The sequence below is a fragment of the Periophthalmus magnuspinnatus genome, chromosome 2, assembly GCF_009829125.3.
Source record: "Periophthalmus magnuspinnatus isolate fPerMag1 chromosome 2, fPerMag1.2.pri, whole genome shotgun sequence".
Lineage (NCBI taxonomy): Eukaryota > Metazoa > Chordata > Actinopteri > Gobiiformes > Gobiidae > Periophthalmus > Periophthalmus magnuspinnatus.
Genome location: NC_047127.1, coordinates 18613529 through 18757707, shown reverse-complemented (window position 1 = coordinate 18757707; position 144179 = coordinate 18613529). Strand labels below are relative to the sequence as shown.

Sequence of the window (144179 nt, the reverse complement as noted above, 5' to 3'; positions counted from 1 at the left end):
TGTTAGAATGACTTTCTCTGGTTGTGTTTGCATTGCCTCTGTGCTAAAACCATTAAAACTGTGAACCATTTACCTTCCACATCTGTATAAACAAAAACATGTTTTAAAAAAAAAAAAGGCGTGAAAGTGAAGAGAAACAACAAAGAAATCCAACCCCCAACCTCGTGACCTCTGACCTCTACACAACAGCTGTGATCGTCATTAGAAATACGAGATCTGCCATTTGGGGACAAGAAAGTTAGAAAGTTTAAAAACATTCAAAAAAAATGTGTTATTGTTGGATTGGGATTGTGTACGTGGCCATAATGGCTCACTACATTATTTAGCAATTAATTCAAAAACCTTTTTAATTGACCCAGACGGAACTATGACAAAACTGGACCTAAACCAGGACTACAAAAAACAGCTATAAAACAGGTCTAAATCAAGAGTAAACCAGGACTAATGCAAGACTAAACTATATCATCCATCACTACAAACCAGGTCGGATGTATTAAACCAGACCCCTTAAGACTACACCATGTTACTTGCTTTACAATTTTCCACAGTATTGCATTAAACTTGCATTCATTCTAACTGTGAGGGGACTCACCTCTCCAAAGATCTGACCTATAACTTGAGCTGGTAGCATCAGCTGCTTATCTCCATGGAGATATACATGTTTAATACCATACCCGATATGTGTAAACCTTTTTGTCCCTGTTGTCCCTATGCTTTCATAGATATGTCAGATTTGGGTGTGCTTCATTTCCTTATCTTTGCAGCTGTTCCGAGTGGGCTTTCAACAAACGCCCCCACGCTCCTTATAGATCCCCACAACCCAAAGTGCCAATTTGTCCAAACGTTTCAGCTCCAGTGCTCCAAGAAAATCAAATGCTACAAATGCTATTTTAAACATCCTTTATTATCCTGTATACAGGCTCTTAAAGGGGACGACAGAGCAATTACAACTGAACCTTAAAGACACAGCATGGAACTTTCTGGACGTGGCAGGTCACCTGCAAGATTCCATGGAAAAAGTTAAAGTTCAGAACATTCTCCATGGAGATAGATTTTATGCCATACTGTAGAATATTCTAGAACATTTCCATGGAAACAAGCAAGACGAGGTCTCCTCCAGGCCAAATAAGAGTCAGGTGTGTGGAAATGCAAGCCCGCTCACAGTAAGAACACGGGTTTTTCCATGTTTTTTACTGCAATAAACACAAACAAATTGAAAACCGTGCTTTTATTTTAGTTTTTAAGCAAAGTTATTATACAAAACCATTTAAAAATGCAGAAAACTAGTCTCAGTACGGTTCAGCCCCACGGTTCAGCCCCACGGTTCAGCCCCACGGTTCAGCCCCACGGTTCAGCCCCACGGTTCAGCCCCACGGTTCAGCCCCACGGTTCAGCCCCACGGTTCAGCCCCACGGTTCAGCCCCACGGTTCAGCCCCACGGTTCAGCCCCACGGTTCAGCCCCACGGTTCAGCCCCACGGTTCAGCCCCACGGTTCAGCCCCACGGTTCAGTCTTGATTTTGTCCTTTTAATCTTAAACATACTTTATATTTGCTAATGATTAAATCAAATATTTTCAAAACTATTTTCAAAAATGCCATGCTTTTTGAGCATTATCCAGTCTTCAGTATCCAAAACGTTTTAAACGTACATATTTCCTGTTCAATTACAATCCTCTGGAGGTCTACATGCCTCTTCATCAAAACAAACTGTCTGCTAGCTTGGCCCACATTAATCCTTGTTTATGCTAATGAGACAAAACAGCTCTTTGAATATTAGCCGTGAATTAGCATAGTGCTGGAATTTGGAGCGGAGACTGCCCCAGGACTCCACACATGCAGGAACTGGATGATTTTTGCTACACCAAGCAGAAAAAGACACTAGTTTAGTTGAAAAATATAGTGGCTAAAAACACACATGGTGGGATCATAGCAGGATACAAGGAAGCATACTGTCCATTTGTACTGCTGGGCTGAGAGTGCAAGCTTCAAATGGTAAAAGAATGAGGTAAAAGTCGTCATAGTAACGGTTTTACCGAACCAGGACAGAACCAGGACTAAGGATATATTGACACTTTGCCTGGTTTGGTTCTGCTTTGATCCATCTTTAGTCCCAATATAAATGTGATCTTGTCCTGAGTCTGTCTTGGGCCTTGTCCTGGGCCTTGTCCTGGGCCTTGTCCTGGGCCTTGTCCTGGGTCTTGTCCTGGGTCTTGTCCTGGGTCTTGTCCTGGGTCTTGTCCTGGGTCTTGTCCTGGGTCTTGTCCTGGGTCTTGTCCTGGGTCTTGTCCTGGGTCTTGTCCTGGGTCTTGTCCTGGGTCTTGTCCTGGGTCTTGTCCTGGGTCTTGTCCTGGGTCTTGTCCTGGGTCTTGTCCCAATTTGATGTGGTATGTGAATGCATCTCTGGCAGATTACAGACCATTACAGGCCAGGACTTAATCAGATGCACACTAAACCAGATCTAAACCAGGACTAAACTGGGTCTAAACCAGAATTAAATCAGGTCTAACCCCAGGTCTAACCCAGGTCTAAACCAGATGTAAACCACGCCTAAACAAAGACTAAAAGAGAACTGACTAACCCAAGACTAACCCAGGACTACCCCAGGTCTAAACCAGGACTAAATCAGGATTAAGTCAGGACTAAATCAGGTCTAAACCAAAAGAAAAAACCTTATATTTTATAAGCCATATGTTTTCGGAGATGTCACACTGAGCATATGGACGGTGACAGGTTTGATAATGTGAGGTTTAATTGATCCCGGCAGGATTGGTGTCTTGCCCAAAGGCATTTCTGTTCAGTGGAATTGTGCCAACTTCCTACTCTGTTTCTTATTAGAGATGTCAAAAGGAAAAATACCTTAGGACAATTTTTAAAGGACGGATCACATGTTTGGATACTAACACTTACGATAGGATTAGGCTGTATTGTCTTGTGGTAAAGAGAATCTAAAATCAGATACTAACTGATACTAAAACTAGTATTACTACTAATACTAATTTTTCGTAGGTAATGATCCTTAAAAAGTCCCATTGACAGAAATGAACTTTTCCTGAACATGTTTAGAATGATGTTGTTGAACTATATGTTTCACAAGTATAAGACACACAGACAAATTTTATATATATATATATATATATATATATATATATATACATACATATACACACACACCCCCACACATGCACACACACACACACGGACCACTATGAACAGGACACTGAGGGATTACACACATACAACACACATATAAGACACATGGGAATAGAACACAAAGTACATTTAATGTGGAAAATCACAGTCTAGTGACTTTATTATCATGGCGGTATTGGAATCGGTATTGAGTCTATACCTTAGTATCAAAACAGAGTTTGAAATTTTTGTATCGTGACAACTAGCCATAGATGTTAGTCATTCGACCAACTACAGCTCAATTTGGATTAATATTAAAATAAATCAATAAAAGATCCACACTAGAGCAAAGAAAAGGTAAAACCCTATAGTGAAAGAATGAGTCCTTTCTCTCTACACTGAACACTGAACCGTAAGTGGATATCGTAGTATTTGGAGTCTCTGATGGTTCTGTTTCCTCAGACAAAAGAGAAACGTGACAGAAGGCCCAGTGTAATGAAGGAAGCATTCATAAAGATAATAACTCAGACAGGACGAAGAGGAGACAACAGAAGAGCAGGTCCATTATACATGCTCAAACAATATGGAACTTGGCCTGGTAGTGATGCCCGTTTGCTTCAGTGGACTGGGTAAAGTTAATGCCATACTGTGGAACATTTTAGGACTAAAGCGGGACTAAATTTGGACTAAACCAGGATCTAAGCCACAACTAAACCTCAACTAAAAAGTGCACTTTTGTGCCAGTCTCTATGGAGATGTAATGCTATGACTAGAATGCTTCACAGAATGGCATTAAACTTGCCTGTGGCTATTATTGGGGTTAGATGACATCAAAACATTCAATTGGCCAGTATTAATTTATACAGATGGGAACAACTAAAATGAATCTTGTTCAAATCCAGATTTTTGTTGTAACACATCCCAGGGTTTAGTCACTCATCAAAATGGAACAGATAATGAACCTGATCATTTTTATCAGTGACTAAACCCTGGAATAAGGGTGTGCAAAAATATCAAATATTGATATATCATATCCATCCATACATCCATTTTCTTCCACTTATCCAGGGCCGGGTCGCGGGGGCAGCAGTCTAAGCAGGGACTCCCAGACTTCCCTCACCCCGGGCATGTCCTCCAGCTCCTCTGGTGGGACCCCAAGGCGTTCCCACGCCAGCCAAGAGACATAGTCCCTCCAGCATGTCCTGGGTCTTCCCTGGGCCCTCCAGCTGATGGGACATACCTGGAACATCTACAGGAAGCATCCTGAACAAATGCCTGAGCCACCTCAACTGGTTCCTCTCGACATGTAGGACTCTACTCCAAGCTCCTCCCGTGTGACCGAGCTCCTCACCCTATCCCTAAGGGTGCGCCCAGCCACCCTATGAAGGAGACCCATTTCGGCCGCTTGTATCCACGATCTTGTCCTTTCGGTCATTACCCAGAGCTCATGACCATAGGTGAGGGTAGGAACGTAGATTGACCGGTAAATCGAGAGCTTTGCCTTTCGACTCAGCTCCTTCTTTACCACAATGGACCAATACAGCGACCGCATCACTGCAGACACTGCACCGATTCACCTGTCAATCTCACGCTCCATCCTTCCCTCACTTGTGAACAAGACCCCGAGATACTTGAACTCCTCCACTTGAGGCAGTGACTCATTTCATTTAATTATACAGTATCGATATCGTGGGTTGCTGTATCATTATATCAACAAGAGTATTTTTTTGCTTATTTTACCAAATTATTCTGTGACAGCGCAACATTGTGTGGCTTGTTTAGAGGAAATAAACTCGTTTATGCAGAAAATTTGACATTTGATTCACTGTTTTGATGATTAAAATAGGTTTATTTCATATTAACTTTGGTTTAACAAAGACTTTTAGTATCACAGTTGTGATTTAGTAAATATGTTGTGATCCTGCACATGTCCCTGTGTAAATGTAAATGTGGAGCTCATATAAGCTGTGGATGAGAAATACTGGCCAATGCAACAGTCAGATGTGTTTTTATAGTTGGTAAAATCCTCAAAACAAAATGTACTGTTATGTTTATTCATCCTCAATAAATTATTATTATTATTTTTTAATTTATTGTCTAATGTTTATTTTTTGTGACAATGGGGTTGATTAAGTGTCCTGAAAGCCTTTATTTTTCACTAAATCGTATCGAATCAATTTGAAATATATCGTATCATATTATATTGAATCGACAGTGCACAGTATTGAGATACGTATCGTATCATGGCCTATGTACCGAGGTATATATCGTATTGGCAACTTCTTAATGATACCCAGGCCTACCCTGGAATGTGCCATGTTACAACTAAAATCTGCCCCGTCTGTATTAAGTCACATTGGCCTATAGAACGCGGTCATGTCATTAGAAACACAGCTATATGACAAAACTAATGTGTAGAAATCACAGTGCATATTTTGTCATCTAAAACTTGTTACTGACATTGTACCATCTGCCTGGGGATGTTACACAGTATGGCATACCCTAAAAGTAGTCTTACAGAGGGGTTGCCTCTCCACAAATCAGACCTATAACTTGTGGTGTTCCCTGCTTGTTTCCATGTAGTAATTACACTGCCTGGCCAAAAAAATAAAGTCACCACCTGGATTCAACTAAGCAAACAGATATGAGCCTGTAGGTACGAGTCAGGTCTAGGTTCAGCAACAGTCTCTGCTCAAAGAATGAGGTCAGCTGACACCTGAATATAGTGAATGACCAGGTTATTCCATCAATGGATTTTTTCTTCCCTGATGACACGGGCATATTCCAAGATGACAATGCCAGGATTCATGGGGCTCAAATTGTGAAAGAGTGGTTCAGGAGCATGAGACATCATTTTCACACATGGATTGTCCACCACAGAGTCCAGACCTTTACCCCAGTGAGAATCTTTGGGATGCGCTGGAGAAGGCTTTGTGCAGCGGTCAGACTCTACCGTCATCAATGCAACATCTGGGTGAAAAATTAATGCAACACTGGATGGAAATAAACCTTGTGACATTGCAGAAGCTTATTGAAACTATGCCACAGCGAATGTGAGCCGTAATTAAAGCTAAAGGTGGTCCAACCAAATACTAGAGTGTGGGACCTTTTTTTTTGGCCAGGGAGTGTAGTTGTCCAAAATACCCTGAAAAACATGTATTCTTACAGTGGGGTTGCCTCTCCACATCTGACCTACAACTTCTGGTGTCCCCTGCTTGTTTCCATGTAGTAAGTATAATGCCATTCTGTGGATAATTCCTGGCAAAACAGTAACATCACCATAGAGAGAAAATGGCAAAATATTTAACATGTGCAAAGGAGTTTTATCACATAGAAGCGGATAAGCTGCATTCTTGTCCCAGAACAGTCTTAAAAAGTGCCCTCAAAGCATCACTTTGTGGAGCTAAACTGCAGCAGAGACAGTGGAGTATCTGTAGGATCTTTTTACCTTCGTCTCACTGCGAGTTTGAGCCACTGGATCAATCGTGCTGCTGTGAATGAACCACAGGCCCCCAGCTAAAGCCAAGAGACCACACCAAATCAGAGGAGAGCTTTCAAACATGTGCTTATTATCAGCTTTTGTGCACATCACCGCTCTGTGTAACTGCCTTCACACTTCAGTCAAAACAAGAATGACATCAAACTGACCACAGTACGGCTGAATGATATGGGGGGAAAAAATCAAATATTGATTTGATTTGTGATTTATGTTTCAATATTAGGATTGTGTTCAAAGTTCTGTTCAAACTAATACAAGAATCACATTTCACAGACTAAACTACAGGATTAGACGTTTTATGCATAATAAAGTTGGGCATCCGACACACAGGGACATTTCAGAACATGTTTATAAAGGTCTAAACTGCAGGGTTAGCACTTTTTATACAGAAAAAAATCCTAGTTCCATGAAGAACTTGGTTACATAACTTCAGAAATATTACTACATTATATCATTTTATCTGGATTATAGCTCAAATGTACTTCAAAAATATGTTGAAGGCAAAAGTTCATACATAAATCATAAAGGCATTTCTGTTTTCAGGCTTTTGTTTGGCACATTTAATGAAATATGTTTTTATAAATGGGACACAGCCAATCAAAAGTCTATTATTTATACAAAAGGATGGGTCACAAAGCAGCTTGGACATGGGAATAATACACTTGATTGCATTGTTTTTAATAAAAGATTCAACATTATGCTTCTTTAAAAATTTCTAATCATGTTCTAATTTCGTTTTCTTTTCAAACACATACCTGGAGCTGTGTTTTGTTTCCATAGTGCTTTAGTAATGACATCTATTTAGTCCATGTCCCTTTTTAGAGCACACGTAACACGTAACACCTAGTTCGACCTCGGGACATCATCAGGTGGTGATCCAAAAGTGTTCGTCTGTGTTTTTAAAGTCCATTCACCTTCATTAGTCCTGGTACTATTGGCCGACATGAACGGTCGTAATTACCAAATCAGAAACACTGAAATTATTAAGGTAACATCATTTTCATTGCAAACTAGTGCTGTCATGATGCTACAATTTCAAACTCGATTTTGATACTAAAAAATAGACTTGGTACAGACTCGGATACCACAATGATAATAGATGTTGTGCCAGATGTTCTGTAAAATAAATGTAACTACTTTTTAAGCGTGTTCATAAACTTTCTGTATTTATTATTTATTCAATTTTACAAATATTGCATATGTATTTCCATAGATGTAAAAAATATGGCCGTATAACTTGCCAACTGCTGATAAACTGACATTTTAAGATAGTCATACCTTTTAATTTACCTTGTTGTGGGCCACATAAAATGACATGGCAGGCCACATTTGCCCATGGGCCTCGAGTCTGACACGTGCTTTAGACAATAGACTCTGATTTTCCACATTAAACGGTAGTACATTGTTTTCTTTTCCCATGGGTGTTATATGTGTGGAATCCCACAGTGTCCAGTAGGTTCACAGTGGTCCAAGGGTGTACACTAGTGTTTTATACTTTACTCAAGATCATTCTAAAGATATTCAAGAAAGGTTCATCTCACTCCTGTAAATAGGACTTTTTTAGTATCAAAACCTGCAAAAAAATGAGCTTCGACACTAGTTTTCGTATGGATTAGTGTCCGATTTTCAACACCTTTTACAACCCTATTGCAAACAATAAAATATCCTGTTTAGACCTTTGTTTTGAAACGCATGTGATTCTTGGATTAGTTTAACAGTTCAGTCTCTCTCAAATGTTAAAGGTCCTGGATGGGTTTAAACTGAAAACTTTGGACAAAATCAAATTGCAATGCTTGTCAGACAATTAGATATGTTTCCAAAACCATTCAGCCCTGCATGACAAAATATAAACCCTTTCCACCGATCTGAAATCACTCCATCTCTGCTGTTCAATTCAATAAAACACAGTGTCAAAACGATGCCACAGCTAATTTCTCATTCTGTTCTTACGGCTAAGACACGAAACAACAAAAACAGCCTCAAGTTTGAAAAGAGAATGCATCCATCACTCAAACTGTCAACTAAACCCACCATTTAAATGTAACTGTGGTAATAAAGTTTTCAGTGAGACAATCCTCCAACTAGGTACTCCTGGCTCGGGACGCACCAGTCCAGATATATCAATACTTGTGCTTCCTTATTTCAACAGAGATTAAAATTCCTATGAAACTATAATAATGTGACAAAACTGCTTTAAATGGGTTGTGTGTCATCTTTCAACTAACTACAGAACATCTTTGTATAAATAAAAGACATAAACATAATGAGACGCTCTGAGCCAACTATGACCAGTAAAGAGTCTTATTACACTGGTTTATCCATGGGTTATACAATGATGAAAAATGAACACTGTTGCTGTAGTAACTAACAATTTAAAATACACTACCTCGCCAAAAAAAAAGGTTTCACACTCTAATATTTGGTTGGACCATCTTTAGCTTTGATTACGGCAGGCATTCGTTGTTGCATTGTTTCAATAAGTTTTTGCAATGTCATAAGATAAGATTTATTATAATAACATTTATTTCCATCCAGTGTTGCATTCATTTCTCAATTTTTCAATTTTCAATACCAATATCTTTATGATGGTAGAGTCTGACTGCTGCACAAAGCCTTCTCCAGCACATCCCAAAGATTCTCACTGGGGTTAAGGTCTGGACTGTGGTGGACAATCCATGTGTGAAAATGATGTCTCCTGCTCCTGAACCACTCTGTCACTATTTGAGCCTGATGAATCCTGGCATTGTCATCTTGGAATATGCCCGTGCCATCAGGGAAGAAAAAAATCCATTGATGGAATAACCTGGTCATTCAGTATATTCAGGTGTCATCTGACCTCATTTTTTGAGCACAGACTGATGCTGAACCTAGACATGACCAACTGCAGCAACCCCAACCTATTTGCTTAATTAAATCCAGGTGGCAATTTTTTTTGGCCAGGCAGTGTATTATAGCTTTTGAATGGTGAAACATCCTCAAAATGGTGCCTATATCAGAAAAGTGAAACGCACGAATAGATCCAACCAGGATATCAGCTGGACCAGCATTTGTTTTCCTCAATCAGACTCAATATCCCATACCAGCATTCTTGCATTTCTACTTCTAACCAGGATCATGTCTCAGATCTGGTCCACTGCTCCTGACAGGTTTAACCCAGACACACTAAAGGATGGGTCAAATGCAGGTTTAACCCAGAGACACTGAAGGATTGGTCAAATGCACAAAACGCATTGGCTGTACCTCGACAATCAAATCCTATCCTTAACTTTCCCAAGCAACAAAAATGAAACTTCCTCAATTTCAACCACTTCCACACACATCAAAACAGCAGTAGAACTTCCCTATTCTCCCACAGCATATGCCATTTATTTCAACTTAAATCCCTGGATTTTAGATGTGCATTTATGCCTAAAAATCGAAATTCAGGAAGCAAAATGTATCACAATCAATCAACATCATGATTTGAACTGTCATAATTCCCAATCTAATATCCAGTGTGTCAGATGCCCTCCCTGTGTGTCCATGGGGTCTTATTCTGTGTAAAAGCTGTTAACCCAGTACTTAATACCTCTACAAACATGTGCTGAAATAGATGGGATGCTTGGATTAGTTTAATGCTCAGATTTCAGTCTTCTCTCAAATGTTAATGTTCTGGGTTTAAAATGTGCATTGTGGATTTAAGCACAATTGAATATTGGTGTATTTATTAACAGAAAATCTTATATATTTTACACCTTGCCTTGTTTTGCACTTGTGAACAAACGTGAACAGACTAGAACTAATCCAAGTGGCCTCATCTCACCTTTAGAACTAAATTTAAGATTCTACATTACCACTACATTTACAACTGCAATTACTACTACAACTGCCATTACTACTACTGTTACTACTATTATAATATGTACTACAAGAGATATCAAATTTCCAAATACTATTTGAAGGCAATTAAGGTTCACATTTAGTACTAATTTTAGGACTGACTTGACTCTTTGATAAATCTGCCCTTGTTTCTATAAAAACTAGCACAGGCTCAGATGTCATTTTTCACCCATTCAAAATTTTAAATTCAGTTGTAAATGATGTCACTTTAGTACCAACTTTTCAAGCCAATTTAACATACTCTGGCAACTGCACTCTTATAGACAGTAGAAAATACCATTTGAAAAGATAGTACTAGTGTTGTAATCATTTAACTACACTTCTGCAAGGAATATTTCAATACAGTGGAAGACCCAGGACACGCTGGAGAGACTATGTCTCTCGGCTGGCCAGTGAACGCCTTGGGGTCCCACCAGAGAAACTGGAGGACGTGTCTGGGGTGAAGGAAGTCTGGGAGTCCCTGCTTAGACTGATGCCCCCACGACCCAGCCTCAGATAAGAAGATGGGAGGATGGGTGCATATTTCAATATGTCATGGCCATTTGTGTAACCTTAAGGCTTCAATTTGACATTTTTATTCATTTCTGCTCAATTGCCAGTCCCTTTTTGTCATCTGATCTCTGGATTTAATCAGACCAGGTGAATTGAGAGCATGTTTTGTGATACTTACTTCCCAATGACCTCGCACAGCTCGTAGACATCCTCAAACAGCACGTCGTCGTCTGCCATGGTCAAAAATCAAATCCTTTTTTGCAGAACTCCCTTTAAAAATGAATAGATTTTTTAGTTATGCCAATAGATAAATATGTGTCGTTTTTATGCAGAAATACCTTAATATTTGAATTTTAATCTTGCAAAGTGGTTGTAATTTGATAGTCTTGTTGTCAGTGCTCAGAGAATAGAGGAAAAGCAGTGGACATCCAGTCTAGTTAGCCTGTTAGCCTGTTAGCATGTTTAGCTGTGAGCCGCCCCACCTTCCCGTCCCCAGCTCCTACGGCTGGCCTCCAACACAGATAAGCACCATCCAGAGCCGAGGGCGTGCAGATTTTCCTCGACAGATCACAGAAAACAGCTTTCATTGCATGCTCTCGGCTGCTGCGGCTAATCTAGCGCTTCGTTTCTCAGCGCATCTTTCCTTAGTAGAAGCAGAGGAAGCAGGAGCCAACAGCAGCATCCGACAGATCCGAGATGCTCCTGTGAAAATGGCTAGCTCGGGCTGGGAAAGCGCTAGCAGGAGTCGATGCAATAACCAGGTGTCTCGTTTCGATATGCTCCCGGGGCCGACAGCACTAACAGCACTAAGAATAATCCAGGCTAAATGACACCGCGTTTGGGCTGTGCTTTAGCTTCCCCAGTCCAGACTAAGCCGCATCCTGACGGCGTCCGCTCCTCCGTCTCCTCGGCCGCCTTTTTCATACACAAATATCGGGTTTCTTTAGCTCCAGCGCCTCGGATGGATAGATGCTGCTGGGCTGGTTGGCTTTGACTGGCTCCCCCGACTTCCAGAAACCCACGGCTCCTCCCTCAACGCTCCGGGAAACTGAGCGCCACAATGGGTCCTAGAGTGACGGAGCCCCACTGTTGTTTTCTATGGAAGTCTGAGCCAAAATGGCGCCAACGCGTGGGGATGATTTAAGCGCAGTTTCCTAATCGGTTTTTCTAACGGTTGCGTCCAGTGTCTCCCTTCCACGCGTGCGCAGAGTACCTAAACCCCATCGCCTTACGTCAGCCTTTGGACCCAAACACAAGAACAGTGGACACCATATACACATTTACAGTCATATATATATATAGTCATATCCAGACATGTACAGTCTATGGTACACAAGAACGTACAGGTAAAATTAGAATTAGTGATGATATTTTAAATGGACCTGTGCTTAAGAACAAAATGGACTTGCTTGTTGGTCAATGTAATCCTCATAATGACAAAACGTTATATACAAAAATTCAATTTTTTAAAGTCCCCACCAATTTTTAAAGCTTCCAACAATGAAATAAAACTATTATAAAAGTTAAAAATCCATCAAAGCCAAAATTATTTATTATTTTATTTTTTTTACTGTGATTTATTTCTTTTCATTATATTTTTTGTCCATTGTTTAAGTTTTGCCTATACAGTATATAAATATATATTATATATCTATCTATATGTATATCTATCTATATGTATATCTATCTATCTATCTATCTATATATCTATCTATCTATCTATCTATATATATATATATATATCTATATATATATATATATATATATATATATATATATATATATATATATATATATATATATATATATATATATATATATATATATATATATATATATATATATATATATATATATATATATATATATTAATCTCCATTACATTTATCAGAGCTAGTAGAGTAGCCAAAAATTGTGCTCAAATAAGAGTAACGTTACTTCAGAATAAGAAGAACAAAGTACTGGTCCAAGAAATTACTAAAGTAAGAGCAAAAAAAGTATTAGTAGTAGTAGTAAGTAGTAGTAAGACAAAACAGACACAGGAATGGGCCAAACTAAATCAAACTAAATCACATCTGAAGGAGCCAGAAACACAAATGTTCAAATCATTTCATATTGTTACATAAAGCACCAGTCACTTTAGACTCGCTCACAGAGGAAGAAAAACACCACTTTTACTCGAGTAAGAGTACTATTGCTCGAGTAAAAGTACTGTTACACTGTACTATACATTACTCAAGTAAGAGTACTGTTACACTGTACTATATATTACTCAAGTAGGAGAAAAAGTATGCTACTAGAAAAAAGTACTCCAGTAAGTGTAACTGAGTACCACCTCTGTCATAGGTTTTTTACTTAAATCCTAGTGCCTTGAGTTGATTCCTGTCCTAAAAAGTGACTAGAAAACACTGTTCTGTATACAGTTTATACACTCTATGTACTCTATTATTATACTATTGTTTATTTGACCAGGACAGATACAACAAACATAGATCAGTCAAAGCTAATTTACAACATCAGTCCCCCGGTTTACAGGAACGAGAACATGTACCTCCTCACTTCTCTATTTCTCACAATAGGATGTTATAAGTAGGGTAATTTACTACTACTACTACTACTAATAATAATAATAATAATAATAATATAGAAATTACAAAGAGTATTCAGTCATTTGGTGAGAAGACTTGAAAGGATTTAAAATTCAAAGTTTTTAGGACTTGCACAGTATCCCCTACCTGCTCGTCCTTGGGGCTGGGCAATATATTGATAACAATATTGATCTCATTCCTATGATATTTTACTATTTTGGTAAAATAGCAAAATCATGATTCTCAGATTTTCTCTTTAATGCAGCTTTATGTTCCAACAAAGACACGTTTTCCACCTAAACCTCAGATTATAGTGACAAGTGCATTTTAACAACTACAATGAAATGAATGAAGGTGACGTGTAAAGGTACTCATTTGACAAAAGTCGTGAAGAAATCAAAATTGTTATCTGGGTCTAAGAAAATTGTGACATTGATTTTTACTGGCCAAAATATAAGCACAGCATCCACTGCATTAGTGACACAGATAAAGGTATGACCCCATCAAAATATAAGCAAGGTAAGTTTATTTGTATAGCACAATTTGTACACAAAGTAATTCAAAGTGCTTTACAGAATAAGAAAAACATTAAAACACACAAATAAAAACATACATAATCACAACTAATCATCTTACAATTAACATTAAAACATAAAAATGCAAAATAAAACCCTTTCAGTCATATGTAGCTAAACAGAACTGTTTTGAGCCTGGATTTAAACATTGCCAAAGTCGAGGCCTGTATCACATCTTCAGGAAGACTGTTCCAGGTTTTAACTGCATAAAACTTAAACGCTGATTCCACATGTTTAGTCCTGACTCTGGGCACCAGCAGGAGTCCTGTCCCTGAAGTCCTCAGAGTGCTTTTTGTTTTTGTTTTTTGTCCATTCTTCCTATTGGTTCATGTGGCTCTAACATGTGGGAGATGTACTTTGGTGCTGGTCCATGGAGAGACTTGTTCACAAGCAGAGCTGCTTTAAAGTTTATTCTCTGAGCCACAGGAGCCAGAGACCTGAGCACAGGACACGTGTGAAGTACTTCCTGGTTCTAGTCAGGACCCGAGCAGCAGTGTTCTGGTTGTAAGTCTCTCTAAGTCTGGTTTTGACAGTATAACTTTGATTTTTGACATGTTTTTTAGATGGTAAAAAGCTGCAGGTGTTATTGATTTGATGTGAATGTTAAAGTCTGAATCCATTATTATCCCTAGATTTCTAGCCTAATTTGAAGGTTTTATAAAGAGCGACTCGAGGTGACTGCTGACACTTTCTCTTTGTTTCTGTGGCCAAAGACTATGACTTGAGTCTTGTCTGAGTTTAGCTGGAGAAAGTTGTTTTTCCTCCACACACTGAAGTGAATCCACTGGTCCATATTCACCTGCTGCAGTGAGACATAGATCTGAGTGTCGTCTGCAGAGTTGTGTGTGACACATTATTGCTGTGTATTAACTGGCCTAATGGCAGCATGTAGAGATATGCAACAATCATTTACCTATGCTCATGTTGAGATACTTCTAGGTTTCTGCTACTGCTACATCTACAAACAGCCATTTTATTAGTTACTACAACTTCTGAGGGCCTGATCTGAGGCCCTCTGAACAGACCTGTCTCCATAATCACTATATCGATTCATTTTTGGGGTCACTTTCTCTGCACTAGCGGGGGATGTTTAATTATTTTTGGCACGACAAGATTTGAGAACTTCTCTGACCCTTTAGATGCAAACCAGTGTTGCATTCTTCTGTTGACTTACTGAAGTTCATTTTTGAACCAAATGGTACATTTAGAGCAGAATCTGGGGATAGATCTGCTTTGGGCTTATTATGGCATAAATGTATTTCAATATTATCCTTTATATTTACTTCAGTGGTATTCTGTATATTTAAATGAATTATTGAAAAAAGAGACAAACATAGAGCAGCATGTTTGAAGGACCACCTGAAGATGTCACAAGGTTGAACACAGTGTATTGAGATCTGGTCCTTGGGCAGACATGGCTGTTATTCTGGTTATCTGATTTCTACTGGCCATGTAAATGTACCCACTGATAGAACTGGACTGAACATGTGAGCCCCTATTACCGCCACTAGATGGTGCTATTTCCCACTCTCTCTTTCCGTATTTTTCACTCTTGCCTCTCTCGCGCTCTCTCTTGCTCCCTCACTCTTTCTTTCTCTCCCTCTTTTTCTCTCTCTTTCTTTCTCTCTCCTTCTTTTTCACTCCTCCCTCTTGCTTTCTTTCTCTCCTCTCTTTCTTTCTCACTCCTCCCTCACTCTTTCTTTATCGCTCTCCTTCTTTCCCACTCCTCCCTCTCTCTCTCCCTCCCTCCCTCGCTCTCTCTCTCCCTTCCTCTCTCTTTCTCTCTCTCCTTCTTTCCCACTCCTCCCTCTCTCACTCTCTCTCTTTCTCCCTCGCTCTCTTTCTCCTTCTTTCTTTCGCTCTCCTTCTTTCCCACACCTCCCTATCTCTCTCTCTTTCTCCCTTACTCGCTCTTTCTGTTTCTCTTTCTCACTCCCCTTTTCCCTCTCTCTTTCTCCCTTGCTCTCTCTTTATTTCTCACTCCTCCCTTTCTCTCTTTCTTTCTCTCTCTTTCTCTGTCCCTCTTTCTCTCACTCCTTCTTTCCCACTCCTCCCTCTCTCTTTCTTACTCTCTCTTTCTTTCTCTCTTTCACACTCTCTGTCTTTCTCTCTCTCCTTCTTTTCCACTCCTCCCTCTCTCTTTCTCCCTCGCTCTCTCTTTCTCTCTCTCCCCCCTTCTTTCTCTCTCTCCTCCTTTCCCACTCCTCCCTCTCTCTCTCTTTCTTCCTCTCTCTTTTTTTCTCTCTTTCACACTCTGTCTTTCTCTCTCTCCTTCTTTCCCACTCTTCCCTCTCTCTCTCTTTCTTCCTCTCTATTTCTTTCTCTCTTTCACACTGTCTTTCTCTCTCTCCTTCTTTTCCACTCCTCCCTCTCTCTTTCTCCCTCGCGCTCTTTCTCTCTCTCCCCTTCTTTCTCTCTCTCTCCTTCTTTCCCACTCCTCCCTCTTTCTCTTTCTTCCTCTCTCTTTCTTTCTCTCTTTCACATTGTCTTTCTCTCTCTCCTTCTTTTCCACTCCTCCCTCTCTCTTTCTCCCTCGCTCTGTCTTTCTCTCTCCTTCTTTCCCACTCCTCCCTCTTTCTCTCTTTCTTCCTCTCTCTCTTTCTTTCTCTCTTTCACACTGTCTGTCTTTCTCCTTTTCTCCTTCTTTTCCACTCCTCCCTCTCTCTTTCTTTCACTTCCTTTTCCGATTGGTCAGCGCCTCATCCTGTTTTTTGTCCATTCTTCCCATTGGCCGTTGATGTGGTCATAGAGATGGGACAAAACACCAAATCCATGTTTGGTTCATTATTAACAAATACTTAAGGTGAAGACAAGGACAAAGCAGGAGTCATTTCTGCAATTTCTTTTAAAAAGTGAAGAAAAAGCACAGTTGTCATGGTAACAAGGATGAATGAAATGAATTACTGTCTCTAACTGTATTCATGCGACGTTTAATAAATCTGCAAAGCTAAGACTGAAAGACTGAAAAACCCTTTTCTATGTATTTATTTTAATGATGTTCTCATGCTACATTTGGTTCTAGACAAATAAATCAAATACTCATGAGCTTTGTCTGTTACAATGGAAATCATAATTCATGCAAAGTCAGAAGTGTTGAGTTACTATATATATATATATATATATATATATATATATATATATATATATATATATATATATATATATATATATATATATATATATATATACATACATATATATATACACACACACACACATATATATATATATGTATATATATATATATATATATATATATATATATATATATATATATACATACATATATATATACACACACACACACATATATATATATATATATGTATATATATATATATATATATATATATATATATATATATATATATATATATATATATATATATATATATATATATATATATATATATATATAATGCACTATTGTTTATGGTGTCTAAGGCTCCATTTCTGTTCCAATATGGATTTTGATGAACAAAAATGGCCTTTTTAACTCCCCTCTCAAACCATCTTGAGTAAATGTAAATAAGTACTACCCACCTCTATATCTGCTGAATGTTTTTTTTATTATTTCATATGTGTTAAATTATATTCGAAATAAAAGAAGGAATAAATGCCAACTTAAAAATATATCTATTTCTCGGGGATATTAATGCATAAATATTACAGTAAACATGGCCCGCACTTACAGATTTTTACCAACAGATGTCAGCAGTGCACGATAAGAATCTGAAACCGTAGAGGAAGCGCTAGCCTCGTTCTGATTGGCTGATTCGAGCGCGATGTTTAAAATCACTTCCGGCTTTGTTCCGCTTTGGACGAAAACAAATCAGACATGGATCAGAAAGAAAACAGGTACAAACGCACTCTTTCATTTTATTCCGCAAACACAGATACTTGTAATGTCTTACCGACTCAGTTATACTTATTCATAACAACAGATAATTTGAGTTTAGTTTAAATCTTTGTCGCCATAGTGAATGCAAAAATAAGCCCGGCCGCTGCAGTCCGTGAGACAATGAGAAAGGAGCGGATTTGATCAATTTACAATCAGTGCCATTCATATTTATTCTATAATTTGCTCTGATTAAGGCACAGTACATCATAAACGCTGTGACTGCATTAGGCTCAGAAGTGCTGAACAATAGAACAGTAAAGGTTTCAGAGGCTGCTTCATTGTTTACATGTTACTGTCTCTAATGATATTTCGCTTATTTGACTTTTTATCTCTAATTGTCCTGTTGTACTGACGTTATAGCAGTGGCATAAAGGGCAGATCCTGTGATGTCCTGACACAGTACTCGAGTTTTATGTTGTATTACATCCCCCCAATCCTCCTCTATTTCCATCTACTCTCTTTGCATTCATTGATTCCTTCTCCTTCAAAGTAATTTGCTAAAATGATAACATTTTTAGCATAGCACTGTATTAACGTACTTGAGGACAGCAGATGACACTAACTTTGACACTAGCTCTTTGTAAATCTGTTCTAAAGCGTCTGTCTAATATGAGTTTAATCCATTTACATGTGCTCCATGTCAGATACACAAAGAATCTAAACAGGACTTTGAATGTATTCACACTTACACATGCAACATTTCACACCAAAATTGGGACTAAACTGGGAACGACTACAGTCTCCGCAATGGAATTGATTGACACTGGTTATCGGCAGATACTTAAAACTATAGTATCAAAATCTGTGCATCCCCAGCTACAGCAGGACTAACCTGGGCACAGACTAATATGAACACGCCACTGGTCCAAGGCCAGTCCAAATACACTCTTGTCTCTTTTTAGTTTTGTGTGTAGAGATGCAGCGATCCAGCTTTGTCTCTTTAGATACTGATGTTGACACTTTAGTTTTATGTATCTCCCAATACCCCATATCAATCGATACCAGGGCAGAGACTGAAAGTATCATTTACTTCCTTTAAACACACAACATTCAAATGCTGTTTATCATTTAGTAGTAACTACAGAAGTAACTACAGAACTACTTGGAAAAAAATACAAGTTTAACATTACAAGGTGTTTTAGGCCAGTAAGATTACACCAATGTATAAACCAAAATGGGACATTGACTGAACAGAGATCTTGGACCTGATACTGATCCATCAAAATTTTCAATATCCATGCTGATATCCAAAACCTTATCGATGCATCCTTAATCCTGTGGCAGTTATACTGTCAAATACATTATGAGGTACTATCTAGTTTAGTACAATACACAAGGTCATTTAAAGTGTTACAGACACTACTACATACATTTAAATGATGAAGTGATCCTCGGTTTCTCCCTCAGACAGTCGGGTGTGGTGCGGACGCCCTGTAGTACCACCCTGGTGCAGAGGAGGAGTAAGAGCTATCGTCAGTCGTATCGGAGCTGCTTTGGCGCTGCGTCTCGCCTCACTCACTGCTTCACTCCAAGACTCACAGCCAGAAGGCTCAACACGAGCAGGAGGCCGCCCAGACCACAGAATATCAAAGTCAGTCAGATTTCTGCTTCTCTAGGCGATAACATGGTCTTTGTTGAGTATCAAATTTATGGCATTAACTTATCTTTTATTTATTTATTCAATTACAGGAGTATGTCTTGCCAAAAAACAGTGTCTTTGGAGATTTCTAAGTTTTTATGCAACATTTATAAAACCAAAAAAAACCCTTTGCTTTGCTTTTGTTTTTTCATGTCTTTGAATTCAGACATTCATAACACTAATTCATTTATATTTGAGCTGCAGGGTTTTAGAAAAAAAAATCACACGATTGCAGTTTTCCAAGTATTTATTGGCACTGCCATGTTTTTAAAAAGTAGGACTCTATTCAGAGTGCACATTGAATCTACCTGGAGTTGTTCACTCCAGGTAGATTCACATTTGAGACTGCTAAACTAATACATGAATCACTACATTTCAGAACATGTTTGTAGAGGTCTAAACTACAGGTACAACAAGATTTTCTATAAAAACGATAAACGAAAATGATATTTTGTTTTTTGCTGAGGACATTCTGTTACCAAAGTAACAGCTAGCGGTCTTTGTGATTTTGCGCGGGCTCAAAGTGTGATTTTGATTTGATTCATGTCTTTATTAATGACACATGGTGTTTGTTCCCCTCAGGAGCAGCTGGCCCCGGAGCTCGTGTCTCTGCTCACAAAGGCAGAGTGGCAGTTGTGGTACGTGACTCCTCTGTTCCAGTTCAAATACACGCGCCTGAAGAGCTACTCACGACAGCTCTCTGCATTTATTGCCGCTGAGCGACAGCAGGGCGTCGCCGTGGAGACTGAGGGGGGTCACGGGGTCAAGGCGAGTTTCAGTCTGGTGCAGGGGCTGGCGGAGAGAGAGGGGGACACAGAGGCCGTGCTCATACAGGTGAGAGCTGCAGTTCCAATTAGCAGGGAAGCGCGATATATATCTGTTCCAACATCGGTATTGGCCAATATTGCCATTCGATACCTGTGTTGTTTTGTAGTTTTTGCACTGTCCTATTCTCTGTGCACCCTTTTTTGAATAAAAGAGCAGACAGACGAGTGTTCTGTGTGTGACATAAACATGGAACAGAGAAATACATTCTGTTTTAATTTTACAAAAATGAATTGGTGATCTTTACTTACATTTTTGGGCCTTGCGATGGATTTTAAATGGCAAATATGGTTTATCGGCCACAGCAGCAGGACATCAGATAATAGTATCGGCTCAAAAAATCCACATCGGCCCATCCCTAACAATTACGGCTGCAATTTGATGACATCATCATCAAATTGAAATTGTGGTTTGAATTAGCACAAAATCATGGAGGCTGCCCCTGGTGCTTTATCTCGTCCTCATACTGATCATTAACAGCACCTGTACCCCCAGGGTACTCCCCTGATTGCGAAACACTGATTTAGAATGTTATCTTGAAAGAACAAAATGTCCTCTTTTGAAAATGTTGTTGTTCCTTTAATTCAATTCTTGTCTTAGTTTATTAAAGGCAGCGATTCTTGGGGCAACAAAATGTCTGTGCAAATGTCTCTGCAAAGATCAAAATATCCTGTTTATCTACCCTGAAATCTAAACCTTTACAAACATGTTCTGGAACGTATAGCATTTCATATTTCAGTCTTCTCTCAAATCCTGATTTTAAAACATCATTTGTAAATCTCGTCGATACCAGAAAAAAATCACAATTTGATTTTTATCTTATATTTTGCTCCTAGTTTGAATAATTAAATGCATTATGTTGTCAGGATACTGAAATCTCAAAGTCTTATTTTGAAGTATTAAAAAAAGAGATTTTGGTGGCACAAACACCTCACTGAAAGATCGCACATGGTCTGGGAATAGTGGGTTCTATTCCCTTTAAGTGGTTATCCATTCTAACAGGGTCATGCGTCCTGGAAATTCTGGAACATGGATTGGATTGGATTGTGACCTTCTGAATCAGACGTCTCACAGTGACAGTGAGGGCTTCAGACCTGTTTCATTCTTATTTCAATCTGGGTTAGTGCTGATATGGTTATGATTTTGTCTCTGCATAGTCCTGGTATAGTCCGGGTTTGGTCTTTTCTTAGTCCTTGTACGGTCTCTAATTCTGGTTTAGTTCTGCTTTAGTCCTGGCTTAGTTCTGGTTTAGTCCTGGCTCAGTCTTGGTTCAGTCCTTGTTTGGTCCATGTTGCAATTTACTTAGTTTGTTTATTTATAAATGATCTAATAAAAAGAGATTGCCATTCAAAGTTCACATTTTAAATCTGCCCAGAAGGACTGACAAAACGACTGAAATCTGGACTGACAAACTAATAAAACTAATACAATACAGTCACATTTCAGAACATGTTTGTACAGATGTAAACTACACAGGGAGGGCATGTGACACACAGGGAGGGCATGTGACACACAGGGAGGGCATCTGACACACAGGGAGGGCATCTGACACACAGGGACATTTCAGAACACTTAGTTGTTTGTGATTTACTAATTTCTATTCATCTTGCACCACATCGCAATGTCCTGTTTCCAGATCGCATCCAGGCCGATGTTCAGTCGCCCGGACGACCCAGAAAAAACGATTTGGAGTGGTTGGTTTTCCTGTGTCCACGGCAACGTGGATTACCTCACCTCTCTGTCCCAGGACTTCGTGTGCCTTCCCCTCTTCTGCTCCAGTGGGACTGAAAACATCACCAGCATTGTCAGATCTTGGTTCAGCCGCTTCTTCGACTGCTCGTTTGGATGTTTGGAAATCAACCACACGACTCTACAGTGGCTCGCCACGCTTTGGACCAACTGCCAACAAGAAGCTGACCTGCAGCATCTCAAAATGACATGGACCGTTCCTGTAGCGCCCCCTATGCAGATTACCTACACTGTCAACTCAGAAGATGCGTGGGATTTGTGGAGCAGCGTGAGGAAGAGTCTAAGGAAAGATACGGAGGAGGAGGAAGCGATAGACTTAGAGGAGGTGGAAGAATTCATGCGAGAATTAAAAAGTCACTTCTACAGACACTTTAAACTGGATCTGTCAGCAGGAACTCTGCAGCACGTGACCACAGCGCTGGGGTCAGCACGAAGCAATGGGAGGATAAAGGTAAACTGCATCCTCTGCTCCTCTCCTCTGCTTCTCTGACCCTCTCCTCTGCTCCTCTGCTCCTCTCCTCTACCCCTCTGACCCTCTCCTCTGCTCCTCTCCTCCTTTCCTCTACCCCTCTGACCCTCTCCTCTGCTCTGTCTCCTCTGCTCCTCTGACCCTCTCCTCCTCTCTTCTACCCCTCTGACCCTCTCCTCTGCTCTGTCTCCTCTGACCCTCTGCTCTGCTCCTCCAACCCTCTCCTCTGCTCCTCTGACCTTCTCCTTTGCTCCTCTGCTCCTCTGAACCTCTCCTTCCTCTGTACTTGTCCAAACCATCTTAGGAGAAACTTTACTCTTCTGGCTCTGCTTTTGTCTGGAACAAACTTTGAGAAAAAAAAATTATAATATGAATTTTTTTTTTTTTTCCAGATTTCCAACAGTCGATACATGATGAGCACACTGTCCTTGCTGACGGAATGTGCTCTTCTCAAAATGCCCATCTGAACATTTGGATTCTGTTTTTTTTTTTTTTTTTAAGCCTTTCCGTTTTTATTTAAACATTATGACGCCACGTGGTTTGGACCCGCATCACTCTGGAGCTCCTGTAAATACTGATGTTACTTAATCGCTTGTAAATAAACTCTTTTATTACCTGATGAGGTCACACACTGTTGTCATTTTTAAGTGGGGTTAAAGCTGCACTGTTATTTTCTGGAGCAGGGTACACCCCTCGCTTGTATCCACTGAGATGGTATTGCTTTACCTGAAATGTTCCATAGTACAGGATTAAACTTATCTATCTCCTTTGCTCCTCTGACCCTCTGCTCTGCTCCTAAACTTATCCATCTCCATGGAGACAAGCAAGTGACACCATCGAGCCAAGTTACAGGTCAGATCTGCGGAGAGGTGATCATCGCTCACAGTAAGAATGCATGTTTTTCAAGGTATTTCTGATCAATGGAAACTCCTACAATTGAATAAATGCGAAGTAGCTAACTCCACTGCCATATTGGGGTACATTCTGGGCAGAGCAATATAATGTCCATGATGACACGCAGAGTCACACACAGTGTTCCATCCTCCCCAAAATCTACATAATGCACCTTTAAAAGATTTCATAGATTACTGTAATAAAAAACATGTAGGTAATTTGCAAGTCTATGATTCAATTCAACCCATCCAAATGCAGAGACAGATTAGACGCAAGGAAGACATTTTCTGACACTTAAAACCTTCATATCACTAAATAAAACTTGTCTTTTATTTGTGTTGGTCAGATCAGAACTACTGGGCAATTTAGACACGTTTTGGCCCCAGTTAACACTGGTTCCTCGGTAGCAAAATGTCTGCTGGTACATAAGTAGTCATATCTTAAAACAAATGTATTTATTACCTCATAATACATCAAAATATATTACACTTACTTGTATACCAGAGAACAGTACTCATATCATAATAAAACAACTTTATTTTTTAAAGAGACACAACAAGCAATCATAAACAAAAGACACCAATTTTTGTACAATTGCACTCAGCGAAAAGGCAAAGCTGAAAATATCAAAGCAACAAAAGCCGACATTTAAAAGATTAGAAAAGCAGAAAACTGTAATTTTAGATACAAGATGGAGAAGGGCTAATGTTAGAGTATAGTACGGGATGTAAAGTACATGTGTTTATGGTTCATATCTCTGTGTCAGTTTAAAACAGTGAATCTCCCATAGAGCCATCTAGGCACCAGCATGGCATCTGAAATTATGACAATATCCGCTCTTAACATGTGACTATTCGTGCTCAAACAGCTCTCTGTCCACTGTCTGACCCTGACCCCCTAACCTCTGACCCACCCACAGCTCCCTGTCCACTTTGTGACTTTAACCCCCTAACCTCTGACCCCCTCCCCACCCGCAGCTCCCTGTCCACTTTGTGACCTTAACCCCCTAACCTCTGACCCTCCCGCAGCTCCCTGTCCACTGCCTGATCTTTAAATATTTATTCATTTTAGCCAGACTCAGCAAAATCGTCATAAAAATACAACTGGAGAGAAGTAGTGACGCTAACAGTGAGGTTGCTGGTGCTACTGTGCAGAGCTCAGTATTTGGAAGTGAGCAACTTTCCAGTAGCTTAGCAGATCATCTGTAGTTTTGGCAGCTTGACTCTGCTACAGCAGTAACTTGTGTACAGCAGCTTGTCATTAGAGCACAGAGCAGTGGAGAAATGTGGCAAAATACATGGGACATATTAGGATATTATGCTAATTGACCCAATTTTGAGAGTTTAACCAAAGACAGAAAGATTTATGTTTAAGAATAGCATGCATGTTTGATGTGTGTGTGATACATTTGGAGATGTATCAAGTGTTCAAAAGCGAAATGAAGATGCAGGCACAAGACTAGAGCACTATTTTAAAAGCTACACTATGTAACTTTTCTGGTGTCTTCAAGGAGGTGTCACTGCTTTACCTGAAATGTGGCATTACACTAAAATCTCCATGGAGATGAGCAGGTGAAGGCGAATATGCAGTAACAATTCTGTTTTTGCGCAATAAAACTAATAAAATACAGATCAGATTAATGCCATACTGTGGAACATTTCAGGCAATGCAATAACGTTTCCATGGCGACAAGCAGGTGGCCAAACCAAAAAGTTACATATTGTTATGAAATTTCAAATACCAATTGGAAATGTCGGGAGTATTTCATAAAGTCACATTTCTCAACACAAACAGCACTCGGAATATTACTGCACTGATGTGGTTCAGTCCCGGTTCAGTCCTGGTTTTACTTGATTGATCTGGGTTAGTCCTGGGTTAGTCCTGGTTCAGTCTTGGTTCAGTCCTGGTTTTACTGAATAGATCTGTGTTAGTCCTGGTTGAGTCCAGCTTTGTTCCATAGTCCTGGTCTGTTAGTCCTGGTTAAGTCTCGTATGTCCTATGTCCATATCTGGTCAAGTCCTAGTTACTTCTATTAAATATACAGTTGCACAAGGAGTTTAGACCTGGTATAGATCTGGGTTAGTCCTAGTTTCTTATGGACATTTAGACCAGTATAAGACCTGAGTTAGTCCTTTGCTACTCCTATCTTGACTAACTTACTAACTGCTCCTTTAAACTTCATATAACTTCTCCCATGTGAAATATTTACACGGTTGATATCTGATATTCCAACCAAGTCCGACTGGAATAAACTCGCATCTTTTCTTACATTCTTCAACATTCACTCCCCAAAATTAAATTTTTCTTTTGGCAACTTGAACAAAACAAATAGTAAAGCTACAGTATGTAATCGCCAGCTAGTCACTACACGCCAAGCCACATGAAGATACCGCACTTATTTTTGTCTTCAAGTACATGATGGAGTGATTTAAACCAGTGTTTCTCAACAAGAAATGTAGACCCTTAGACTAAGCCAGACTTTGAAGCATATATATAAATACATATTTTATCAGATTGTTTTAGCTGGTTTAAAATATTTTGTTAAAACCTATTTATTTAGCAAGTTTATTTGAACAGAAAGAACTTAACAGCAGTTTTCCCGCCAATGTATTTGAGCAAAATGTGTCTGGCCCCAGTACAGATATTTATATAAATATATACACACACTGTAGACGTGGCTCTGGGGGTCAGAACAAGTCTGCTGTGTACTGTCTGCTAGTTACAAAGAATTTTACTGTCCAAAAATCAGGAAGAGCACTGTTAGCATAACGGTGATTACTCTGGTCTCTGAGAGATGTGAAAAGTGCTTATAAACTCATCATGGTGAATAATTAGGATGTTCAGAAAACATAAGGTAAGTAAGGAATAACCTTGGACAGTACAAACTGTTTCAAATGAACTAGTTCTGCTTTTCACATTTTTAAGACAGTGAAAATCAGAGACTTTAAGATGTTAGTGAAGGGCTGACTGATATCAAAACAGGCTCGGAGACGCTAGTTTAAGTAATGAGGTAAAGTATATAAAGTATACAGGATAAAGTGACTTGTGTAGTGATTTCACAGTAAAGGAGGGGGAGATGGAGAAACAGTTTTTATGACGCGATCCCCAAGAAAAATCCACCGACAAAACCACTGGACAAGACAATGTTTCTTTTGATGAAGTCTGTTGCCTGTGAAAAAGATTGAAAACAATATTAGAAAGACTGGAGACCTGGTTTATGGTTATCTGTAACTACTGGGCCTATCCACATGAAACAGACCTAGTTTTGACCTGGTTTAGACCTGGTTTATGGTTAATATCTCTGATCACTGGGCCTATCCAACAAAAACTGGCACAAAGTTCAGTGTCTTCTCTGTCAGTTTATATATAATTTTGTCAGATTGTTTTAAATTTGTTCTTATTTGAAATATTGTGTTAAAACCTACTTATTTAGAAAGCTGATTTTATTTAGCAAGTTTATTTAATTGTCAAAATTGGACCATTACAGACACATGTATGTTTCATGTTTAAAACAAAAAACATTCGTAAAATGTATAATTCGCCAATTCCGCTAGAAATAAGCCACAGTATGCAACTTTTTACCCAAAAAAGATTAAAATAAATGCATGTTTTTTTTCTTTACTTATTTTTTATTGCACTGAGAAAATGTGAGTGGGCTTGTATCTCCACAAACCTGACTCTTATTTGGCCTGGATGTGGGCTTCACTGCCCGTTTCCACAGAAAAGTTGTTCCATTCCACTGCATGGCATTAAGCGTATCCATTTTCAAGGAGTATGGTTTTAACTTTCCTTTTCCATGGAAACTTACATGTGACGTGCCACCTCCAAAAAGTTACATAGTGTACCTTTAACTCAAATCAAATCCTTATTTGTATTTACCATGTATCAAATGAATAAATAAAGGTTGAATAAACAGATATTAAAATGGTAAGTCTCCGTTTTCCCCAAACAGACAAACCCTTAATGAAAAAGTTGCGCTACCTTTACCTCCTCTATGAATGTGCTGATTTCAGGCGCTGCCTTATTGGCTCGTTTTTTAAGGTGCTTTTTGGCTTTGTTCACATCTTTTTCCACCTTTTTCCAGTCGATCTGCACGTAACCAGTGTGATTGGCAATCTGGAAACACAGAGTTCTTTTTAGTCTATCTTGCTGGTATTTTTCTCACTCTATAGTATCTGGTGATTTATGGTGCGTTGATAAGAGATCCAGGTTATGGGCCTATACTCACTAATGTTACAGTGGAGATAACACTGTCTACAAGTTTTATAGTGCTCAGACGTGGGGCAAATTCATATCATAACTATGGTTAAAAATACAGCAGTCAAATGACAAATGACATGAAGAATGCCAGACACTAATTTGAGCAAGTATCGATACTGAAACATATTAAATCATTTAGATAAAATGTAGCCTTTTTTAAACTAGATCCGGTCTATATCAAAACAAATATTGAACCACATGTTAATATTAATTAATATTAACTATTATTTTGTGTGGAAAATTACATTGTCATTTATTAAAGAAAAAAACAAAAAAAACAACAACACTTTTGATCATTATTGTAGTATCATACCATAGTACAGAAGTCAACTCTGAAATTTAAGTATTTTTAGTGTTATAATTTTAGCATTGTGACAGCACTAATAGAAGCCAATCAATCTACAAAAATACATTTTTTTTAAAAGCTGATGATTGTTTTAAGTTAATTTCAGTTAGCCCCAAAACATCTGAAACGTATCACTCTTAAGAACTTATTCTAATATTCATGTTCACAAAACACTATATTACAGGGCTGTCCAAACTACGGCCCAGGGGCCAAATGCGGCCAATTTTTGTTGGTCCTCATGCCTCCTCCTAAACTGGCCCAATTGATCAGGAACTATTTTTTAGCACAAATTAAAGAGATTTTACCTCTATAACCGGAATAACATCACATTGCATTGTGACACAGACCAAAAAATAATCTTCCAAGTCTTATTAAAGGTACAATGTCGCTGTCAAATCTGTGTGAAATGCATCATTTGACTCCCTGTATCGACACTGGTCTGTGGCCCTCCGCTTCAAATATGTTTCAATATGTAGCCCTTGGTGAAAAAAGTTTGGACACCCCTGCTATATTACATTTAATGTGGAGCAGTCTGGGCTAGTTTGAGAAATAACGATAAAATCATGTTTGAAATAAAGTGGCTTTCCAGAAAAACATTTATTTTTATTGTTTTTTGATGAAGATGATGATCATTATTATCATTATTATTTTTATTATTATGTAGACTTGCCTGTAACAATAGAAATCCTCCGCCCACAGCAGTCGCAGCAATCTTCCCCACTCTCTGGAACAGGTAACCAGCACACCTGTACACACAAAAACACAGTACATCTGGTTATAAATTATTCAATATTACCAAACCCAACTCTTTGAGGGGGCTGGACTCTCCATTTTTCTGGCGTTGCCCGCAGAGAGGGACAGCAAGCTGGCGTGGGCTTGCTTATTGACCCACAGCTCGGCCGCCATGTGTGTTGGAGTTCACCCTGGTGAACGAGAGGGTTGCGTCTTCAGGTTGGGGACAGGTCACTGTTGTCTTGGCCTACGCAGTGCAGAGTACCCGGCCTTCTTGGAGACAGGGCAACGCCCACGTGGGCAACAGCAGTGACACCAGGAGAGGGGTGATAGGGAGGAACAGCCTCCCTGATCTGAACCAAAGTGGTGTTCTGTTATTGGACTTCTGTGCTAGTCACAGTTTGTTCATAACAAACACCATGTTCGAGCGCAAGGGTGTCCATCAGTGCACGTGGCAACAGGATGCCCTAGGTCGGAGGTCGATGATCGACTTTGTTGTCGTGTCATCTGATCTCCGGCCGCGTCTTTGACACTCAGGTGAAGAGAGGGGCAGAGCTGTCAACTGATCACCACCTGGTGAGTACTGTGAGGGTTTGTTGGAACATCTGGCAGGGCCTTCAACTTGCACCTCCGGGAGAGCTTCTCCCAGATCTTGGAAGAAGCTCGGGACATGGATTCCAAGTGAGCCATGTTCTCTGCCTCTATTGTCGAGGTGGCTGCTCGTAGCTGTGTTCATAAGGTCTGAGGTGCTTGTCGCGGGGGCAACCCCCGAATGCGGTGGTGGACACTGGAAATAAAGGATGCCGTCAGGAGTCCTATTGAGCCTTGCTGGCTTGTGGGACTCCTGAGGCAGCTGAAAAGTACTGGCGGGCCAAGTGTGCGGCAGGCATTGGGGCAGTTTGCACCCAAGTGTGAGATGAGATGAGAATCAGCTCCCCCAAATCCAAGGCCAGGCCAATGGAGCGTGAGATTGACAGGCGGATTGATGCAGCGTCTGCAGTGATGCGGTCGCTGTATCGGACTGTCGTGGTAAAGAAGGAGCTGAGTCGAAAGGGAAAGCTGTCGATTTACATTCCAACCCTCATCTATGGTCATGACCGAAAGGACAAGATCACGGATACAAGCGGCTGAAATAAGTTTCCTCCGCAGGGTGGCTGGGCACTGCCTTAGAGATAGAGTGAAGAGCTTAGTCACATGGGAGGAGCTCGGAGTAGAGCAGCTGCTCCTACACGTCGAGAGCAGCCAGCTGAAGCGGCTTGGGCATCTGTTCAGGATGCATCCTGGACGCACCCGGAACCCAGCGTGGCAGGCAAGACCCAGGACGCGCTCAAGGTACTTTGTCTGTTGGCTGGCCTGGGAATGCCTTGGGGGCCCACCAGAGGAGCTGGAGGACGTGTCTGGTGTGAGTGAAGTCTGGTAGTCCCTGCTTAGACTGCTGCCCCCGCAAACTGGCCCCGGTTAATATAATCCCTCTGCCCTCAGGACGGAGGTATAGGGCGATCAGGTGCAGGAGGGCACGGCTCGGTAGAAGCCTGATCCCAGCAGCCATTGCCTTCTTAAACAACAGGCCCCGCTGAGGCATAATGTCTGTTTTTGTAATGTGTTTATGTGACTGTGATGTTTGGTGTTTTTCTGTGTATGTAAGACGTGCTCTGTGTATTTGGAAAGGAATCTCCCCCTGGGGACAATAAAGTAAAGTCTTAAGTCTTAAGAGGAAGAAAATGGATGGATAGTATTAACTCAAAGAAATTACATTACAAGGAGCATGATATATGCTTTTGTTTGTTTCACATTTTAATTTTTCAGAGTCAGAAATGTGTTTTCGTAAGTTTATTTATTATTTTATATATTACACCATTATATCTAGTATGTCTGCCTGTCTTAGTATATTAAAATGAGTCAAAGAAGTATCGGTGGTTTTCAGATTCTATGATGTGACGATGTCATACTCCCAGATGGGGGAAAAGCCAGTTTTCACTACTGATCACATTGTACTTTATGTTGAAATATCCAAAAGTTAAATTCACAAATGTTGAACCTGATCATTTCTATTAATGACTAGACCCAAGAACTCACTGTGCTACAAAATCCTTTTACCTGGCCTCATCTTAGACAAACTACTGATCCACAAGGGAAATAACTTTGACTCAGTAACTCATACATTACATCATCTTATAACGAAGAGCAAAACATAAATGGTAGAGAATTGTGTCAAATCCAGCACAATTAAACAGATTTGTGCATGCACATGAAGAATTAAAAAATATAGTATATAGTAATATCTCTATGCTAAATTGAAGAGAGAAAAAGTGCAAAGATGAAATAGTGATTTGACATGACATACAGTTATCCATTACATAAACTTTACTTTTCTTGAACTGTATTTATAAAAATATTATTAGACTACTGAATGTTCTAATGTCATCTGAACCCCAGCAGTCGAAATGTGGCAAATACGTAAGATATCCGTACCATCCAGTGACCCCTCCCATCATGAGCTGGGTTGCGACAGAATACTTCTCAGCGATGGGTCCTGAGTTGCTCCCGAACACGCGGCTCCACCACTGATGTCTACGCGCATACTCTGTCAGATCCACCACCTCGTACACCTCGTCCTCACTCTCCCCCTCCTCTGAAATCACAAGAGAGGCTATTTAACCAGTGGGTACATTTACCCAACTCCAATCCGATCCAACTTTATTTCGAATGCACTTTAAAAACAACAGAGTTGACCAGAGTGCAGTACACAACAGACATTTTAAAAACACAGATAAATGACAGACATATAAATAAATAACTACAAACTGCACACTATAAAAGTCAACATATCAACGAAAAGCTAAAGAGAAAAAGTGTGTTTTAAGAGCTGATTTAAAAGTACTAAGTGACTCAGCCTGTCTAAGGTGCAGGGGCAACACGTTCCACAGTTTGGGACCAGCCACAGAGAAGGCACGGTCCCCTCGAAGTTTCCTCCTCATTTTGGGAACCACTAACAGAGAATGATCTGCAGACCTGAGTGAGCAAGCAGGAGCATAAGGTTGAAGCAGGTCGGACAGATATTGTGGAGCGAGGCCGTGGAGGCATTTAAAGACAAACAAAAGGATTTTAAAGTCAATTCGATAAAAGACAGGGAGCCAATGTAGGGAGATCAAGACAGGTGTAATGTCTTCCCGTTTTTTGTACCAGTTAAAAGGTGAGCAGTTGCGTTTTGAACAAGTTGAAGCCGTGCGAGAGAAGTTTGGTTCAGACCAATATAAAGAGCATTACAATAATCCAAACGATAGCTGATAAAAGCATGAATTAAAGGATTATTAGTTTTGACAGTAGTAGTTATTTACAGTTATTTATTTATAGTTATTTAAAAAGCCACTTAAATGTAAATAACTATAGTAATGAGACAACCCAATAATTACATCTTTTTGGTGTATGTTTACTGCACAATAGAAAGCTGACCATCAAAATTACCTGATGCCAGGTGTCAGTGAATCAGAGGATTTTTTAAGGCAACTGTTTTTTGGAAGAGAAAGTACAATGAATATTAAAATAACTCTTTCAATCTTTAATTTTCGTCTTTGCCACATTAGTTTGCCCTTTTTTGCATTATTTTCCTTGTTAAGACCTGCACAGGTGTGAACAATCAAAGAGAACTCAGATTACTCACATCAGATGAATGTGTCCAGAATGTTACATGACACTTCAGTAATCTGATAACTTCAGAAATCAGATTATGATTGGATTTTTGGTGTGCATGGAAACATAGCCAGTCAATCTGATATATGTGCTTTTTAATTGCCCCATTAAGTATTTTTTTTAATTCTATTTTTGCTTTTGTTCCAATCATAGACTGTTTATGGTTCCAGTATTATCCATTTAAAATATCGGTAATTTGTTACTTTTTAGTTTATATTTGATAGCATACCCTTTATTATTACATATGTGTTGAATAAATACTTGTAATGTGCACTTTACTGTGTAATAAATGGTGCCTGCCATACTATAAATAAAAGTGAAATGTACTACCCATCTGTAACAGTTTATTTACTAATCATTATACATGTAGAATTACTTTGATATCATTAATATTTTCTGGATCATTGGCTGCAGTTACAAGCTTATTGATATCTGACTTCTACTCCTTAAAAATTAATAATCGGAATACTGTTTATATTTAATTTTAATTATCTTTTAACGTAAAAATCCGACAATAATCCAACTTTGAGAGCACATATAACCGCAGCCACAGTCGAGATTTCAACATTTGACATCTGAAAAATGGAACAAAACCTCAAACATACAAATATTTTATACATGATTTTAATATTACACATTATCATTACATTATTAACCATTTTAACAGGCTCAAGTATATTTTTCACTGTGACACACCCTCTGATGGGCTGTTGTATCGATTCCAGTGTCTGAAATATATTGCCTACTCTGTTTACGCCCTGATTTCATGAGCTAACATGTACTAGCGTCAAATGGCTACCGAACATAAACAATGACAAAAACGGGTGAATCTTTATTTTTAAAATAAGGATTAAATCGTGTCACATATTACACATATAATACTGATGTAAATATGTGTAACTGCAGCGTTAAAAAGCAGACATGTGCGTGTTTTTGTGCGAAACAGACTCACTAACCTTCTCTGTGATCGACCGTCGCCATTTTGCAGAGGCGCTTACGTCACCAGGATGTTGACAATGACACGCCACGCCCCCTGCGCCACGTCACACCAACGATTTAATATGGGATTTTATTTTAGACAGTTCAACAACTTTATCATTAAAAAGCTACATATTTATTTTTATATTTTAGTGGTTTTAAATAGTAATATATAGTCAAGTTAAATATGAACAAAAAGAACAGTGTTTTGAGGATTTTTTTTTATCGAGTTTTTATTCGTATTAAGCAGTATTAAGCAGTTATACAGTATATAGTTTAAAATGACCAAACATTTAACTAAGCTAAATTCAATTAATTATTAGAAAATAAATATGTACATGAATTAGATATTTTATTTTGTATTATTTGTAATTGCATTATTCTTTAGTATTTATAGTTTTTGTTGAAGCTTCAACCAGACAAATACTGTATTGTTATTTTGTTTTACTTATTTATATTTTGTTTATTATGACTATATCATTATTTTTGTATTCCCAGTAGGTTTTTTAATAAACAATATTAAGAAGGGAATGAGACCATGCGATGGGGATCACATGCAACGCAAATGTGGTTTTACAAGTTTTATCCTGTTGGAAATGAATTACATTGTTATAAACTAGTAACCAAGTACTTATTACTGTAAATAATGCATTTTATTTAAAACAAAGCAAAAATACCGACTTGACGTTTACTATAATTAAAAACGTACACGCCAAATGTTGCATATAAGAGTTTTAAAACGTTCTAGGCCTTGAAATAAGCTTTTTTTTGGCTTAAATGTTGAATATTTAGACTAAAAGGACGACGGTCACATGGTGTGATCTGAGCGCTGTAATTGGCTGCAGCGGGAGGAGAGGGCGGGTGCAGCTCAGCGCGTGGGTTCGCTCGGGTGACACAATTATAACAACTTTATCTGCGCTCCGAAACGCATTTTACTCACAAATCCACATACATTGGATATTATTCTTGTTTGTTTGCATTCAACCAGGATTGGCATCACTTGTTTGGGCCTAAAATGTGACGCTTGTGGATGTTACCCGGACACCGCTGCTACACTGACTGCCCCTAACAGATTTACTATTCCGAATCGCATCTTTTTTCATCTTGTGGGGAAACTTTTGCTCGTTTTTGTTGTCGGTTTTCGCTTGTACGCGTGTGGTTTGGTGGATAGGTGGACTGGTGCGAGTTTGTGGGCACATTTTCCATGCAATCGTGCGCTGGTGGGGTGTCTGTGGCCGCCGCTGCGAGCTGCACTGCCGTAGCCGCTGCCCGGAGTCTGGGCTCGGGCTCGGCCGCTGCTGCTGCTCCGTGCGGCGCTGGGGCTGGTGGTGGTAGTGATGAGGAAAACAAAATGGCGGCGGGAAAAGCGAGTGAAGCCGAAGAGGACTTTCCGACTCTGACAGCGCAGGAACGGGACACTTTAGCCGGGATTGACAGGTCTGGACAGCTCCTCCGTGCACTAATAACCGCGCACGATGTTAAACAAAAGCTTCATTTGTCTTTTGCGTGTGTTAAAAGCTGTCCTGCGTGTGCAAGCGGTGCTCAATGTTGTCGCTTTTTTTGCAGTTCACTATTTGGATTTCAGAAGCTTCATGAAGATGGCGCCAGAAATAAGGCCCTACTAATAAAGGTATCGTTTTTAAGTCATAATTTCACCCTTTCAAAACCAAATACACACACTGCCAGTAGTTTAACCCGTTTGGTAATGCAAAAGGGTGCACATTTGCTGTCAAAACAAACAGCTAACCCCAGCCCATGCATTCAAAGTGAGGCCCTTTTGGAGCAGCCAGAGCTAGGCGGCTAGTTAGCTTCTTCACATCTTTGCACCTGCGGCTAGGCAAACAACTAGCTACGGGTTTAGACATTTAACACGTTTAAAACAGCCTTATAATCGTAATAATCTTGCTATTACACTCTAAACAACATTGCATTACGTTGTTTTGCATCAACGACATCACGTAACCTCCTCCTGCATCGGAGCATTCACTAATATATTTATATAGATTTGTTTCAACGTTTTGTGTATGGTATTGTGCACAAATGAATACAAAAATAGGATAAATATACGCATAATTTACACATGCAAACCCAGTATTAAACTATATAATTAACTAAACTGCCATACTGTGTAAAAGAGTAATGGATAGAACAATAACAAGGCAAACACGAACAATGGCAAATTCTATGTAAATGTGAGTAACTTTGTTCGACATAATTCTTTCTTCTTGCATTCCTCTTATTCCTTGTAACCTGATAGTTAACCTTTTTGACATGCATTTTGGAGTCTGCCATTAAAAACCTGCTTGACTTTCAACGTAAAGACAGTTACATCATCTTTTTGTTATGCTGGGAATATTCCACTAAACTAGATCTCCATCTTTATCAAATGCACATGAGTTAGTGTAATATTAAGAGATATGCTTCAACATAATGATGCAAGTAACATTATGAAACTATATAGCAACCTTGAACAGTCATAGTCAAAAGTCATAATCCTATGATGTATAGGTACTATTTATAACAATTTATGCCCACATAAATAAAATATGACACATGTAATTTGAAAAAAATAATTGCCTGGCACAAAATGTAAATATGAGCATGGAATAGACAAGTTTGACTAATATAACTACTTATTTTGAATAAGAAGGCTTGCTGCTATTTTACTAAATGTTAATTACTAAATGTCCATCATCATTAATTGTTACTCATATTAAAATGTATGTAATTTGGGCTAAAAAATTCAAAACCTTTACTGTCCAAATATAATAAGGCTCTACAATATAACTATGTAGATATGCAAGGATGTTACATGCTGATTTCAACTTTGCTATGCCAAAAATACATTTAATTTAACGAGGAAAAAAGAAAACTGTAATGCAATCATGAGGCAATGCAATGTAGAGTTTAAATATGTATATAGTGTTAAAAGTTACTGTTTTACATATGTGAAACTAGCTTTTCTTGCAATAGCCCCATGATATTCATTTAGTCCTTAAATGTTAACTTTCTAACAGAGTAGTGGCAATTTGGGTCATTTTAAATGACGTTATTAAGTTGACGTTACTTGGCAAATGGTTTCCTGGCCAAATGTGTTCAGCTTTGTGCCTCATTCAATTAAAGTGTTTTATTAGTACACTTTTGTATCCATATAATGTAGGGCTAAATGATTGAGAAAAATATTGAGATTTTTTAGATAAGCCTTGTAAATGCAATTAGATTTGCGATATATGTTTTCATAACAGGATTATGTTCAAAGTTCACATTTAAACACGTCCAGAAGAACTGACAAAAAGACTGAAATATGGATTGACAAACTAATACAAGAATCACATTTCAGAACATGTACAGATCTAAACTACAGGGTTAGATCTTTATATGTACAATAAGACCACATGGAGACACAGGGAGGGCATCTGACACACAGGGTCATTTTAGAACATGGTTGTACAGAACTAACTACAGGGTTAGCAGTTTTATCCGGAATAAGATGAGAGATTTTGTTGTTTGTGGAGGAAAATTGCTGCCTTTGTGATTTTGCGATTCATTGATTAATCTTGCAGCCGTACTATAGAGAGTTACTATAGTGAGTTACTATATACACATCTGCTTTCTGACACATAGGTGGTGGCATTGTCTTTTGTTTACAACATTCCCATCTTGAATTGGCTCTTTTTTCCATAAACTTGTAACTGAAGCCCCCACTGAATCTATGTAGGCTTATATTTAACTAATTTGAGTATTGGTAATTATAAAGTTTATATTTTGAAAGCGTATTTTGGTGTGAATGTGGAAAAGGGTAGTTGAACATTTTAGCTCATCCTTAATATGACACTAGGTGGTGTGGGAAACCTAGGATAAGAGCTAGCTTGCAATGGAGCGGCACATAGCATTAGCGTAGCATCCCTGCAGAAAGCTTGCAGCTAAATGACATTTTGAGGCACCAAATTTAAACATACATTTTTGTAGAAAGATGCATTTTTTTGCAATGTTTAGAAATTACAATGCAATTCTCACTTTAAGATCGTATTATTATTTGTTTATTTGTTGCCTCTGTATTACTAGGACATACATGTATACCTATGTTATAATACATGTTAAGTGCAATAGACTAGCTAACTTTAGCTTTTCTGTAAATATAAAACTGCTGTTAACATTTTTTAAGAGTTAGGTTTAGGGTTGCATAATTTTGGGGAAAGTGTTGGAAAATTAAATTAAAGGTTCTTTATGTAACTTTTCTGGTTGGGTGTCTGCCACTTGCTTCTCTCCATGGAAATGTTATTGCTATGTCTGGAAAGACTCTATCTGTCTATCTTGCGATGATTCATTTACAGTTGTTTTAATGCTTGAGAAACATGTATTCGTGTGAGCGGGTCCGCCTCCCCACTGATTAGCATTACCTGCTTGTCTCCATGGAGATAAATAGGTTTAGTGCTATCCTGTGGAACATTCCAGGCAAAGCATCTCCATAGAGACAAGCAGGTGGTAGACTTTCCACTAGAAAAGTTACTTGGTGCGTCTTTAAATCAGCCCTATTGTGCTTGTGTCTCTATGGTTCTCATCTCTGACCCTGTGGATCATTATGTTATAATTTATGCATTTTAAATCAAAATATTAATCTAAAAGGACTTAATAAAAGAAACACGTCCAAGTTAGGAAACTGCAGTGTCCAGTGGGAGCTGAGGTCGCCGTAAACGTCATCACAACAAAGCGCCACATGCTGTTGGCGTCCCCTATCGATAGCTGAACCTCACACTAGCGAGCAGATGATTTTTTTTCATTTGTATCAAAATAGCTACGTGATGCTGCCAAGTCCTACGAGTATCACCGGTTAAGAAAATTAAACTGGAGAACGAAAATTAAACTGGAGAACAATAATCACTCCAATTACAACTTACATGAGAGGGTCAAAGAGAAGGAAACAACTACAACAGAATAGGTCTGCTTTCACTTGCAAATTGCTTATAATTTCAAATAGTCCTGTTTCTGTACAGTGGGCAGTGCTGGATTTGAATATTACACAATAGATAATTATTTAGCAAATTAGTATACATGATTTAGCAATAAGCCTGCCCTAGCTCATTGTTTAGACACAGTGTGCTCACATGCACGAGCATATTTTGGCTGAAAAGTTTTTTGAAAATATCTGCAGTTTGATTCACTGTAGTCTTCATATTTATAGTCTTTAGAAGGTAACAAAAGGTTTCTTCTGAAAGTTCACACACACTAAATCAGAACATGACAAAGCCTGACCAGTTGATACTTTGCAGTGCCATCACAGTGGGGCTTTACTGCATGTATTTCTATGGTGGAATTTTTTGAAGTTACCATGGTGACACAATGCACTAATACATTGAAATCATTACCAAAAAGTTTTTAGATTACATTTTCAGGACCCTGTGATCAATCCGAGCGTTCATGGTTCATGTTTAGGAATTTTATTTTTACCAAAGAGGTGTGAGTGACTGACTGAAACTTTTAGCTAATGCTAGCTAGCTTGTGACTGTAATGTTATTTGAGAAGGACTTGTTTAACAGCACAAATCAGATCACATGTTGGAGTTCAGATAACTCTCTTCTATAACTCTCTTCTTTATGGTCAGATTGTGTTAAAATAATGCTCACATTTAAAGCCCAACTTGAGTAACAAAGCCTCAGACAGAGCAGTGCCAGCTGTTAGGCATAACCACAGGGTATGTTGATGGCATCAGCTGCAAAGTATCGATAGGTTGCGCTCCTATTCTATAATTTGATGATGCCATAATTACAGACAGAGGGCAGGGGCGATTATTAGTATTATACTACTATTATTATAATATGTAAGACTCACTGTTTTAAAAGACATCTCCAACTTTTTCGTTATTATTATTATTATTATTATTATTATTATTATTATATTTTATTATTATTAGTTTGTGATTGGCTTCACAAACTTGTCATATTAATCTTACGTTTAAAGTCTTTTCAGCTGACCACAATCACGTCTTTAGGGTTTAATAATGGCTATTTTGTTTTTTTGTTCCAAGTGGATAGGTCCAGTGATCACAGAGATATGAACTATAAACCAGGTCCACACATGTGCAGTCTGACATTTACACAGAGAAATTCACCTGAGTTTTGACCTCTGACCTCTCACCTGTCTCCAGCTCAGGTTAAACTAAAAGCCTTGAATTACCAATTTAATTTAAATTATGAGGAAATAATAGGGATTATTATTTTTGCCACACTCAAGCGGCCCTATATTATTTGTGTAATCAAGTGCAGAGGACAAATTTCCTTATGGGGACAATGCAATGTTCACAATGTTTACCTTAACCTTAAAGAGCGGAATCTCTTAAAGTGCACCTGTTCTGTAAACTGGACTTTACAGATCTTTATCCATGTTCTCGTCATTTATTCTTATTGAGCCTCTGAAGTTGTATTTGGAGTGATTCATGTTTGAGTAATGTTTAATCTCTTAATTTGAAGACGCCATTTTGCTGATCTACCCCCGTTTTCACCTCCACCGGTACACGCCCACTGCGACCTACACACCCACTATGCTCTTCCTTCTCAAGTTTTATTTTCTTAATCAGTGTTACTTGTAGGATTCGGCAGCGTCGTGTAGTCACTCTGGTATAAATTTTAAAAAATGCGTCACTTTGTTGTGATGATGTTTACGGCAACAGTGGACTTGTTTCTTTTATTAAGTCGTTTTAGATGAATATTGTGATTTAAAATGTGCAAATTATAACATGCTAATCCATGGCTGTCAGAGATTACAGGTATAGAGACACAAGCACTATGTATCTGATTTAAAGTGAAATTAGTTTGGCCCCAGTATAAAATATCGTAAAGCTAATCTTGGATTTAAGTCAGTTGGCCGCTGTCTCTCTCTTTGTTACAACCTTAAAGTAACTCTGTTAGCAGGCTAATTGCTGCTAGCACTGGCAAAATTCTGCTTTGCCCCTGAATGATATGAAGCTTTCAATGCATCACTGAATACATTGAAAATATTTAGCCTAAATCTGCATACAATCAAAGCTTTTGTATTTAAAAGAATAGACAAGGTTAGGGCTATTGCTCAGTCATGCATAACGATTAGCTAAATTAGTCTGGTGCAGGACTTTTCAATTTTGGCTATGTATTGGTAAGAATTAGACAATCAGATTTACTATACTTGAACATCATTAAAATATTGATTGATGGCAAAAGTAAATATTCTTTAGCAATGTTCCCATAGATTCTGTTAAGACTATTTCATTTCAGTTTCACTTTGTGGAAATGTCACTTACTTCTTATATTTAATTTTTAAGCATTAGTTTTTGACCAGTGTGTCTCTTTTATAGGTTTATGATAATACAATGAGCAACTAAGTCTGATTTTGTTATGTCAGTATACAGTGTTCCCTTGTTCATCGTGGCGGTTACATTCTAAAAATAACTCGCAATAGGCGAAATCCACAAAGTAGTCAGATTTATTTTTTTTTACAATTATTCTATGTTTTAAGGCTGTAAAACCCCTCACCACACATTTCTCACATTTCTCTCTTGTTTAAACACTCTCAAAGTTCAAACCTTCATATATTATATCATCCTTCCTCAATGATCATTTTAAATGTGTTGTTAATGCGCCTCTGCTCCAGCGGTATCCACAGAGGCGCCTCTCCATGCAGAGAAACAGTTAAGTCCAAAGCATTTCTGAAATTTCTTGGTGCAGAACGTTTCATCGACATTGTAGGTTTTGTCAGGGAGAAAACATGCAAACGTACAGCACTTCAGAGTCACACTGCGATCCAACATTTATGTAAATGTAACTCTAATATATTGTTCTCTTCAGTCTCTTGAGGCTGTGATTTGGTGGGCTACAGTTAGATTTAATACGATGTATATTCTTGCTTCTTCTTTGCTTAAATAGACAAACACAGCAGGAAAGTTAGAGCTCTTCTTTATTCAACAACTTAACTCATCTCATGCGCGCCCTGTGTGCGTTCACTCTTGTTACATTTTTATCGGTGCGCTCCTCAAATACACTGTACTGCAACAATAAGCAGGAACCAATATTATTATGAAGAAAGTAAATAATGTATCCAACATAATATAATAAATTATATTCATTGTTAACCACTTGACGTTCCGACGGCCCGCCCGCCGTGCAATACAGAGTCCTATACTATAGCTTTAATTATCTGACGATACTCGATATCAACCGATACCAGAGCCGAGGCTGAAAACAGCTCTCTTTTTTTTCATTACGTAGAAATAAACAAAACAAAACTGATCCAAATGTGTTATGGAGCTATGTCTGTCCTGAGTAACAACAGAACAACTTTGTGTAAATAAAAGTTCAAACATTTGAGACTTTCTGGGTCAACTACGACCTTTAAATAGTCTTATTACATCAGTGTATATGTCCAACAGGATATCGGCTGAATCGATATTTAGAGGCTGATATCTGATCCAGCAAATATTTCAGTATCGTCGCCGTACCAGTATCGGATCAGTGCATCCCCAGGCCAGGCTATTTTAGACTAAGAAGACCACCATAGTCTCCTGTATTAAATGGAAACGCTGCCTTTAGTAATGTTTGTCTCTTTACCTAAACCTTCTTCAGTTACGACACATAGTGTGTTATTACGTGTGATTTGCTTTGGAGCGTGTCGGCATTGTCCATTTGAAGGGTCCAAAGCAGACCTTGGTACGGCACTAGCACCAAGGTGGTATTATATTTCCAGTGCATAATGCCATTGACATGAGCCAAATATATAAATGGATGTAGCTAACATGCCATGCTAGCTGCCATGTTGCAAACAGGAAGTGAGCACTGTGGTGGTTCCTTCAAGCTCTGGTTGCAATTCACTTTCTATGTAAAAAGCGTGGCCCCTTGCTCTGCTGTCAGGCTCGTCATTCTGACCTTAAAATGTTGGTTTTAACCTGCTCTATATGATCCTGGGGTTTTTATCTAATTATTTTGTTCATATATAAAGACATGAGTATTAATATCAGACAAATCAGGTGCCTTCTAACCTGTGGTCACATTACATGTTTAGCTTTAACCACATCTCACAGCGTCACAAACTAGGAATGACTAAAAATCTCTGTAGCAAAAGAAAAATATAAAATGTGTCAACTGTGTCCATATTACCTACATTTACTTGTCTCTATTGGTTCCTCATCATAAACAGACCTGGAGTTGTGTTTTGATTCATTCACACATATTTAACACACAAACCCTGCAGATTTAGGCTGAGTTCTTCTCTCAAATGGAAAACACTCTGTTCCACCTTGTGATGTCATAATACAGGAAGTGCTCCACTGTGTTTTTAAACTCCATACACCTTCACTACTATCATTTGGATAATTTCAGCCCTGGAATTGCCAATCTTTAGTAAACAAAAGGTAAAAAGTAACTGTTAACATGAATATTACTGTTTCATGACATCACAAGGTGGAAAAGAGCATTTTGAGCTTTGGATATGTAGACAGACTAATAATAAAGTGTTACTCAAACCTGTGTGAATAAAACAAAACACAACTCCAGGTCTGTTTTTGAGGAGACAACAGCATTATAAAGCTTCATTTTGTGTAATATAGGACCTTTTAAGAAAACATGAGTTCTGGCGACGCCAGTTGCTCACGTAGCAGAGCCCGGCCCCTGGATAGAGAGAGTGTAGAGACAGTTTGGCTGGAGGTGGTCACACAAAACTGACCTGCACTAAGTGGTCATGCCAATCCAAACATGAGGCGTGTTCAGGCTCTGCGCTTGTCTCTCACAAAAATTAACTGCAGATAAGATGCTGTTGAAGCAGCATGCAGTTGGCCTCTAGCACAAAAAATGTATGTTTCACAAATGCTTCACACTTTTTTTAACTAACAGGTTTTTCAAAAAGAGACAATACTTAGTAGAGCTCTATGTGCTTACAGAGGTGGTATTTGACTTCTAGAAGGGGTATTTACTTCTGTGGGGTATTAAAGAGGAGACATTTACTTCTGTGGGGTATTAAAGAGGAGGCATTTACTTCTATGGGGTATTAAAGAGGGGGTATTTACTTCTATGGGGTATTAAAGAGGGGTTATTTACTTCAAAGGGGTATTAAAGAGGGGGTATTTACTTCTATGGGGTATTAAAGAGGGGGTATTTACTTCAAAGGGGTATTAAAGAGGGGGTATTTACTTCAAAGGGGTATTAAAGAGGGGGTATTTACTTAAAAGGGTATTAAGGAGGGGGTGTTTTAATTCTGTGGGGTGTTAAAGAGGGGGTATTTTACTTCTATGGGGTATTAAAGAGGGGGTATAATTTCAAAGTGGTATTAAATCGGGGGTATTTACTTCTATGTGGTATTAAAGAGAGGATATTTTACTTCAATGGGTATTAACTGTAACACATACATATTTAGATCACCATGTTTCCTTTTATTGTTTTGAAAATGCTGTATTCACCCAAAACAATGTGTTAACATGTTTTATGAGTTTCACTGTAGTTTTTGATGTTCTGAGTCTCCCCTCTCTTTGCTCTCTATACTAAGTCCCTCCCCCTTCAGAGCACTATCACAACACACTCAGCTGCATCCCACTAATGAACCTACTGCACATCACATCAGGTTTGTCAAGTTGCTGTGTACAGTTTTGTATCATGTTTTTGTATATTTATGGCCAAGAATCCTAATGCTAACTATGTGGAGGGTTTGAATACTGCGAGAAATCACTAAAATAAAATATTCACACATGCATGGATGACATCTAAAACCTCTTCAGACCTATTGTTGCACATGGTAGAAAGCTAAAAAAAATCTATTTTGCGTAATATTAATTATTTAAACTCATAATGCAGGGACTGATTTTATTTACGCTACTACTCTACCACTGAGCCAAAGCACCTTAGTCTATACTGTTTCCTGGAGTGTGGTCTCTCTAGTTTTTGCTCTTCAATCATGTTATGTTCTCATCTCTTCATTATGTCACTGCCTTAGTATATCTAAGGTTATAAAGAAAAAGACAATACCATTGAAAACATAACTCAGAACTATGATCTTTAAGTGGGTTAAATTTAATGTCACTTGGTTCTTTATAGATGTGTGGAGCCCATAGAGAAACAGGGTGTAGAAAAGGCCAGCTTTTGTCATATGCAACCTTTCTTTAAAATATATTACAACATATTAACAACTACTGGCCATTGAAAGGCATTATAAATAATATTGTGTAGAAATTCAGTCTTAATAGATTGCAATTTCATGTTGACCTGGCTGTATCAAGGGCTCAAGTGCTTTTTAATGAGGCTCCACGCACATACCCATCGTAATTTTACTATTCAAATATTAACCAATCAATGGCTCTAAACCAGAGGTGGGCAAACTTTTTGACCCATGGGCCACAATTTGACCGATGAGCTGGGCCATGATATATATATATATATTTATATATGTATATATTACATTAGAGACTTGTCTTATAACATGCAGCAAAGCATGAATATCCAAGGCTCACTGTGCAAATACCCTTACCCGTATCTATTTTAATATAATTTGATCATGTTTGATGGGCCAGATTAATAAACCCAAAGGGCCATGTGTGGCCCCCAGGCCGTAGTTTGCCGATGTCTGCTCTAAGCTGTGGAGAGAGGAAAAGGTCCCTCTGCCCTTTTATGAAGCTGTGATGATGCTAAAGCTAAGTGCTAGCCCATCCCCTCAGTCAGAGGTCTGGAGTCTGGAGCAGATGGAGTTTACTGTGTGTGTACGGGCTTTACATGTTACTTACTGTAGGAGCGGCGAACTTGAATGTTAAACCACTCATCGGGCAGCGCTAAAACCATGTGACATTTTGTTCTGCCTTCGATAACCTGTGCTTTGCCCGCAGAGCTGATGAGTGTCCACAAGCTTCTCCCACATGACTTTTGTGCAGAACAATGTTATAACATATCACAATAATATATCCTTGTAACTCATCACTAAAACTGCATTTAGTGAAGAGAAGAGGCCGTTTGTGACACTTGCACACACATATCTGTCACTCAGGCCTGGCTCTTTTAAACTGCTATCTTTCAAGTTTTCATGTGTTATTATGGGCCTACCGCACACAGTGCACATCGTGGTGCTGTAATGTTGCCACAAGGGGAATTCAGGGCCACAGCCCTGTGTACATTTATTAGGCTTATAGTGTCTTTAAAAGGTCACCATCTACTTCTGAGTCCACACTTCACTGCTATCGGTTTAAGTCCACCTGTCCCTCTCAGAGGATGAGAATAGGAGGAGTGGGTGTGTCTAAATGTACCTTTCCTGGGCCAAAATTTGTGATTCACTTTTATTATTTGGTGGATTTAACTATTAATTGTATAATAATAAACAAGACTGAAATTTGAAATTTAAATCGGACAGATTAAGTGAAAGTCTTCCCTCTGCTCCAAACCACATGCTGTTACTGACACAGGGCTGTAGACCTCTGCATTAAAAACACTTGTTCTTTTTTGTCTTGTGCGGTAATACACAAGATTCGGCAGTGTCACCTGACAATTTAGGCACAAATAGGAAAAAATCCAACTGCAGCTATTATTATCTATGTCAGTATGTAACATGATCCATGGAGTCATAGATTATAACTATAACTCTTTAAGTTTTATCCATTTCACTTCATTTGTGTTTCTCAGGCTGTGCGCTGCTACGACTCGCTGATCCTGAAGGCCGAGGGCAAAGTGGAACCGGAGCTGTTCTGTCAACTGGGACACTTCAACCTGCTCTTGGAAGACTATCCAAAAGGTTCAACAAATCACTTGTTTACTCATGTTTTTATGTTTTTATATGGCTCATTCCTGCAGCATTCTATCATGTATTTCTACTATACTTTTTCAAAAACAGCTGAACTTGCTTGTTGAATTCCCACTTGTTCTTGTGGGAATTGTTAGCTTCTGATGCAAACATTATTTTAAAAAAAAAGCTTACACGTGTGTTATTGCAGCACAACTTTGAAACAAACAAAACAAACAAAAGGCTTTAAAATTAGGATTAAATTTACACTGCACATTTTGAACATTTTGAACATGAGCTGCAATAATCTGAAATGCAAAATAAATTCAAATCTCTTGTCTGTCTCCTTTATCTGCAGCATTATCAGCATACCAGAGGTACTACAGTTTACAGACAGACTACTGGAAGGTAAGCCTTTGACCAAACGCTTGTGTTTATAGAAACATAACGCACAGGAAGCTAAACTCTGCCAGAAACATGAAAGAATTAGTTTTGGTTTTAACTTTCTCATATGAGTCATTTATTATTTTCAGTGGTAAAGGAACTACTACTACTGCTGCTGTTACCGCTACTACTATGACTAACACTTTTGTAACCTTAAAAATTAAGTGGCTCACATTATGAAGTGATTGATTATCAACTGAACCGATACTTGGAAGCCGATACCTAATACACCAATTTTTTCAGTATCAGTGCCAATATCCGATACCAGTATCAGATCAGTGCATCCCTAATTTTTAAGTTAAAAGTCTATTTGAATTGTAATGTTTTTATTATTATTTTATAGAATGCTGCCTTTCTGTATGGCCTGGGAATGGTCTACTTCCACTATAATGCCTTTCAGTGGTGAGTGCACAAAGTACTGCTTTCAATCTGTGTTGACTATGACAACACAGATTTAAAATAGTACATGATTAGATCAGCATTTGTACGTGTTGTGTATCATATTGTGACATCCCTATTTTAAAGTCTCTGTACGTGTAAGAAACATGAAAACCAGAAGTAGTTCACTCCTCACTTACCTTATGCATTCTGAGCATCCTAATTATTCACCATGATGAGTTTATAAGCACTTTTAACAATCCACAGAGACCAGAGCAGAGTTTTGCTGTGACTGTAAAGCTAACAGCTAGCATGCTAATGTGCACTTCCTGATTATCTGACAATATAAAACTTTATAATTAGATGCAGACAGTACACATTGGACTTAATTTGACCTCAAGAGCTGCCTTTACAATATATTTGAGCAAAATGTGTCTGGTCTGATACATGTTAAAAATTGGGTACAGGGCTTTTAATCTGGAAAAAATGTTTAGAAACAAATCTCAGTGTACAGTAGAAAGAGCTACACAATATATTACCAGTACTCTGCTGTTTCCATGCTGTGTCCTAACTCTCCTCTGTGTGTTTCAGGGCGATCAAAGCGTTTCAGGAGGTGCTGTACATCGACCCCGGGTTTTCTCGAGCCAAAGAGATCCATCTCCGCCTGGGGCTCATGTGCAAGGTCAATACCGACTACGAGTCCAGTCTAAAGGTAAACACAATAACATACATTGTAAAAGAAAAATGTTTGTCAACTGGGCAAAAAGTTGTAGAAGTGAAGATGTTTCGCTGCTCAGCCAAGCCGCTTCCTCAGTTCTAGTTACTGGTGGACACTGCCTTATATCTATCTGAAGTGATAGAAACGAGATAGAAAGGTATACAAAACGAGACCCTTCTAGAGGGTACAAGAAGAAGATCATAGACTGCTTACAGAAGCTGGAGAAGGAAGAAGTCATTGATAGGCAGCTGTATTACAGACTCTATTCTGGTGACTCCATTCCTTGTATCTATGGCCTCTCGAAAAGCCACAAAGAAGGAGTACCCCTCAAACCCATGTATGTAGCACAGACTCCATCACATACAATGAGGCCAAACATCTAAAGACCATCCTGGCTCCTCTGGTGGGCAACACGGAGCACCATATTGAGAACACAGCAGAATTCATGAGCAAAATTAAGCATCTCCAATTTGATTCAAATGAGACCATGGTTTCATTTGATGTGACCTCACTTTTCACTTGTATCTCCACATCAGTTGTGGTGGAGGCAGCAGAGGAGACTACTGCAGGATACGAAGCTAAAAGAGAGAACTATTTGTTACCAGACAAAATCCGCAAACAGCTGGACATGTGTTTAAATACCACATATTTCCAGTTTAGAGGAAACTTCTCTAGGCAAATCCCCGGCTGTGCCATGGGCTTACCGATCTGTCCTGTTATGGCTAACTTATACATGGAACAATTTGAACAAGATACATTGGCCTCATTTCCAGGAATTCCACCCATGCATTGGTATTGATACGTGGATCACAACTGGACTAAAATCAGAATTCAAGATCTGGAACCCTTTACTGCACATATTAATGCTGTGGATCAAAACATCAAGTTCACATGGGAAGAGGCCAAGGTGAACAAACCGGCCTTCTTGGATTGTGCAGTACCTACAGGAGAGGACCGGGGACTCCAGGTAGAAGTCTTCAAGAAACCCACACAAACTGACCAATACCTGCTGTTTGATTCACACCATCCACTGCAGCACAAACTCAGAGTGATCCGTACTCTGCAACACAGAGCTCAAGTGGTGCCCACAAACACAGAGGGAAAAGTGAAGGAGGAACAACACGTGGAGAAAGACCTCTCTGCTTTTGGATATCCAAATGGGCCTTCAATAGATCTAAGAGAGCCACAAAACAGGACAACAAGGAATCTGAACCTGGAAGGAAAGGAGTAACTATTCCTGACACAACGGGTGTACCTGAAAAACTTCAGAGAATTTTCAGACTGTTTGAGATTCTGGTTTATTTCAAACCTAGAAACACTTTAAGACAAAAACTGGCTCACCCAAAGGACAAAACCCCGAGCCACAAACAAACTAATATGGTTTAATCCGTTCAGTGTAGTGAATAGTGCAGTCAGCGTTACACTGGAGAAACTAAACAGCCACTGCATAAGAGAATGTACCAACACTATCGAGAGAGCTCCTTTGGACCTGAGTCTGCTGTGCATCTCAAAGAAACTAACCACTCCTTTTGAAGGCTAGGCAAGGCAAGTTTATTTGTATAGCACAATTCGTACACAAAGTAATTCAAAGTGCTTAACAGAATAAGAAGGACATTAAACTCACACAAATCAAAACATAAATAATCACAAATAATCATCATAAAATTATCATTAAAACAGAAGAGTGCCGAATAAAACCCTTTCAGTCGTATGCACAGCTGAACAGAACTGTTTTGAGCCTGGACATTGTCATTAGACATTGTCAAAGTAAAGGCCTGTCTCACATCTTCAGGAAGACTGTTCCAGGTTTTAGCTGCATAAAACTGAAACGCCGATTCGTCATGTTTAGTCCTGACTCTGGACACCAGGAGGAGGCCGGTCCCTGAAGTCCTCAGAGTGTGAGATGGTTCATGTGGCACTAACATTTGGGAGATGTTCTTTGGTTCTGGTCCATGGAGAGAATTGTTCACAAGCAGAGCTGCTTTAAAGTCTATTCTTTGAGCTACAGGAAGCCAGTGCAGAGACCTGAGCACAGGATGCATGTGTGAAGTACTTCCTGGTTCTAGTCAGGACCCGAGGTTTGAGAGGGGAGTTAAAGAAGCTATTTTCGTTAGGAAACACAATCCTTCCTAGAACAGGAATTGGGGTTATAGACATCTATCTCCTATCTATAACTTCATCCTCAGACTCAAAGCAAAACAGAGTAAGAGGGCCATCCAGGATGCTAATAGGTGTGAAATTACTCACTAGGGGGTTGAATGACTATGCTAAGTAGGATTCAGGCACTCTGCACACTTAGGGTAGCACAATAGACCTAGCCTACAAACAGAAACTGTAAACAATATGTGTTTTTAGTTTCAGTGTAGCTGGCTTCTCCCTTCAAATAGATATAAGGCAGTGTCCAGCAGTAATCTGACCAGAACTGAAGTGGCTTGGATGAGCAGCGATCACTCCTACCACCTTTTGTCCAGTTGACAGATTTTATAGTTTTCTTTTATTGGATCAGACATGGACGACTGAGGGATTACACAGACAGAAACACAGCTATACACACTACCACAGATACAAGACAAGAAACAGAATACGAGTCCAGACTTGTTACACAATTAGAACATAGAATTATACATACTAATATGTAGAACGTTCATCAGTGATCGTGAGACACAATACACAGATTAGCAAACACATTCCAGAAACCACAAGTGCAGTTTCAATCTATACATAACATACTGCACAAATATATATATTGTCTGGCAAACATATTTTTTCTTATAGTCACTTTGAGATATGCAATACCAATAATATCACAAAATGGCTTTCCTGATCACTAATAATTTTTTGTTTTTTTTTATAGCATTTTCAGCTGGCTTTGATTGACTCCAACCCCTGCACTTTGTCCAAAGCTGAAAGTAAGTCTTTACCTTTTCTTAAAGGTTCCATATTATGTTATGTTCTGATCTATGTTATAATGTTTCCTCATCACAAACGGACTTAAAGTTGTGCTTTGTTTCATTTACACGTTTAACACACAAACACCTGCATATTTAGGCACAGTTTTTCTCTCAAACAGAAAACACTTTATTCCACCTTTTGATGTCATGTGGTAATACAGGAAGTGCTCCACTGTGTTTTTAAACTCCATACACCTTCACTAGAATCATTTGGATGATTGAAATTGCCAATCATACTGAACAAAAGGCAAAAGGAGCTGTTAACTTGAAAACTACCACTTCATGACATCACAAGGTGTAGCATTTTGAGCGTTGGACATGTAGACAGACTAATAATAAAGGGCCGCTTGAACATGTGTGAATGAAACAAAACACAACTTGAGATATGGAGGAGGTTTACATTATAAAATGGCTTAAAGTTGACCGGATTCCATTTTGCGTAAAAATAGGACCTTTAAACAAAAGATTTCAGAAACAGTCTTTGTCCCATACAGTGAGTGATATAAGCCATTCTGTTGCACCACGAGCATTTCCAAAGTTCTTAATGTTATATGTATCTTAATATTGTATGAACAGCCCCTGCACTAAGTAATACATTAGCTCCATGTGTAATTACTCAATTTGCGTGGGATCCAGACTTCATACTTCTACTTCTATTTTATGAAGATGTGAGTTTGGTCACTGGTAAATCTCCCAGAGTTCAGATGGATGTGATTTACAGGTGGGTTAGCCAATCAGGGACATGCTTGGTCTGTCTGTATCAAAACAAATATGGCTGTGGACTGAAAAACATGGCAGATTTCTACAGAAAACATACAGAGATATCAGTGTGGACTTAACAGGCAGAAACTAACCACCACAGAAAGATCCTCTCCATTGTGTAGTTCACAGTCCTGTGTTTATGTGCATGTATGTGTATGGAGTAGTTCAGTTCAAAATGTGATTCCCATTCACCAACATTCTCTCCCTGTCTTTTCTACCTGTTACCATGGAAACCAGCTTCTTCACATCCATTAGCTCCTCTCTCACCTCTCCCTCTCTCTGTCTCTCTCTATCTGTCTCTCTCCACATTCTCTCCTCTCTCCGTCTTCTCCTGTTCTCTAGCCATCAACCCTCTCTCTTCTCTTCCTTTTCTCTCTCTCTTTCTCCCCCTCCTTAACCTTTTCTACCCCCTTTTGCACCATCCCTCTCTTTTCTTGTCTCTCTCCCGCTCTCTCCTCCACCCCTGTCTCTCTTCTCCTCCACTCTTTTTCCCTCTTTCTTTGTCCCTCTCCCACCCTTGCACTTTTCTGTCTCTCGTTTTACAACATCTCTTCTTCTCTCGTCTGTCTTCTCTACTTCTCCCTTCTCTCTGTTCTTTTTTTCTCTTTCTCCCTCCAACCCTCCTGCCCCTATTTCTCTCTCTCCTCTCTCCCTCTCTTCTCCTCCTCTTAAAATCGCTCGCTTTCCCCGTTCAGATCACACTCCGCAGCGTTACAGACAAAAGAAGGTGCGACCCATCTCTCCTCAACAACACTTCACTTAAACTACACTGGAATACACAGGCTTATCAAACATTTCAGATCATTTCACCACTGTTTTAAATACCTTTTTAAAATTTATTTTGGCTTAAAATTTCTACTAACCCAACTTTTTGTTTTTCTGTCTTGCAGTTCAATTCCACATTGCTCATCTATATGAAATACAGGTAAGTCATGCTACTGTTTTTTAGCCTTATTCTAGTCTATTTTTTTCTGTTCACTAATGAGCTTTCCACAATAGTTCTAACTATATCATATGCAAAAGTAACTACAATTTTAACATATTTTCATGTATTCATTTATTATAATTAGGAAATATATCATTTGTAAATTATGACCTTATCATTTGTAAATTATGACCTTATTTGAAATGTTGAAAAAAAAAAAAATAATAATTAAAAAAAAAAAAAAATAATAAAATATATATATATATATATATATATATATATATATATATATATATATATATATATATATATATATATATATATATATATATATATATATATATATATAAAAAAAGACTAAAACTAATCATAACTTCACAATTTGGGATATTTTGATAGAGCTGTTTAAAAGATTTTTGTATTTTTTAGTATTTATTTTTGCATTTTTCAGACTATATTTTATTAAAAATAAATATTTATAAAAAAATATATATTTACTTTACCATTTTTTGCTTATAATATTTTTGAGTAACATCTTCTAAACCTGCCATTTATATCTTTAAACAGTGGGGATATCCCTTCTTTTGTATTGTCCATTAATTCAACCACGATCAAGATTCAGTCTGTGTGGGAAGGGGGAACACTGCGTCATGATTGGTCAATTTAGGGATTTCAGAGCTGTGATTGGTGGATTTGTGGGTTGCCTTGGAAACAGGGAAGTCTGTCTGCCCCTGTGTTTTGTATTCTAGTGCTGTCCTCATGTAAAGTCTTGAAGGAGAGAAATACAGTTACAATCCAGACACTATGAGATCTGCAGTGTTATAAGCTCACATGAATGAACTATGACACATTCACTGTTTTTAAACAGAAGAGAAAAACTTAAAATCCACAAATGTTGTACTTTATGTTTTGAAGTACTTTAAATGACGACACTAACATCTTTGGGCTTGATTAATGGCTCCACTTTCTGAAGCTATAGTGAAGAAATCATTTGACTTTTGTTCATTTATACTGAAAGAGAAGATGCTGGACAGTTTTTATTTCATGCGGATAGGCTCAGTAATTACAGAGATGTTAGAGGGTGCATGGACAGGAGTGATGTAATTTATTAAGGCTTTAACAATAGCAGTTAGGATGATAATTGATTCTTGTAGTTTTTGATTATTGATAGGGATGGGCCGATATGGATTTTAAATGTATTTATTTTGTTTTTGAGCCCATACTGATATCTGATATTTGGCCTACTGCTGTGGCCGATAAGTAATATTTACCGATATTTTATATTTAAACGCCATGGCAAGGCCAACAAATATATTTTAGTGGAATGTAAAATCATTTGTTGCCTGTTTGTGTCACATACAGCCATATAACACACTGTTTTCATTTTGACTCATCAGTCTACTCAAAAAGGTTACACAGTGAATGGGCAGTTCAAAAAAATAATGCTATCGAATATTGGTATTGGCTCATACTAGTATGGATATATTGCCCATCGTTAATTAGTGACGTTTTCTACTGACGTTTGTGTTTGACAGAAGAGATATCGAGCTGCTAAAGAAGCATATGAGGCACTGCTACAGACAGAGGACCTCCCAGCTCGAGTCAAAGCCACCACTCTGCAACAGCTAGGTAAGAAAATACAAGTGCATATGACAGGTTTTCATGTTTTAAAATAAACTACCTTTATGTTCCATTTAAATGAAATACCGTAAATTCCGGACTACAAAGCGCATCTCATTAAAAGCCGCACACTCTAATTTTAGAGAGAAAATCAGTTTTGTACTTGTATAAGCCGCACCGGATTTTAAGCCGCAGGTATCCCACGTAGTAATATGAAAAATTAGCTAAAAACGTTCATTATATCTTCTTATTACTGTAAGAAATGAGTCACTGACAGCGAGTGACAAGCAGGAACAACATCCACTATTTTCACTTTTATGTATATACAACCAAAAACCAATTTATTATATGAGATATTTACACAGAAAAATATTACATGTGAGGATTTTTTTTTTTTTTACTTTTTTTTATTTAATCCGCGTAACATAAACAAATATTAAATACGTATTGCTAATGCTTTTTTTCTAACAGTGCCTGTAATGCGGCAACCTTGAAATATACGTTTGTATCGGTTACACACAAATTACGTTGCTTATGTTTTTTTACTCAACAGTGCATGAACAGCATTCCAGTATCTCCTAATAACTGGTAAAAACATATACCAATATTGCATTCTGCCACAAAAGTCACTGATCGCCTTCTTCATCTTCCTCCTGCGCACTAAAACCATCAAAGTCCTCTAATTCAGTGTCCGAATTAAACAGCCTCAGGATATCACCACTTACTACAGTCTCCTCGTTTTCGATGTCACTTGAGTGCACGTCGTCTTCTTCATCACGCAGCAGTCCAGCCTTTCGGAACCCTTTGGTGATGGTTGATGTTTTGACACGGCTCCACGCATTTAGGATCCACTGGCAGACTTGATTTAAAGACGCTCTTCGCATGCGGCCTGTTTTCGTAAAAGATTTTTCACCACTTGTCATCCAAGCCTCCCACTCTTCGCGCAGTGCCACTTTAAATGCCCGGTTCACGCTGATGTCCAGTGGCTGGAGATACTTAGTGGTACCCCCAGGAATCACAGCTGGAATTGAGTTTGTGCTCTTGATGGCAGCTTTCACTGAATCAGTTACATGGGCCCTCATGCTGTCCATAACGAGCAATGCTTTTTTTCTGTGAAAAAAGCCGCCTGGTCGCTTTGAGTAGCACTCTCTGAGCCAATCCTTCATTACGCTCTCCACCATCCAACCTTTTTTATTGACTTTCACCACGATTTCGTTTGGGAATTTCTCCTTTGGCATTGTCAGCCGCTTAAAAATCACCATCGGAGGAAGCTTTAGTCCGGATGCTGTGCAGCTCAGAACACAGGTAAAATGCGTTCTCTCATGTCCGCTTGTTTTCAGTGTGATAGACGAGTCACCTTTTTTATTTACGGTTCGAGTGAGAGGCAGGTCAAATGTCAGAGGTACTTCATCCATATTTATGATATCATCTGGCCTGATGTAATTCTCCGTTATCTTTGTTTGAGTGAATGTGTGGAAGTTAGCAAGTTTCTCCTCGTAGTCAGGAGGGAGCTGCTGACACAAAGTTGTGCGTGCCCTAATGGACAGGCCTTTCCGTTTCATAAATCTAAAACACCACGATGGCCCACCTCCAAAATCTTCTATTTTCATTTCGGTGGCGATAGCTTTAGCCTTCAGTCTGATTTGTACAGTGGAAACACCGCGGCCGCCTGCTCTCTGTGTGTTAACCCAGTCTTCCAGATAGTTTTCAAGCTCGGGCCATCTGCTATGGTTACCTCTGAAAGCTTTTCTCGTCTTTTTGCATTGGTTCAGTTCTTCATGCTGGCGTCTCCACCTTCTCACCATTGATTCATTTATGCCAAGATTACGTGCAGCAGCTCGATTTCCTTCTTCAACCGCCAGAGTGATCGCTTTTAACTTAAAAACCGCATCATACGCTTTTCTTTTAGTATTTTCCATGTTGATTAGGGTTAGTACAAATGACTGATTTACAGTAGTTGTTACAGTGCGCTTGACTGATCATACAATTTCATTGGACCTCTGTGAACTACTCATCAATTTTATTGGTCAATTGTTGCTAGGCAAAATGTTTTTGGCGCCACGAAAAAAAAAAAAAAATTATATAAGCCGCACCGCATTATAAACCGCAGTCTTTAAAGTGTAGAAAAAAAGTAGCGGCTTATAATCCGGAATTTACGGTAGTTTTAACTTGTGCAAGAAATTACAAGTTAAACCTAAACTTTCCATTCACACTGCAGTATGAGGGCACATAAGGGACAGCAGCACACAGCACATGGGCCTTGATGGAACCATAGACGCCCCACAGGTCTTCTGCAGGACAGTGGAGACATGACCCAATGCACTTAGACCACTCTGTATGATGCATCCCTGTCCTGCAGAGTCAAAAACTGTAATGACAAACACATTAAGAAAGGGATAAATGAAGTCAGCAATACCACACATTTGAGAAATACTTATTTTCACCATTTAAATTGAGGTTTCAATTTGATCATTCCTCTTGCATTCCTCATTAATATAACTACAGATGAAACATGTCTCGTACATGCATTTGACCCATTTCATGCATCACCTGCCTCATTATCAGCCCCAAGTTCTATGACTCTAGCAGTGTTTTCTGTCAAACAGGAGGAAAGAACATTAATACCAAACAGTTTAAACAGTTTCCTCATCATTATACTGTTAGGCCTGATGGGCGTAACAGACACACACAGGTCTCTAGTCTCTACATCAGTGTGAGCACACTGTTATATTAGTGTCTGTCATAAATCATAAACACAACCATTTACTCTTTAATTTAAAAACATTCAGGAATTGTAAAAAGCAGATCAATCACAGAATCAAATACATACATTTGGGGCTTGTATTGCGTAATTTGCTTGTAAATATATGTTTGCTAGACATAATTAAACCGTGTCTTTGTGTTTTCTGACCTCCAAGTGTTAAGTCCCATGTCCATCAAAATGTGCTTGTTTCCTTCTCAGAGCTTTATGAATTACTCCGTGGGCTTCTTTTCTCCAACAGTAAAAACATGATTAGTGTTTGTTGATCATCTGTCCAAATATGAAAGTTTGAGCAGACTTTTCACTGCGTTAGCTCCAGATTATCAGTCAAAACTTTAGCTCAAATCTCTGAAGCTTACACAGTTAATTCCAAACTTCTTTGACAGTTTTATGGACATTATGGCCTTATGTCACATTTACAGTTGTGTTCATAATGATTTTATAAAGTTAAAAGCATGTACTTACATCTTTTCTCCAGTCTCCGGATAACCTTTTCGCGCTGTGTTTTTCGAACATTTGACCAGCGCCGCGTGGTGCATGATGGGATATAGATGTAGCCCTTGAATTAGGACACGGCTTACGTATGTCACATCTGCTGCCTGTGTCCAACCAAGAAGTCAAATTATAAACTTCACCAAAATAAAAATTTGTTGTAAAATCTAAAGTATTATTACGTTAATTTTGCATCTGTGAAAATGTCTTACCTGTCACATGTACTCGTATTCCCAGGCTGGATGCATCACACGGTGGAGCAGCTCGGTGACCGGGCAACAAGAGACAGTTTTGCCATTCAGTGTCTGCAGAAGTCCCTCGAGTCCGACCCCAAATCAGGACAGTCCTGGTACTTTCTCGGCAGGTAGGCCTACATGCAGTACTACTAACACTAGAACTACAAACACTAGTACTACTAACACTAGTACTACTAACACTAGTACTATTAACCCTAGTACTACTAAGGCTAATACTCTTTAGTTGGCAGTGTGTGTGTTTGACTGTTTTATCTCTCCCATAGGTGCTACTCCAGTATTGGTAAAGTCCAGGACGCCTTTGTCTCATATCGTCAGTCCATAGACAAGTCCGAGGCTAGCGCAGACACATGGTGCTCTATTGGGTAAGAATCACTCACTGTCATTGTGTCTTTGGGCAAGACACTTGACCCACTTTATTATCCGTGTATGTGACCAGTGAGGGGTGGAAATGTATCCATATTCTGTACAACAAATGGATTATGTTTCGAGAAACAGTGCATCTTACGCAATTTTGAATTATACCTACGTGACAGGGATGACAGCAAACCAGCTGTTTCTGTTCCAATGCTGATGTCGATAGTTTAGCTTTAAGTATCTGCCAATACCGGATATCAGTTGATACCAGGGAGACTTATAATATAATTTATTTTCTTTAGACAGCATATGGTAAATGTTAAATCACAAATAACTATTACAAAACATTTGCATACAGTAACTACAGATGAGCTTCGTAGGAAATACAGGTTCTATATTATGAGGTGTTGTATGAAGTTGTCTTATTACACCAATTTATAGACCAAAATGGGATATCGAATGAACTGATATCTTGGATATATATATCCAATCTATCAAAATGTTTCAGTATCGGTGCTAATATCAGATACCAGTATTGTATCATCCCTACTGTGAATCCATACTACGGGCAATGATTGACACATGACTGAAACCTGATTTGTGAAGAACCATTGAAGCTTCAGCCAGAGCCGTGTCTGAGTTCAGGTTTTCTAAATCCACCCTGAATGACTAGATCAGACAGTAATAGAGAGGCCATAAATGCAGACTGGTCATCAGGAAGAATCTCTGACCATTGATTGTGTATTCAGTAGAGCACTGCTGCCTCATATGTTCATATTGAAGTGATACACAGCAGTGCAGAGTAGCGATAGACTAGACAGTGGGCCGATATATCAGCCCAATATTTGCACTTTTAGTATATCGGCCTTAAATCTCCAGCAGAGGCCGATATTTTGTTGTTAACCTGCTGCCTGAAGATGTGAAAATACTGCTTAAAATTTGACTATACAGAGATTAAAGATTTGCGGTAAAAATTACTCTGGGTGACTTTGTAAAAAATTACATCAATCAAAATCGGTCCTAAATATCCTCCCAAACATATGGGCAGAACTTATCAGCCATTAGAGGCTCTGAATTCTAACAGTTGGTGTTGGCCATGAATTGAGTTGTAATTGTTCAGCTAAGTACTGCTGTCGAGGGTCCTGGCTTAACATGACTTGAATTGTTGGACTGTTGTTTTAAATCAGACTTATTCTTTTAACTGCTAGAGTTGTTTCTTCCCATTGAGCCTCTGAAGTTGTGTTCAGTGTGATCAGACATGTTTGAGTAATCTTTATTCCTTTGTTTTCAAGACGTCATTTTCACCTCCACTGGTGTACACTGTGACATACACTTCCCACTGTGACGTACATGCCTCACTGTGATGTACACGGCCACTGTGATGTACTTACTCTCTTCTGCAACTTTATTTTCTTAATCGGTCATTTTCGTTGGATTCGGCAGCGTCGCATAGTCATTTTTGTACAAATGAAAAAAAATGTGCTGCTCTAGTGTGATGCGCAGCTATCCATAGAGGGCGGCGACAGCAGGTGGCGCGTTGATGCAAAGATGTTTGTGGCAATGTCAGCTCCCATTTAGCACCACAATTTTGTAACATGGAAGTCAGTGCACTTGTTTCTTTTGATAAGTCATTCTAGATGAATATTGTGATTTAAAATGTGCAAATTATAACATAACAGTGCATGGGTGTTGTAGATTATAATTATAGAGCACACACAACCACACTAGGTCTGCTTTACCTTTTATCATTTTTTCCCCTACAGTGTGTTGTACCAGCAGCAGAATCAGCCGATGGACGCGCTTCAGGCTTATATCTGTGCAGTGCAGTTGGATCACAGTCATGCGGCGGCTTGGATGGATCTAGGGACTCTGTACGAATCCTGTAACCAACCACACGACGCCATCAAGTGCTACATCAACGCCACAAGGAGCAAAGGGTGCACCAACATCGCAGCTCTGACACACAGAATCAAGTGTCTGCAGGTACGTGGAACTACCAACAACTACCAACAATGACCTACAATGACTTACAATGACTTACAATGACCTACTGGCTCTGCTGTGCTGGAACTGCTGTTGTTTAAAAGGTTGCGTAATCTTATAATTTCAGATGGAGAATAAGTGTCTATTATGCAAAATGGACTTTTGTGATCTTTAAGTAATGTTATAATGCTGTTGCCTCCTCAAAAACAGACCTGGAGTTGTGTTTTGTTTCATTCACACATGTTTGAGCAACATTTTATTTTATTAGTCTGTCTACATCTCCAAAGCTCAAAACGCTCTATTCCACCTTATGATGTTATGAAGTGGTAGTTTTCAAGCTAACAGCTGCTTTTACCTTTTGTTCAGTAGAGACTGGAAATTCTAAGGCTGAAATTATCCAAATAATTCTCGTGAAGGTTTATGGAGTTTAAAACACAGTGGAGCTCTTCCTGTATTACCACATCAGAATCAGAATCAGAAGACTTTTATTGCCGACATGACGACATTGCAAGGTGTTTTCAGTTTGAGAGAAGAACTCAGCGTAAATGTGCAGGGTTTGTGTGTTCAACATTTGTGAATGAAACAAAACACAACTCTAGGTCTGTTTGTGATGAGGAAACTACATCAGAACAGAGATCAGAAAACAGTGTAATATAAGCCCTTTAACTATGATGTCACTTCCAGGGCCATCAGCTGACTGAAAACAATAAAGGTGTTAGCATTTTCTCTTGTTTTAGTGACGACACATCTCACATTAAAAATAGACTGCAGTCTAAAGCTAAGGTAATAAACATAAATCTGTGGTGATAGAAAGTGTACAAAGGGAGTGGAGAAGCTAGGCTAAGCTAAGATAGGATTACCAGTGTGTATCTCACTAACTGCCACTAACACTGTGTTAAGATAGATTCTTATGACAATACTACATACAATTTGTGGTTAAACATACACTTATGAAATGTAACTGCCTCTTGTTTGATGAATAAGGAACAAAAACAGATACAAATCAGCTGTGTTTCTGTTTGGACCCAGAAGTGACATCATCACTGAACAGCTAGGTTAGGTTGTTCTTAGGTAATTTCAGATGAAGGGCAGGAGCCTATATAACTCTCGTTCACTGTTTTTTGGGAGTAGTATCCAAACTTCCACAAATGTTGAACCTTCTCATTATTAGTTTGGGATTGAATCCACAAACTTGTCATATTAATCTTATGGCTTAAAGTCCTTTCAACTGACAACAAGCATGTCTTTGGGGTTGAATAATGGCACCACTTTCTGAAGCTATTGTGAAAGTGCTACTTATTATTTAAACTGACAGAGAAGACACTGAACTTTGTGTCAGTTTTTGTTCCATGTGGATCAGAGATATTAATCATAAACCGGGTCCACACGTGCAGTCTGACAGTTACACAGAGAAGTCCACCTGAGAGCTCTGACCTCTGACCTGTCTCAGCTCAGGTTAGACTATAGGGAGTCTATAATGTGCTGATGTCACATGAACACAACCTAATGTTTATATATTTGGGTTGTTGAGAACTGTAATATAGACTAGGGCCATGTCCCAATTCACTGGCTGCATCCTTCGAAGGACCCGGTCGACGAAGGCTGCTCCACCATGTAGCCTCCATGGACCACAAAGGCCATGCAGAAATGGGACAGGTCTAGTCCACTGAGCCTTTCCCCTCACTCAGCAACCGAGACACACTGCTAATGCTAATGCTAACCACACCGACCACACATATTACGCACATAGATTGATTAAAAAGATTAGGCTCTAGCGATCAAATAGTCGGACCATGAGCCCAAGATATTATAATAAGTCTCATCCAAATCTTATGATTTTGTGTAACTCATAGACTATAAAAAAGAAAGGATTATATATACAGTCTATGGTGTAACTTTTTAAAATATAACCAATTTAAATGACTGTAAAGTTTCAACTAAATAATTTGAATTCTTAAAGTCGGATTTTGATATTGACAGTGGAATACATAAATGTTAAAGGTGCATTAGGTCAGTTTATAAAGAAACATCTGTCTTTGAGTAAAGATGGTTTATTCTACAATTAGAATGAACTTCTGGAAATACTTTGTCAATAATGTGAACAGTCAAATATTAAGCCCTTTACATTCATTATAAAGTTAGTACAAAAAAACAGTTGTAACCCAGACTGTGTTCCTTTTTACTGAATCAGGTGACAGTCTAAAACAAACTCATTATGTTTGTAAAATGAACAGGTGAACTACTACTGCTTAAACATTCTTGAGTCCATGTAAATGGATTAGTTATTATCAAAAGAGACTTAAATAACTGTCACATCTCACAGTGAATCCAAAGTCAGTATAGACCAAAGCATTAAAACAAACTAATCATCTGGTGCTTATCATAGACAAATTGTATTTTGATCTTTAAACATTCTGTTTCTTGTCACCCACTTCAAATGTGAAGTACAAATCTATTTTCTGTAACTGGAACATTACCATGGTCCACTTCCTCAATGATAATACCGTTTAGGTGTTCTTCTGCTAAGATTAAAAGAAACTACCTTTATGTTCCATTTAAATGAAATAGTTTTATCTTGTGCAAGAAATTAGAAGTTAAACCTAAACTTTCCATTCACACTGCAGTATGAGGGCACATAAGGGACAGCAGCACACAGCACATGGGCCTTGATGGAACCATAGACGCCCCACAGGTCTTCTGCAGGACAGTGGAGACATGACCCAACGCACTTAGACCACTCTGTATGATGCATCCCTGTCCTGCAGAGTCAAAAACTGTAATGACAAACACATTAAGAAAGGGATAAATGAAGTCAGCAATACCACACATTTGAGAAATACTTATTTTCACCATTTAAATTGAGGTTTCAATTTGATCATTCCTCTTGCATTCCTCATTAATATAACTACAGATGAAACATGTCTCGTACATGCATTTGACCCATTTCATGCATCACCTGCCTCATTATCAGTCCCCAGTTCTATGACCCTAGCAGTGTTTTCTGTCAAACAGAAGGAAAGAACATTAATACCAAACAGTTTAAACAGTTTCCTCATCATTATACTGTTAGGTCTGATGGGCGTAACAGACACACACAGGTCTCTAGTCTCTACATCAGTGTGAGCACACTGTTATATTAGTGTCTGTCATAAATCATAAACACAACCATTTACTCTTTAATTTAAAAACATTCAGGAATTGTAAAAAGCAGATCAATCACAGAATCAAATACATAAATTGGGGCTTATATTGTGTAATTTGCTTGTAAATATAAGTTTGTTAGACATAATTAAACTGTGTCTTGGTGTTTCCGACCTCCAGGCTCCACATGTGCTTCTTTTTCTCCAACAGTAAAAACATGATTAGTGTTTGTTGATCATCTGTCCAAATATGAAAGTTTGAGCAGACTTTTCACTGTGTTAGCTCCAGATTATCAGTCAAAACTTTAGCTCAAATCTCTGAAGCTTACACAGTTAATTCCAAACTTCTTTGACATTTTTATGGGCGTTATGGCCTTATGTCACATTTACAGTTGTGTTCGTAATGATTTCATAAAGTTAAAGGCATGTACTTACATGTTTTCTCCGGTCTCCGGATGACCTTTTCGCCCCGTGTTTTTCGAACATCTGACCAGCGCCGCGTGGTGCATGATGGGATATAGGAGGCCGCGAAGTATGCTCGGGTGTGTCCTTCGCTCAGGGCCACATTTGTCTGCTGCATTTGTGGGACAGCCTTGTCGCACAGATTGTGACGCAATGTATCCCTTGAATTGGGACATGTCCTAAAACACGGCTGGTGTTTTTTGTAGTAACTCAGTAGTTTTTGGTTGAGATGCTACAGGATAGGCCATTTCAATACTAATGGCCTATCCTGTAGCATCACTAATGGACTGATTAGCGTAACTCGCTGCTTGTCTAGCAGGTTTTGATGATTCTCTAATTTTGACTTGGCCCAGTGCACCATGTTTGCTAGGTTACACTTATGGAATTCCCTAACGTGATGTCATGATTTCCAACCAGGAAGTACAATTTTAAACTTGGCAAACTGGGAACAGATTGTAAAAATTTTATTATTTTTCTGGAAAATCTTAAATATAATGATCTTAAGTGTGTTTTAGTAAAACGAGTAGTCCGGCCCGTCTTAGGCACTTTAAACTACATTATATTGTATGTTCTAGGGATGAATTATACACTTAAGTCATTTGCAGTTTATTAACATTTATTTAGGCTAAAGGTGCCCTCTGAAACTTTATAGATGGAGGATCTGCCACCTGCTTGTTTCCATGGAGATGTTATTGCTTTACATAGATTGTACTACAGTATGGCATTAAATTATCTATTTCTATGAAGACAAGCAAGTGGTGTCACCGGGCCAAGTTACAGGTAAGATCTGTGAAGAGGTGGACTGCCTTCAAGGTATTATTTAGTGATAACAACACCTGCATTTAATGCCATAGTGTGGAACAGTCCAGGCAAGAGACCAGCAGATGATAGCGTAGATTATCCACCAGAAAATGTACATAGTGTAGCTTTAAAGTTCTTCTAAATTTCTTAAACTATAACTAAAACCAGGCTGATTCAGTTTTGTTTTCTAACAGTAGTAGTTTTTGTTTAAAATCCAATAACAGGCTAATGCTTTACACATGAACGGTCACATGATCAAAAGCTAGTTAAGTTAACTTATAATTAATTAATATTACACACACACACACACACACACACCCCCACACCCCCACACACACACACACACACACACACACACACACACACACACAATGTCGGATAAATAGTTTAAGCCTTAATTCCAGAGTTAGGCCCTTTGATTTTACTGAGGCTTAAAGGACCTCGTCAGGTTTGCGCTGCAGGACATGTACCGTCACCAATGCTCTGCTGCTCTGTGGTCAAGTTAATAGACTCACTGCTCCTTTTATGCTTTTTTATTTTAACACAAAAATGTCTCTGTAAAAGTGCCAAAAGACCCAATATTACCATCATTAGAGCTGAATAATGTTATGCCTCGTTATAGACATTAAATACACCTGACATGAGATGTGCCATGTTTTTACTTTAAAAAAAGTGTCAAAATAGCTATGTAATTATAGCTTCTTCCTGATTAAGCCTTTTAAAAAAATACTGTAAACAACTTTCCTTTTTTCGGTGTAGAGTCCGCCACCTACTTGTGTCCCTGGAAATGTTATTACTTTGGGAGGTTCCACAGTGTAGCATTAAAAAACCTGGCTATCTGTTTGAAGGCAAGCCGGTTCTTGCATTTTTTAAATTATTTACATGTGTTTTTATTGCCGTATTGAGAAGTTTAATGCCATACTGTGAAACATTCCTGGCAGAGCATTAACATCCCAATGGAGACAAACAGTTGGTGGACACCCCATCAGAAAACTTCCATAATACACTTTTAACCAAGCATTTGAGTACACATTAAACAATACTGAACCTTATTATTGAATATTCTGCAGCTCTATGAGGCCGCTTTCCTTAAGACACAAACATGTTGCTTAATGAGCATAAAAGGGTCTTTACATATGCTCTATACACTTTATAGTAACCACACCTTAATTAGTCTTAATGAACTGGAACAAAGACTTAATTCATAATGAACAAATAGTTTAGTAAGTATCATTCAGGATTAGTAACTACTTAAATGAAAAGTATATATTTTTTGGAGCTTTTTGTCTTGTGGAGCTTTTGTTCTATGTTATTCCTCATCAAAAACATGCCTGAAGAAATGCCAACCATCCCTATATACCCCCCAATACCCCCTCTTTAATACCACATTGAAGTAATTATCCCCTCTTTAATACCCCATAGAAGCAAATACCCCCTCTTTAATAATCCATAGAAGTAAATACCCCCTCTTTAATACTCCATAGAAGTAAATACCCCCTCTTTAATACTCCATAGAAGTAAATACCCCCTCTTTAATACCACATTGAAGTAAATATCCCCTCTTTAATACCCCATAGAAGTAGATACCCCCTCTTTTAATACCACATTGAAGTAAATATCCCGTCTTTACTACCCCATAGAAGTAAATACCCCCTCTTTAATACCCCTTAAAAGTAAATACCCCCTCTTTAATATCACATAGAAGTCAAATACCTCCGCTTTAATTTGTAACAATTAGTAATTGGTTTGTTTCATTACCCTCCCTTTGCTCTCTGTGCTAAGTCACTCCTCTTTCAGAGCACTATGACAACACGATCAGCTGCATCCCACTAATGAAACTACTTCACATCATATCAAGTTTGTCAAGTTGCTGTGTACAGTTTTGCATCATGTTTTTGTATATTTATGGAGAATTGTCATGTGGGAGCATGGGTGATGTAGGCCCGTGGAAGGAGCCTTGAACAGGCTCGTACTGCTGACTATAAAGAGGGTTCGAATAGGGCTCGGGAGAGATCACTAAATTACTGAACCTTCTAAAACCTCTCCAGGCATGTTTTGGATGAGGGAACATTGTCATAACTTGATACAAAGCTCCAAAAAGTATATTTTGCAGAATACCATGTCTTTAAGTATTAATTAAGTAGATACTAAGCCGGCATTATTCTTTATGAACTATTTGTTCATGTGAATTTAGTTTTTGTTCATATTTATTAGAAGTAGTTCATATAAAGTGTTGGTTTAGGCGTATTCTTCAGCAGCCTGTCCCATCTGCGCTGGCTTCACGTTCAGATGCATGGTTTAAGTCTCACCTGCTCCTCTTTGTATTAAGACAAGCTGCTTGGTTGTGTCTTAATACATTTTTTTTACTATTTTTGTGGCTTTTACTTTTGCAATTCACTAGGAAATTTACTGCTGATTTCAACCTGCTCGATCTACTCACCATTGCTGTTCATTCTCCTTGTTTTTGGGGTCCATAGCAACCGATAAAGTTATAATGGCGAACATTGCAATACCATAAAAAAGGTATTCCATTTTGGACAATTTACAATGCAATAAAGTCAATTATATTACTTAATTAGTATATTGTATGATCATCATTGTTATTGCTGTGTGTCAGATGCCCTCCCATACCCCTATATCCCTGTGTCAGATGCCCTTCCATTCTCCTCCTGTAATGCTGTGTGTCAGATGCCCTCCCATTCTCCTGTTTCCCTTTATATCAAATGACCTCCCAGTGTTAGACTGAGATGGAGTCTGGAGTGAATCTGCAGATGTTGTGTGTGTGTCAGATGCCCTTCCAGATGTTGTGTGGTTGGATAAATACAGCGGGAGAATGGACCTTGTCACTGATAGAAATGATCAGGGGAAAAAAATATGGATTTGACTTTTGGAGATTCTCATAAAAAAAAAAAAAATCCACTCTCCCTGAAAAAAAAAATGCTTTATTGCATTAAAATTGTCCAAAAACACAGTACATTTCTGCCATTTTAACAGTAGCTGTTGCTTCAGTGGTCTTCATTTCTTATTTAAACTTTCTTTTTATATTTCATTTTGATTTTTCACGTCGTTTTCATCTCCTTTAGGCTCAGTTGAGTTCCCCCCAGCTCAGTAACCTTCAGAGTAAAACTAAAATGCTGCCCCTTATTGAGGAGGCTTGGAGTCTGCCCATCCCTGCAGAGCTCACGTCCAGACAGGGACCAAGCAATGCTCCGCCGCAGGTGAGAGAAGCTAGTACTATACCACTTATTGTTATTATTATTACTATTATTATTATTACTATTATATATACATCCCTATTCCCCTGTTTAATCTATAGGACACAGGTTTTGCACTCTCCATCCTCAGATATTATGCGAAAACATCCTTCAAACCTGGTATTTAAATGTACTAATTTGGACACAATTAATACAAGAATCACATTTCAGTGTTTGTACAGATCTAAACTACAGGGTTAGCAGCCTTTATGAACAATAAAACAAGAGCTTTTGTTTGTGGACCATTGTGTCCACTCAAATCGTGATTTCGATTCAGTGATTAATGCTGCAGCTCTAGACTGGTGCTTTGCTGCTACAGGCCGCTGGTTTTAGGGCTGTTGAAAAAAATTGATTCGTAAAAGGATCACAATTCAACATCGATTCTGGATCGATTCCAAAAAATGTATTTTAAATGACATTAATAACAGTGTTTCAGCCATGGTAAACTCACCTGAGATGGGCTCTGTGGAGTTCACAGCGTTTCTCTTGGTCAGTAAACTGGAATAAGCCTGTGTGTTGTACATCTGTTTAAAAACAGTTGTTGTAGTGAGTTTAAGTTGTTTGCCTCTGGGCACTCCACCGCTCTGCGCACCCATTAACTGAGCCTAGATAAGGACTGAGTAGATCTGTTATTTTTATTGAATTGAAAAACTAACAAAACAATAATTACAAATAGAATTTTATCGACCTTCTTTCAGATTCTTGCCTGATTTTGTTTGGATGTACAGTTTATGTAAAGATTGTTACAAGAGGGAACTTGAAATTAACAAAATAAATGTTCTTTGTTTTTGAATAAATAATAGCTTCAGAATTGAATTGGAATTGTTTTGGAATCGAGAATCATTTTCAATCAAATCGGCACCCCGATAATCAAAATCACACCCCTAAAAAATACAGCTCCCAAGTCCATAATAACACATGTAAACTGGGGCTGGACTCAGAAAACAACAATATCAAACAAGAGGCAGAGTGACAGACACACTTCTGTTCACCGCATGTAGTTTGAGGGTTGTCCACTGCACTAAACTCACGTGGGATTCAGTGCTTGTGTACATTTTTGGGGGCAGAACACTTCTCATCGTTTCTTGTTTTGGACACCTTTGTCTGACATTTTAATGCCAGGTCTGACGGTGGCTTTTTGGGGCTGTTTCTCTCTCTCTTTTTAAATGTTAGATCTGAGGATGAGTTGGGCTAAAACCATAACTGCTCCTTTTTCTGTTCACTGTAGTAGAGTCGCTCAGCTTCACCCATCACACCATCAAACTATGTATCTGATATATTTAAATCTTTATTTCAATATTTACTCCATAGAATGCATTCTTTTCAACTAATGTCTTGTAGACTCTTGTGAGGTCGTTAAATACTTGCTATCATTTTCAATAGCACAATTAGAATTTCATAAATGCTGATTTATTCTTAATGACAAAAACACTGGACATGATGGACAAATCGTTTATGTTATGTGTTTTGGTTCCATACGATTATCCAATCAGAAAGCAGAATGAGCCCCACATGACTTTCTCATTTGGGTTGCCAATGTTTAAATCCAGTTGGTTTAAACCTAAAATGCCTCTCTCTGATCTGATTGGTCACTACCTCAACCGCCGCACCTGCAGCCTCACGACTCAGTGCTACTGCACCCTCTACAATAGACTGCTTTTAATCCTGCTTGAACCCTATTGTAGTTCTTTTGGTCTATTCTAGGTGTGATCGGTGAAGTTTTGTAGTTTTAGTTTCACATTTAGACTTCCCATTGATCCTGTCTGTCTTCTTCCCCTGTTGTAGTTGACCTTAGATGTCCTGCAGTTGCTCCCAAAGCCGACATGGCGCCCCCTAGTGTCTGAACTCCACCTAGATCTCATTCATAACATCATCCAAACATCATGTTTCGCTCATTAAGTCCCTAAATCATTTGCAATGGGAACTTTCAGCCATAACATTGTACAGGGCTAGAAATGCAATTCACCCCAATATTATACGTTTTTAATGATATTTCTCCTATTGTCCAAACAGTGTATTAAATAGCTGCATATTACTTGGTACCTTGATAAATATAAGGTTATATATACTTATATAGTTTAATAAATCATTTTAAGTTGTTTATAGTTAAAATGCTGAAATTGGTCGAATAACAGTCTAATATTTTTTTTGTATCTATTGTTTAAATAATTCACCCTGTTTCTATTGCTGTGGCTTTTCTGTCCCTGCTCCTTTCCTCCATCACTTTTTCTTTGCTTTCATTTTGATTCATTGTGTCTTTTCCTCCTCCCTTCGTTGGTGTTTCAGGCTTGTAAACCGAACCACAGCACAGAGGGAGGGGGCTCTGGTCCCACTCTGCCCCCCCACGTCAGCCCTCTGTCCCAGGCAGACGAATCCTGTCCGGCCAAGAGGAGGAGGGTCGGTAGTCCAGCCAAGGTATTCATGCAACTACATGGTGTAATATTGACTGAAATGAGATCTTTTCAGCAAAATATTTTTTCAGAGCTTTTAGACATGTTATAGTTGTATCGTTGTCCCTTTCTCATTTACTCTCTCCAAGTTGTATGTGGAGTGATTTGTGCATGTGTGAGTAATCTTTAATCGCTTATTTTCAAGACGCCATTTTGCCAATCTACCCCCGTTTTCACCTCATCTGGTACACACCCACTGTGACGTACACACTGACTGTGACATAAACGCCCACTTTGACACGCCCACTGTGACATAAACGCCCACTGTGACATAAACGCCCACTGTGACGTACATGCCCACTGTGACGTACACACCCACTGTGACGTACACACTTCCTTCTCCAGTTTTATTTTCTTTATCGGTGATAATCGTAGGATTCAGCAGTGATAAAGATACAAATGAAAACAAATGTGCTGCTCAGTAGTGTGATGTGCAGCTATCCGTAGGGGGCGCCGACAGCACGCTTTGTTGTGATGATGACAGCTCCCATTGGACACAGTTTTCTAAAGCGGAAGTCAGCGGACTTGTTTATTTTATTAAGTCGTTTTATATGAATATTGTTATTTAAAATGTGTAAATTATAACATAATGACCCACGAGTGTCAGAGATTATAACTACAAAAAGCACACAAGCACAATAGGTCTTTAAAGTGATAGAATGTAACTATCTGAAGGTGGAAACTCAACTGATTGATTCCATGAAACTAGAAAGTTAAAACCATACTTTGGAACATTCTCTGTGAAAATAGATAAGTTTTATTCCATACTGTGAAATATTATAACCATGGAAACAAGCAGTGAGACCCCCTCCAGGCCAAATGGAGGTGCAAGCTGCATCACTGGCTCTAAAAACATCCATAATGAAATAACACACATTTAGTCTTTTTTGAGCAAAAAAAGTTACATACTATGTCTTTAACCGTCTTCTCCTACAGTTTGCCATTTTTCGTTCAGTCTCCACACTGTTCTAAGATACTTTACTCTACAGGTGCCTTTGACGATCCTATTGCATCTCATTTACACCAGTGACCAGCACCAGAATCCTGAAACCCTTGAAGTGGAGATGTTGTTTCTTGCTGTGTACAGTGTGATTCAGGTGTAAAGTTACTCAAATGGATATATTCTATTTTCTTTTGTCTCTGCAGGAAGTCCCCAACTGGTATCTTTCTCCACAAAAACTACAGGTGTGTGCTGTACATTTTATTTAAACTTTTAGAACAAAAGCCTTACTTCACCGCTGGGGGCTTGAGTTTTCACCAGCACAAATATACAAATTTGAAAACTAGAACATAATTTCTTTCCGTATGTCCTGTGTATAGAGCGGCAAACTTGATCACAGTTGGAATGGACACAATTAGATCTGTACAGATATGTTCTGATTCTAGTATTTGTTTCTCTGTTCAGATTTCAGTCTTTTTGTCAGTTCTTCTAGACCCATTTAAAATATGAACTTTGACACAAATCTTATTACTAAAGCATAAATTACAAATCTGATCTCAATGCTTAGTAGAAACATGGCAATTATATATTTTTCCCAGACTGTTCAGCTGTTGTCTTGGGCGTGTTGTAGTTAAATGCTTGCCCTGATATGATCAGTTTTGTCTTGTTTACTTTTAGTTGTTGGAGCAGCTGAGAGGAAACCGGGCCAGTCTTAAACCTCCTCAGTTACAGATGTTGGAACAGCTCGAGGCTCAGCTCAACATGATGCACCAACACCAGGTATGAGAGCACACCTGCACACTCTGTGTAATGTATCACAACTCACCTGGCTCTGTTTAACAAAGCAGATCTCTCAAATTACACAGTTTCCCTAGTGGATTTTGTTAGCTTTGTGCATTTAGTTTAATTTCTATAGGAGACCAGAATGGAACCAGAACTTGGCCCCAAAATCCCTTTCCCCCATGTTGAGACTGTAGAGCACTGATATAATATTTGATTTGAATAGTAACGGGGTGGGTAGAGTAGACAAAAAGTGTACTCATGTATGTGTAGAGTTACATTATTTCAAAATAATGTTACTCACTGTCAGGACGTAGCATCTGATTTATAATTTGACGGGAATGTGAAAGACAAAACATGAAAATCACAAAATGTGGTATTTTCAAACATACACAAAACTGACCCAAACGAAATCACATCTGAAGGAGCCAGAAACACAAATCATTTCATATTATTACATAAAGCTCAGTCACTTTAGACTTTCTCTCAGAGGAAAAGGAAGCACAACTTTTACTCAAGAATATTGTTACACTGTACTATATATTACTCAAGTAGGAGTAGAATATGCTGTCTGAAAAATACTACCACTACCCACATCTGCATATTTTACAGTAGATATATAATGATTTCAGTGTCCAAATAATGGAGTCATTTCTCACAAAAATCGTATATTTCTTTGTTTCAGATGAGGCAGAACTCTGGCCATGTTCGTCCCTCTCTCCCGAATGGTCCCACCCCTCACCCCCTCCCCTCCCCAAATCTGCACCGCCTCCCCCAAAGACCCCTCCTCAACGGGCCCCTGGGTGTCCCCCCCTCGGCCCCTAGCAGGAGCAGCAGTAGTAGTAATAATAATAGTAATAGTAGTAGTAGTAATCAGACGGATGGGGACGTGCCTTATGTACAGACAGCGGAGGGAGGAGAGAGAGCGCTACCTCAAACCTGCACAAAACCACAGGACACAACGCCATGCCCCGCCCTCCACCAAAACAACTCTCAGGTATAATTGACATTATACACAACTACTAATAAAGAGATATCAGTGTTTTCATGTATATGTTGGGGAGAATATGATGAATTTGAGTTAGAGTTAGAAAATCAGCTCTATCCCTCTAGGTACAACTAACTGCTGCAATAGAGTGCATATGGCATGAACTACTAAATGTGGTGTACACTTGTGTTTAAAGAAATTTCAGATATTGAATAAATTCAGATAAATGCAGGTTTATCTTTTGGACAAGCACCTTTTTTAGGCGGAGATGTTGGTTTCATAGCTGTTTGTTTCATGTGTCTGCAGGTCATCTCATTTGTCTCTTCAGCAACTGCAGTTTTAAAATTATAATTTTATTTTAGGAAAAATCTAAATATATTAATCTAATCTTACAATGACCAAATTTGTGAAATTTTGTGTTTTGTTTTTTTAAGTTGAATTTGTATGAGCCTACTCTCCCTCGTTATACCTATAGGCACTTATAGACGTTGTTACATTGTTGGTTTGATCCTGATTTATACCTAATGGTGACTTGATTTAGACTTGGTTTGTTCTTTCTTTAGTCCAGGTTTTGTTCAAGGTTTTGTTCCAGTTTAGTCTCTTTTTTCCATACTGTGTATATGAATTGTGAATGTGCACCAGTCAGAAAGATTTACCAAATTTGTGAGTTTTTAATAGCCACATTTCTTTTTCTTTTAGGGGCTTCAGAAAGGCTCAGCTCCAGCCGCTCCCCCCTCCAGCTCGGACACGACCCCCGACCCCAGCTTAGCCCCTCCCACTTCCTCCTCCACTTCCTGCCCATCGTCCAATCAGGTCGCACATTCCACAGACGCGTCATCGACATCGTCATCGCCGCTTCAACCGAATTCTACCAATAATAACACAGTTAACTCAAACCACCTCCCAACTTCCCCTACTCCTTCCTCCTCCTCTTCCTCGGCTACCTCTAGTTCCACAATTACCGCTACCAAAGACGCTACAAAACCCAACATATCGCATAAAAATGGCGACGAAGTTATGAAATCTCCACTTGCATCTAATCATGTTCAAACTGAAATGGAAAAAACATCATCGGAAAACAGTGAGACAACTGTAACTTTAAGCGCAGACAATCCACGGCTATCTGCTTTGTTAGCGGCTAGCAAAGATGATACAGAAAACTCGACAAATTCCCAAGAAGTTAATAAGAAAGTCAACAATATCCATCCAGGAATTAAACCATCAACTCCTCAGGCGCACAGTTCAACGGCTTCTTCCCCAATATCTGCAATGTCCACAGCCACGCCCTCTCCAAAATCTACAGAGCAGACGGGAGCGCCGAGTCCAGCTAATTCAAATACTCCAGCTGTGAATGGGAAAGGGGGAATGTCGGAAGATTCCCAAAGCCCGTCAAAACCAGACCCCCCAGTGGTACCGGGACTGAAGACCACACCCCCACACGCCCACACCTCCAACTCCTCCTCCTCTGTGTCCATCTACCCCAGCTCTACAGATGTGCTCAAGGCGTGCAGGTGAGACTAAAAATGTGGCTTTAAATGAATCACTGCGTGTTTTTTCAAGCTGGTTTGTTCCTGGTTTAGGTCTGGTTTATTGTAGACTAGGGCTGTACATGAATCTGGTAATACGTATCACAATATTGATATCCCGATGCTAAAATCGATAATTGGCCCTCGCCACTCACGAAGTGATGGCGAGGGGCATTGTTCTTGCTGGGTTTCTTTTTCTTCTTCTTATTTTTCCGCCCAAATGATCGCAGTTTTCACCCCTTGAACATCGACGAAAACCCACATATAGGTATAGGATCGACCGGCTCGGCGAAAAATTTCATAAAATTGGCATCGCGACAATGTCCGAAGCACACCGGCTCGACAGCGCCACCTAGAAATTTTGAGATTTTCAATTTAATAGGGAGGCCCGACTCAGATTTGGACGAAATTCGTACCAGTGCTAGAGCTCATCGAGAGAAGCAAAAAATATAACTATAGCGCTGCCCTATGACGGACAGGAAGTCGGCCATTTTGGATCAAAAATTCGCGTGCTAACCAGTAGGTTAGCTATGTTCATTTATATATGCAGTCTATGTTTGTAGATCTGTACTAAAGTGTTTAATTCTCCTGTTCATTTAATACGGCTCATGATTTTTTAACAGTATTGTAGGTGAAGATTAGTTTTTGTGGGTTAAATGTGTTCTTGGGTTATTTTGCCAGTGGCATGAGTTAGTTTCAATCTTATTGTCTATCATCTATATTTACTCCAGCAAAATATCACACTTCAAAATGTGATATCATGACAGACCTGATAATTAGACTTATAAAAATAAATGACAGTGAAATGATGGTTTAAATGTCAGAAAACAGTTTAGACACAAGGAAGACACTGTGTTGACAGAGGCAGAGATTATTTAGGTTATTCATAACGTTATAGATATAGACTTTTTATAGTATTTTTTCCTGTATAAAAGTGGCTCTGGCTTTTTGTGTCTAATTTCATCAACCAGTTTAAATTACATTACAATTTGTTATTGCCAAGTCCATCTTAATTTAGAAGATTTTTAGTATAGTTTGATTTTATTAAGATGCTGTTTGAGATTTAATGAATTGAAAGCTTTTGACAGTTACTTTCAAATGTGAAATGGTTATGCAGAGTGTACAAGGACATTCATTGTGGTTAGTTGTGAAGACGGCGCCTCTCAGTGGAATAACAGTGCGACTACAAATACAAAGGCATATTGTGTAACTTCATTCAAGGCTGTAGCTGTTGCTGTGCAGAAACAGGAGCACAATAGTGGAAATGCTTGGGCTTTAAACCAATGCATATTATTTAAAGTTGCACTGTGTAACTTCCACATGCTTTGTTCCATGGAGATTTTATTACTTTGCCTAGTATGTTTCACAATATGGTAGTGTTGTCTCGATAATAAAATTTCAAACTTGATTTTGATGCTAAGGAAAAGGCTCGCTACTCAATACAGATTCCAATAATAAAAACCCTCTTTCTGTAGACAGTAGACTGTGATTTTCCACATTAAATGTTCGTACTTTGTGTACTATTCTAGTCTATGTGTCTTATCCTTGTGAAATATAAAGCTCAACATCATTCTGAAGATATTCAGGTTAATTTTTGTCCTGTCAATGGGGCTTTTTAAGTATCAATACCTGCGAACAATGAGGATCTAGTTTCAATACTATTTTTAGTATCAATTAACATCTGATTTTTGATTCTTTTTACAGCTCTACAATATGCCATTTAACTTAGCCACCTTTAGGTGTTTTGTTGCAAAAAAAGGATGCATGCATTCTCAGTGTGAGCAAGGTTGCCTCCCCACAGATCTGACCTGTAACTTGGCCTGGTGCTGTCACCTGCTTATCTCCATGGAGATAAGTTTATTGCAACTATGTGGAACATTCTAGGTAAAGCAGTAACATCTCCAAAGAGATAAGCAGGTGCCAGACCCTCCTCAAGAAAAGCTACATAGTGGAGCTTTGATGGTCTTGTACTTGATTCCAGACTAGTTAAGTCGCCACATGTTGCATAATTAGCCGAGGAAATATCTGGTAACACTAATGAAATAATGGTTGATTCTTGTTTAATTTTGTTGGTTTAAATGTTCAAAATATTCAAATAAAAGAATAAATAAATGTATGTATCACGTTTTTAATTGTCTGTGTTTGTCTCAGAAACCTCGGTAAGAATGGCCTGTCGAATAGCAGTATCCTCCTGGACAAGTGCCCTCCTCCTCGACTGCCCCCAGCACCCAGCCCTGCTCTGCCCAAAGACAAGCTCAATCCCCCCACGCCCAGCATCTATGTGAGTACTACTGTTACTACTGTCACTACTGCCACAGCATCTATGTGAGTACTACTGTTACTACTGCCACAGCATCTATGTGAGTACTACTGTTACTACTGCCACAGCATCTATGTGAGTACTACTGTTACTACTGTCACTACTGCCACAGCATCTATGTGAGTAGTCAACATCACACATACATTTGAACTGGGGCCACGTTCCTTGGTTTTGTTCTGGTTTGTAAACATTGGAGTAGAGATCGACTGCCTGAAAATCATGTGCAATCAATAAGCTCTGCCATTGTTTACACTGCTCACTGTCCTGCAAAATAAAATTACAATAAGGGAATTATGTTTAGACCTCCACACGCCTGCTTTACCCTAACCCCTCATGGTGTACTCACAAATATTAACCTGATGTATCGGGCTATGTCTGCCTATGAGTATGACCCATACAACTGGTACTAAATTATTTTAAATTACATTTTTTTCTCTCTTTTTACAGTTGGAAAACAAAAGGGACGCGTTCTTTCCTCCACTGCATCAGTTCTGCACAAACCCCTCCAACCCTGTCACCGTCATCAGAGGACTCGCAGGCGCACTTAAACTGGGTACAGCATGTCTTCAAATCTACTTAAAACAAGCTGCTCAAAGCAAAATCAAATCAATAAATACTTTTGCAGATATAAACCGTTATTGTCTCTCTCTCCTCAGACCTGGGTCTCTTCTCCACTAAGACACTGGTGGAGGCAAACCCGGAGCACATGGTGGAGGTCTGGACTCAGCTGTCTCAGCCTGCAGACGAGAACTGGGACCAGACCGGGACCAAGAAACTATGGCGATGTGAGAGTGGGCGGGGCCATACCACCATCGCCAAATATGCCCAGTATCAGGCTGCATCCTTCCAGGAGTCTCTGAGGGTAAGAGAAGGGGGAGGGTCTGATATTTAAGAGTCAAAATCTCAAGCTGAAGTATAGAATTTCCTCTGCAAAGAACAAAATATAAATAATAACAGTGCGTCTTTTTTATAGACAGTAGAGGTCTGTAGTTTAGACCTCTACAAACATGTTCAGAAATGCAGGAGGTCCATGTTTTAGTTTAGCAGTTTAGATTTCAGTCTCACATGTGAATGCTCCTGGAGTGTTTTACAATGTGCACTCTGATTAGAATCCTGCTTTTTCAAATATATATCAAAAATTGCAGTTAGAAAGAGATTTGTTTTATTTAAGATTTGACTGATCCCTGCATTTGTTCTGTTTTTATTTTTAAGGAGGAGAATGAGAAGAAAGCACTAAAGGAGCCGTCAGATGCAGAGCCAGCCTCAGCAGACAGGTACAACTCACTGTACATATGTTTTTATATGTGTAAAATGCTCTGTTGAGTTTGTATGGTCTGTTCATCTCACGATCATATATTATTGAAATTGAAAACCAGAGCATATATATATATATATATATATATATATATATATATATATATATATATATATATATATATATATATATATATATATATATATATATATATATATATATATATATATGTGTGGGTGTGTGTGTGTGTGGGGGGGGGTGTATATAAATGTGTAATTGTTCTCTTTTGTTTCTTCAGTGTTGCACGAAAAAGAAGAGGTCCTCTAAAATACATTAAGTTTGGGACAAATATTGACGTATCGGATGAGAAAAAGTGAGTGAAAAACTGAACATGGCCAAAACCAGAACTAAACTGAGACTAAAATGGAACTAAAGCAGAAGAGAACTAAACAAGGACTAATCCAGGACAAAACCGGGACTGAAGCAGAGCTAAACCTTCAGTCCTGAATCAAGACTGAAGTAAGACTACATCACAGGACTAAACCACAGGACCAAATGAAGCCTAAATCAGGACTAAACTAATACTGATCCAGGAGTTTATCACAATGAAGTCAAGGCCAAACCACAGGACTAAACCAGGACTAAACTAGGACAAAATCACAACCCAAGCCAGGACTAAACCAGAACTAAACCAGGACTAAATCATCCCCCTACAGGTGGAAGCAGCAATTGCAGGAGCTGAGCAAACTGCCGGCGTTTGCTCGAGTCGTCTCTGCCGGAAACCTGCTGAGTCACGTGGGACACACCATTTTAGGCATGAACACTGTGCAGCTGTATATGAAGGTGCCAGGCAGCAGAATACCAGGTCAGACATTTTTCAGTCTATATACTCTATCTATTCAAGAGTCCAAACTAAATGTAACAATCAGGCCAGACACTGTATAATCAGGGTTCCCACGCGCCCTGGAAAACCTATAATAGACCTGTTTTCCAGACAAGGAAAATGCATCGAAAAAAGAGAGATGAGATGAAAAAAAAATGTCCTGGGAAATATATATTCTGTCCTTGAAAATGTCTCCACACTATGCTTTACTAGATTACAATTAATACTTTGCAGTGACATCACGCAAGAAGGGGGTAATTCTTGTGTGTCTATGGCAGAATGTGCATGCAGTGTGACAAACTGAAAAACTGTTGGCTAACGCTAGCTAGGTTGTGATTGTAATGCTATTTGAGAGGGACTTGTTTAACAGCACAGTCAGTTCTTTATGCTCAGATTGTGTTAAAATAAAGTTCAGATTAAAAGCTTCAGACAAAGCAGTGTCTTCAGTTAGCATCATACCCTCAGGGTATGATGCTAACTGGGTTGTTAATGACAGCAGCCGCAAAGTATCAATAAACCAAATGGGTCAATCAAACAATATACCTCAAATATCTGGAAAGTTAATAGCTCAAATGATTCCCCCATGGTCAGTGTGTGTTGTGTCCTTGGGCAAGACCCTTTTTTAAGGCAGTTCTGAAAAGGTTCAAATAGGACTGTCTTGATAATTACTCTGGCTGTTTCAGTAAATAAAACATGGAACAATATTTTCTGTGGCCCATAATTTGTGTGTAGTTTTTTATTTTTTATTTTTTATAGAGGGTTGAAGACTTATCTAAAACAAATTGCAGTATTATTGTTTATTGTATAGTTTCTTTTAACAGCATAAAGGATTTGTTATCATGATGGGATCAAGTAAAAAAATAAATAAATCATGTCCTTTTATTCTGTTTTGCCTAAAAAGCCTATCTGATACCAAGAGGTAAAAATTTTAAGGTGCACTGTCTTAACCAAAAAACAAAAACAAAACACAAATCTTTATTACTTTATGCTTTTGTTTTAAAATCTGTGTGTGTTTGTGTTTCTGCAGGGCATCAGGAGCACAATAACTTCTGTGCAGTGAACATAAACATTGGGCCAGGCGACTGTGAGTGGTTTGCGGTGCCGGAGCCGTACTGGGGAGTCATGAGCAACTTCTGTGAAAAGTAAAACATTTTAAACTTGATTGCATTTAAATGCTGCCAGAGCAAAGAGCTTAACAGTGACCACAATAATTACCGCAACAATAACCACAACAATGACCACAACAATAACCACAACAATCACCGCAACAATCACCGCAACAATGACCACAACAATAACCACAACAATCACCGCAACAATAACCACAACAATGACCACAACAATGACCACAACAATGACCACAACAATAACCACAACAATCACCGCAACAATAACCACAACAATGACCACAACAATGACCACAACAATGACCACAACAATGACCACAACAATAACCACAACAATCACTGCAACAATAACCATAACAATGACCACAATGACCGCAACAATGTTAATCATGAAATTTGATATTATATAAATTGACACTTTAATATGTGGGATACATTTTGTATTTAACTTGGATCTTTGAAATAAAAATGTGCTTTCAGCAGCGCCCTCTTGTGGTCAATAGGGGTGAAATAGACTGCAGTTACATTCATAACTCTTGTTGCTAATGGTTACTTGTATTAGAAAAAGGAGGGCTCTGCGTGAAAGCTGCTCACAACTTTGCTTAAATGTGAGAGTAGGTAATAATGCGAAATATGTGAACAAAATAAGTTTTGTTTTTAATGAGGGCTCTTATGGTTACCACTGTGCTTCAGATACATCACAACATTTATAGACTAATAATATTTAATAAAGATGAGGAGCAGCCAAAACGAATGTTCAAATGCACATTTGTATTTTAACACAGTCACCTCTTGGGTCTAGTCACTTATAGAAATGATCAGGTTTAGCATTTGTGCTTTTACATTTTGAATATTTCATTGTAAAGTACGATGTGCTCAAAAGGAAAACCTGCTCTCATATTGAGTATGACATCATCACATTAGCTGAATCATGTCTTATGGCCGTTTGCTCACATTACCTTTGTTTTTGCCCACAGAAACAACATAAACTTCCTGATGGGTTCGTGGTGGCCTAATCTCGAGGATCTCTATGAGGCAGATGTTCCTGTGTATCGCTTCATCCAGAGACCGGGGGACCTGGTTTGGCTCAACACCGGCACCGTGCACTGGGTCCAGGCCATCGGCTGGTGCAACAACATCGCCTGGAACGTCGGCCCGCTCACAGGTGAGGAACGAGGACTCAGACTAATGAGAATTACAACAGGAAAAATGTACAGAAAAATGTAATGTGAATTGGTAGACTAATCGAATAATCACATGCATTTCAGAACATGTTTGTAGAGGTTTAAATTACAGGGTTAGTAACTTTTACACTTAATAAGACCCAATGGAGACACAGAGAGGGCATCTGACACGCAGTGATACAATGTCTACTTTACTTAAGTCAGGACTAAACCAGGACTAAACCAGGACTAAACCAGGACTAAACCAGGACTAAACTGAGAGGTGAGGAACTAATACATTGTGCAACACTAATGTGATTCTTGTAATCTAAACTGTTGAACAACTCAAGGAATCCTGTGCATTTCAGAACATGTAGTGGTAGTGTTCAAGTGAACAGCTCCTTTTACCTTTATTTTTGTAGAGTTTGGCCATTCCAGGTCTGTAATCATCTAAATGATTCGAGTGAAGGTGTATGGAGTTTAAAAACACAATGAGGACTTTCTGTATTAACACATGATGACATCACAAGGTGGAACAGAGTGTTTTCAGTTTGAGAGAGGAACTCAGTCTAAATCTGCAGGGTGTGTTTTGAACATGTGTGAATGAAACAAAACACAACTCCAGGTCTGTTTGTGATGAGGAAACAACATTAGACAAGAGATCGGAAAATAGCCTAATATGGACACATTAAGTAATTACCCAAACAAATGGTTTGACAAGAGACAGCTCTGTTGTAGATGACTGCTGTTTCCTCTCCCATAAGTGTCTTTAATTTTTGTCTGTGTTTGTGTTGACGTTGTGCAGAGGTGCATTCTTCCATATATGACCTTTTCTCAGTGCTTTAAACACATGAGGCTGATTACTGACATTTGAGCTGATTATTCCTGATTACGTTTCATTGTTGATCATGTCCATGTAGATTTCTCCTCCACTTTTCACCACTGAAGGCTCAAATATGCAGCTGATGGAGACGGGGTATGAAACTAAACCTGTGCAATCTGAGTTGGGGCGATACTCATCAAATATTGGAGTATGATGACTGCATTTAAACGATACTATCAGTGCAACAGAAATGACTTAAATCAGAGCTGTTCTGCAATCTGTAATCTTTAACCACTTATTTTCAAGATGTCATTTTGTCGATCTAACCCCTTTTAACCTCCAACGGTACACGCCCATTGTGACGTACGCACTTCCTTCGCCAGTTTTATTTTCTTAATTAGTGATACTCGTAGGATTCGGCAGCGTCGTGTAGTCATTTTGGTACGAATGAAAACAAATGAGCTGCTCGGTAGTGTGATGTGCAGTATCCATAGGGGGCACCGCCAGCGTACGGCGCTTTGTTGTGATGACATTCACGACGATGTCAGCTGGACACCGCAATTTTCTAATGTGGAAGTCAGCGGGCTTGTTTATTTTATTAAGTCATTTTAGATGAATATGCAATTTAAAATGTGTAAATTATAACAAAATGATCCACAATATCGCAGATGAGAACCATAGAGACACAAGCACAATAGGGCTATGTTAAAGTATAACTTTAGCGGCTCCGTTACCAATTTTTCTTTAGCAAAATGTCTTGCTTCAGTTCAGATATATTGTATAAGCAGCTCTCGATGTCAAAATAAGTTCTATGCATCTAATTATAAAGTGTTGCACATTTGCATGCTATTTGTTGCTAGTTTTACTGTGATGCCATGTTTTTAAGACAAGTACAGCATTTTTAAATGTATTTCAAGTTTATGAATCAGACAAATGTGGAGGAAATATTGTTTCACTGTGAAGTAATCAGTTGCATCCCTGAGATGCCTAATATTCAAAAACATTCAGAATATTTACTGTTTTCTATCAATGTTTTTGTTGCTGATAATCTGGTCACCGAATGCAATCCTTTCTTTCCTCTTGTTTTTCAGCGCACCAGTACAAGTTGGCGGTGGAGCGTTACGAGTGGAACAAGCTCCAGTCTGTGAAGTCGATGGTTCCCATGGTGCACCTCTCGTGGAACATGGCCCGAAACATCAAAGTGTCTGACCACAAACTCTATGAGATGATCAAGTGAGTACAAGGTTCACATGACACGAAACACAAACTGGCCCAAAGTTTGTGTGTGTGCATTTGTGCGCGTGTGTGGGGGTGTGTGTGCAGGTGTGTGGGGGTGTGTGTGTGCAGGTGTGGGTGTGTGCGTGTGTGTATTTGTGTGCGTGTGTGTGTATGCATGTGTGTGTGTGTGTATGGGTGTGTGCGTGTATGTGGGTGTGCGCGTGTGTGGGGGTGTGTATGTGTGCGTGCGTGCGTGTGGTGGACACATGATCCTCTGACATATTGGTGTGGTAGTGCAGGTCTGGGTCAGGTGTATTGCAGCCTCTGTTCCAAATGTTTGCACCTCATTGTGGGCGACTTACATAATGCCACCTAATGGAAGAGTGTATTATGTTTGCACACTTTGACAGTCCAGTGCAGCCTCAGTTTTGTCTGCACCCAGGCCTGTCTTTGTGTCAGTTAAAATGACTTTAAACGCCCCCTATCCTCTGTCTCAGGTACTGCTTGTTGCGGACGCTTAAACAGTGTCAGTGGGTGAAAGAGACTCTGGCTACGGCCGGTAAGGAGACAGTGCTCCGACCGAGATCCAGAGATGAACGAGCGCACTACTGTTCTATCTGTGAGGTCAGACAGAAATAATACATTATACTAAATGTTTCTGTGTGTCAGATGCCCTCCCAGTGTGTCAGATGTCCTCCCCCTCTTTATGTGTCAGATGCCCTCCCTCTGTGTATGTGTCAGATGCGCTCCCTCTGTGTGTGTGTCAGATGCCCTCCCTTTGTGTGTGTGTGTGTCAGATGCCCTCCCTTTGTGTGTGTGTGTCAGATGACCTCCCTCTGTGTGTGTCAGATGCCCTCCCTCTGTGTGTGTGTGTCAGATGCCCTCCCTCTGTGTGTGTGTGTCAGATGCCCTCCCTCTGTGTGTGTGTGTGTCAGATGCCCTCCCTTTGTGTGTGTGTGTCAGATGACCTCCCTCTGTGTGTGTCAGATGCCCTCCCTCTGTGTGTGTGTGTCAGATGCCCTCCCTCTGTGTGTGTGTGTCAGATGCCCTCCCTCTGTGTGTGTGTGTCAGATGCCCTCCCTCTGTGTGTGTGTGTCAGATGCCCTCCCTTTGTGTGTGTGTGTCAGATGCCCTCCCTCTGTGTGTGTGTCAGATGCCCTCCCTCTGTGTGTGTGTGTCAGATGCCCTCCCTCTGTGTGTGTGTGTCAGATGCCCTCCCTCTGTGTGTGTGTCAGATGCCCTCCGTTTGTGTGTGTGTCAGATGCCCTCCCTCTGTGTGTGTGTCAGATGCCCTCCCTCTGTGTGTGTGTCAGATGCCCTCCCTCTGTGTGTGTGTCAGATGCCCTCCCTCTGTGTTTGTGTGTGTCAGATGCCCTCCCTCTGTGTGTGTGTCACATGCCCTCCCTCTGTGTGTATCAGATGCCCTCCCTCTGTGTGTGTGTCAGATGCCCTCCCTTTGTGTGTGTTTGTCAGATGCCCTCCCTCTGTGTGTGTGTCAGATGCCCTCCCTCTGTGTTTGTGTGTGTCAGATGCCCTCCCTCTGTGTGTGTGTCACATGCCCTCCCTCTGTGTTTGTGTGTGTCAGATGCCCTCCCTCTGTGTGTGTGTCAGATGCCCTCCCTTTGTGTGTGTGTGTCAGATGCCCTCCCTCTGTGTGTGTGTCAGATGCCCTCCCTCTGTGTTTGTGTGTGTCAGATGCCCTCCCTCTGTGTGTGTGTCACATGCCCTCCCTCTGTGTTTGTGTGTGTCAGATGCCCTCCCTCTGTGTGTGTGTCAGATGCCCTCCCTCTGTGTGTGTGTCAGATGCCCTCCTTGTGTCTCTATGGGGTCCAAAACTGTACCAGGGCATGGACCATGGACCAAACCATGGACTAAACCAGGTCCTTATCCCTTTACATTGTGCCTTTGTCTCTTGTTCAGGTGGAGGTATTTAACCTGCTGTTCGTGCGTCGGGAGCTGCTCTCTAAAGCGCCCCCTGTGGTTCACTGTCAGGACTGCGCTCGTAAAGGAAGCTCTGCCCTCGATGACTTTGTGGTTCTGGAGCAGTACAGAATGGACGACCTCATGCACATCTACGACCACTTCACCTTAGTGAGTCTATGAGGGAAATAACGTTAAACTTTGCAGTACCTTACTTTTCATCTTTTAAAAACATGAAAAACAGAATTAGTTCATTTTGAGGGGTTTGCAGTGTCCAAAGTTACTCCCCACTGACCTTATGCATTCAGAACATCCTAATGTTCACCATGATGAGTTTATAAGCACTTTTCACAAATCTGGGACTGGAGTTTTGTCATCACGATAATGCTAACAACAACTAGCATGCTAACTGCAGACAAGAAAAGGCTTTATAATTAGATCATGTATCTATAATAAGAACTGGATAAGACGCTTCCCCTCTGCGAGATTGACTGGTGGCCACTCCAGGTACTGCAGCTCCTGGAAGATTCAGTCCAGAAAGAATTTTTCCATTAAGTATGATGTAACAGAGGGTTAGTCTACCTGACCACTGATCTGACCATAGCATTTATTTAAATACAAACTGCCCTAACAATGGTTGTGTTTTGTACTTGAACTTAAAGAAAGTTAGCTTAGCAAGATGTAGATTAGCCCCACTCTGAGCCTGCCCTAGCTCCGCTCTAGCTCTAGCAGCTGTCACTAGCAGCTATCACTCTGAAAACTGATCACACAACGCACGTTTCTGGCATCACATGGCTGGGCGCATTTGAGGAAATAATGCGGAAGAAAAAATCTTTTTGGGTATTTCACACCAGTGACACGATAGTGAAAACAACTTGCCTCTAGCTTTGTTTTTTCCAGATCTTATTATACAGCATACAGCAGATTTATTTTAACCTCTAGAGTTACTTACAGTTTATCTGTACAGCAGCAAATTGATTTAAATACATGGCAAAAAAAATAGGTGTAGACCCTTTAATAACAAAAAATGCAAATTGTGATCAATCATAAGGAAAAGATGGCATTAATAAATGCATCCTTAAATTGATAGTTTTGTCTTGTATCTATTATAGGATCAGAAAATTTTGATACTATTTGACAAAACAAAAACCTAAATCCATTTTGTTGTTGAATAATTGTGCATTTGTCTTTCTCTTCAGGCTCCTCCTCTGCACTCGTCTTCATCTTGACATTAGTCCACGCCTCGTTCATTCTCTTCAGAGACACTTTTCAACATTTTCAAACTTTATTTTTTCAACGCACGATCAAAATATTAACATCCCAAAACATGAAATCACAAATGTACAACTCATCCGGATGCCCCCCCGTCTCCACTCCTCCTCGTACTAATATTCAGGAAATGCCACGGGCCGCTTTGCTCCTAACTTCCTTATTCTCGTCCAATCACAGCTCTCCGTTCGATCGGTGGCCATTTTGAAACGTTGTCTGTCTATGCAACCTATACTTGTTTTTTAATTTGTTTTCAAAAGTGCTTAAAGACCCTTTTAAACTGGGACAAAGCTACAGGAAATCTACAGCTTTTTTTGGATGGACTGCAAAGCCCAAAATGCTCGGACGCAATGGATTATGGGAAGATTTGATACGATTTGTAGATATATTCAAGACTACTGACTTGACAGCCTATGTTTTCCTTGTCTTTCTTTTAAGCTTTGTTTAATGTTTTCGTTCTTACTACTAGCCTCCATTTTCTATAGATAAGTAGTATTTTAACACTGCAAAATCGAAAAAAATTTGTAATGTGAAACAGTTAAACGCATTTCTTTTCAATTTATTTTTTTTTTTTTTACGAGTTTCTGTTCTGTCGTTTCGTTTCTTAGCTTGATATAAAAAAAATTACAAAAATTTCAAAAATATTACAGCCAAGTTACCAGAAAATGGGTTGCACAGAATTTAAACAGAATAATTGTGATTATTATTTTTTTTTTTTTTTGGTTTTTAATCTCGATGTACATTTACACTATTTATAAAAACGTATTTATTGCTTGAAAATATTTGTGGATGGAATGCTGTTATTTTTTCCAGATTTACCTGCCATTAAATTTGAAGGAGTTTTGTCATTTTAACACGACTCCTTTTACATTTTATATATATATAAATAAATAAATAAATAAAAATTGCCTAGTGAGCGTTGTACAGAAGAAACGGGACATTTAAGATAACGGTTTATTGTTTTAAGAATGTTTTATGACCAGTCAATAAACACAAAAAGTTGTCAAATGAAAATCACTTTTTTTCTTTTATTTAAACAAATCTCAACAAACACATTTTGCAGTTTTACATCAGTGTAAAAAACATAAAGGTCCTATATTACACTAAACTCTAGTGACCAGTGAGCTGTAAGTCATGTTCTAATGCTGTTACCTTCTCAAAAACAGACCCGGAGTTGTGTTTTGTTTCATTCACACACGTTTGAGTCACACTTTATTATTAGTCTGTATCTCCAAAGCTCAAAATGCTCTGTTCCACCTTGTGATGTCATGAAGTGGTAGTTTTCAAGTTTGACAGTTTTTTACTTTTAGTTCAGTAGAGATTGACAATTCCTGAGTTGAACTGATCCAAATGATTCTAGTGAAGGTGTGTGGAGCACTTCCTGTATTACCACATGATGACATCACAAGGTGGAACAGAGTTTTCTGTTTAAGAGAAGAACTGAGCCTAAAAATGCAAAGTTTGTGTGTTCAACATGTGTGACTGAAACAAAGCACAACTCCAGGCCTGTTTGTTGTGATGTTTCCTCAGTTCATCTGGGCCTTTGACATTTTCATGTTTATCTTTGACATATTTGTTTTTCCTGTTTTCATACTTTTCTTTGTTCACACCTCTGCAGGTTTTGACAATCAGAGAAAACTCTGATTACTCACATCAGATGAAACTTCAGTAATCTGGTAACCCAAAAATCAGACTATAATCAGGTTTTGGTGTGCATGTTTATTATTAATTACATAAAGAACAACATCAACATTTCAGTAAAACTACTTTACAGGTCTAGTTGAGGACTAAACTAAAACCGGGACTAAATTAGGTCTATAACTGAACCAAATTAGGGACTTCATATTTCGTGAACAGAACATTAGCATGAGTTGTGGTAGCAGACGTTATATTAACGGTCGTATTTAGATTGAACTGTGAAACCCAGCAGACAATGTAGCTGTATTTGAACACACAGGGTCCTACACTATATGCCAGGTCCACAGCTCTCCTTCCTCTTCATTTTCAGCCAATTTTTTTTCAAATAATATAAAAATCCCGTGATTCCTTTTCTTATTTCGCTGCCTGCACTCCACAATTAGCCCAGCGGGGGGCTCTCTCTCTGCGGGCGAAGGTGTCAAGACACTTTTAAATCAAAAGGAAAATAGACCAAAGAACAAGTTTAAATGTGGCTTATTAAAAATGACTGACAGCTAGAGAAAGTTATGTAAGGTCATTTAATAACTTTAAAATGACTTTTAAATGACTCTCCTGGTTGAACTGGTCACGCTTCACTCAGAATGTGACGGACACTGTACAAATACACACATCTGCTCACTGCTTAGACACAGGAGGAGCCAACACTTGTACTCAAATAAGAGTACTGTTACTCTGTACTATATATTATGCGAGTTAGAGTACTGTTAAACTGTACGATATATTACTTGAGTAAGAGTACTGTTACACAGTGCTATATATTACTCGAGTAAGAGTACTGTTACACTGTACTATATATATATATATATACACTGTACTATATATATATATATATATATATATACACTGTACTATATATATATATACACTGTACTATATATTACTTGAGTAAGAGTGCTGTTACACTGTACTATATATACACTGTACTATATATTACTTGAGTAAGAGTACTGTAACACTGTACTATATATATATATATATATATACACTGTACTATATATATATATATATATATATATATATATATATATATATATATATATATATATATATATATATATATATATATATATATACACTGTACTATATATTACTTGAGTAAGAGTACTGCAGTGCCCATGTGGGTAACGACAGTGACACTTGGAGGGGGGTGATCAGGAAGAACAGCCTCCCTGATCTGAACCCGAGCGGTGTTTTGTTATTGGACTTCTGTAATAGTCAGTTTGTTCATAACAAACACCATGTTCGAGCACAGGGGTGTCCATCGGTGCACGTGGCACCAGGACGCTCTAGGTCGGAGGTCGATGATCGACTTTGTTGTCAAGTCATCTGATCTTCGGCCAAGAGGGGCAGAGCTGTCAACTGATCACAACCTGGTGGTGAGTTGGATCCGCTGGCCGATGAGGAAGCCAGACAGAACTGGCAGGCCCAAGTGTATCATTGTTGGGAATGTCTGGTGGAACTCTGTCAGGGGTTTTTCAACTCACACCTCCGGGAGAGCTTCTCCCTGATCCCGGGAGAGACTGGGGACATGGACTCTGAGTGGGCCATGTTCTCTGCCTCTATTGTCAATGCGGCTGCTCGTAGCTGTGGTCGTAAGGTCTGCGATGCTTGTCATGGTGATAATCCCCGAACCTGGAGGTGGACACCAGAAGTAAGGGATGTGGTCAGGCTGAAGAAGGAGTCCTATTGAGCCTTGTTGGCTTGTGTGACTCCTGAGGCAGCTGACAAGTACCAGCGGGCCAAGCGTGCCACAGCTCGTTCGGTCTCTAAGGCAAAACCTGGGGGTTGGGAGGTGTTCGAGGAGGACATGGAGGAGAACTAACTACCGGATGGCCTCAAAGCGATTCTGGCAAACTGTTCGACGCCTCAGGAGGAGGAAGCAGTGCTTCACCAACACTGTTTACAGTGTGGGTGGAGAGCTGCTGACCTCGACTAGGGATGTTGTCGGACGGTGGAAGGATCTCCTCAATCCCACGGTCACGTCTTCCGAGGAGGAAGCAGAGACTGGGGACCTTGAGGCGAACTCGACCATCACCCTGGCTGAAGTCACTGAGGTGGTTGACAAGCTCCTCGGTGGCGAGGCTCCAGGGGGTGGACGAGATCCATCCCGACTACCTTGTTGTGGAGCTGTGTTGGCTGACACGCCTCTGCAACATCGCGTGGCAGTCGGGGACAGTACCTCTGGACTGGCAGACCGGGGTGGTGGTCCCTCTGTTTAAGAAGGGGGTTTGGGTGTTCCAATTACAAGGGAATCACACTCCTCAGCCTCCCTGGTAAGGTCTATTCCAGGGACTGGAGAGGAGAATCTAATCAGTAGTCGAATCTCAGATTCAGGAGAAGCAGTGTGGTTTTCGTCCTGGTCGTGGAACACTGGACCAGCTCTATACTCTCCATCGGGTCCTTGAGGGTTTATGGGAGTATGCCCAACCAGTCCACATGTGTTTTGTGGATCTCAAGAAGGCATTCAACCGTGTCCCTCATGGTGTCCTTAGATGTGTGCTCTGGGAATATGGGGTCCAGGGCCCTTTACTAAGGGCTGTCCGGTCCCTGTATGACCAGAGCAGGAGAAGCATTGCCGTGAGTAAGTCAGACCTGTTTCCGGTGCATGTTGACACTCATGGTCTAGACTGTATAAAGTCGTAGACTGTATAAAGTCTAAACCAGGGATGTCCAAACTATGGCTTGGGAGCCAAATGCAGCCCTCAGACCAGTTTTTTTTGGCCCTCATGCCTCCTGCTGAACCGGCCCAATTGATCATAAGCAGTACTTTAAACAGCAAATTAAACTATTTCTGCCACTATATCCTCAAACATCACATTTCATTGTGATACAGACCTAAAATGAATATGTTTGAAGCCTTATTAATACACAGCGTCTCTGTCAAAGCTGTGTATAAAGCACTGGTCTGTGGCCCTCCGCTTTGAATATTTTTTGGCCCTCAATATAAAACGTTTGGGCACCTCTGGTCTAGACTGTATGAAGTCGTAGACGGTATAAAGTCTAGACTGTATAAAGTCATACCCTGTATAAAGTCCAGTCTGTATAAAGTCGTACCCTGTATAAAGTCTAGTCTGTATAGTCGTAGATTGTACAAAGTCGTAGACTATAAAGTTAAAATCTGTCAACTGGACAAATCGTTTTAAGAGTGAAGACATTTCGCTGCTCATCCAAGCCACTTCTTCAGTTTTATATATATATATATATATATATATATATATATATATATATATATATATATATATATATATATATATATATATATATATATATATAATATGAAACAAGATATATGATATTATGTAGCAAATGGAAACTTTAAGAATCAAATATAAAACAAATATTTAGCAGTTATTTCACTTTTTTCTTTCCTACATAATTCTATACATTTTAGTTCATATATTAGATTTTTTTGTGTGTATATAAAATGTAGAAAGTCTTTAGTGCAATACTTTTTATTTTGGTCTACTGTTGGCTTATAATAATTTTCCAAGTATATATATTTTTCCAAATATATGGTCATTTAAATGTGTACATTTTTTTTTTCTTTTTGTGATAAAAGCAGATCATTATCTCACATGCTTAGATGTTCTTCCAAATCATACAACATTTTGAGTTTTCGCTCTTCGAGATTCTATTCAGTTTTGATTGTTTTTTTTGTTTTATCGTGACGAAAACGGCCGCCGGCAGAGACCCAGTAGCCAGATGTAGCTGCTGACAGCCCCACAGGATCTACACTGACTACTGAGCAACCGCTGCAGCGCCAGAGCCAAGATGGAGGACTGCAGAGCCAAGATGGATGCCCAGGGGAGAAGAGGAAGTCCATGCAGAGTGAGTCACACCTAAACTGTGTCTCAGAGTCTAACAGCAACAATGTGTTTTTCACTTGAAACCAAAATGTCCCAATAACCTGGCACATTTGGAAACGAAAAATAGTAGTTGTAGGAGCAGTAGTTGTAGTACTAGCAGTAGTACTGGTAGTAGTAGTATAAATACTCTAAGGGGTGCTAGTATCAGTAGTACATGTGTATATTCTTCTTGTTGCAGCCAGACTTGGTCCACAGCCGATGGAGAGAACAGCATGGAGCAAACAGAGGAGGGGTGGATAAAGAGAGAGGGGGAAGGGGTAAATAGAGAGAGAGAGTTAAGGGAAAGCAGAGAGAGACAGAGTGGAAGAGCGGTAAATAAGGACAGAAAGAGGCAGCACAGAAAAGAAAACAGATAGAGAAAGACAGAGAGGGAGGTAAAATAAGAGGCAAGAGAGGGGCAGGTAAAGAAAGAGGAGGAGAGAGAGATGTAAAGAAAGAGGAGAGAGAAATGTAAAGAAAGAGGAGAGAGAAATGTAAAGAAAGAGGAGTGGAGGAGAGAGGGAGGTAAAGAAAGAGGAGAGAGGGAGGTAAAGAAAGAAGAGAGAGAGGTAAAGAAAGAGGAGAGGAGGAGAGAAAGAGGTAAAGAAAGAGGAGAGGAGGAGAGAAAGAGGTAAAGAAAGAGGAGAGAGGGGTGTCTTTATGGAGCAGGCTTCAGGACTCTGCACAAAAAAACAAAAAAAACAACAGATATTTAGAACTTAAAGCTACAGTATGTAACTTTCTGGAAATTGCGTGTCACCTTCCTGTTTCCATGGAAACAGAAAGTTAAAATTCAACAAATGAGAGATGGAACAGTATTTATGGTGTGTACTTTTACTTTGTCAAAGTGGTCATATTTTTGAGGTGGTTTATGATTCAGCTGAATGAGGCTTTAAAGATGCTGTACATTTAAACAAGAGGCAGAAAGCAGCTTTAAAATGATTATTAATCACAATATGTCTGTTTCTTATCACATCATGGTTCTCATCTCTGACTCTGTGGATCATTATGTTAGAATTTACACACTTTAAGTCACAATATTCATATGAAACGACTTAATACAAAAATAAACAAGTCCAGTGACTTCCGCATTAGAAAACAGTGGTGTCCACCTTTTTTTCATTTGTACCAAAATGATGACATGACGCTGCTGAATCACCGATTAAGAAAATAAAACTGGACAAGGAAGTGCATACACAATGAGCGCGTCACAGTGGGCGTGTCACAATGGGCATGTCACAGTGGGCGTGTACCGGTGGAGGTACAGCTGACTTTTGCCTGACGTGTGTCTGTCTTTTGCCTGACGTGTGTCTGTCTTTTGCCTGACTTTTGCCTGACGTGTGTCTGTCTTTTGCCTGACGTGTGTCTGTCTTTTGCCTGACGTGTGTCTGTCTTTTGCCTGACTTGTGTCTGTCTTTTGCCTGACTTGTGTCTGTCTTTTGCCTGACAGGTGCTGGCTCATTTGAATCGATCGCTTCTAAAGTCTATGAACACAGCAGGTTCAGTGGAGATAGTGGACACACACGGCCCATGTGACCCTGACTAAGCCCCGCCCCTTTTCATTCATGCATTCCTGCTTTTGTGTGTTCACCGATGGAAAGAATCGGCCAATAGGAGAGCTCTGCTGTCCCATTCATAAAGCAGAGGTCAGTGGGGCGTTTTCAGCTGAGATACTTTACATTTCAAAACTAAATATTGTGATGAATCAGAGCAACAGCTTTTTGAGAAGAAAACATTTGAGAGCAGTATCTTTCTACTCCACTACATTTTTGAACAGGGCTCACACACACTAACACACACACACATTCATACACAATATTCACCCAGCACAGACACTGGGGGGAGGGGGGTTAAGTGTCTTGCCCATGTGCACAGTGGCAGCATTCATATAATAACAGATATATTTGGGGTTTGACCTTTTTCTTCACTAAATGACCACAAAATGTGTCTGTAATTTTGACCCCAAATGTTACAACAGCTCCACAACAAATCAGCTCCACTGACGGGCTGTCACCTCACTGTGCTGTGGCAGAGTGGTTATCCCATCTCCTCCCTCTCACCAGAAGGTTGTGGGTTAGACTCCTCATCTCTCTGAGTGAAGTTTTTGTTTTGTTTTGTGTGAGTATAAAGTAGTTTTCATTCTATCGGACTAGATTTTTAAATATTAAAATTATAAACTGATTAAAATCACAGAAAGAAATGTTAATATTGTAATTTTTAAGACAATTACACAAACTCTAGAAATGATTTGAATGATAATTTCTCTTCTATAGGGATGTGTATAGTCTGTTTTTCCGATCGTTGCTTTGGGATAATTCCAGGGTTGAGAGGAGCACAATTGGAGCACTCAAACTAAATATCAACTGCTCTGAATGATGTTTGCAACCAGCTCCAATCGACACTAACAAAATATATGAGAGGTGCTAGTCATCGCCATGGAAACGGGGAGTAATTAGTGCAAAGTGCTGCAAAACGAGGGAAAAAACACAGAGTGGGAGGATCCTGGATGCAGTTCAAGACAAAAGAGGAGCAGGAAATGGCTCTATGGGAAACATCACATTCAGTATGTTTTATAATTCAATATTAAATTAAAGTTTAAGTTAAAGGTGCGCTATGTAAGTTTTCTGATGAATGCCTGCCATCTTCTTGCCTCCATTGAGGTGTTTAGATTTTTCCTGGAATACTCCACACTATGGCATTTAACGAATCTTGTGTGTTTACGACGCTCAAAAAAAAAAATTTTTTTAACGCATTCTCCCTGCATTATCAAGCATTAGCAAAAAGTTTTAAGATCGTCTGAAACTCTTGAAAAAATCTAAACTGTATTTAAAGAGAACATGTTCAGGAGCCTGTGATCAGTCCGAGCGTTCATGGTCCTGTTTAAGAGTTTGCACAAAAAGGTGAGAGTGAGAGAGACTCACTGAAAAACTGGTGGCTAATGTAATGCTAATGCTAGCTAGCTTGTGACTGTGATGTTATTTGAGAGGGACGTGTTTAACAGCACAAATCTGCTCACCTGTTGTACTTCAGATAAGTCACTTCTTTCTGGTCAGATCATGTTAGAATAAAGCTCAGATTAAAGTCTAACTTGAGTAATAGAGCTTCAGACAGAGCAGAGCCTCCAGTTAGCATCACACCTACAGGGAATGTTGATGACATCAGCTACTAAGGATCAATAAGGTAAGTAAGGAATAACTTTGAACCACTGCAAGCTGTTTAATATGAACTAGCTGTTTTTCACGTTTTTAAGATACAAAAAAACAGGTACAGCGCCTTTAATGTTAAATTTAATGCTATACTGTGGAATATTTCTGCAATAAAGCTGTAGCAGATATTTGGATGGTAGAATTCCATTTGTTCAAACAGCGACAGTTGGAGTAAATCTGGTCAGCTGTCGTCCTCCTGCTCCACGCCGCCATCTGCTGCTCATGTGCGAGCTCCAGATTCAGACAGATTCATACAGATTTACACAGATTTATACAGCGCCTGAGCGTCTTTTATTCATTGAGATGGAGAGAGTAAAAAACCTGAAAATGATGCTGAATTTTTAGCATTGGTACAGAGAGTGTTATCCCCATTCATCTGAAGTGTAACAGCCGTTTCCCCACATTTATGAACCAATGCTAAATGAGGTATATCATGTAGTGCGCAGTACTGTATGAAAAAATACATTCATTTAAAATATATTAAACTGTAATTTTTGACATATAGACCCATATTTAGGCATCAACATATACACAGTATATTTTTAAAGAACACTAACTTTCCTGTTTGTCTTCATTTAGAGGTTTTTGCTTTGCTTTGTGTGTGCATATATACACGCTGATCAAAAGTTTGAGACCACAGCCTTTAAAACCCCAAATCTTCACAAAAATGTGGATTCAGTGTCATTTTCTGTCAGGTATCCACACTGTCACAAATCTCCTGATGGCAAAGGCAAAAAAGCTTTCTCTCTTTGAACGTGGTCGGATTGTTGAGCTCCATCAGCCTCTCGCAGCGTGCCATTGGTGCTGAGATTGGACGCAGTAAGACAAGACAGTCATTTTAAACTTCTTAAAAGATCCTGAGGGTTGTGGGGAAAAAAAGTGGTAGACCCAAAAAAATTTCAACGGCCCTGAGCCGGAGGATCCAATTAGCTGTCCGTCAAGACACAGGACGATTCTCGGCCCAAATTAAGCTTGTCACTGGTACCTACTGCAGTCCTATAACCATTAGACGGCATCTGCAAGAGAAGGGTTTTAAGAACAAAAACGTCTTCAAAGACCTCGTCTCCTTCAACGACACAAAATTTCCTGTTTGGAGTTTGCACAAGAGCACTTAACATGGGACATTGAAAGGTGGGAGAAGGTTTTATTCTCTGATAGAAAAAAAATGTAACCTTGACAGTCCTGATGGCTTCCAACGTTACTAGCATGACGAGATCCCACCTGAGGTGTTTTCTATATGGCACAGAGGAGGGGGCGCCATCATGATCTGGGAGGCTTTTTGCTTTAATGGAACAATGGAGCTTCAGGTTATGTAGAGGGATCAAACAGCAGCTGGCTGTGAAGATGTTGCAGGGGCCGTCCCTCATGACTGAAGACCATCGTCTGTGTGGTAATGACTGGGTTTTTCAACAGGACAATGCTGCAGTTCACAATGCCCGCCTGACAAAGGACTTCTTCCAGAGAAATAGCATCACATCCTGCGTATTCCCCTGATCTAAATCCAATTGAAACAAGAAGAGAAGTTTACAAAAATGGACACCAGTTCCAGACAGTGGATGGCCTCCGTGAAGCCCTCTTCACCACTTAGAGCAACATTCCCACTAGCCTCTTGGAAACACTAGCATTAAGCATGATGACCAGCCTATTTCAGTGTAATGGTTCTCTGCAATAAATTGCTTACTCAGATTTGTTTTTGTCTAACTCCCATTTCTTATTTTTGCATATGCACTACTTAGAACTTTCTTAAGACCCAACAGTGCAAATTGTGAATTCTTGCAATTTTTCAACTTCTTTCAACGGTCTTAAAATTTGCATTTAAATTTTAAATTTGATCAGGAGTGTATATAAGCCACCCAGCAGACCACAGATTTTAAGACTCAAAAGCTCCTGACCATGCATGGAGGGTTCATCCCAAATCCAGCACCCTGAGACTGTACACGAACCATAAGGAAGCAGTCCAGGATGAAATATCCAAGATCCATAAGTACATCAAGGATAAGGCCTTAACAGATGATGTGCTCAGTGTCTCAGACAGTGGAGCGCAGCGGAAGAGATGCAGGAGGAACCATCATGTGAGGATAAGCCCCTGCACGGGATGTACCACCGGAACATAACTGAAGTGGCTGATATCAAGAAATCCTACCAATGGCTTGAGAAAGCTGGACTGAAAGACAGCACAGAGGCACTCATCCTGGCTGCACAGGAGCAGGCCTTGAGCCCCAGAACAATAGAGGCCCATATCAACCACACCAGACAAGACCCAAGGTGTAGGCTGAGCAAAGAGGCCCCTGAGACAATCCAGCACATAACTGCAGGGTGTAAGATGCTGGCAGGGAAAGCATACATGGAGTGGCATAACCAAGTGGCGGGTAGAGTGTACAGAAACATCTGTGCAGAGTACGGACTGGAAACCCCAAGATCAAGGTGGGAAACACCTCCAAAGGTAGTGGAGAATGATCGAGCAAAGATCCTGTGGGACTTCCAGATACAGACTGACAGAATGGTGATGGTGAACCAACCGGACACTGTGGTGGTGGATAAACAACAGAGCAAAGCCGTTGTGGTGGACATTGCAGAAAGAAGTGATGGGAACATCAGGAAAAAGGAACATGAGAAACTAGGGAAATACCAGGGGCTCAGAGCCGGAGAAGGCCTGGAAGGTGAAGGAATCAGTGGTGCCTGTGGTCATCAGAGCACTCGGAGCAGTGACCCCCAAACTGGACGAGTGGCTACAGCAGATCCCAGGAAAACATCAGACATCTCAGTTCAGAAAAGTACAGTACAGGAACAGCAACGATACTGCACAGAACCCTCAAGCTCCCAGGCCTCCCTCCAGTAGAAGACCCGAGCGTGGAACAAGGATGAGAAACTACCCACAGACAGGGAGGAGGTGATTTTTATATTTGTGTGTGTGTGTGTATATATATATATATATATATATATATATATATATATACACACACACACCCCTCACCTGTTTGAAGGTGACTCACACGTGTCAGTGAGAATCTAACTAACTAAACAAATGACCCGTATATTCCCATCTTTACTGATGGCGGAGATCTGATTGGTCAAAAATAGGGACATCTGAACATGTCTTATATAAAACTAGGACAAATCAGTGGTTTTGCATAAATCTGCTGGGACAGAGGACACGGGGCTCAAAACTGAGATTGTCCCAGGCCATTTGTTGTAACTGTTTTATACGTTTATATACTAACCCAGGACTAACCCAGGACTAAACCAGGACTAAACCAGGACTAACCCAGGACTAAACCAGGACTAAACCAGGACTAACCCAGGACTAAACCAGGACTCAAACTCCTGTTGACTTCACTTGCACAATGTTTTAATAATTGCTCCAGCTTGTTCATCTGTCAGTTCTCTCGTCTAATCATCAGGTGTTCCCTCCCTCTCTCCCTCTGTCAATTACATAAAAAATGACACTTGACATATTAAGCCATTTTGTTCCCATTTGCATATAAAAATCAAACCTCTGATGTGAGTCTGTGAGTGTCTAAAAACCTCTCGCGTTCCTCCATTACGGTAATGCACTGATTGCCGGATTATGCCACGTCCGATGCCATTTCCACCAAACATTTGCATAATTGTTCTCGCAGTGACGCTCGCTGTCCGTGGGTTGTTGGCTAACCATTAAGAACGCGGGGGGGGGGGGGGGGGGGTGGAGAGAGGAGTGATTTGCACCATGTTTTTTTGTTCTTTCATTCCTTTTTTTATTTTTTTGAAAAGCTTAAAAGAACAAATGACAGCTTGTGTGCCAATGGAGCGTGGGCGTTCGCAACATGTCCGACATCAAATCATTGTCTTTGAGTTGAAAACGATTTGAAAAAAAAAAACGAAGGAACCATTTTGTGTAGTATATTCTATAGGATGTGTTAAGCTATTAAAAATATTTTAATGTTGTTTTTAGAGGCAACAACCTGATTTTTGCTGTTTTAAAAAGGTGAAAAACAGAACTAGTTCATTTTAAACAGTTTGCAGTGTCCAAATTTAAACCAGGACTAAACCAGGACCAACACAGGACTAACACAGGACTAAACCAGGATCAAACCAGGTCTAAACCAGGACTAAACCAGGACTAACACAGGACTAACACAGGACTAAACCAGGATCAAACCAGGTCTAAACCAGGACTAAACCAGGACTAACACAGGACTAAACCAGGACTAAACCAGGATCAAACCAGGACTAAACCAGGTCTAAACCAGGACTAAACCAGGACTAAACCAGGACTAAACCAGGACTAAACCAAGGACTAACACAGGACTAAACCAGGATCAAACCAGGACTAAACCAGGTCTAAACCTGGACTAAACCAGGACTAAACCAGGAGTAAACCAGGATTAAACCAGGACTAAACCAGAACTAAACCAGGCTTAAACCAGGCTTAAACCAGAACTAAATCAGCACTAAACCAGGTCTAAACCAGGATCAAACCAGGACTAAATCAGGTTTAAACCAGGACTAATTCAGGACTAAACCAGGTCTAAACCAGGTCTAAACCAGGACAAAAACAGAACTAGTTCATTTGAAACAGTTTGCAGGTTCCAAAGTTTTTCTTCACTTACTTTATACATTGAGAACATCCTAATTACTCACCATGATGAGTTTATAAGCACTTTTCACAATTCTCAGAGACCAGAGCAGATTTAGGTTATCACAGAAAAGCAAACAACAACTTACATGCTAATAGTGCACTGATTCTCAGACAATAAAAGTATTTCTAATCAAATGCAGACAGCACACAGTGGACTTATTTTGACTTCCAGAGCTGCTTTTAGGACACACTCTGCTCAAATATATGGGGAAATAAATCTAGTAGTTGCCTTTAAAATGATGTCAGGTTTGACTATCTGACCAGAACTAATAACTCACGTTTATTCTGAGTTATTTTTTAATATTCAGTGGTCCCTCGCTATATCGCGGTTCACCTTTCGCGGTCTCACGGTTCTGTGGATTTTTTTGTGTGCAATTTTGCATGATTTTTTTTACAGTGTATGAACCTTCATTGTGTTCTGCGTCCTGATTGGCTGAGGGACTGTAGACCATTGTGTTCTGTGTCCTGATTGGCTGTTGGACTTTAGACCATTGTCCATCAGTCTCCTCCGTGCCGTGTCTCCTGTCCAGTACAGAATGTGTTCAGACAAATTTACATAAACGTTGGATCTCAGTGTGACTCTGAAGTGCTGTATGTTTGCAATTTGTTTTCTCCCCGACAAAACCCACAATGTCGATGAAACGTTCTGCACCGACAAAGACGCCTCCGAAGGTTTGAACTTTGAGAGAGTTTAAACAAGAGAGAAATGTGAGAAAATGTTAATGCCCATGTGAGAAAAGTGTATAAAGTGTGTGGTGAGGGGTTTTACAGCAAAAACATAGAGAATAATGTAAAAAATAAAGCTGACTACTTTGCAGATTTCACCTGTTGCAAGTTATTTTTGGAACGTGACCCCCGCAATAAATGAGGGAACATTGCGTCTCAAAAAAAAAAATAATAAAATAAATATATATATATATATATATATATATATATATATATATATATATATAATATTTATTCATTTATTTTTTAAAGGGACAATGCACATTAATCAACATTACAAAAAAAATGTAAATGTGCCCAAGTTAGCTGACTAGAGCTAATTTTCATCGGTTGTCCCCCAGGCCAGATGTAACAAGGCAACCTACATATATATATGTACTGTATACTATGTTCTGTACTGTACAGGAGACACGGCACGAACGAGAATGATGGACAGCTGAACACTGAGAGGTTACTCAAAAACTATGACTGACTGAACAATTCCTAACTGCAATTTGAATTTTCAATATATATTTGAATAAATCAGGATTCAGGTCAAAGTTCACATTTTAAGTCCATCCAAGAGCAGAACCATTTGAGAGAGACTGAAATCTGAACTTTAAACTAATCCAACAATCACATGTTCCCATGGTCAGAACACACAGGGAGGGCATCTGACACACAGGGATATTTGAGCACATGTTTGTACAGATGTAAACTACAGGGTTGGACGTTTTTATGTAGAATAAAAGAAATGAGTGTAGTTGAAAAGTGCTGCCTGTGACCTGCTCATTGCTCCAGTCAAACAGTTACACTGACTCTCTGACGACCGTCACATGGACCAAATCATGTCTCCAATACTTAAAGAATGTATCCTAAACTCCACTCTGTGCCCTCCTCCTCTCTTCCTCTCCTCCTCCTCAACTACTTATCTCCTCCTCCCTCCACATCTCCTCTTCATCCCTTACTCGCCCCATCACACATGAGAGACTCAAGGACCTCCTCCACTGTTCAATATGTCCACATCATATGAACAAACCAGGATTAAACCAGGACTAAAGCAGGACTAAACTAGGACTAAACTAGGACTAAACCAAAACTAAACTAGGACTAAACCAGGACTAAACTAGGACTAAACCAGGACTAAACTAGGACTAAACCAGGACTAAAGAAGGACTAAACCAGGACTAAAGCAGGTCTAAACCAGGCCTAAACCAGGACTAAACTAGGACTAAACTAGGAATAAACCAGGACTAAACTAGGACTAAACCAGGACTAAAGCAGGTCTAAAGCAGGTCTAAACCAGGCCTAAACCAGGACTAAACCAAGACTAAACCAGGAGTAAAGCAGGACTAACCCAGGACTAAAGCAGGACTAAAGCAGGACTAAAGCAGGACTAAACCAGGACTAAACCAGGTGTCAGGACTAAATGGGGACTTCCATGAATGTCTAGTTATAACCAAAACTTAACCATTACTAAACCAGAACGAAAGCAGGACTAAACCAAGATTAAACTGGGACTAAAGCAGAACCAGGATCAAACCAGGATCAAACCAGGTCTAAACAGGACTAATCTGGGACTCAAACTCAAGACTGCAGCAGAATGACAGATCCAAATGCTGGTGAGCACTTTTTTCAGTCTGTTGTTAATGTGAGAAAATGGGGGACGGGGGCGCGCATTCCAGAGACCCGGAGACATGTGCCCGACCGTGACTGACGTGCATGCGTGAAGTGCGTCTGTATGCGTTCCGCATGCATGTGTGTGTGTGCGCGCATATGCGCCCGCGCCTCAGCAGCTCCTTTGCGCTGCGGGGGTGGACTGGAGAGCTCTTCACCAGGAAGACCACACACTTAGCACACAGCACTGCCCATGTGGATACCCCTTTAGACCTGGTTTAGTCCTGGTTTAGTCCTGGTTTAGTCCTGGTTTAGTCCTGGTCCAGTTCTGGTTTAGACCAGGGTTAATCCCAGTTTAGTCCAGGTTTAGTCCTGGTTTAGAGCAGGCTTAGTCCTGGTTGAGACGAAGTTTAGTCATGGTTTAGACCAGGTTTAAGCCTGGTTTAGTCCTGGTTTAGTGCTGGTTTAGACCAATTTTAGTTCTGGTTTAGACCAAGTTCAGTCCTGGTTTAAACCTGCTTTAGTCCTGCTTCAGTCCTGGTTCAGTCATGGTTCTATACAGTATTAGACCTGGTTTAGACCTGGTTTAGTCCTCTTTCAGTCCTGGTTTAGTCCTGGTTTAGAACAGGTTTAGTCCAGATTTAGTCCTGTTTAGACCAGGTTTAGTCGTGGTCTAGAACAAGTTTAGTCCTAGTCTAGTCCTGGTTTAAACCTGGTTTAGACCAAGCTTAGTCCTAGTTTACACCTGGTTTAAACCTGGTTTAGTCCTGGTTAAATCCTGTTTTACACCAGGTTTAGTTCTAGTTTAGACCAAGTTTAGTCCTGGTTTAATCTTGGTTTAGACCAAGTTTAGTCCTTGTTTAGTCCTCGTTTAGACCAGGTTTAGTCCTGGTTTAGACCAAGTTTAGTCATGGTTTAGACCGAGTTTAGACTTGTTTTTTTCCTGCTTTACTCCTGGTTTAGACCAACTTTAGTCCTGGTTTAGACCTGGTTTAGTCCTGGTTTAGTCCTGGTTTAGTCCTGGTTTGGACCTGGTTTTGTCCTGGTTTAGACCAAGTTTAGTCCTGGTTTAGACTAAGTTTATTCCTGGATTAGACCTGATTTAAACCTGGTTTTGTACTGGTTTAATCCTGGTTCAATCCTGGTTTAGACCAAGTTTAGTCCTGGTTTAATCCTGGTTTAGACTAAGTTTAGTACTGGTTTAGTCCTGGTTTAGAGCAAGCTTAGTCCTAGTTTAGACCTGGTTTAATCCTGGTTGAGACCTGGTTTAGACCAAGTTTAGTCCCAGTTTAGTCTTGGTTTAGTCCCGGTTTAGACCAAGTTTAGTCCTGGTTTAGACTGAGTTTAATCCTGGTTTAGACCAAGTTTAGTCCTGTTTTTTTCCTGGTTTAGACCAAGTTTAGACCTGTTTTTTTCCTGGTTTAGACCTGGTTTAGTCCTGGTTTAGTCCTGGTTTAGACTAAGTTTAGACCTGGTTTTGTCCTGGTTTAGACTGAGTTTAGTCCTGTTTTTTTCCTGGTTTAGACCTGGTTTAGTCCTGGTTTAGTCCTGGTTTGGACCTGGTTTAGACCAGGTTTTATCCTGGTTTAGACCAAGTTTAGTCCTGTTTAATCCTGGTTTAGACTAAGTTTAGTCCTGGTTTAGACCAAGTCTAGTCCTGGTTTAGTCCTGGTTTAATCCTGGTTTAGTCCTGGTTTAATCCTGGTTTAGTCCTGGTTTAGACCAGGTTTAGTCCTGGTTTAGACCAGGTTTAATCCTGGTTTAGACCAAGTTTAGTCCTTTTTTATTCCTGGTTTAGAACAGGTTTAGTCCTGGTTTAGACCAAGTTTAGTCCTGGTTTTGTCCTGGTTTAGACCAAGTTCAGTCCTGTTTTTTTCCTGGTTTAGACCTGGTTTAGACCTGATTTAGACTAGGTTTAGTCCTGGTTTAGACCAGGTTTAGTCCTGGTTTAGTCTTGGTTTAGTCCTGGTTTAGACCAAGTTTAGTTGTGGTTTAGACCGAGTTTAGACCTGTTTTTTTCCTGGTTTTGTCCTGGTTTAGACCTGGTTTAGTTCTAGTTTAGACCAAGTTTAGTCCTGGTTTAATCTTGGTTTAGACCAAGTTTAGTCCTCGTTTAGTCCTGGTTTAGGCCAGGTTTAGTCCTGGTTTAGACCAAGTTTAGTTGTGGTTTAGACCGAGTTTAGACCTGTTTTTTTCCTGGTTTTGTCCTGGTTTAGTCCTGGTTTGGACCTGGTTTTGTCCTGGTTTAGACCAACTTTAGTCCTGGTTTAGACTAAGTTTAGTCCTGGTTTAGACTTGATTTAAACCTGGTTTTGTACTGGTTTAATCCTGTTTCAATCCTGGTTTAGACCAAGTTTAGTCCTGGTTTAATCCTGGTTTAGACTAAGTTTAGTACTGGTTTAGTCCTGGTTTAGAGCAAGCTTAGTCCTAGTTTAGACCTGGTTTAAACCTGGTTTAATCCTGGTTGAGACCTGGTTTAGACCAAGTTAAGTCCTGGTTTAGCCCTGGTTTAGTCCCGGTTTAGTTCTGGTTTATACCTGGTTTAGTCCAGGTATAGTCATGGTTTAGACCAAATTTAGTCCAGGTTCAGTCCTGGTTTAGTCCTGATTTAGACCAGGTTTAGTCCTAGTTTAGACCTTGTTTAGTTCCAGTTTATTCCTGGTTTAGTCCTGGTTCATTCTTTGTTTAGACCAAATTTAGACCAAGTTTAGTCCTGGTTTAGACATGGTTTAGACCTGGTTTAGTACTCGTTTAGTCCTGGTGTACTCCTGGTTTAGGCGAAGTCTAGTCCTGGTTTAAACCAAGTCTAATCCTGGTTTAATGCTGGTTTAGACCAATTTTAGTTCTGGTTTAGACCAAGTTTAGTTTTGCTTTAGTCCTGGTTCAATCCTGGTTTAGACCAAGTTTAGTCCTGTTTGTGTCCTGGTTTAGTCCTGGTTTAGTCCTCGTATAGTCCTGGTTTAGACCAAGTTTAGTTCTGGTTTAGACCGAGTTTAGTCCTGTTTTTTTCCCTGGTTTATTCCAGGTTTAGTCCTCGTTTAGACCTGGTTTAGTGCAGGTTTAGTCCTTTTTTCTTTCTGGTTTAGACCAGGTTTAGTCCCGGTTTAGTGCTGGTTTAGACCAAGTTTAGTGCTGGTTTAGTCCTGATTTAGTCCTGGTTTAGACCAAGTTTAGTCCCGGTTTGGTCGCAGTTTAGTCCTGGTTTAGTCCTGGTCTAGACCTTGTTTAGACTTGGTTTAGACCCGGTTTAGTACTCGTTTAGTCCTGGTGTACTGCTGGTTTAGGCCAAGTCTAGTCCTGGTTTAAACCAAGTCTAATCCTGGTTTAATGCTGATTTAGACCAATTTTAGTTCTGGTTTAGACAAAGTTTAGTTTTGGTTTAGACCTGGTGTAGATGTGGTTTAGTCCTGGTTTCTTCGTGTTTTAGTCCAGGTTTAGCCCTGGTTTAGACCAAGTTTAGGCCCGGTTTAGTCGCAGTTTTGTCCTTATTTAGTCCTGGTTTAGTGCTGGTTTAGTCCTGGTTTAGTGCTGGTTTAGTCGCAGTTTAGTCCTGATTTAGTCCTGGTTTAGTGCTGGTTTAGTCCTGGTTTAGTGCTGGTTTAGTCCTGGTTTAGTGCTGGTTTAGTCGCAGTTTAGTCCTGATTTATTCCTGGTTTGATCCTGGTTTAATGCTGGTTTAGTCCTGATTTAGTCCTGGTTTAGTGCTGGTTTAGTGCTGGTTTAGTCCTGGTTTAGTCCTGGTTTAGTCCTGGTTTAGTCCTGGTTTAGTGCTGGTTTAGTCCTGGTTTAGTCCTGGTTTAGTGCTGGTTTAGTCCTGGTTTAGTCCTGGTTTAGTGCTGGTTTAGTCCTGGTTTAGTCCTGGTTTAGTGCTGGTTTAGTGCTGGTTTATTGCTGGTTTAGTGCTGGTTTAGTCCTGGTTTAGTGCTGGTTTAGTCCTGGTTTAGTCCTGGTTTAGTGCTGGTTTAGTGGTGGTTTAGTCCTGGTTTAGTCCTGGTTTAGTGCTGGTTTAGTCCTGGTTTAGTCCTGGTTTAGTGCTGGTTTAGTGCTGGTTTAGTGCTGGTTTAGTGCTGGTTTAGTGCTGGTTTATTGCTGGTTTAGTGCTGGTTTAGTGCTGGTTTAGTCCTGGTTTAGTCCTGGTTTAGTCCTGGTTTAGTCCTGGTTTAGTGCTGGTTTAGTGCTGGTTTAGTGCTGGTTTAGTGCTGGTTTAGTCCTGGTTTAGTGCTGGTTTAGTCCTGGTTTAGTCCTGGTTTAGTCCTGGTTTAGTCCGGTTCAATATCAGTCCTGGTGAAATCCTGTTTAAGCTTTTACACAGAACAATGAAACATAAACACAAGTGTTTTGTGAGTGAATATGACAATAAATATGATTCAATAATATGATAAATAATATGATTAATATAATGATAAATAAACCTAAGTGTTTTGTACAGAGTGAACATGAAGGCATCGCGTTATCAGCGCGTGAGTTTACAAATGTGGTAAAACGTGCTTGGTCCCGCGTGGCAGCGTAACGACGTCATCTATCGCGTTATGAGTGAAAACATCCCAAAACAAGAGCGCATTTTTGGACAGCAGCAACATCGAAAATGAACTCAATCACACTATCTTTATATCACACTGATAGAGCTCAAGTTTCTTTTCAATTTTCGGCTATTTTTTCCTTTCAAAAACAAAATAAAAATGTCTTTCACTGTTGATTTCATGAACTAAACTTTAAATCACTGCCATTTAACACGAGCATAACCCCGTGTACTCGTCCACAGTGTGCGCTCCACATGCGCGTGCTCCACATGCGCGTGATGTTTGTGCACAGACCCCGGGACCCTCCACAGTACACGCGACTCAAACTCGAGCTACATTTAAAATCGATTTACGCACAACTATATAGCGTCAATTTGGTGTTGTTTTTGCGGCTTTCCCAGGGATCACGCGTGGTATTGTGCAATCTGCATGGATGAAGAATGCGCACCACGAGCAAGAAGCGACACACGGAGCAAAACAGGAGCAAAACAGGAGCAAAACAGTCCGCAAAGTTTGAGCATTCCTACGAGCACGCGACCAAAACTTACGAATAGCGTGTACGTAGAGTGAAAGCATGTGGTCAACTTACCGTGTGCGCTGTCCCCACGTCCTGCGCGACCTCTGCGCTCTAACACACGAACGGAACGCGGTCGGAAGCGGCAGGAAGCGGCAGGATGCGTCAGGAAGCGATAGCACCACACGTTTGAGCGTCAATGCGCCTCCGTATCAAAGGGATTCTTCCGCGAGCGGCGGCCAAGCTGCGGTTCGCGGGCTCTTTTGTGGCACATGAATATATAATAGGGTCATAGTTAAAGTGAATGGGAAATAATGTATAGGCTGTGTGTCAGATGCTCATCCTCCTCCTACATCCCTGTAGTGTTAGACTGAGATGGAGGCAGGTCAAATGTCTCGAGTGCAGATGTTGTGGTGTGTCAGATGCCCTCCCAGATGCTGTGGTAATAGACATTGTTATCATAGAGACTGGCACAGCTCTGTTCAGAAGTATATGTGATGTTTCTCTCTGACATTTGTTTAAGAAAGATGATATTGGTATACTTTCAGTGTTTATGTAATGCTTGTATGGACAGGATGGTGGCTCAGATCTGATGTAGAGGTGGTACTTGTAAATATTGCAGTAATACTTGTAAATATTGCAGTATTTCAGTCCATAGTATCTTTCTGCTGATTTACTTTTAATATTTTATTGTATTATTCAGACTGGAAGCTGTACTGTAATATATATATATATATATATATATATATATATATATATATATATATATATACATATTAAAGGCACAGTGTGTAACTTCTGCCAGTGTATCTTTAATGGCTAACTAGCAGTAACAGGCGTAAGAAGTAGTTACTTAGATATTTGTTAGTGTTTATAATTCTCATGGTATTTAAATAATTTAGTTTTTTCTGTTTAATTGTATTTAGTGTTGGCATTTTCATCTTTTAAAGTCTCTACATGATTTTTCATGTCTTAAAATGGTGAATATCAGAACCATTTCATTTGAAACAGTTTAAGTTATTCCTCACTTACTTTATGCATTCTGAGCATCCTAATTATTCACCATGATGAGTTTATAAGCACTTTGCACAACTCTCAGTGCTGTTATTGTAAAGCTAACAACTATCATCCTAACAGTGCACTTTCTGATTCGCGGACAGAAAAAGGCTTTATAATTGGATACAGACAGTCCATAGAGGACTTGTATTGTGCAGTACAGGGTTCCCTCGCTATATATCGTGGTTCATGTTGTTTTGCAGATTTTTTTGTGTGCAATTTTTTGCATGCTTTTTTACAGTGTATGAACGCACATTGTGTTCTGCGTCCTGATTGGCTGAGGGATGTGCCATGTCTCCTGTACAGAAGGGAATGCATTCAGCCAAATTTACATAAATGTTGGATTGCAGTGTGACTCTGAAGTGCTGTACGTTTGCAAGTTTTCTCCCCGACAAAACCCACAATGTCAATGAAACGTTCTGCACCGACAAATTTCAGAAATGCTTTGGACTTAAGTGTTTCTCTGCACGGAGAGGCGCCTCTGTGGATACCGCTGGAGCAGAGGCGCATGAGCAACACATTTAAAGAGATTATCGAGGAAGGGGGATATAATATATGAAGGTTTGAACTTTGAGAGAGTTTGAGAGAGAAATGTGAGAAAATGTTAATGTCTGTGTGAGAAAAGTGTATAAAGTGTGTGGTGAGGGGTTTTACAGCCTTAAAACGTATAGAATAATTGTTAAAAAAAAATAAAAATAAAGCTTTCTACTTCACAGATTTCGCCTATTGCAGGTTATTTTTGGAACGTGACCCCTGTGATAAACGAGGGACCAAAAACCAAACCGTGTGCTGTCTTTGTGTTTGCACTGACAAAATGCTGCAGTTTCAGTGAATTGCCAGAGTGTAGAGTAGACGTTTTGACTTCCTCGTTACACTACCAAAAATATAATTCACATACTGCCATAAACCTGCTTTTGTTCATTAACGCTCACATAGCCACTGTGCCGCAGATTCTCTCAGGGAATTTTGGCAGGAATTTGAGTGATTTGGTTTTGTTACGATATTAAAATTTCAATCTCCATTTTGAAACAAGGGATAGACTTGATGCTCAATACTGATTCTGATACCACAGTGCTTTATAAGTTTCACTGTTGTTTTGGAGTGTTTCTCTCCCCTCCTTTTTCTCTCTGTGCTAAGTCCATCCCCCTTCAGAGCACTATCACAACACACTCAGCTGCATCCCACTAATGAAACTACTGCACATCAGGTTTGTGAAGTCATAGTGTACAGTTTTGTATCATATTTTTGTATATTTAAGGAAACTTGTCATGTGGGAGTACGGGTGACTTAGGCTTGTGGACGGAACCTCGTACAAATCTCAAACATGCATGGATGACATCTAAGACCTCCTCTGGCGTGTTTGTGATGAGGGAACGACATTATCCAAAAGGTTTGATTTTGCATAATACATCGTCTTTAATGAGCAGGGCTCCAGTCGATCATCTCTGAGTAAAAGCGGGAGGTCTGAAGCCGACGGGAGACTCTAGAGAACTCACTGTTTTTATTTTAAATGTAAATTATTAAAACTATACATTATTTTGTGTAAATAAAAATGGATCGCGCATGTCCCACTGGGAGGAGGCCCTGGAGAAGACTCAGGACACACTGGAGGGACTTTGTCTCGGCTGACCTGGGAACACACTTGGGGTCCCACTGGGGGAGCTGGGGGAAGTGTCTGGGGTGGGGTAAGTTTAGGAGTCCTTGCTTAGACTGCAGCCCCCGTGACCCTGCCCTGGATAAGACGAAAAAAATGGATGAATAAAAATGGATCAAATCTCGAGGCCACCCTGCCCTAATCTCACACAATTACTGGACTTTTGTTGCTGTTTTACATAAAGGCACACTATGTAACTTTTCTATGTAACCTTGTGGAGAGTTGGCAACCTGCCTGTCTCCATGGAGATGTTATTGCTTTCCCTGGAATGTTCCGCATTGAGCATATCTTGGATTTATTCACTGCTCATGAAATCCCTTGAAAAACATGCATTCTTACTATCCACAGATCTGACCTGTAACTTGGCCTGTTGTCTGCTCATCTCCATGGAGACAGATTGTCATAATCCTGCTGTGCTGTCACCTTTTGTTACCCCTCCCTGTCTGTGGGTCACGTGGTGGAGTTTGGAGCTGGGGCGGAGAGCTGTCTCCTCCTGCGGCGGATTGGCAATCAGCTGCACCTGGGGGACCTGGGAGGCATAAGAAGAGTCTGGACCTGACACTCAGCGCCAGATCGTCCTCGTACTTTTGTGGTAGTTACGATTGACTCTGTTCTCGTTTTGACCTTATGCTCGTTTTACTAAAACTGGATATTTTTGCTCCTGACAGATCCTGCTCCCGCCTCCCGGACCAGCTCTGGTCTCTCGCCGTTGTTCCAGCTCCACCCTGCCGGTAACATCCGCTTCATCAACTACCACGCACCGCTCTCTCCGCCTCTGTCTCCTGGACCCGCTCCACTTCCCCGCCTCCGACCCTGCTCCTGCCCGCGTCGTAGGCTCCGCTGCACCGCCCGCTCCGTTCCTGGATCCTGCCCTGTACTCTGGGCCCTGGTCCCCGCCGGATCTATTTCTGTGTTTGAACTTAAATTCACACATTGTAAATAAACACTGTTCATCTTCCCCTGAGTCTTTCCCTCTTGGTCCTACCTCTGCCGAGCGTTATAATACAGATAGGTTTAATGCCAAACTGTGGAACATATGTATTGTAAATTTTAAAAGAAAAAAAAACAAAAACAAAACTGAACTGCTGCAAAGATTTTTGTTCACAAAAGCCGAGTGTGTCATTAAGTTCAAGCTGAGTCAGACGTATGGACTTATCCCATGAGATTTAAAGACACATCTTGGAACATTTCTGCCCCCTGCTTGTTTCCATGGAGATGTCATTGCTTTGCCTGAAATGTTCCGCACTGAGCATATCTTAGATTTATTCACTGCAGCCTTACTGTCCACAGATCTTCCCTGTGACTTGGCCTGGTGGCGTCGCCTTGTTGTCTCCATGGAGACAGGTAAGTTTAATGCCATACTGTGGAGCACTCCAGGCAAAGCAATGATATCGCCATGGAAACAAGCAGGAGGCAAGAAATGTTCCATGATGCATCTTTAAATCTCATGGGATAAGTCCATACGTCCAACTCTGCTTGAACCTAACAGCACACTCAGCTTTCGTTAACGAAAATGACATCGCCATGGAAACAAGCAAGAGGCAGAAATGTTCCATGATGCATCTTTAAATATCATATGTCTGGCTCAGCTTGAACCTAACAACACACTCGGCTTTTGTGAATGAAAACCTTTGCAGCAGTTCAGTTTTTTTTTTGTTTTTTTTTTTGTAAGTTGCACTACATATGTTCCACAGTTTGGCATTAAACCTATTGGTCTCCATGGAAATGAGCAGGCAACAGGCCAAGTTACAGGTCAGATCTGTGCAGACGCTGCTCACAGTCAGAATGCATGTGATATCAATGGCTTTGTCTGAAATAAGTCAATACAAAAATGAATGCCATAGTGTGGAACATTAAAGGCAAAGCAATAAAATCTCCAGGGAGACCCTCCACCAGTAAGTTACATAGTGCACCTTTAATTTCTCTAAATGTTGCCATGGCGATATGAGCAACAGTTGCGCTTTATTATTATAATTTTTTTTTATTTTTGTATTTTTGTGAGATTTGAGCTGTGTCCAGATGCAGCGTGGCGCGTGCAGCGTGCGGTGGGGTTTTGTGAATGAGAGCTGTGCGTGATGTGCAGCGTGCCTTTGTTCACCGTGATTTTGTTCACACGTGACTCAAACAGAGCTACAGTTTGGGAGAATATCTGGATTTGTTCTTTGAGTTTTTTTGTTCTTTTTTCAGGCTGCACACTCCTTTAAGGCACCAGTGCTTCACGTTCACATTTTTACTGTGACAAAAATCTCATTTCCTCACGTTTTTACTTTCATTTTAGACATTTTGAAAGACTTTTTGCTGGATTTCTCTTCACGGCTTGTGCATGACGTTCACTTATTTTGTGAATGAATTTCGCATAAAAAAGAGCCATATTTTTGTAATTTGATTGTGGAATTTCATATATTTTCTCATCCATCTTTCCAGAGTCATTTCTGCGTCACGTTCATTTTGTGAATGAATCTTTTACAAAAGTAGAATGAACCATATTTGCTCATATTTCTACATTCATTCTAGCCATATATTTGTGAAAATGTTGTAATCTTTTCTGAATGAATCTCTGGCATTCATCTAAGCCTTTTCATACAGACTTTTTGCTGGATTTCCTCCTCAGCCTGTGCATCACGTCCATGTGTCTCGTGAATGAGTTTTTCTTTAAAAAATCAGCGATATCTTTGTAATTTGATCATGAATTTTCATATTTTTTAACCATTTTCCCAGAATCGTTGTCATTTTCCCAATCATTTCTGCAGCACGTTCATGTATTTTATGAATGAGTCTTGTAAAGCCATATTTGTGTCCTTTCCTCACATTTCCACATTCAGTTTAGACATTTTTTTAAAATGTTTGCTCTATTTTTGTCCCCTCACAACTTGTGCATGCCATTGTAGTGTTTTGTAATGTTTTTGCAGTGTTGGCAGTGGCAGCGGCTGATGCCTTGAGCGCACTGCTGTTTTTAATAGAGTAGATATCGCGTCTGTGCCTCTGCAGTGCGCGGACGAGCGAACAACAACCCCAAATGTGCAATTCAAATGACAAATGGCTTACCGTAGCCGTCTTCCGTGCGCTCCTGTCTTCATCTCAGCTGTGCGTTACAAGTGTAAATCTGCGCTAACCACCTCCACACGCCCACCCTCTTCTCCTCCTCTCCTCCCCAGCTTTGGTGTGTCGACGGTGGGGGAGCGAGCGGCGTTTGGAGCCTCTCTCTGGAGCTCTTGAGCGGATCACTCCACCCCTACACACTGCGCTCTCCTCTGTCTGCCCACACGCGCCCGGCTTACACTCAGCCTTAATCACATCACAGGCAAATCCACTTCACTGATTTTTTAGCATGATTACAGCGCAGGGGCGCAAGTGTGTTCGCCCACAAGCCTCCAGGTTTGTGGTTCAATCCCAGCTCTGGCCACTGAACTGTGCTGCAAGATTTGAATCCAAGTCACTATTTGGATGGACGGAAGTAGCACATTTCCTCCACAGACAAAATCTCCTGTTTTATTCTGCATAAAAACTGTACAAACATGTGCTGAAATGTGTGTCAGATGCCCTTCCTCTGTGTGTCAGATGCCCTCCCCGTGTGTCAGATGTCCTTCCTCTGTGTGTCAGATGCCCTCCCTGTGTGTCTGATGCCCTCCCTGTGTGTCAGATGCCCTTCCTCTGTGTGTCAGATGCCCTCCCTGTGTGTCAGATGCCCTCTCTGTGTGTCAGATGCCCTTCCTCTGTGTGTCAGATGCCCTCCCCGTGTGTCAGATGCCCTTCCTCTGTGTGTCAGATGCCCTCCCTGTGTGTCAGATGCCCTTCCTCTGTGTGTCAGATGCCCTCCCCGTGTGTCAGATGCCCTTCCTCTTTGTGTCAGATGCCCTCCCTGTGTGTCAGATACCCTCTCTGTGTGTCAGATGCCCTTCCTCTGTGTGTCAGATGCCCTCTCTGTGTGTCAGATGCCCTTCCTCTGTGTGTCAGTTGCCCTTCCTCTGTGTGTCAGATGCCCTCCCCGTGTGTCAGATGCCCTTCCTCTGTGTGTCAGATGCCCTCCCTGTGTGTCAGATGCCCTTCCTCTGTGTGTCAGATGCCCTCCCCGTGTGTCAGATGCCCTTCCTCTGTGTGTCAGATGCCCTCCCTGTGTGTCAGATGCCCTCTCTGTGTGTCAGATGCCCTCCCTGTGTGTCAGATGCCCTCCCTCTGTGTGTCAGATGCCCTCCCTGTGTGTCTGATGCCCTCCCTGTGTGTCAGATGCCCTTCCTCTGTGTGTCAGATGCCCTCCCTGTGTGTCAGATGCCCTTCCTCTGTGTGTCAGATGCTCTCCCTGTGTGTCAGATGCCCTTCCTCTGTGTGTCAGATGCCCTCCCTGTGTGTCAGATGCCCTTCCTCTTTGTGTCAGATGCCCTTCCTCTGTGTGTCAGATGCCCTTCCTCTTTGTGTCAGATGCCCTCCCTGTGTGTCAGATACCCTCTCTGTGTGTCAGATGCCCTTCCTCTGTGTGTCAGTTGCCCTTCCTCTGTGTGTCAGATGCCCTCCCCGTGTGTCAGATGCCCTTCCTCTGTGTGTCAGATGCCCTCCCTGTGTGTCAGATGCCCTTCCTCTGTGTGTCAGTTGCCCTTCCTCTGTGTGTCAGATGCCCTCCCCGTGTGTCAGATGCCTTTCCTCTGTGTGTCAGATGCCCTCCCTGTGTGTCAGATGCCCTTCCTCTGTGTGTGTGTGTGTCAGATGCCCTTCCTCTGTGTGTCAGATGCCCTCCCTGTGTGTCAGATGCCCTTCCTCTGTGTGTCAGATGCCCTCCCTGTGTGTCAGATGCCCTTCCTCTGTGTGTCAAATGCCCTCCCTGTGTGTCAGATGCCCTTCCTCTGTGTGTCAAATGCCCTCCCTGTGTGTCAGATGCCCTTCCTCTGTGTGTCAGATGCCCTCCCTGTGTGTCAGATGCCCTTCTTATGTGTGTCAGATGCCCTCCCTGTGTGTCAGATGCCCTCCCTGTGTGTCAGATGCCCTCCCTGTGTGTCAGATGCCCTTCCTCTGTGTGTCAAATGCCCTCCCTGTGTGTCAGATGCCCTTCCTCTGTGTGTCAAATGCCCTCCCTGTGTGTCAGATGCCCTTCCTCTGTGTGTCAGATGCCCTCCCTGTGTGTCAGATGCCCTTCTTATGTGTGTCAGATGCCCTCCCTGTGTGTCAGATGCCCTTCCTCTGTGTGTCAGATGCCCTCCCTGTGTGTCAGATGCCCTTCTTGTGTGTGTCAGATGCCCTCTCTGTTTTTGTCAGTTCTTCTGGACGTGTTTAAAATGTGAACTTTGAACAGAACCCCATATTTAAAGCATAAATCGCAAATGAAAACTCAGTCAGAATGCCTCGAATCATTCAGCCCCACTGCATACTGTTGTTTTGCCTTTGAGCAAGACACTGGAATGTGATGTGTAAGTAATATCAATAGTATAGCAGCAGCAGTAATAATAATAGTGATAGTAATGCATTTGTTTTATACAGAGTTTTTCAGACGTTGAAACTCACGAAACAATTTTGTGCATAATTCATTCACTCCATAGTCAGTGGTAAGTTTCTATTGTAGCAACAGCCGCCCAAGGGCAGACTGACTGAAGTGAGCATGCCAATCTGCACCATCAGCCCCTCCCACCGCCGCCGACATTCACGAGGGCTGCTATCGCAATAGAATCAAAATGGTCATTTGAGCACAATGGTCATTTGAGCACAATTAGCAAATCACAATAACGACTGCAGTTAAGACGATAGAATGTCGTCTGCGAAGGACAAAATATCATGTTTTTTAACCACAGCCTGGATAAAAAAGTGGTGTGAGTGAGTGCGACTTCACCACAGCGTTCAGTCAAATGAAGCTCATCGAGACTAGAGCAGTTATAGGGGTGGATTTGGAGCAGAGTTTCATATTTGGAATTCCAACCGCAAGTATCATAGCAACCAAAGAGCCAATCAGGAGCGAGGCTGTAGAATCTTGATTTACAGACATGATTGTGAAATAAAAACCCCAAGATCATGTAGAGTGGGTTTATATGAAAATGTTAAGATCAAAATGACGAGTGACAGCAGCAGTTACACAGAGAGGGGACACAGTTTTTACATAGAAAATTAATTGGAGCCAGAGTCGATGGAGCAGGAAATGTGCCCATGATCACTTCCTGTTTGGAATGCAGCGGTTAGCAGGTTTGCTATGTCCATTCATATATACCGTCTATGTTTTTTAAAATAAATAAATCTTGTTTTTTTTCTGGCATTTAAACAGGAGGTAAACACATGGGAAGCTTCACATAAGTGGCGTTTAAACAGGAGGCGTTCAAAGAGGAGGCGTTCAAAGAGGAGGCGTTCATAGAGGAGGCGTTCAAAGAGGAGGCGTTCAAAGAAGAGTCGTTCAAACAGGAGGCGTTCAAAGAGGAGGCGCTCAAACAGGAGGCGTTCAAAGAGGAGGCGCTCAAACAGGAGGCGTTCAAAGAAGAGTCGTTCAAACAGGAAGCGTTCAAGGAGGAGGCATTCAAACAGGAGGTGTTCAAAGAGGAGGCATTCACATAGGAAGCGTTCAAGGAGGAGGCATTCAAAGAGGAGGCATTCAAAGAGGAAGTGTTCAAGGAGGAGGCATTCAAACAGGAGCCATTCAAAGAGGAGGCATTCACATAGGAAGCGTTCAAATAGGAGGCGTTCACATAGGAGGGGTTCAAAGAGGAGGCATTCAAACAGGAGGCATTTAAACAGGAGGTAAACACATGGGAGGCGTCACATAAGAGGCGTTCAAACAGGAGGCGTTCAAAGAGGAGGCGTTCAAAGAGGAAGCATTCAAAGAGGAGGCTTTCAAAGAGGAGGCGTTCAAACAGGAGATGTTCAAACAGGAGGCGTTCAAACAGGAGGCATTCAAGGAGGAGGCATTCAAAGAGGAGGTGTTCAAACAGGAGGCATTCAAACAGGAGGCGTTCAAATAGGAGGCGTTCAAGGAGGAGGCATTCAAAGAGGACGTGGTCAAACAGGAGGCGTTCAAATAGGAGGCATTCAAAGAGGAGGCGTTCAAACAGGATGCGTTCAAACAGGAGGTGTTCAAGGAGGAGGCGTTCAAACAGGAGTCGTTCAAACAGGAAGTGTTCATACAGGAGGTGTTCACATTGGAGGCATTCAAATAGGAGGCGTTCAAATAGGAGGCGTTCAAACAGGAGGCGTTCAAACAGGAGGCATTCAAATAGGAGGTGTTCAAATAGGAGGCGTTCACATGGGCATATACTCTGTAAAAACGTGGCTTTAAAACAGGATTCCAACATTAATCACTTTAAAATCTAAATTTCAATGGACAGTTCACAAATCCCCCTGAAGTATCACTATTCCTCCTGTTTTATTCATAAAATTCACCCTGTATTTTAGATGTTCTACAGTGTGATCGTTACATGAGTTTGTCAGTTCATATTTCAGTGTTTTTGTCACTTCTTGATGTGTTTAAAATGTGACTTTGAACAGAATCCTGTTATTAAAACATAAATCACAAATCTAATGACAATGTTTTTCAGAAACATCACCACTGGTCATTATTCCCAAATGGTTGAGCCGTAGCAGGGATGAGACAAGATACGAGATTGTGTCTCCAAGAATGAGACAACACCACAAGTAAAATAAAGTAAAATAAAATATATTGCAAAACTTATTTGAAAATGCCCCACAAAACAAAAGTGTAAAATGTAACATTGTAAATGACATGTCATTTCTGTATCCATGTTTTTATTGTTATTTAATTAATTTATTCTAATTCTACAACACTAAAGCTTGCCTTCTCTGAATACATGTGTCCTGCCTACTCTTGTGTGTTTTTATTATTAGCATCCAAGCTTCCACGTTCAGATCCTTTCCCTCACACCTCCTCTTCTGTTTGAGTCCATGTGTCCTGCTCCTGCGTACCACCAGGACATGACTCCTTATACTTAATGCCATCTCAGACTTTAATGAAGCCACAATCATTTTCAGTTTGAAAAACAAAACAACAGAATGAGTGAGTGTGGTGTAGTTTTTGAATATTTTGGTTGATGGTTTGTTATTTTGCCTCCAGTGCATCTGGTTTAATCTTGACACATTAGAAGAGCTGCTTTGTGACTTCTTTAGTGTTTAAATGAAGTCCCAGTGAAATCCTTGGGATGATTTTGAGGTGCAGGTGGCAGATCTGTAGGAGGCGTTCAGTCCAGTCATAGCTCGATGGAGCTTCAGGTCCAGGATGTGTTAGTGGATAATCATGTTATTTAGATGACGAGGGTTTCTATGGCACAGCAGCACAAAGTAGAAGTGAGGTATTTGGTATTTAGCTTTCAAAAGTCAGAAGTTGAATCTGTCTTTATATAAATACATTATTTTGTGGTACTTTTTTTTTTTTTGCATAAATAGTGTTTTTTGAATGAGCTCCCCCTGCAGGTGTCTTGTGCAGTGCAGTTTCGACCGATCAGTGCACAGCAGTCTTTAGGCACTACTATTCACAATACTCAGATGGTTCAGCCGTGTGTGTTTTTTGGCCCTCTGTTCCACCCATAGACTGTATTGACCTTCCCTAAGTGGGAATCCCATTCATTTCAATTGAGAATTTTTCAGCTACAATCTGATAAAAAGCATTGTTGATTTGTGTAAATGTTCAGTGTTCATGTGATCAACAAGTCAACACTGCAGTGATTGTGTGGAGGCTTTAAAACGCCTCTGTAGACCCTATAGAACACATTTACTGTCAACATCAGTCCCATGTATAATAATACAACCTGAATGATGACAGCAGCACCCACAGCAACTTCAGGAACAAGGTGGATATATAAATGGGCATAGCTAACCTGCTAGCTTCCGCTAATATGAAATGATCATGGGCTGCGCTTTCGGCTCCACTGACTCTGGATCCAGTTCACTTTCTATGTAAAAACTCTATCCCCTCTCTCTGTAACTGCTGCTGTCACTTGTCATTTTGATCTTAAGATTTTCATATAAACCCGCTCTACAAGATCCTGGTGTTTTTACTTTACTATTGAGTCCGTAAATCTAGAAGTGAACATGCAAAAGGTGTTGCTAAGTGCCCGCTACCTGATAAACCAGCGGCGTGGGCGGGAAGGGGCATTACCATCAACAGCTTTGTTCCTTATTAGCTCTTTAGTTGCTGTAATACTCTTGATCAAAATTTCAAATATGCAACTGGGCTCTAAATTGGTCCCTATAACTATTAGCCTTGATAAGGTTTATTTGACTGGAGCTGAACGCTGTGGTGACGTCACACTCACTTAGTCTCGACTTTATACACATTTGTGTCATGTGATAAAACAAGAAGTGCTCCACTGTATTTTTAAACTCCATACACCTTCACTAGAATTATTTGCATGATTTGTGTGTTTTTGAGGAGGGAACAGCATTAGAACATGACTTACAGCTCACAGAGTCAGTTTGTGATGGAGCAGACAGCAGCAGTATCAGCTCTGGGCGAGATTGTTGACTGACACGTTGCTTTGGCTCATGGTTTTGTTCCTTGTTGTAAATAGCACCAAGGCCACAGAGAACAGCATATAGAGCCTTTCAGTGTGACGGAGAGGAGGAGAGGAGGAGGGAGGAGCGGCGGAGCGTGGGAGTGTGGGAGGACGAGACGGGAAAAATAAAAAATAAAACTGCAAAATGTCAGGTGTATGTGTGGAAATGGACAAGCTATGGGCTGTTAGCATAAAAATACCAATGTACTTAGTAAGAGTTTAGTGTGGGGTGAGGAAGCTAAAGAGGCACTGTGTAACCTTTCTTAAAATTTAATCCATGAGGGTGTTATGTTATTGATTTGCAGATTATCCACATTATGACATTAATTATTTTATTATATATAATAAAATCTCATCCTTACCCTCCGTGGGTGATCTCATCCCTTCTTTGCCACACTCGGGACCTCTACCATAGGCCTGGGAGCTTGAGGGTTCTGCACAGTATCGTTGCTGTTCCTAGTACTGCACTTTTCTGGACTGCGATGTCTGATGTTTTTCCTGGGATCTGCTGTAGATCTGCTCGTCCCGTTTGGAGGTCACTGCCCCGAGTGCTCCGATGACCACAGGCACCACTGATTCTTTCACCTTCCAGGCCTTCTCCAGCTCTGAGCCCCTGGTATTTCTCTAGTTTCTCATGTTCCTTTTTCCTGGTGTTCCCATCACTTCTTTCTGCAATGTCCACCACAACGGCTTTGCTCTGTTGTTTATCCACCACCACAGTGTCCGGTTGGTTTGCCATCACCATTCTGTTAGTCTGTATCTGGAAGTCCCACAGGATCTTTGCTCGATGATTCTCCACTACCTTTGGAGGTGTTTCCCACCTTGACCTTGGGGTTTCCAGTCCGTACTCTGCACAGATGTTTCTGTACACTCTACCCGCCACTTGGTTATGCTGCTCCATGTTTGCTTTTCCTGCAGCATCTTACACCCTGCAGTTATGTGCTGGATTGTCTCAGGGGCCTCTTTGCACAGCCTACACCTTGGGTCTTGTCTGGTGTGGTAGATCTGGGCCTCCTACCAATGGCTTGAGAAAGCCATTGGTAGGATTTCTTGATATCAGCCACTTCAGTTATGTTCCGGTGGTACATCCCGTGCAGGGGCTTATCCTCACATAATGGTTCCTCCAGCACCTCTTCCTCTGCACTCCACTGTGTGAGACACTGGGCACGTCATCTGTCGGGGCCTTATGGATCTTGGATATTCATCCTGGACTGAGGTTCACACTCACTAGTCCTGGGCCTCCTTCCTTACTCACGTACAGGCTCAGGGTGCTGGATTTGGAATGGAACCTGCCATGCATGGTCAGGAGCTTTTGGGTCTTAACATCTGTGGTCTGTATCTCTTCATTTGGCCAGTTTTTGATTCCTGCTGGGTATCTGATTACTGGCAGGACATAGCTGTTTATTGCCTTGGTCTTGTTCTTGCTATTGAGCTAAATCCTTAGTATTTGCCTTACTTGTCTGAGGTATTTGGCTGTGGCAGCTTTCCTTGTTTCCTCTTCATGGTTGCCATTTTCTTGTGGGATACCAAGGTACTTGTAACTGTCCTCAGTGTCTGCTATTGTCCCTTCTGGGAGGGAGACCCCTTCTGTGTGGACTACCTTCCCTCTCTTTGTCACCATCCAGCTACACTTCTCAAGCCCAATGACATTCCACTGTCTGTGCTGTAGATCCTGGTGGTGTGGATCAGTGAGTCAATGTCTTGCTCATTCTTAGCGTACAGGTTGATGTCATTCATGTAGAGGAGGTGACTGATGGTAGCCCCATTCCTGAGTTGGTTATCACAGCCAGTGTTGTTGATGATTTGGCTGAGGGGATTGAGACCTATATACATATAAAATTTATATATATTGAACAGCGTCCAGCTCCAGTCAAATGAAGCTCATTGAGGCTCGCAGTTATAGGGGCCAATGTGGAGCAGAGTTCCATATTTGGAATTTAGACCATGAGTATCATAGCAACCAAGAGCCAATCAGAAGTGAGACTGTTGAAGGTAATGCCTGTAGGTAGAAACGAGGAGTTCGGATCCCCCCTTGACTAGTGTCTCCCTCTCCCCTCTTACTGTCCCCCTCTCTCCTTGCATTAATGCTTTATAAAATAAATAAATAAATATGGCTAAGCTATTTATATATCAGAATGTGCACAGTATCCACACAGTTCATCATAATAACATAGTTACTGAATTTATGATTAGGGATTGTTACAACTGCTTTCAAAGGATAGTTCTAATTTATTGTCCCCCCAGACCAAATTGAGAGTTTCGCCCCTTCCTGCTCGCACCAACAGGAGCTTAGAAATGCTGTCAATCAAACCTGTTGCTAATGCTAGCGGGAGTGACCTCGAGGAAAAAACTCGCCTGATTTGTCTGTTATTAATGTTCATATCTTGATTACCCCCATGAAGACAGAAACAACAAGGCAAGCTACATTGCCCGGACTGGCATTACCGGGGTGCCACCCTGGAGCCAGGCCTGGGGTGGGTGCTCGGCAGCGAGCGCCTGGTGGCCGGGCCTTTCCCCACGGGGCCCGGCCGGGCCCAGCCCGAAGGAACAACGCGGGGCCGTCCTCCCGTGGACCCACCACCTGTGGGAGGAGCCATGAGGAGCGGGTGCAGAGAGATCTGGGCGGCAGTCGAAGGCGGGGACCTCGACAACCGGATCTCCGGACATGGAGACTAGCTCTGGGGACATGGAATGTCACCTCGCTTGGGGGGAAGGAGCCTGAGCTTGTGCGGGAGATTGAGCATTACCGGCTAGATATAGTCGGCCTCACCTCCACGCACAGCTTGGGCTCTGGAACCCAACTCCTTGAGAGGGGTTGGACTCTCCATTTCTCGGGCGTTGCCCGCGGGGAGCGGCGGCGAGCTGGTGTGGGCTTGCTCATTGCCCCCACAGCTCAGCCACCACGTGTTGGAGTTCACCCGGTGAACGAGAGGGTCACTGTCTCTCACTGTTGTGTCGGCCTACGGGCCAAACAGCAGTGCGGAGTACCCGGCCTTCTTGGAGTCCCTGGGAGGGGTACTAGACAGTGCACCAACCGGCGACTCCGTTGTTCTCCTGGGGGACTTCAATGCCCATGTGGGTAATGACAGTGATACTTGGAGGGGCGTGATTGGGAAGAATGGCCTCCCCGATCTGAACCCGAGTGGTGTTTTGTTATTGGACTTCTGTGCTAGTCACAGTTTGTCCATAACAAACACCATGTTCGAGTACAAGGGTGTCCATCGGGGCACGTGGCACCAGGACACTCTAGGTCGGAAGCCGATGATCAACTTTGTCGTGCCATCTGACCTCCGACCGCGTGTCTTGGACACTCGAGTGAAGAGAGGGGCTGAGCTGTCAACTGATCACCACCTGGTGGTGAGTTGGATCCGCTGGCGGAGGAGGAAGCCGGACAGACCTGGCAGGCCCAAGCGCATCGTGAGGGTCTGCTGGGAACGTCTGGCGGAGCCCTCTGTCAGAGGGGTCTTTAACTCACACCTCCGGGAGAGCTTCTCCCTGATCCCGGGGGAGGCTGGGGACATGGGCTCTGAGTGGGCCATGTTCTCCACCTCTATTGTTGATGCGGCTGCTCGTAGTTGTGGTCGTAAGGTCTGTGGTGCTTGTCATGGTGGCAATCCCCGAACCCGGTGGTGGACACCAGAAGTAAGTGATGCCGTCAAGCTGAAGAAGGAGTCCTATCGAGCCTTGTTGGCTCGTGGGACTCCTGAGGCAGCTGATGAGTACCGGCGGGCCAAGCGTGCCACGGCTCGTGCGGTTGCAGAGGCAAAAACTCGGGGTTGGGAGGAGTTCGGGAGGCCATGGAGGAGGACTATCGGACGGCCTCAAAGAGATTCTGGCAAACTGTCCGACGCCTCAGGAGGGGGAAGCAATGCTTCACCAACACTGTTTACAGTGCAGGTGGAGAGCTGCTGACCTCGACTGGGGATGCTGTCGGGCGGGGGAAGGAATACTTTGAGGATCTCCTCAATCCCACTGTCACGTCTTCTGAGGAGGAAGCAGAAACTGGGGACCCGGAGGCGGACTCGTCCATCACCCTGGCTGAAGTCACCGAGGTGGTTGGCAAGCTCCTAGGTGGCAAGGCTCCGGGGGTGGACGAGATCCTTCCTGAGTACCTCAAATCTCTGGATGTTGTGGGACTGTCTTGGCTGACACGTCTCTGCAACATCGCGTGGCGGTCGGGGACAGTGCCTGTGGAATGGCAGACCGGGGTGGTGGTCCCTCTGTATAAGAAGGGGGACCGGAGGGTGTGTTCCAATTACAGGGGAATCACACTCCTCAGCCTTCCTGGTAAGATCTATTCCAGGGTACTGGAGAGGAGAATCCGACCGATAGTCGAACCTCGGATTCAGGAGGAGCAGTGTGGTTTTCGTCCTGGTCGCGGAACACTGGACCAGCTCTATACTCTCCATTGGGTCCTCGAGGGTTCATGGGAGTTTGCCCAACCAGTCCACATGTGTTTTGTGGATTTGGAGAAGGCATTCAACCGTGTCCCTCGTGGTGTCCTTTGGGGGGTGCTCTGGGAGTATGGGGTCTGGGGCTCTTTGCTAAGGGCTGTCCGGTCCCTGTATGACCGGAGCAGGAGCTGTGTTCGCATTGCCGGCGGTAAGTCAGACCTGTTCCCGGTGCATGTTGGACTCCGCCAGGGCTGCCCTTTGTCACCGGTTCTGTTCATTATATTTATGGACAGAATTTCTAGGCGCAGCCAGGGGGCGGAGGGGGTCTGGGTCGGGAACCACAGGATTTCATCTCTGCTGTTTGCGGATGATGTTGTCCTGATGGCTTCATCGAGCCAGGACCTGCAGCAGGCACTGGGGCGGTTTGCAGCCGAGTGTGAAGTGGCTGGGATGAGAATCAGCTCCTCTAAATCCGAAGCCATGGTTCTCGACTGGAAAAAGGTGGTTTGCCCTCTCCGAGTCTCTGCCTCAAGTGGAGGAGTTCAAGTATCTCGGGGTCTTGTTCACGAGTGAGGGAAGGATGGAGCGGGAGATTGACAGGCGGATCGGTGCAGCGTCCGCAGTGATGCGGTCGCTGTATCAGTCAGTTGTGGTAAAGAAGGAGCTGAGTCCAAAGGCAAAGCTCTCGATTTTACCTTCCTACCCTCACCTATGGTCATGAGCTCTGGGTAATGACCAAAAGGACAAGGTCGCGGATACAAACGGCTGAAATGGGTTTGGAGCTCGGTCACACGGAAGGAGCTCGGAGTAGAGCCGCTGCTCCTACACGTTGAGAGGAACCAGCTGAGGTGGCTCGGGCATCTGCTTAGGATACCTCCTGGATGCCTCCCTAGGGAGGTGTTCTGGGCATGTCCCACCGGGAGGAGGCCCCGGGGAAGACCCAGGACACGCTGGAGGGACTATGTCTCTCGGCTGGCCTGGGAACGCCTTGGGGTCCCACCGGAGGAGCTAGAGGACGTGTCCGGGGTGAGGGAAGTTTGGGAGTCCCTGCTTAGACTGCTGCCCCCGCGACCCGGCCCCGAATAAGCGGAAGAAAATGGATGGATGGATCTTGATTTACAGACACAATAGTGAAATAAAAACTCCAGGATCATGTAGAGCGGGTTAATACGAACATTTAAGATCAGAAAATGATGAGTCTGACAGCAGCAGGTACAGAGAGAGGGGACACAGTTTTTCAATAGAAAGTTAATTGGAGACATAGTCAATGGATCCAGAAGTACACCCATGATCACTTCCTGTTTGGAACCCGGCAACTAGCAGGTTTTCTATGTCCATGTATGTATATAGTCTATGCTCTGAGTCAAACTTTGACGATTAGACTACTGCACGTGTTTTACTTTAATGGGTGAAAGCGGAGCACCCAGACACAGGGAGAACGTGCAAACTCCACACAGACAGACCGTATGTTGTCTGTGAATTGAACGTCCAGTCTTCATTTACCTCGGGCTTTAGCTCCTGTGTAAAATGTCCGCTTGGTCGTTCTTTTGTATGAAATGTTTGAGTCTCCATAAATGTCGGTTCTGAAGCAGTCTCCTCATCATTCTAGACACTTCACACCTCCATCCTTCTCTCCTCTCACTTTCTCTATAACCTCTTCTCTTTCGTCAATCCTTTCTTTCTCCTTTCTTTCTTCTCTCCCTTCTTTTGCCACCCCTCTCTCTCCTTTATATTTGTCATCTTTCTCATTTCTAAACCAGGACTAAACTGCCTGCACAAGAGTCTGAGCAAACCAGGACTAAAGCAGGACTAAACCAGGACTAAACCAGGACTAAACTGCCTGCACAAGGGACTAAACCAGGACTAAACCAGGACTAAACCAGGACTAAACCAGGACTAAACCAGGACTAAACCAGGACTAAACCAGGACTAAAGCAGGACTGAACAAAAACTAAGCTGAGACTAAACCGGAACTAGTTGTTCTTTCTTCCCTGTGGAGCCTTGTGCTCCTCCTCCTCTCCTCCTCTCTTCCTCTTCTCCTCCTCAACTTCTCCTTCTCCTCCTCTCCTCCTCTCATTCTCTCCTCAACCTCTCCTCATCCTCTCCTCCTCCTATACCTGTCCTCCTCCTCTCCTCCTCTCCTCCTCTCCTCCTCTCCTCCTCCCCTCCTTGTCTTGTTGCTTTACACATCTGTCTCCTTTGGGCTAAAACCTGATTCACAAGAGATGAGAGCAACAGAATCAAGAGTCAACGCGCCTCCACAGCACAGGCAAAAATACACACAAGGAAATCAATAAGAACAAGAGTAGAACTAACCTGCTCCCCCAGAGAGGAGGGGAGGAGAGGAGGAGGAGAAGGAGGAGGAAGAGGGGGGAGGAGGAGATGAAGAAGAGGAGGAGATCACATGCAAAAATACACACAAGGAAATTAATAAGAACAAGACCAAAACTAACCTGCACCTCTAGAAAGGAGGAGGAGGAAGAGGAATAGGAGGAAGAGGAGGAGGAGGAGGAGGAGGAGGAAGAGGAGGAGGAGCAGGAGGAGGAGGAGGAGGAGAAAAAGAGTAGGAGATCACAGGCAAAAATACACACAATGAAATAAAAAAAGAACAAGAGTAGAACTAACCTGTACCTCCGGAGAGGAGGAGAGGAGAGGAGGAGAGGAAGAGGAGGAGGTGGAGGAAGAAGAGAATGAGGAGGCTAGGAGGACAGCAGGGGAGGAAGAGGGGAGAAGAAGAGGAAGAGGAGAAGGAGGAGAAGGAGGAGGAGGAGGGGGAGGAGTAGGGGAGGGGGAGTAGGAGTGGGCGAAAGTGAGAGAAAAAATAATATTTTAAATCTGTCCAAGAGTTTAAACTTCAGCGAGAAAAGTGGAAAGAAAGTGAAAAGAAGCACAGGACTAACCCAGGTCTAAACCAAGATTTAACCAAGACTAAACCAGGACTAAACCAGGACTAAACAAGGACTAAACCAGGTCTAAACCAGGTCTAAACCAGGACTAACCCAGGTCTAAACCAAGATTTAACCAAGACTAAACCAGGACTAAACTAGGTCTAAACCAGGACTAAACAAGGACTAAACCGGGTCTAAACTGGGACTAAACCGGGACTAAACCAGGCCTAAACCAGGACTAAACCGGGTCTAAACTGGGACTAAACCGGGACTAAACCAAGATTTAACCAAGACTAAACCAGGACTAAACTAGGTCTAAACCAGGACTAAACAAGGACTAAACCGGGTCTAAACTGGGACTAAACCGGGACTAAACCAGGCCTAAACCAGGACTAAACCGGGTCTAAACTGGGACTAAACCGGGACTAAACCAGGCCTAAACCAGGACTAAACCAGGACTAAACCAGGTCTAAACCAGGACTAAACCAGGTCTAAACCAGGTCTAAACCAGGACTAAACCAGGACTAAACCAGGTCTAAACCAAGATTTAACCAAGACTAAAGCAGGACTAAACCAGGACCAAACCAGGTCTAAACCAAGATTTAACCAAAACTAAACAAGGACTAAATCAGGACTAAAACAGGTCTACACCAAGACCAAACCAGAACTAAACCAGGACTGAACCAGGACTAAACCAGGACTAAATCAGGGACTAAACTAGGACTGAACCAGGACTGAACCAGAACCAAAACAGGGACTAAATCAGAACTAAACCAGGATTAAAGCAGGACAAAACCAGGACTAAACCAAAGCAAAACCAGGAACAAACCAGGACTAAACCAAGACTAAACCAAAACAAACCAGGAATCAACCATTACTGAACCAGGACTAAACCAGGACTAAACCAGGACTAAACCAGGACTAAACCAGGACTAAACCATGACTGAACCAGGACTAAACCGGAACTGAACCAGAACTGAACCAGGACTAAACAAGGACTGAACCATGACTGAACCAGGACTAAACCAGGACTAAACCGGAACTGAACCAGAACTGAACCAGGACTAAACTAGGAACTAAACCAGGTCTAAACCAGGATTCAACCAAGACTAAACCAGATCTGAACCAGGACTGAACCAGGACTTAAACTGTAGTTTGTCCTTTCTGAGCTCCTGTTGTAGTTGAACTAACTAAGCAAACTCAGTCCTTCTGAAATGTCACAGTAATTTAGACTGAGGCTCTTAATCATGTAGCATGAATATTGTAAATGAGCAACACTCAGGTCTCAGGTCCACTCAGGTCTCAAAAAAACCAACACACATTTTCCACTTAGGCCTCAGGTCCATTCAGGTCTCAGGTCCATTCAGGTCTCAAGTCCAGTCAGATCTCAGCAAAACCAACACACCATCCTCTCAGGTCCACTCAGGTCTCAGAAAAAACAACATACACAGTCCACTCAGGTCTCAGGTGCACTCAGGTCTCATAAGAACAACACACATGGTCCACTGAGGTCACAACCAACACACATGGTCCACTCAGGTCAAAACCAACACATACAGTCCATTCAGGTCTCAGAAAAACCAATACACATGGTCAACTCAGTTCTCAGGTCCACACAGGTCTCAGGTCCACTCAGGTCTCAGGACCACTCAGATCTCAGGTCAACTTAGGTCTAAGGGCCACTCAGGTCTCAGCAAAACCAACACACATGGTCCACTTAGGTCCCAGGTAAACTCAGGTCTCAGCAAAACCAACACACATGGTCCTCTCGGGTCTCAGGTCCACACAGGTCTCAGCAAAACCAACATACATGGTCCACTCAGGTCAAAACCAACACACATGGTCCACTCAGGTCTCAAAAAACAAACAAACAAATAAACAAACAAACACAGCCCTCTTGGGTCTCAAGTACGCTCATGTCCCAGCAAAACCAACACACATGGTCCACTCAGATTCACTCAGGTCTCAAGTCCACTCTGGTCTCAGCAAAACCAACACACATGGTCCACTCAGGTCACAGGTCCACTCAGGCCCCAGCAAAAACCAACATACATGGTCCACTCAGGTCTCAGCAAAATGAACACACATGGTCAATTTAGGTCTTACGTCTACTCAGGTCTGAAGTCCACACAGATCTCATGTCCACTCAGGTCTCAGCAAAACCAACACACATGTTCCACTCAGGACTCCGGCCCTCTTAGGTCTCAGATCCACTCAAGTCCACCATTTTACTATCACTGTTTTATTAAAGGCCTCTCTCTAATGGATATAAATATATTTCACTAAATCCTCAACCAAACTGGGACTAAATCGGGAATAAACCAAGACTAAACCAGGACTAAATGAGGGACAAAACCGGGGACTAAACTGGGACTAAACCAGATCCAAACCAGGTCTAAACCAGGTCTAAACAAGGTCTAAAGTGGGTTTAAAGCAGGTCTAAAGCTGGTCTAAAGCAGGTCTAAAGCTGGTCTAAAGCAGGCCTAAAGCTGGTCTAAAGCAAGTCTAAAGCTGGTCTAAAGCAGGTCTAAAGCTGGTCTAAAGCAGGTCTAAAGCTGGTCTAAAGCAAGTCTAAAGCTGGTCTAAAGCAGGTCTAAAGCTGGTCTTGTACATGTGGATAATGTGTTTGACAGAAACGCTAAAGAGCTCAGTTCTGTCCTTGAAACCTTTGGTCTGATTCAGTATGTCAGCGAGCCACAACAGAGGACACACTCTGGACCTGCTCATTACAAAAGGAGTAAATATTTCAAATGTCAATGTGGTGGATGTTGCTCTGTCTGATCATTTCTGTGTCTTCTTTGACCTGTCTGTTATTCCCAAACCAGCGGCTGGTCCTGCAGTTGTTCGAAGGAGACACATAAATGATAAAACAGGTGCACTGTTCATGGAAATGACACACTTTGAAAATGCCTCATGTTCTGATGTTAATGATTTGTTGAACTCTGTGACTTTGAGTGTTTCGAATGTTCTGGACACCATTGCCCCGATGAAGGTTAAAATGGTTAAGGAGAAGCAGAAAGCGCCATGGAGGAATGATGACTCGGTCAGGGCACAGAAAAGGGAGTGCTGGAGGGCCGAGTGGGAATGGCACAAGTCAAAGCTCCAGGTTCATTATGAAATTTACAGAGAAAAGATGCACATGTACAACCACAGTTTATGTAGAACAAGGCAAAGGTATTTTTCTGACATTATTGGAGTTGTAGTAACAACTCTCGTGTCCTGTTTGCAACGGTAAACAGATTAACAAACCCCCCAGCTCCACTGCCGTTAGAACTAATTTCCACATCTAAGTGCAATGAGTTTGCAGTATTCTTTAATGACAAGGTTCAGAGCATTAAAAATGCCATCAATTCCACAACACAAATAACACCCCTGCAACCACCTAGACACTTAGAGCTGATTCACTTTGCACCTGTAACTGACAAAACTGTCCAAGAGATTGTCACCAGTCTGAGTTCATCTACATGCTACCTCGATGTGTTACCCACTAAATTTCTAAAGTCTGTGCTCAACAGCACAGACAACAAGACTGAAGTCATCATCTTTGGCCCACAGAAACATAGAGAAAGTGTCAGCAGTCACCTCCAGTCTCTCTCTCTAAAACCTTCAAATCAGGCTAGAAATCTAGGGGTAATAATGGACTCAGACTTGAACTTTAACATTCACATCAAATCAATAACATCTGCAGCATTTTACCACCTAAAAAACATTGCAAAAATCAAAGGTATACTATCAAAACCAGACTTAGAGAGACTTATGCATGCATTTGTCTCCAGTAGGTTAGACTACTGTAACGTCCTGCTCACTGGCCTCTCCAAACGAGCCTTAACACAGCTGCAGTACATCCAGAACGCTGCTGCTCGGATCCTGACTAGAACCAGGAAGTATGAGCACATAAGTCCTGTGCTCAGGTCTCTGCACTGGCTTCCTGTAGCTCAAAGAATAGACTTTAAAGCAGCTCTGCTTGTGAACAAGTCTCTCTATGGACCAGCACCAAAGTACATCTCCGACATGTTAGTGCCATATGAACCATCTCACACTCTGAGGACTTCAGGGACAGGCCTCCTGCTGGTGCCCAGAGTCAGGACTAAACATGGGGAATCAGCGTTTAAGTTTTATGCAGCTAAAACTTGGAACAATCTTCCTGAAGATGTGAGACAGGCCTCTGCTTTGACAGTGTTTAAATCCAGGCTCAAAACAGTTCTGTTTAGCTGTGCATACGACTGAAAGGTTTTTATTCTGCACTCTTCTCTTTTAATGTAAATTTTATGATGATTATTTGTGATTATTTATGCTTTGATTTGTGTGATTTTAATGTCTTTCTTATTCTGTAAAGCACTTTGAATTACTTTGTGTACGAATTGTGCTTTACAAATAAACTTGCCTTGCCTTGCCTAAACCAGGTCCAAACCAGGTCTAAACCAGGTCTAAACCAGGTCTAAACCAGGTCTAAACCAGGCCTAAAGCAGGTCTAAACCAGGACTAACAGAATGGGAGTTTGTTCTCTGTTGGTCTGGCAGTGGGAGCACATGGCTGCGTGGGCGTCCTCTGGCTCTGGTTTGAACAAAGCTGTAGAAAAAAGCGCTACATTTCCCGACAGCACTAAATATCACTAAATATCTCCGCGTGAAGCAAAAAGTGTCAAATCTGTGACTCGAGCTGTTCCCTGATAATTTTAGATTTTCACAGCCTCAGTCCAAGAAATGGATCCTGGAAAAATATGGGAATACTGAGCAAAATGAATCAAGAAGATCTTAAATCTTGTGCATTCAGTTGCAAGTATTATATTTGATTGCTTAGTGCTGCTTTAGACTTGGAATAGTCCTGCTTTAGATCTGGGTTAGTTTTGGTTTAGTTTTGGCTTAGTCCTAGTTTGTCCCTGGTTTGTCCCTGGTTTGGTCTTGGTTCAGTCCTGGTTTAGTCCTGGTTCAGTCCTGGTTTAGTCTCTAGTTTAGTCCTGGTTTAGTTCTGGTTTGGCCCTGGTTTCATCTTGGCTTAGTCCCTGGTTTAGTTCTGGTTTAGTTCTAGCTAGGTCCCTGGTCAAGTCCTGGTTAAATCCATGGTTTAGTCCTGGTTTAGTCCCTGGTTTAGTCCTGGGTTAGTCCCGGATTATTTCCTGGTTTAGTCCTGGTTTAGTTCTGGTTTAGTCCTGATTTAGTCCCTGGTTTAGTCCCTGGTTTAGTCCTGATTTAGTCTTGGTTTAGTCCTGGTTTAATCCTGGTTTAGTCCCTGGTTTAGTGTTGTCTTAGTACTGGTTTTGTCCTGGTTTAATCCCTGATTTAGTCTCAGTTTAGTCCCTGGTTTCGTCTTGGTTTAGTCCTGGTTTAATCCCTCATTTAGTCTTGGTTTAGTCCCTGGTTTTGTCTTGGTTTAGTCCTGGTTTATTCCCTAGTTTAATCTTGGTTTAGACCTGGTTTGTCCTGGTTTAGTCCCTGGTTTAGTGTTTGGTTTAGTCCTGGTTTAGTCCCTGGTTTATCCGTGGTTTAGTCCCTAGTTTAGTCCTGGTTTAGTCCCTGGTTTAATACTGGTTTAGTCCTGGTTTAGTCCCTGGTTTAGGCCCTGGTTTAGTCTTGGTTTTAGTCCTGGTTTAGTCTCTGGTTTAGTCTTGGTTAAGACCTAGTTTAGTCCTGGTTTAGTCCCTGGTTTACTCTTGGTTTAGTCCCCGGGTTTATACCTGGCTAAGACCTGTTAATAAACCTTGCATTCTTGCTATAAGGAGGGTCACCAAGTCCACAGATCCAACTTGTAATTTGACCTGGTTGCTTGTCTCCATGACGATCGATGGCAGTGCCTTCACTGGAATCAAAATGATTCAAAATATCAGAATTTAAAGGCCCTGCCATTAGTCCCATGTATCTGAGCAGAATGTATCTGACCCCCAGTGCAGCTCTGGTCTCTTAGAGCTGGGAAAAGTGCTTATAAACTGATCATGGTGAATCATTAGGATGGCCTGAATGCAGAAGGTAAGTGAGGAATAACTTTGGACACTACAAACTGTTTCAAATGAACTTGTGCTTTTGAAGTGGATTTTGCTTTTGAAACCATCAGAGCCTTTAATAAGAGTGGCTCCTGTCGCCGTGCTCTGCCTCGGCTTATATCTGTTGTATTGTTTCTTGCTCGTCTCTGTGTGGACTTAGATTTCTCTGCTTTATTACCTCTGGCCTCGCGGTCTCATTGTTCATATCTCCACCTCCCCTGACGCTGAACCGAACAAACATTCAGAATCAGGACTATTGAACGAAAAAGACGAGAGAGGACAAAGACGCAATCTGAGCTACGGCCTTGGCGCTAACAGCCTAGCAATGGTTATCAACAGTTAGCACTGCCTTCTGTACTAACTGTGAAAATACTGAGATGAAGTGTGGAACCAGTACTAAAACAGGACTAATCCAAAACTAAACCAGATGAAACCAGGACAAAATCAGGACTAAACAAGAACTAAACCAGGACGAACCCAGGACTAAACCAGGAACAAACCAGGAGTATACCAGGACTAAAACAGGACTAAACCAGGACGAAACCAGGACTAAATCAGAACTAAGCTAGGATTAAACAAGGACTAAACCAAGACTAAACCAGAACTATACTACGACTAAACCAGGACTAAACAAGGCCTAAACCAGGAGTAAACCAGGATTAACCCAGGACTAAACCAGGACTGAACCAAGTCTAAACCAAGACTAAACCAGGACTAAACCAGGACTAAACCAGGACTAAACCAGGACTAAACCAAGATTAAACCAGAATGAAACCAGGACTAAACCAGCACAAACCTAGGACGAAACCAGGATGAAACCAGGACTAAACCTGGACCAAAACAGGACTAAACCAGGATCAAACCAGGACTAAACCAGGACCAAAACAGGACTGACCCAGGTTTAAACTAATAGTAAACCAGAACTAAACCAGGGCTAAACCAGGACTAAACCAAGATGAAACCAGGACTAAACAAGGATGGAACTAGGACTAAGCCAGAAAAAAGCCAGGACTAAAACAGGACTAAACCAGGACTAAACCAGGACTAAACAAGGTCTAATCCAGAACTTAACTCAGACTAAATCAGGTCTAAACCAGGACTAAACCAGGAATAAACCAGGACTAAACTCGGACTAAAACAGGACTAAACCAGGGTTCATGGGAGTTTGCCCAACCAGTCCACATGCGCTTTGTGGATCTGGAGAAGGTATTTGACCATGTCCCTCATGGTGTCCTTTGGGGGTGTTCCGGGTGTATGGGATCTGGGGCCCTTTGCTGTTTGCAGATGATGTTGTCCTGATGGCTTCATCGAGCCAGGACCTGTAGCACTAGGGTGGTTTGCAGCCGAGTGTAAAGTGACTGAGATGAGAATCAGCTCCCCCGAATCCGAGGCCATGGTTCTCAACCAAAAAAAGATGGCTTGCCCTCTTCGGGGGGATGATGAGTCTCTGCCTCAATTGGAGGAGTTTAAGTATCTCAGGTTTTTATTCACAAGTGAGGGAAGGATGGAGTGTGAGATTGACAGGTGGATGGGTCTGCAGTGCGGTCACTGTATCGGTCCATTGTGGTAACGAAGGAGCTGAGTTGAAAGACAAAGCTCTTTATTTACCGGTCAATCTACATTCCTACCCTCACCTATCACCCTTCAGGATGCCTCCTGGATGCCTCCCTAGGCGTCCCACCGGTAGGAGGCCCTGAGGAAGACACCTGTCTGGGAGTCCCTGCTTAGACTGCTGCCTCCACAACCCGGTCTCGAATAAGCGGAAGAAAATGAATGGATGTATATATACTTTGAGGATATCCTCAAAGTTTTCCTTCCACCGTCCAACAAAATACTCAGTTGAGCTCTGCAGCTCTCCGCCCGCACTGTAAACAGTGTTGGTGAAGCACTGCTTCCCCCTCATGTGGTATATATCGGTTTGCGAGAATCTCTTTGAGGCCGACCGACAATCCTCCTCCATGGCCTCCTCGAACTCCTGCCAGCCCCGAGTTTTTGCCACCATGAGAGCACGAGCTGTGGCATGTTTGGCCCGCAGTACTCAGGAGCCTCAGGAGTCCCGCAAGCCAATATGGCTCTTCCGGTGTCCACCAACAAGTTCAGGGGTCAACGCTGCGACAAGCACTGCAGACCTTATGACCACAGCGGCTGCATCGACAATAGAGGTGGAGAACACGGCCCACTTTGAATCCATGTTCCCAGAATTTGGGAGAAGCTGGGAGAGTTGAAAACCCCCATGACAGAGGGCTCCGCCAGACATTCCCAGAAGACCCTCACAATGCGCTTGGGCCTGCCAGGTCTGTCCAGCCTCCCTCTCCTCCAGCGGATCCAACTCAGCACCAAGTGTTTATCAATTGACAGTTCTGCTCCTCTCGTCACCAAGACAAGTATCCAAGACACAGAGAGTCCAGCCCCTCTCAAACAGTTGGATTCATGAGCCCAAACTGTGTGTGGAGGTGAGGCCAACTATATCTAGCCGGTAATGCTCAACTTCCACACAAGCTCAGGCTCCTTTTCCCCCAATGAGGTGATATTCCATGTCCCCAGAGCCAGGGTCTCTGATAGCGACCCTATCAGGGGCATGAAGCCCCCGACAACATAACTCCCAGGATCATTCAAACCCCTCCACCACGTTAAGGTGGCGGTTCAGGGAGGGATATATATATATATATATATATATATATATATATATATATATATATATATATATATATATATATATATATATATATTGTCTCATTTTTAACACGTTTAAAATTAGACAAACTTTGATATATAGTATATAGTTATAGTATATAGTTTATAGTTTGTCTCATTTTAAACGTGTTAAAGTAAAAGTCTCTCATTTCCCTTGGACAGAACAGACAGTCAAAGACGTGGGAGGAAGAGGAGAATAGAGAGGAAGAGGAGGATGAACGGAGGAAGATGATGAGAGAGAGGAAGGGGAGGATGGAGGGAGGAGAAAGAGTGAGAGAGAAAGCGATGAGAAAAAAAGAAAAAGGGGAGAGTTGGAGTAGACAGAGAAAGAGGGATGAGGAGGCAGAGGAGGAGATGAAAAGCGTGAGGAAAGAGGAGAATATAGGCCAGAGAGCAGGAGCCCTCAGTGTTCAGTAGGTTCATAGTGGTCCATGGGCGTACAGTATACTAGTCTATGTGTCTTATATTTGTGATACTTGTGCAGATTTGGAGTCAAGTTCCATATATGGAAATTCAACCACGAATATCATAGCAACCAAAGAGCCAATCAGGAGCGAGATTGGTCAGCTGATGCACTAGTGAGCAGTCCGAACTGTCAGGTGTGAAAACAAACTAAACCTTGGTCAAAGAATCTATTAAAATAAATTAACAGAAGACCTGATGAACTTCATGGCTTAGCAATGCTGTCAATCAAACCTGTTGCTAACACTAGCAGGAGCGACCTTGGGGAAAGAAGGCGCCTGATTTGTCTGTTATTAATGTTCATATCTTTGTTTACAGACACAATAGTGAAATAAAAACCCCAGGATCATGTAGAGGGTTAATACGAACATTTAAGACCAAAATGATGAATCTGACAGCAGCAGGTAGAGAGAGAGAGAACCACAGAGAGAACTAAACCAGGTCTAAACCAAGACTAAATCACGTCTAAACCAGATCTAAACCAGGACTAAATCACGTCTAAACCAGGTCTAAACAATAACTAAATCAGGTCTAAACCAGGTTTAAACAAGGTCTAAACAAGAACTAAACCAGGTCTAAACCAGGTCTAAACAAGAACTAAACCAGGACTAAACCAGGTCTAAACCAGGTCTGAACCAGGACTAAACCAGGTCTAAATCGGGTCTTAACGAGAACTAAACCAGGTCTAAACCAGGACTAAATCAGGTCTAAACCAGGTCTAAACAAGAACTAAATCAGGTCTAAACCAGGTCTAAACCAGATCTAAACCATGTCTAAACCAGGTCTCAATGAGAAATAAACCAGGTCTAAACAAGAACTAAACCAAGGTCTAAACTAGGACAAAAGCAGAACTAAACCAGGTCTAAACCAGGTCTAAATGAGGACTAAACCAGGTCTAAACCAGGTCTAAACCAGGTCTAAACCAGGTCTAAACCAGGTCTAAACCAGGTCTAAACCAGAACTAAACCAATCTGATCAGAGAGGGACATTTTAGGTTTAAACCTACTGGATTTCAGCATTGAACCTGGCAACCCAAATAAGAGAGTCATCTGAGGCTCATTCTGCTTTATGATTGGATAATCGTCTTGAACCAAAACACCAAATTATAACATAAATGGCTTGTCCTTCATGTCCAGTGTTTTGTCATTAAAAATAAATTAGCATGTTAGCTTTGAACGTGTTTAGTTTGTCTCTGGGGACGCAGTTAACTGAAGTTTGTGAAATCTAAAATCAAAGCCTTTTATACTTTTGTATGAAAAAGGTATGTAAGAAAATGTATTTTAAAGGCACACTACATAACTTTTCTGATGGAGTGTCAGTCACCTGCTTATCTCCAGGGTAACCCACAGAAATGTTACGTTGCCCTGCAAACCCAACCAGACCTCATTTTAAAGTCATGAGATTTAGCATTATCTTCAGAGAATGTGTAAGAATAAAGATGAGGCACCCACACTGTCCATATGTTAACCATGTGACACAGAGCAACGCTTTTATTGTGAAAATCCCAAGGTCAGGAGGTACTTCCTCTTCTTTTGTGGTACATCAAGGAGACAGGTTTAAACGAGAACTAAACCAGGACCAAACCAGGTCTAAAACCAGGTCTAAATGAGAACTGTACCAGGACTAAACCATGACTAAACCAGGAGTGAACCAAGACTAAAATGGACTAAACCAGGAGTAAAACAGACAAAACTACAATTAAAAAAGACTAAACCCGGACTAAACTGGGACTGAACAAGGACTGAACCAGGACTGATTAAGGACTAAACCAGGAATAAAAAAAATGACTAAACCAGGACTAAAAAGACTAAACCAGGACTAAAACAAACTAAACCATGATTAAAAAAGACTAAAGCAGGACTAAACCAGGACTGAACAAGGACTGAACCAGGACTGATTAAGGACTAAACCAGGACTAAAAAGAACTAATCCAGGACTAAACCAGGACTAAAAAAGAACTAATCCAGTACTAAACCAGGACTGAACCAAAACTAAAAAGAAAAAAAAAAAACAGGACTGAAAAAGGACTAAACCAAGACTAAAAAAGGCCTAAACCAGGACTGAAAAAGGACTAAACCATGACTAAAAAAGGCCTAAACCAGGCCTAAATCAGGACTGAACCAGGACTAATATGTCTAAACCTGTAGTAAACCAGGTTCAAAGCCTAAACAATGACAAAAGCCAGACTAAACCAGTACTAAAGATAGAACTATTTCAAATACATACTTTTATTGTGAAAATCCTGGAGGTCATACAACTTATTTCCTGTTCTTTTGTAGCTGCCAAGGTCAAAAGAAACTCCATTTTTATTTAATTTGAAAAAAAAAAAAACACATTTCAAATAGAGAACAGGAAGTAGGCTCTTGTCAAGCACTGTGGTTGCTATGGAAACTGAGAGAAAAATACAAAATAATGAAATAAAAAGTGGTAGAAAAATCCTGGTATGGTGTAGGCGTTGACTGGAGGGCTCTCGTAGACCTCTCCAACAGGTTTTTACCCAGGATGCATTGCGGGGGGTGAAGATTGGAGCAGATCTATGGAAAGCTATAGTTTGATTGACAGGTGACAAGGGGGAGTGGGCGGGCTGGCAGAGAGCGCTGGATTCAGAAACAGGGCAAAGGAGCCATATTATGCAAACGATGCTCAACAGGGAACTCGGCTGGAGTAGTAGCAGCTGTGGCTAAGGCTGAGGCTAACGCTGTGTAGTAGTAGTGGTAGTAGTAGTAGTGGTAGTAGCAGAAGTAGTCGTAGTAGTAGTAGTTGTAGCAACAGCTGGAAGTAATAGTAGGAGTAATTGTGGTAGTGGTAGTAGTAATAGTAGTAGTAGTAGTAGTAGTGATAATAGTAGCAATAGTTGTAGTTGCAGTATTGGTAGTAGTAGCAGTAGTAGTAGTAGTAGTAGTAGTGGTACCATTAGTAGTAGTGGTAGTAGTAGTACAAGTAGTAGCAGTAGTAGTAGCAGCTGTGTCTAAAAATGTGTAGTAGTAGTCGTACCAGTAGAGTTAGTAGTGATAGTAGTAGTAGTAGTAGTAGTTGTAGTAGTAGAAGTAACAGTAGTAGTACTTGTTGTAGTAGTCGCCTCAACTTTGACAGTTTAAATCCTGGCTCAAAACAGTTATGTTTAGCTATGCATATGACTGAAAGGTTTTTATTCTGCCTCTTCTGTTTCTTCTGTTTTAATAGTAATTTTATATTGATTATATGTGATTATTTAAGTTTTGATTTGAGTGATTTTTAGGCCTGAGCCCATACAGGGCGTAGGGCCTATTGTTTCCGCGACCCCGTCGCACCGTACACAGACTCCTGTATCCTAGCAACCCATGCCGTAGGCATGGGACATGCATATTTGTTCTTGCTAGCATGTCAGCGTCAACATTGAGTCAATGGGCTTTGCCCATTGACTCAATGTTGACGCACGCAGCGCAAAGCGCTCATGTCCCCAAACACACTCCTGACATCGAGCTCTATCTAAGCCCCCATGCCACAGGCATGGGCCATCTTTATTACTGCTAAAATGAATGGATCTCAATGAGAGGTCAATGGCGGACCCCGATGTCACGGCGAATGACGGGCACGTAAGCTCCCCGCCCCTCCGGCTATGCCCCTCCCTGCCTCTCCGGCCATGCCCCTCCCCGCGTCCCCCGCCATGCCCCTCCCCATTACCCCTGCCATGCCCCTCCCTGCCGCTCCCTCTGTGTCCCTCCCTGCTCCTCTTGGTAAGCCCCTCTGTATTTGTCTTGCTAAGGCCTGCCCTGTTCCTTATGCAAAACCCAGTGTTGCTCCTCCTTCTAAGGTCTTCCCTGCACCTCCTGCTATGCCCCTCCCTGCTACTCCTGCCATTTCCCTCCCCACCATCCCTGCTATGCCCACCCCCGCTGCCCCTGCTATGCCCCTCCCCGCTACTCCCTTCCCATTACCCCCGCTGTGCCCCTCCCCTCTGCCCCTGCTATGCCCCTCCCCATTACCCCCGCCGTGCCCCTCCCCACTATCCCTGCCATGCCCACCTCTGCTCCCATTATAACCCTCCCTGCTGCTGCCACTATGCCCACCATGCCCACCCCCACCATGCCCCACCATGCCCCTCCCCGCCCCTCCGACTATGCCCCTCCCTGCCTCTCCGACCATGCCCCTCCCTGCTTCCCCCACCATGCCCCTCCCCGCCGCTCCCACAATGCTCCCACACGCTCCCCTGCCTTTGTGCTGAAATGGGACAGACTTTGAGCTAATGTACTACTGTGCAGAGTCAACTGACAAGAATGCAAGGTAGAGAAGTTTAATGCCATACTGTGGAAAATTCCAGGCAAAGAAATAACATATACATTAATTATTATTATTATTATTATTATTATTATTATTATTATTATTATTATTATTATTATTATTATTATTATTATTATTATTATTATTATATTTTTTCTTTTTTATGTATTTTTATTTATTTATTTTTTTTATTCAACGTTTCATTTACAAAATATGTAAATTCAGTTCCACATTTTGTCTCAGAGTTAAACATGCAAGTGATTTATGTTTTAATACTCGAGCTATCCACCAGGGGGCAGTATTACACACACTGAAACAGCACTGTCTCTTCCTCTGTCCAGGCCTGTACTGAAGAATAGTTTTAATCTGCATATTCAGCAAACAGTTGTGTTGTTTTACATATTTATCTGCTAAATTAAATCAGTACATTGGACATAATTAGTGTGGATCGATATCGGGCGCATATAAAACTCACTGTTCTGATTCAGCTCAGGATCATTCTAAAGAAATTCAGGAAAGACTCATTTCTGTCCTGTGAATGTCTTTTCAGTACTGATACCTGCTTAAATGAGTGTCTAGTTTCAGTACAAGTTTTAGTCTCGATTAGTATCAGATTTTTCGATACTTTTGACAATCCTAGTGTTGACAAGGTGTTGTACAACTTTAAAATGACTCATACTAAATCAACACCATAATAATGCAGTAAATACAGGAAGTAATAAATACAAAAAGTAATAAATACAGGAAATAATAAATACAAGAAGTAATAAATACAGGAAGTAATAAATATAAGAAATAATAAATCCCAAAAAATGTATTTATTTATTTATTTGTTTGTTTATTTGACAGGGACAGTGTACATTAATAGCACTGCTGCAAATGCACCAGAATTAGCCAAAAGGCTCTTTTTCATCTGTCCCTGGACAGATGGCAGACCTGTCTCCCTAAAAACAAGAGTAAAATATTATACAGCGAAAATTACAATATACTATAGAAAAAACATTAAAACAGATATAACAAACACTGTCAACAAAAGTGTTCAGAAAAGACAAACAAAACACAGGCATTATACAAGACAGTCCACAGCTACTCCACAACATCCAACTCAAGAGAAAACACAAGTGCTCGTGGTTAGTCAGGGGGAGTCATTAGTCTTGTTAATGCAGACATGTTTGATGTGTTATGAACCAGTTTTTAAAATGTTTTTTGAACAGAATATATCATCATCTCTCTGATGTTCTGTGGGACCAAGTTCCTGTGCAGCTGTAACCCTCTGAGAGCTGGTTCTTATGTTCACAAACTGATTGAGTGGAGGGGATGACATACCATTAATGATTTTATATATTAGACAGAGCTTTGAATACTTGATGGCATTCTTCCAGTTTAACAGTTTATGTTTCTGTAAAATGGTGCAATGATGACGTCTTGAAGGTTTTTTTAATCTAGAATCTTGATTGTCCGTTTGTATAATGATCCAGTGGGTTTTAGTGTTGTTTTGTTTGCCTGTGACCATGTTGTAAGACAGTATGTTATGTGAGAAAAGACCATAGCATGAACATTTTAGCTGCCTGCAGTGATAAAGTGAATAAAGAAATAATAAATACAGAAAATAATAAATACAAGAAATAATAAATACAGGAAGTAATAAATACAGAAAATAATAAATACAAGAAGTAATAAATACAGAAAATAATAAATACAAGAAATAATAAATACAAGAAGTAATAAATACAGAAAATAATAAATACAAGAAATAATAAATACAAGAAGTAATAAATACAGAAAATAATAAATACAAGAAATAATAAATACTGGAAGAACAATCAGCAGTGTAAAAAGGTGAGTTTTTTATAGATTCCCGCTCGACATAAACGCCACTGATTGAGCGGTCAGATCCGCTGACCCGCAGGTTGTCAGGTGCGATTCCAGCTCCCACAGATGAATGCTGTTGTTGTGTCCTTGGGCAAGACACTTCACCCACCTCGCCCCCAGTGTCTGTGTACATGGGTCTATAAATGTGTGATTGAATGTGTGATGCAAAGAGCCTTGAAGGTGGAAAAGCGACGTATGAAAACCATTTCTGTAAAACTTCACTGATTGCACTGTTGTTTGCAGCAGATGGAATGTTTACAGGGAGGCTGCTCCAGAGTTTGGATCCAGTGGTCCAGATGCAAATAAGTAAATAAATAAATAAAAGACAAGTAGGTCACGAAGGTGAGTAATGTTTGAATCACAAGATGAAGATAAAGACATTAGTATTTGATGGATGCTGTCAGTAAAGTAATTAGTATTGGCAAGAAATTAGTAAAGACATTATAGACATACTGGCAGCGTCGAGGTCACATGGTTGTAAAAAAAAGCTCTGGATTGGCTCTGGTTCTGGCTCTGGTTCTGGCTCTGGCTCGACGGTGACTTTGAATCACCGATTGGACGAAAAGCTGGGTCATAAATAATCTCAATTAAATGAGTAATAGAGACAATACACAGCTTTGTCATCAGTGAAGAATCATTTCAATCCAAACCTGCTTTTATATCAACGGGAAATGTATTTATACTTCATTTAATTACTGCTTTTACTGCTTTGTTTAAACTGTATAGGCCCACAGAAGACAGAAGTCACTGAGAGTTGTAAAAAGTGCTTATAAACTCATCACTGTAAATAATTAGGATGCTCAGAATGCATAAAGTGTGTGAGGAATAGCTCAAAAACAGACCTGGAGTTGTGTTTTGTTTCATTCACACATGTTTGAGTGACATTTTATTATTAGTCTGTTACATCTCTAAACCCCAGAATGCTCTGTTGCACCTCATGATGTCATGAAGTGGTAGTTTTCAAGTTATCAGATACCTTTTACATTTTATTTCTGTAGTAGATTTGCAATTCCAGAGATGAAATGATCCAAATGATTCTTGAAATGAAGGTGTGTGGAGTTTAACAACATAGTGGAGCACTTCCTGTATCACCACATGATGACATCACAAGGTGGAACAGAGTGATATTTGTTTGGAAGTAGAACTTAGCCTAAATATGCAGGTTTGTGTGTTAAACGTGTGTGAATGAAACAAAACACAACTCCAGGTCTGTTTGTGATTTATGACTTTAAACGGTGTTTTGGACCAAAGCTAAGCCAATAATAAAGTCTTGATTAAATGAGTAATACAAACATTTAGGAAGCAGCAGTGAAGAACCGGATCAGTCCAAACCTGCTTTTGTATCACAGGGGAATTTATTTATACTGCGTTTAATTAATACTTAAAAGTTTATACACACAGAACACAGGAGTAGCTTTAATTTCACATATGTGCAGTGGTGGAAAGTTTGCAAATATTAAAGTACTGTACTTAAGGAAAGTTCAGATACATAACATTCTACTTTAGTACATTTTACAGTGGATACTTTTTACTTTTACTTCACTACATTTGAGAGCAGTATCCTTACTTTCTACTCCACTACATTTGAAAAGTTAAAAGTACTTTTCATATGATTTGAAGGGTTATTTTTACCATGTTCAAGGAAACGTCCTGGCTAAAGTTTTTGAGTTCAGGCTTCAGCTTTGAGAAAATAAAAAGAAATACACAAAACTCATAAGAAAAATTGATTCATTTTGTTACTGTTGAGCAAAATATGTATTACTTTTAATCTATATCACTTCATTTACACTTTAACAAATGAACAACACTTGTGTGAAATACTTTTACTTTTTACTCCTAGAGTACATTTTAAACAGGTACTTAAATACTTTCACTTACGTAGATTTTTTCGTGTGATACTTTTACTTTTACTTGATTAAAAGTAAAAGTGCTTCGCGCGCAACTTCGTGAAGACAGTCTGCGTTGTGTTGCGGAAGCAATAGGCCCTACGCCCTGTATGGGCTCGGGCCTAAAAATAATAATATAATATTTTTAGCAAAAACAATATATCCGAAAACATTAGAGACACATACGTTTTTTGAAAGCTCTCGACCTTTCCCACGTCACCGTGGGGACAATGGCGAATGATGGCCTTTGCGTCGGGGTCCGCCACTGACCTCCCATTGACTTCTATTCATTTAAGCAGTAATAAAGATGGCCCATGCCTGCGGCATGGGGGCTTGGATAGGGCTCGATGTCAGGAGTGTGTTTGGGGACATGAGCGCTTTGCACTGCAAAGCCCATTGACTCAATGTTGACGCTGACATGCTAGCAAGAACAAATATGCATGTCCCATGCCTACGGCATGGGTTGCTAGGATACAGGAGTCTGTGCTTCGTGTGCAACTTTGTGAAGACAGTCTGCAT

At 40.8% G+C, this 144179-nt stretch overlaps 4 protein-coding genes across 8 annotated transcripts in view; 2 read left to right on the top strand and 2 right to left on the bottom strand.

Moving 5' to 3' along the window:
- LOC117381528 (peripheral plasma membrane protein CASK-like) overlaps positions 1 to 12031 on the bottom strand; it is a 54374-nt gene extending 42343 nt beyond the window's left edge. For 2 of the 3 annotated variants that reach the window (XM_033978513.2, XM_055226864.1), the window contains exons 1-2: positions 11339 to 12023; positions 11179 to 11270 (exon numbers count right to left, since the gene is read on the bottom strand). In XM_033978513.2, coding sequence (XP_033834404.1) covers positions 11179 to 11237 — 59 coding nt within the window. In that variant the 5' untranslated portion in view covers positions 11238 to 11270; positions 11339 to 12023. Of the gene's footprint in view, positions 1 to 11178; positions 11271 to 11338 lie in introns of all 3 variants that reach the window. The other variant, XM_033978521.2, reaches the window with a different exon arrangement.
- A 5946-nt stretch (positions 12032 to 17977) lies between these two features.
- cenpl (centromere protein L) lies at positions 17978 to 23213 on the top strand. Its single transcript, XM_055226908.1, has 5 exons — positions 17978 to 18021; positions 19472 to 19655; positions 20286 to 20537; positions 22165 to 22728; positions 23139 to 23213. The coding sequence occupies exons 1-5, from the start codon at positions 18002 to 18004 to the stop codon at positions 23211 to 23213; spliced, it is 1095 nt and encodes a 364-aa protein (XP_055082883.1). The 5' UTR covers positions 17978 to 18001.
- A 3498-nt stretch (positions 23214 to 26711) lies between these two features.
- LOC117381598 (FUN14 domain-containing protein 1) lies at positions 26712 to 33744 on the bottom strand. 2 transcript variants are annotated; one of them, XM_033978595.2, is made up of 5 exons: positions 33625 to 33744; positions 31451 to 31610; positions 28917 to 28992; positions 27622 to 27756; positions 26712 to 26809 (listed from the first exon to the last, which is right to left on the bottom strand). In XM_033978595.2, exons 1-5 carry the CDS (start codon positions 33647 to 33649, stop codon positions 26732 to 26734), a joined length of 474 nt encoding a protein of 157 aa, XP_033834486.1. In that variant the 5' UTR covers positions 33650 to 33744; the 3' UTR covers positions 26712 to 26731. The 2 variants fall into 2 exon arrangements, with proteins under 2 accessions (XP_033834486.1, XP_055082910.1); XM_055226935.1 differs by having other exon boundaries at positions 27628 to 27756.
- A 772-nt stretch (positions 33745 to 34516) lies between these two features.
- On the top strand, positions 34517 to 87338 carry LOC117381510 (histone demethylase UTY-like). 2 transcript variants are annotated; one of them, XM_033978495.1, is made up of 30 exons: positions 34517 to 35083; positions 35213 to 35276; positions 46264 to 46372; positions 46719 to 46768; positions 47148 to 47206; positions 47774 to 47894; positions 50755 to 50809; positions 52504 to 52538; positions 54074 to 54167; positions 57649 to 57775; positions 57932 to 58030; positions 59786 to 60005; positions 67492 to 67626; positions 69949 to 70077; positions 71259 to 71297; positions 71731 to 71832; positions 72518 to 72829; positions 73520 to 74331; positions 76498 to 76627; positions 77114 to 77219; positions 77323 to 77528; positions 77879 to 77940; positions 78220 to 78294; positions 78638 to 78786; positions 79832 to 79946; positions 80909 to 81096; positions 83009 to 83150; positions 83633 to 83759; positions 85056 to 85226; positions 86255 to 87338. In XM_033978495.1, the coding sequence occupies exons 1-30, from the start codon at positions 34851 to 34853 to the stop codon at positions 86282 to 86284; spliced, it is 4296 nt and encodes a 1431-aa protein (XP_033834386.1). In that variant the 5' UTR covers positions 34517 to 34850; the 3' UTR covers positions 86285 to 87338. The 2 variants fall into 2 exon arrangements, with proteins under 2 accessions (XP_033834386.1, XP_033834393.1); XM_033978502.1 differs by lacking the exon at positions 67492 to 67626.
- The last annotated feature ends 56841 nt before the right edge of the window (positions 87339 to 144179 follow it).

Bases quoted from the DNA above. Each gene is read 5' to 3' on its own strand.
- LOC117381510 (XM_033978495.1), top strand. From the start codon at position 34,851: ATGCAATCGTGCGCTGGTGGGGTGTCTGTGGCCGCCGCTGCGAGCTGC. The intron at 46,769-47,147 runs GTAAGCCTTTGA...ATTATTTTATAG, and splicing joins TACAGACAGACTACTGGAAG to AATGCTGCCTTTCTGTATGG. The intron at 79,947-80,908 runs GTAAAACATTTT...TTTTGCCCACAG, and splicing joins ATGAGCAACTTCTGTGAAAA to AAACAACATAAACTTCCTGA.
- cenpl (XM_055226908.1), top strand. From the start codon at position 18,002: ATGGATCAGAAAGAAAACAG. The intron at 18,022-19,471 runs GTACAAACGCAC...TTTCTCCCTCAG, and splicing joins ATGGATCAGAAAGAAAACAG to ACAGTCGGGTGTGGTGCGGA. The intron at 22,729-23,138 runs GTAAACTGCATC...TTTTTTTTCCAG, and splicing joins GAAGCAATGGGAGGATAAAG to ATTTCCAACAGTCGATACAT.
- LOC117381598 (XM_033978595.2), bottom strand. From the start codon at position 33,649: ATGGCGACGGTCGATCACAGAGAAG. The intron at 31,611-33,624 runs GTTAGTGAGTCT...TTGTGATTTCAG, and splicing joins GACGGTCGATCACAGAGAAG to AGGAGGGGGAGAGTGAGGAC. The intron at 27,757-28,916 runs GCAAGTCTACAT...CTGTGTTTCCAG, and splicing joins GAGGATTTCTATTGTTACAG to ATTGCCAATCACACTGGTTA.